We start from the raw sequence: 144,179 nt of genomic DNA on the forward strand, positions 1-144,179 counted from the left end.
CCTGAAACACACTGCTTTTTGGGAAAGTCTCAAGAAATCAGCCGAAACATCAGGAAGAGAATTGTGGACTTGCACAAGTCTGGCTCATCCTTGGGTACAATTTCAAGATACCTGAAGGTGAATCGTTCATCTGTACAAACAATTATACTCAAGTACAAACAAGATGGGAATGTCTAGCTATCATACCGCTTTGGAAGGAGACAGGCTATGTGTCCTAGAGATGAACATGCTTTGGTCCGACATGTGCATATCAACCCAAGGACAAAAGCAAAAGATCTTGTGAAGATGATGGCAAATACTGGTAAGATTGTGTCAATATCCACAGTGAAACTGTCATGATCTGAAGTGATCTGACAGTTTTAAAAGCACAGTGTGAACTTTTTTTCCTTTTGGCAAGTTGCCAAGGTGACTTGACTGTCCCCGGTGGTGGTTAGTGGTATCGCACCTTAGGTTTTCAGTTTAAAGTTCTCTGTAATTATGATTCAGGTGTGGGGCTCTATAATGAGTCACAGGGTGTGCAATCACTGCAATCGTGGCAGAAGCTGAACTCCTCTTTGGGACTCTGTTACTAAGCAGCAACTGGTGGTGGACCCTGCTCCAAGGCTGCACTATGGTGAAGGATCCTGTTATGGTGATGGATCCGGGTAGAGGAGAAGACGCACGCAGGTGGAGGGCTCTGTTGCAGGAGCATAAGCACAGAGCATAAAGCTAAGTGGTGTCCCCCTGTATTGTCTCTTTCCCTCATGTGTGTTATTAGTGCAGTGGTGGGATTAGTTTCCGCACCGGCCTACTCCCTAGTGAGGGTTTAGGGTCAGGGCGAGCAAGGGCGTTGAGGTACGCGTGCGGCGCCCGGTGCGGAACCGGCATAGGGAACGTTAGGAGTGCAGGGACACTGGCTCAGTGGAGCTCAGGAGGTCTCCAATTCCCTTTTCCCTATCGCAGGGCCCACCATTGTTAATGTTTCCCAGGTCCCCCTTATTATTTAAATTCGCCGTACTGGAGGCGGGGTTTCCAGAATTTATATTAACATGTAATACCTAAATTCGCCAGGTGGAGGCGGTGTATCCATCTGCACGTTTTATTATTTAAATTCGCCCCACTGGAGGCGCTGTATCCAGGGTCACGTGTGTTATGGGTTCGCCTTGCGGTAACATCTGCGTCCAGACACACGCGTGACCGTGACATCACCAGCCAATGCAGTTTTTTTTTTTTTTGGTTCTCTGAGCAGCTTTTGGCCATGTGGAGTCCTGTGAGCAATTGTCAGGGTCTAGGGCCTTTGGCCATGTGGTGACCTGTGAGCAGTTGCGGCTGGGCTTCACTGGGGTGACTGGGAGCGGCATGGAGTGTTTAAGCCGCTGCAGCAGCAGTTATCTGGGTCTGGGGCCTCTGCAGAGAAAAAAGAAAGAAGAAAAAAAAAAAAAAATGGCGGCTGTGATCTGGCTAAAAGCCCCTAGAGTCGCTGCTGGGAGTGGGACTTGCTCATGCACGAGGGCGTACCCAGGCAGGTGGGAGGAATGGTGCCCCACGGAGCTGCTTGGTATTCCCCGAGGTGAAGGGGTACGTTCCAGTGATGAGCAGACTGGTGTAGAGTCCGCGGGGCTCACGCCAAATCTTTAATGCCGCCCCCTCCTGGTCGTGTGGAGGTGACCAGCGAGTGTATGTTCCTCCATATCCGGTCCCTTCTCCTCCTGGTGTGAGCAGCAGGTGTGCTGGGGGGGAGTAGGGACAAATCTCAACACTCACCATTAACCAACCCTGGGAGGTGCAGACCGCATGGTGAAGAGGGTTGGAGGGTGGTGGTCCGTGGTGAATAGCGGGGGTGTGAGTGTGGTGACACAGGGGGACGCCTCTGCTGTCTAGTTCAGAATGAGTTCACCAATTATGACAAACAAATGTGTGCAATAAACGTTCAGGTCCGGACCTGTGTGTGAACGACATGTATGGTGGCCACCAAAAAACATCTTGTGGAAGTGTGTTGTGGAGTCTGATCAGCTCATAGCAAACATATACATACATAACCTCGTTCCCCAGGTCGGCACTGTGGAGATGAGTGGTGCCTCCAGAACGAACATCATTGCCAATTCCAGCGGTGCGTTTGTCATTAACCTGAAGTGTCAGGTAGTGGTGGGGTGAACTCAGGATCTGGGCGTCCCCGCTGTAGGTGTTTCCCTAATGAGGAGTGGTCTTGAGGGTCCAGAGGCCCCTCATTAAGGAGGGGGTACTGTCATGATCTGAAGTGATCTGACAGTTTTAAAAGCACAGAGTGAACTTTTTCCTTTTGGCAAGTTGCCAAGGTAACTTGACTGTCCCCGGTGGTGGTTAGTGGTATCGCACCTTAGGTTTTCAGTTTAAAGTTCTCTGTAATTATGATTCAGGTGTGGGGCTCTATAAATGAGTCTCAGGGTGTGCAATCACTGCTGGTGATATTCATTCATTGATTCTGAGTTGGTGAGAGCCTGGTGGAAGGATGGAGCTGAGCAGGAGTCCTGTGCAGCTTAGCCAGGGGGGAAGTGTGTCAGCTATGGTGTCTGGACGAAGGGGTGGCATGGCGTGGTGGGGTCGCAGTGATGGTGTCTGCATGGACTGGTGGAGTGGCGACTATGGAGAGTGGCACTCACCATGTGGGACTTGGCTGCTGAGCTGGACTCAAGCATGCTTGACTTCGTGGCAGAAGCTGAACTCCTCTTTGGGACTCTGTTACTAAGCAGCAGCAACTGGTGGTGGACCCTGCTCCAAGGCTGCACTATGGTGAAGGATCCTGTTATGGTGATGGATCTGGGTGGAAGAGAAGACGCACGCAGGTGGAGGGCTCTGTTGCAGGAGCATAAGCACAGAGCATAAAGCTAAGTGGTGTCCCCCTGTATTGTCTCTTTCCCTCATGTGTGTTATTAGTGCAGTGGTGGGATTAGTTTCCGCACCGGCCTACTCCCTAGTGAGGGTTTAGGGTCAGGGCGAGCAAGGGCGTTGAGGTACGCGTGCGGCGCCCGGTGCGGAACCGGCATAGGGAACGTTAGGAGTGCAGGGACACTGGCTCAGTGGAGCTCAGGAGGTCTCCAATTCCCTTTTCCCTATCGCAGGGCCCACCATTGTTAATGTTTCCCAGGTCCCCCTTATTATTTAAATTCGCCGTACTGGAGGCGGGGTTTCCAGAATTTATATTAACGTGTAATACCTAAATTCGCCAGGTGGAGGCGGTGTATCCATCCGCACGTTTTATTATTTAAATTCGCCCCACTGGAGGCGCTGTATCCAGGGTCACGTGTGTTATGGGTTCGCCTTGCGGTAACATCTGCGTCCAGACACACAGTGACCGTGACAGAAACGAGTACAGTATCAACATGGCTCCAGCAAAGTGTTAATCCGCACAGCCGGGAAGCCCATTCATTGCACAAGTAATTGTGTGAGCTGGTACTGCAAACATGCATACCACGGGAAGTGCTCCATAAACCGAGGTGCCACTCCAAAGGAATTAGCCACAATGGATACAAAAAGAAAAAAACGGATGGCACTCACCAGTTAAAAACTTCTTTAATCCAATACTTTAAAACTTCGGCATAGGGAGTATGGGAGCAGGAGTGGAAAGGACGACAGCCATTTCGCCCTGCAGTAGCGCTTCTACTGGTCTCACATGTGAGTGGGACTGACCTCACCTCTTAACAGAGTGAGGTAGCCAAACCCCACCCCCCGGTGTTTAAACACATGTGCAGCAGCTATCCATGACAATTAAAATGCATTTGAAAAACAAAAGAAAACAATACACAAATACAATAAAACCGGCTTATTACAAAAAAATAGACATGTCCAATCTTTCATTCAAACCAGCGGATTCCTGCGCTTGAGTGCGCATAATCCATATGGCCTCTCTTTTTAATAGAAGCTTATGCAGATCTCCTCCTTGTGCAGGAAGAGTCACCCTTTCTAGGCCAGCAAAAGAAAGCACCTCTTGGTTTCCTCCATGGAATTCCCTAACATGTTTAATCAAACGTGGAACACCCTTACCTGAACCAATCGAGTTGTAATGCTCTCTAAACCTCACATACAGGGGGCGAATGGTCTTGCTGATATAAAAAGACTTACAATGACATATAACCACATAAACCACATGGGTCGTTTTACACGTGATGAAATCTTTGACAACATGGGACACTCCTCCAATACAAAGTGTTTGACTTACATCATGTTAATTACAGAAAGGACAATGTCCACACTTGAAATTACCATGTGGAACACCTTTACTTAATCAATTGCTTTGTTGCTTCACCATCCGTTTTTTCACTATTATGTCACCCAGAGTAGTGCTGCGTCTATTAAAAATAATGGGACCCCTTGCTGTCACCTCCACAATATCTTTGTCGCGCTCTGGAATGTGCCAATTCCTGCGAATAGCGGATCATATGATACCATCCATAAGGCCAAATTTAAAACAAAAAGCAAATCTCTTGTCACGTTTGTGGACAGAACCATGATTATGGTCTCCTACCTGATTAACCCTATTATTAGCCTCATTCAAAAGTTCATTAGGATAACCCCTGCAGCGGAACCTGTCACACAACTCTTCCGCCTGCTGAGTGTAGCTCTCCTGAGTATTATTAATCCTCTTAAATCTTAATAATTGGCTATAGGGGAGAGAGCGTTTTACGTGATCCGGATGAAAACTGTCAAAATGTAGGACAGAATTCGTGGCGGATGGTTTTCGAAACACTTTGGTACAAATCGCACCATCTACAACATTAATTTGTACGTCTAAGAAATCCTGATCAAGACCTCCATATCTCGATGTGAACGACATATTCATTCGGTTAGACTCATTGAGATACTGAACAAAATCATCCAATGATTCACGGGGTCCATACCATATCATGAAAATGTCGTCCACATAGCGTACATAAAGTCTGATGTGTCTCAAAAAATTATTTCTAACATTGTACACATAATCCTCCTCCAACAAAGCCAAAAAAAGGTTTGCAAAAGTACAAGCTACCGGAGTTCCCATCATGGTCCCAGTACATTGTAAAAACCAGGAATCCACAAATTTGAACGCATTGTGTTTTAATATGAAATCCTTGCCCTCACATACAAAATTGACAAAGCTATCACTTCTCTTTAGTGACCCCAAAATTTTCCTCAAACCACAGGATCCTGGGGGATCCTTGTGTACAGACTTTCTACGTCGATGGAAACCAAGGAAAAGCCTACTTGCCAAGTAATACCTCTGAGGATCCCTAAAAACTCATCAATATCCTTAATATAGGAGGGAATGTTATGCAACAAAGGGCGCAACAACCAATCCATATACTGTGACAATGGCTCTGTAAGGGGTTCCAATCCCTGACACAATGGGGCGTCCTGGCGGGGTAGTGAAGGACTTATGGACTTTTGTAATATAGTACCAATGAGGGAGGCGTGGGAACTGTAAGAAAGAGAAAAGCTACTGACCAACAAAACTGGGATCACCACATGAATCATACAAATTTTATTATCTTAAATATCAAACAGACCAAAAAACCATTTAAAAACATTAAAAGTCACTCTATGACAAATAGACACATGGGGTTAATAATATAACCCACTAAGACTCCCCTATCACATTGGTTGAATACAGATATATACAGCCAGATGATTATAGGAACATTGTGAAGCAAAGTAATTTGGTGTCAAGGAATACGCTACAAATATATTGCAAGAAAACCCAAATGGGTAAGGAAATCAAGACACAAGTATAAGATGCCATATACTGGCTAGAAGCACATATTAACCACTTCCCATAATTATCAGAAAAGTAACGTAATCAAGAAGCAGTAAAAACCAGTAAAGAAGGGGGTCCCATAGAAGGTATCTCTGGACCCTATATAGACTGGTTTTAACCCAATACCATCATCCAAAGTAGCGCATGACATAAGCGCTACGTGCACCACTCTGATACAATACCAAGGAATAGGGGGAGCCTGTGGAGATGCCCAAGAAGCGTGGGAACTCCGGCAGCAATTTCTCAGCCTTTTTCCTGGACAAAACACCCAATTCCACATTTTTACGTAAAAAGGTCCGTAATTCATTCTTGAACCTGGTTGTAGGATCTTGTGTCAATCTTAAAAAAGTAGACGTATCTGATAGCTGTCTCATGGCCTCCGCCAAATACTGCTCTTTTGGTAATAAGACTACATTACCGCCCTTATCTGCATTCCTCACAACCACATCAGACCATTCTCTGATTTCAAAAAGAGCACGTTTCTCTAAAGTTGTGAGGTTAGGTGGAGCCGGTCGGAGGTAAGTATCACATGTAGCGATATCGCTAGCAATATCGCTGCTACGTCACAAAATCGGTGACGTTACAGCGATATTGCTAGCGATATCGCTATGTGTAATGGGCCCCTAACAGAAAAAGAGGTTAAATTGTTTTGGACTAACAACTCTCTTAAATCATATCTGGAAGCTGGTAGAATTCCACGGGGTTTAAGAATTTTCAAAGAGGCATCACATTTTAGAGGCGATCCCCAATTTTTGGCTGAGTGGCAAAAAATATTTTTGGAGTGTTCGGAAAAATGGTTGAAATTGGTCTATGAGTTTAATATGAAAAGTTACACTCAATTGGAGTTGGATATCAAAAAAACCAAGCACGAGGTTAAGTCCAGATTATCAGATCCATAATGGTTATCCCTGATTAAAAAAATGGACACTAAATTAACTACCATTCAAGTGAATGTGAAACAAGTTAAAAGGGACAAATTCATTCGAGATAAAGGTGATTATGACTCTGACCGGGTTTTCACATGGAATAAAAACAGGAATGAATATGAGAGTGGGAAACCACAACTTTTTTCTCATCAATGAACCCTTGCAATAATATGGTGTTGAATTTAACCGACTACATTTTGAATAGTTCACATTTATCTGTTCTTTCAAAAGGACTGGGCTTTTGTGTTCCGGAGGCTTTTAACTTTGTGGACTTTAAAATAGATCTTTTTAGGGCATTTCGCAAAATCCATTCATACAAGTCGCTTGCATCAAGTGTCACTTAGGCGACAGCATTAGAAGGGGAGAGTCCGTGCCAGGTAGGCCCTTTGGGGTTCCTCGCTGGCACTGACTCACTGGCTGATATAAGGGCAGATGCCCAGATTTTGTGTGATTTAACTGCCCTGGAGTTTGCCCACTCTATAGATGAGGAGTCTCTCAAACCTTTTTTAGGGGGTGTGCCATCCACGTTTATGCCCAAAGTGGCCCCTAGGAATGTAATTGATTTATTTGAGACACAGGTATTGAAGGATGTGGAATCTATTATATATCCGATTGCTCCGCCTAACCTCACAACTTTAGAGAAATGTGCTCTTTTTGAAATCAGAGAATGGTCTGATGTGGTTGTGAGGAATGAAGATAAGGGCGTAACGTAGTCTTATTACCAAAAGAGCAGTATTTGGCGGAGGCCATGAGACAGCTATCTGATACATCTACTTATTTAAGATTGACACAAGATCCTACAACCAGTTTCAAGAATGAATTACGGACCTTTTTACGTAAAAATGTGGAATTGGGTGTTTTGTCCAGGAAAAAGGCTGAGAAATCGCTGCCGGAGTTCCCACGCCACCCTCATTGGTACTATATTCTAAAGATCCTTAAGTCCCTCACTACCCCGCCAGGATGCCCCATTGTGTCAAGGATTGGATCCCTTACAGAGCCATTGTCACACTATATGGATTGGTTGTTGCGCCCTTTGTTGCATGACATTACCTCCTATATTAAGGATACTGCTGAGTTTTTAGGGGTCCTCAGAGGTATTACTTGGCATTTAGGCTTTTCCTTGGTTTCCATTAACGTAGAAAGTCTGTACACAAGGATCCCCCAGGATTTGGGTGTAGCAGTTTTGAGGAAGATTTTGGGGTCACTAAAGAGAAGTGATAGCTTTGTCAATTTTGTATGTGAGGGCAAGGATTTCATATTAAAACACAATGCGTTCAAATTTGTGGATTCCTGGTTTTTACAATGTACTGGGACCATGATGGGAACTCCGGTAGCTTGCACTTTTGCAAACCTTTTTTTGGCTTTGTTGGAGGAGGATTATGTGTACAATGTAAGGCTAGTTTCACACTAGCGTTTATGAGCGCAGCGACGGCCTGCGCACGGCCGCCGCTAAGCCCCGCCCCTGCCGTGCCTCCGCCGGTAGCTCCGCCCACCTGCGCATGACGCTGCATGCGCCCTGCGTCCCCTATTTTTATCACTCGGGGCGCAGGCCATGCGCAGTATGCGTTTGGCGGCGCATGCGCCTTTTTTACGGTGCGCCGACACAACCAAACGGCAGCAGGTTGCGTTTGGCGCAGGTCGGTGCACCGTCAAAAGGACGCATGCGCCGCCAAATGCATACTGCGCACGGCCTGCTCCCCAGTGATAAAGATAGGGGATGCAGGGCGCATGCAGCTTCATGCGCCGGTGGGCGGAGCTACCGGCGGAGGCGCGGCAGGGGGCGGGGCTTAGCGGCGGCCGTGCGCAGGCCGTCGCTGTGCTCATAAACGCTAGTGTGAAACTAGCCTTAGAAATAATTTTTTGAGACACATCAGACTTTATGTACGCTGTGTGGACGACATTTTCATGATATGGGATGGACCCCGTGAATCATTTGATGATTTTGTTCAGTATCTCAATGAGTCTAACCGAATGAATATGTCGTTCACATCGAGATATGGAGGTCTTGATCTGGATTTCTTAGACGTACAAATTAATGTTGTAGATGGTGCGATTTGTACCAAAGTGTTTCGAAAACCATCCGCCACGAATTCTGTCCTACATTTTGATAGTTTTCATCCGGATCACGCAAAATGCTCTCTCCCCTATAGCAAATTATTAAGATTTAAGAGGATTAATAATACTAAGGAGAGCTACACTCAGCAGGCGGAAGAGATGTGTGACAGGTTCCGCTGCAGGGGTTATCCTAATGAACTTTTGAATGAGGCTAATAATAGGGTTAATCAGGTAGGAGACTATAATCGTGGTTCTGTCCACAAACGTGACAAGAGATTTGATTTTTGTTTTAAATTTGGCCCTATGAATGGTATCATACGATCTGCTATTCGCAGGAATCGGCACATTCTAGAGCGCGACAAAGATATTGTGGAGGTGGCAGCAAGGGGTCCCATTATTTCTAATAGACGCAGCACTACTCTGGGTGACATAATAGTGAAAAAACGGCTGGCGAAGCAACAAAGCAATTGCTTAAGTAAAGGTGTTCCGCATGGTAATTTCAAGTGTGGACATTGTCCTTTCTGTAATTACCATGATGTAAGTCAAACACTTTGTATTGGAGGAGTGTCCCATGTTGTCAAAGATTTCATCACTTGTAAAACGACCCATGTGGTTTATGTGGTTATATGTCATTGTAAGTCTTTTTATATCGGCAAGACCATTCGCCCCCTGTATGTGAGGTTTAGAGAGCATTACAACTCGATCGGTTCAGGTAAGGGTGTTCCACGTTTGATTAAACATGTTGGGGAATTCCATGGAGGAAACCCAGAGGTGCTTTCTTTTGCTGGCCTAGAAAGGGTGACTCTACCAGCACAAGGAGGAGATCTGCATAAGCTTCAATTAAAAAGAGAGGCCATATGGATTATGCGCACTCGAGCGCAGGAATCCGCTGGTTTGAATGAAAGATTGGACATGTCTATTTTTTGTAATAAGCCGGTTTTATTGTATTTGTGTATTGTTTTCTTTTGTTTTTAAAATGCATTTTAATTGTCATGGATAGCTGCTGCACATGTGTTTAAGCACCGGGGGTGGGGTTTGGCTACCTCCCTCTGTTTAGAGGTGAGGTCAGTCCCACTCACCTGTGTGACCAGTAGAAGCGCTGCTGCAGCGCGAAACGGCTGTCATCCTTTCCACTCCTGCTTCCATCTTCCCTATGCCGATGTTTTAAGGTATTAGAATAAAGAAAATAGGGGGGGAAGCCAGCACTGCTTAAGGTTAGGACGCATGAATTAGAGTGCATATGCACATAATGTCTAGCTGTATTCAAAAATGAGATATTTAGCAAAAAAATTGATCAATTCAATTGAGCCACCCTGCCGCGCCAAGGCAATCTCATATGGGGGGTCCTACTCTATATATTTTTAATAAATGCTGTGCCATTACGGCCTCCTAAATACACTTAGAGCATGACCACATCAAGTGCAATCTGTACCTGAACATTTACTGGATCGCTCCCATGAAGCCAGATGAAGCAAGTGCAGATGAAGGCCAACCAGGTCTGAACACAGACATATCAGGAATGGCCTCCACACATTGCCTGACCAGCAAACATAGATGAAGGGCGATGTTGGTCCAGACACAGGTGCACAATTAAATAAAGCTTGGGGTAGGGTGGGGCTGCCGTGTGTGTGCACAGCAGCCTAATCCATCACAATGAACACAGAAAATTATGGTAGACATAACCAAGCGTGCACGGCAACAGTGGTGGTCAGCCACAAACCAACAACAAGAAAATAGGGGGGGAAGCCAGCACTGCTTAAGGTTAGGACCCATGAATTAGAGTGCATATGCACATAATGTCTAGCTGTATTCAAAAATGAGATATTTAGCAAAAAAATTGATCAATTCAATTGAGCCACCCCGCCGCGCCAAGGCAATCTCATATGGGGGGTCCTACTCTATATATTTTTAATAAATGCTGTGCCATTACGGCCTCCTAAATACACTTAGAGCATGACCACATCAAGTGCAATCTGTACCTGAACATTTACTGGATCGCTCCCATGAAGCCAGATGAAGCAAGTGCAGATGAAGGCCAACCAGGTCTGAACACAGACATATCAGGAATGGCCTCCACACATTGCCTGACCAGCAAACATAGATGAAGGGCGATGTTGGTCCAGACACAGGTGCACAATTAAATAAAGCTTGGGGCAGGGTGGGGCTGCCGTGTGTGTGCACAGCAGCCTAATCCATCACAATGAACACAGAAAATTATGGTAGACATAACCAAGCGTGCACGGCAACAGTGGTGGTCAGCCACAAACCAACAACAAGAAAATAGGGGGGGAAGCCAGCACTGCTTAAGGTTAGGACGCATGAATTAGAGTGCATATGCACATAATGTCTAGCTGTATTCAAAAATGAGATATTTAGCAAAAAAATTGATCAATTCAATTGAGCCACCCCGCCGCGCCAAGGCAATCTCATATGGGGGGTCCTACTCTATATATTTTTAATAAATGCTGTGCCATTACGGCCTCCTAAATACACTTAGAGCATGACCACATCAAGTGCAATCTGTACCTGAACATTTACTGGATCGCTCCCATGAAGCCAGATGAAGCAAGTGCAGATGAAGGCCAACCAGGTCTGAACACAGACATATCAGGAATGGCCTCCACACATTGCCTGACCAGCAAACATAGATGAAGGGCGATGTTGGTCCAGACACAGGTGCACAATTAAATAAAGCTTGGGGCAGGGTGGGGCTGCCGTGTGTGTGCACAGCAGCCTAATCCATCACAATGAACACAGAAAATTATGGTAGACATAACCAAGCGTGCACGGCAACAGTGGTGGTCAGCCACAAACCAACAACAAGAAAATAGGGGGGGAAGCCAGCACTGCTTAAGGTTAGGACGCATGAATTAGAGTGCATATGCACATAATGTCTAGCTGTATTCAAAAATGAGATATTTAGCAAAAAAATTGATCAATTCAATTGAGCCACCCCGCCGCGCCAAGGCAATCTCATATGGGGGGTCCTACTCTATATATTTTTAATAAATGCTGTGCCATTACGGCCTCCTAAATACACTTAGAGCATGACCACATCAAGTGCAATCTGTACCTGAACATTTACTGGATCGCTCCCATGAAGCCAGATGAAGCAAGTGCAGATGAAGGCCAACCAGGTCTGAACACAGACATATCAGGAATGGCGTCCACACATTGCCTGACCAGCAAACATAGATGAAGGGCGATGTTGGTCCAGACACAGGTGCACAATTAAATAAAGCTTGGGGCAGGGTGGGGCTGCCGTGTGTGTGCACAGCAGCCTAATCCATCACAATGAACACAGAAAATTATGGTAGACATAACCAAGCGTGCACGGCAACAGTGGTGGTCAGCCACAAACCAACAACAAGAAAATAGGGGGGGAAGCCAGCACTGCTTAAGGTTAGGACGCATGAATTAGAGTGCATATGCACATAATGTCTAGCTTAGAATAAAGAAGTTTTTAACCAGTGAGTGCCATCCGTTTTTTTCTTTTTGTATCCACAGTATCAACATGGGCTGAAAGGCCACTCTGCCAGGAAGAAGCCATAACTTCAAAAGAAACATCAAAAAGCCAGGTTAATGTTTGCAAATCCACACAGGAACAAAGACTTTAATTTTTGGAGACATGTCTTGTTGTCTGATGGAACTAAAATTGAACTTTTTGGGGTTCAGTGTTAAGCGCAAATTTTAACTATTTATTTATATTTTACTGATCACATTGGTGGTGTGTGTTCTTAATTTGCAGCAAGAGTTCCTTTTTTTTCTTTCCTTTTCTATAGTTACTAGCGCCACCTACAGTTTTTAATAGTTTTTAAAGATTAAGAATTACGGTAAATCTAATTGACCTGAAATGTTTATTCTGATTTCATGTCAGATATTGTGAAAAACATGCATATGTGTCTTTTTATATAGCATATATAAACTTCTAGTTTAAACTATATATATTTTTTTAATCTGAATGAAAGCTTTTAATTAAATAATGATATATGTATATTAAGTTTAGCTAGGGAAAGTGAGAGGATGTGGATGAATGAAGGGATGAATGAAGGGTATATGTGTATATTTAAAAATTATTTTACCTATTGATTCAGCAAAAAGAAAAAAAGCTATAAGTTTTTCAAATTTGCTGTATGAATCCCTTAAAGTGAATATGTAATTAGAAAATGATCTATTGTTTAAATCAGATCAATGCATTACATTTTTTAATTTTTGGCATTTTTTAATTTTTCAATATATATATATATACAGCTCTGGCAAAAATTAAGAGACCACCACATCAAAATCCTGTCATGGGCAGCCCATTCTGCAGACCTGAACCCCACTGAAAACCTCTGGAATGTAATCAAGAGGATGATGGATAGTCACAAGCCATGATTCACAGTTCGCAAAAAGGTTATTTCGGCACGAGATCAAAATCCAAAGGCTCACAGTTATCTCATATACCCGTTTAAAAAGTTGTAACTTTATTACAAAAAATACAAAATTAATACCACTAAAAAATTAATGCATCATACCCAAAAGTGATGAACACCCTGGACAGGTGTTTTTCCCTACGATGACCTGTGTGTCCCTTCCTATCAGCGGAGGTTGGAGCCCTAGGACCTGCGCAATTGGCCCCCCCCACTCCACGGCACCTCTCCCTGCTAACCCTATAGGGCCCTATAGTGGCAGGGACGTGATAAAGAGTTGAAACACTAGGTGAGAAAGAGTAAGATGGTTCAAATAAAGTCTTCTTGGCTTATCTACCGAAATATTGCTCTACTAGGTTGACCCGGATTCTTCTTTCTTTGTCCCTATTCTGGATGTCTTATTCTTCTTAGTACCTGTATTGGGAAAGATCAAGTACATCTGGCATCCTATTCAGTGACTAAGATATTATTCAATAAAGGTCCTCCTAGAGATAACTAGCAGTATGAATTTTATGGGGACATATATAACCTCTATTAAGAGACCAGATATAAATTAGCCAATCCAAATCTCTCACCAAGCATGTGACACACAGGTCACTGATAAATATGTTGATACACAGAAAACCACAAAACCTGTGAAAGATTCACCTGGACTGCATTGTGTATAACAGTCCAAAAAAAGAAGACAAATGTCCACAGCAATCTATAGCATATAGATATACATATAAAATTTGTATGGAATCACACAATTCACTGAACACAAGGGTTAGGTAGCCCAATCATAAAAAATGAAAATAAAAGGGGATATTCATGACCCCAGATTGATAGAGTTTGCCTGTGTTCATACAGTTCACACCACAAAAGAAAAATTAGATTTAAAACAAAGCAACAGTAATTATGCAGGTGGACGCTAGATATAAAAGACCAATTTGCATGTAATCATGCGGTTCATGACACAAAACACTAATTAGCCCACCCTTGTCTCCAAAGATTTATCTGTAATCATATAATTCATTGTATAAACAAGTCAGTACTATGATGAGCAAGAAACCAAACATGATTAAAAAAAAAACAAACTCAACGCGTTTCCCCTCTTCCGAGGTTCATCAGGAGTAATAAGATGAAATGGAGTACTTAGCTTTTGTGTGTAATGATAGCAGATGAAGTTTGATAGCCTGGGACAGTCCCCGCTAGTGGTATGATGCATGTCACAAGTCACAAGCCATCAAACAAAGAAGAACTGCTTACATTTTTGCGCTAGAAGCAGTGTGAAAGGCTGGTGGCAAGCATGCCAAGATGCATGAAAGCTGTTTTTAAAAATCATGGTTATTCCATGAAATATTGATTTCTGAACTCTTCCTGAGTTAAAACATTAGTATTGTTGTTTCTAAATTATTATAAACTTGTTTTCTTTGTATTATTTGAGGTTTGAAAGCACTGTGTTTTTTTTTTTTAAATTTTGACCATTTCTCTTTTTCAGAAAAAAAATACAAAATTTATTGCTTGGAAATTTGGAGACATTTTGTCAGAAGTTTGTAGACTAAAAGAACAATTTATATTTTACTCAAAATATACCTATAAAGGGAAAAATCAGACAAACTGAACATTTGAAAGTGGTCTCAATTTTTGACAGAACTGTATATATACTAGCTGAAGAGCTTGGCATTGCCCAAGCACAGTAGCAAACTATGGTTTGTTATAACAAATTATAATGATTATCCTCCATCCCATAGTCCAGTGCCCATGGAGCGCCCCGCAGGGCCTTAGGTTACTTGGTACCGGGCCCGCTAGCTTCAGTGGGGGATGTCACGGTGGCGGTGACCCGGTCCGTGGCCCTGGGTGTCCGGTAATAAAATTGAGGAAAGTTGTGTGATGTTTAAGTGTGACGCCACCCGTGGTGTGGGGCAATGAGTGGCTGACACTGCGGTTTTCAACCTCTGGAGCTGATGGTGACGCAGCAAGGAATGGTTCAGCTCCCCACAGGTAGAGCGGGGGCCCCAGGGCAAAGATATATTTGATTAATGGTTCAGATGGCGGTGAATGTTGGGGTGCAAAGAAATAAGAGAAGGACATAGAAAGGAGCAGGTTTCTTTACCTTTTACTTGCAAGTCGTTGCAATCCAGGGTATCACATACAGGTGATGGATTGAGTCCGGCTCACCTGGAGGCATTCAGGGGATCCACCATGCCAGGTGGGGTTTGAGACCTTCTTTCTGTGCTTTATTTTCGGGTCCCTGCTGTTTTTAACTAAGATGCGACCCTCTCATGTGTGATGGTTTCTAATCTATATGGCTGACAGCATGAGCCTATATCACGGGTACTGTCCTTTTCACTGTCAGCCCCGGGCTCTTGACCTGCTGCTGTGCCTTCAGGTGTTCAATGTCCCCAAGGAACTTGCAGTCCCCGGTACTTCCAGATTCGGCGGTCAGGGCATACAGCTCCTGTTCAGCCTAGGACTCTGGCATCCTCTTTTTATATCAGCGCTTCGCTCTGGGGTCAGCTATGCACAATTTCAGCTTCCCTGGAGCCTCTTGTCTCTGCTCCTGTCCTTTCCCTCTTCACAGATCAACTCCCTGTCACCAACTGACTAACTGTCTTGTCATGAACTCAGGCTGCTCTCGTTTCCATGACAACTCCCCTGTTTGCTCCCTCTCAGCTGACTCCTTGCTAACTCACTAACCCCATCTGCTGGCCAGAATTTATAAGGCAGCTCCCCTTTCTGACCTGCAGCAGGAATTGTCATGTAATCTATGTTACCTGGCATGGGGGCCCCCCTCCTGCCTCCAGGCATAACTTTACCCCTTAGAGGGAGGCAATGTCACTGTGACAACTGGACTCTGGGGTGTCACGCCCATATACCCATCATAGATATCCTCCATCCCATAGTCCCATGCCCATATACCCATCATAGATATCCACCATCCCATAGTCCCGTGCCCATATACCCATCATACATATCCTCCATCCCATAGTTCCGTGCCCATATACCCATTATGACATCATCTTCGCCAAGGCAACCATTCTGACATCATCATCACCATGGTAACCTATTATGACATCATCATCACCATGGCAACCATTATGACATAACCGTCACCATTGCAACCTATTGTGACATCGTCACCATGGCAACCATTTTGACATCATCGTCACCATGGCAACCATTATGACATCAGCATTGTCATGGCAACTATTATGACATCGTCGTCGATACACACATATACACACACATACACTAAGCTTTATATATAAACTAGCTGAAGTGCCCGGCGCTGCCCGGGCATAGTAACTAACTGTGGTTAGTTATAGCAAATTATAATTATCCTCTATCCCATAGTCCCGTGCCCATATACCCATCATACATATCCACGATCCCATAGGCCCGTGCCCATATACCCATCATATATATCCTCCATCCCATAGTCGAGTGCCCATATACCCATCACACATCCACCATCCCATAGTCCCATGCCCATATACCATCACACATCCTCCATCCCATAGTCCCATGCCCATATACCCATCATACATATTCGCCATCCCATAGTCGAGTGCCCATATACCCATCACACATCCTTCATCTCATAGTGTCATGCCCATATACCCATCATACATATCCTCCATCCCATAGTCCCGTGCCCATATACCCATCATACATATCCACCATCCCATAGTCCCGAGCCCATATACCCATCATACATATCCTCCATCCCATAGTCCAGTGCCCATATACCCATCACACATCCTCCATCCCATAGTTAACCATTATGACACCATAATGAGCGGTGGGGCTTGCAACCTATGATGACATCGGTGTTGCCATGGCAACCATTATGACATCATAATGAGAGGCGGGGCTTGATACACACACACTTTTTCCCTATTATGTAGATAGGGGCAAAATTGTTTGGTGAATTGGAACGCGCGGGGTTAAAATTTCGCCTCACAACATAACCTAGGATGCTCTCGGGGTCCAGACATGTGACTGTGCCGAATTTTGTGGCTGTAGCTGCGACGTGCGGATGCCAATCCCGGACATACATATATACATACACACACTTGAGCTTTATATAATAGATATATATATCTGTATTATATCTGCATATTTGGGGCTAATAAAAGCTCATTCTTCCTGTTCATTTCAGAAGACTTTTCACACGTCCTATTATGTTCACTGGCAGGATTATAATTTCAATACAGCTGATTACACAGGATCATCAATTTACAATAGGAGATGTCACCGCTCTCCCTGCTCTTTCGTATTCCTGTGCTGAGATAATCTAATAAATGGGCCCCTGCTGTGTACTGTGTAATGGCTGTGTCTGACTGAGCAGGAACATGGTCTGATCATTACACAGCACCTGGGCAGGGGAAGGCGCAAAAGAGTATAGTGACATTACAGCATGGGATCACAGATGATTCTTTTTGTGATAAAACATTTCCTTGCCTGTTTTTACTTCAAAGAAAGAATCATTTGTAATCCCATGCTGTAATGTCTGTATACTCTCTTTTGCGTCTTCCCCGAGCCAGGAACTGTGGTATGTTGAGACCATGTTCCTTTCACGGTCAGACACAGCTATCACACACTACATAGCAGGAGCACATTTATAAGATTATCTCAGCACCGGAACATTTTATTTAAACACATCCAATTGTGGAAGTTATTCTTATTCCAAGATCTATTGATTAAAATGATCTTTTGTTCATGGGAAAATCCCTTTAAGCTGATTTGATTACTTTTGTACAGATTATTATAATTTTGATATACTTGAGTTGACCCATGAATTACGAGTACGCATGAGAGAACATATTAGAGACATCAACATCAGGGCAGAGTCAAGTGTTGACGACATAACATCACTTAAAACTGTCCCTCTGCACTGCTACCATGATTGGCCAGATGTGACGGAGCAGAAGCAGGGCACCGCCCACATGCGCCCACTGGAAGTAGAGTTCATGCATTACAGCTCGGATGTGTGTCATTCCGGCACACACACACATATATATCTATATATATATTTATACTGTATATACCACCCACAGTACACTTAGACCATATAGGCCCCCTGAAGAAGCCAACGTGACATGCGCGTTGGGGCTCATCAGTGCACACAGGCGCTCTTCACACTCCATGCGTTACTAACTATGCATTCCTTCTATTGCCTGAGTTAAAACATTAGTATTGTTGTTTCTAAATGATTATGAACTTGTTTTCTTTGCATTATTTGAAGTTTGAAAGCCCTGGGTTTTTTTTATTTTGACCATTTCTCCTTTTCAGAACAAAATATAAAATTTATTGCTTGGAAATTTGGAGACATGTTGTCAGAAGTGTGTAGCCTAAAATAACTATTTACATTTTACTCAAAAATATACCTATAAAGAGAAAAATCAGACAATCTGAACATTGGAAAGTGGCCTCTTAATTTTTGCCAGAGCTGTATATTACCCTGTCAGGGCTCTCCCATATAAATTTGCATTTTGTTACTCAATTGTGATCTCTCTATATATGTATATATACCATTGTGGCTATACATTTATATACACCTCTATTTTACCATGGAGTGTTGATAGCCTGTGTGCACTGTCACATATTTTGTCTTCACCGTTCTCCTGATACTTGTACTATGTTGTATTTACATTAATCTTGTGATTTTTTTTTTTGTCTGTCAACTTATTAAATATGTCTAATAAAATTTATACTTTTTATAAGAAATAAGTCTTAAACCTTTTCAGGGATTACAGACTCTATTTTTGTTCTCTGACATTGTCCCTATATGAAGAATACAGTAGATTGTGCTTAAATGTAGTACACAACCAGTAATTGCCAAATATTCCTGCAGCTCCTTTAATGTTGCTGTAGGCCTCTTTGAAGACTCCTGGACCAATTTTCTTTTTATCAATTGATGAGGGATGACCTGTTCTAAGTAATGTCACTGTTGTGCCAAATTTAAACCACTTCTGGATGACTGTTTTCACATTGTTCCAAGCTATATCTAACGCTTTTGAAATATGTTTGCACAATTTTCCTGACTGATAACTTTCAACAATGAGATCCCTTTATTGGGTTGTGTTTCAAAATTTTTTATTTAAAATGGTATGGGAAGAGAGAAAAGGAAAGGCATGGGGGAGAAAAAAGGTGTGGGGGGGTAATAGGGGTAGGAATATGGGATGGGGAAGGGAAAGTCAGGAAGGGGGAAAAAAGGACAAAAGGGGGGTGGAGAGATTAAAATAATAATCCCTAAAAAAGGACAAGTAAACATACAAATTGAAAGTTAAAAGTACTAGTCAATTACAGATGTTGCTTATAGTAACAATCCCTTTTAAAAAATAAGGATAATGAAATTAAGCATACAAGGTGAGTATGAAATTAGTGTGTGTGTATATACAGTGGGGCAAAAAAGTATTTAGTCAGTCAGCAATAGTGCAAGTTCCACCACTTAAAAAGATGAGAGGCGTCTGTAATTTACATCATAGGTAAACCTCAACTATGGGAGACAAACTGAGAAAAAAAAATCCAGAAAATCACATTGTCTGTTTTTTTTTCATTTTATTTGCATATTATGGTGGAAAATAATTATTTGGTCAGAAACAAGCAATCAAGATTTCTGGCTCTCACAGACCTGTAACTTCTTCTTTAAGAGTCTCCTCTTTCCTCCACTCATTACCTGTAGTAATGGCACCTGTGTAAACTTGTTATCAGTATAAAAAGACACCTGTGCACACACTCAAACAGTCTGACTCCAAACTCCACTATGGTGAAGACCAAAGAGCTGTCAAAGGACACCAGAAACAAAATTGTAGCCCTGCACCAGGCTGGGAAGACTGAATCTGCAATAGCCAACCAGCTTGGAGTAAAGAAATCAACTGTGGGAGCAATAATTAGAAAATGGAAGACATACAAGACCACTGATAATCTCCCTCGATCTGGTGCTCCACGCAAAATCCCACCCCGTGGGGTCAGAATGATCACAAGAACGGTGAGCAAAAATCCCAGAACCACGCGGGGGGACCTAGTGAATGAACTGCAGAGAGCTGGGACCAATGTAACAAGGCCTACCATAAGTAACACACTACGCCACCATGGACTCAGATCCTGCAGTGCCAGACGTGTCCCACTGCTTAAGCCTGTACATGTCCGGGCCCGTCTGAAGTTTGCTAGAGAGCATTTGGATGATCCAGAGGAGTTTTGGGAGAATGTCCTATGGTCTGATGAAACCAAACTGGAACTGTTTGGTAGAAACACAACTTGTCGTGTTTGGAGGAAAAAGAATACTGAGTTGCATCCATCAAACACCATACCTACTGTAAAGCATGGTGGTGGAAACATCATGCTTTGGGGCTGTTTCTCTGCAAAGGGGCCAGGACGACTGATCCGGGTACATGAAAGAATGAATGGGGCCATGTATCGTGAGATTTTGAGTGCAAACCTCCTTCCATCAGCAAGGGCATTGATGATGAAACGTGGCTGGGTCTTTCAACATGACAATGATCCAAAGCACACCGCCAGGGCAACGAAGGAGTGGCTTCGTAAGAAGCATTTCAAGGTCCTGGAGTGGCCTAGCCAGTCTCCAGATCTCAACCCTATAGAAAACCTTTGGAGGGAGTTGAAAGTCCATGTTGCCAAGCGAAAAGCCAAAAACATCACTGCTCTAGAGGAGCTCTGCATGGAGGAATGGGCCAACATACCAACAACAGTGTGTGGCAACCTTTTGAAGACTTACAGAAAACGTTTGACCTCTGTCATTGCCAACAAAGGATATATCACAAAGTATTGAGATGAAATTTTGTTTCTGACCAAATACTTATTTTCCACCATAATATGCAAATAAAATGAAAAAAAAACAGACAATGTGATTTTCTGGATTTTTTTTTCTCAGTTTGTCTCCCATAGTTGAGGTCTACCTATGATGTAAATTACAGACGCCTCTCATCTTTTTAAGTGGTGGAACTTGCACTATTGCTGACTGACTAAATACTTTTTTGCCCCACTGTATATATATATATATATGTATATTCAGTATATATATATATATATATATATATATATATATATATACAGAAATATTCTAGAAATACAAAAAAATAATACTAAGAAAGCATGAATACTTGTCAAGGTCTGTGCGTACATCAAAGTATCCCTAAAACTTTTTGGAGGGAAAGTTCGGTTTAAAATGTAGAATATACAAAGTGGAGTATTGATTATTATAGCATTAATATATTGAAGGTTTTAATAAGAAAATTATTATTATTTATTGTTATAGCGCCATTTATTCCATGGCGCTTTACATGTAAGGAGGGGTATACATAAAAACAAGTACAATAATGTTAAACAATACAAGTCATAACTGGTACAGGAGGAGAGAGGACCCTGCCCGCGAAGGCTCACAATCTACAAGGGATGGGTGAAAATACAGTAGGCGAGGGTAGAGCTGGTCATGCAGCGGTTTGGTCGATCGGTGGTTACTGCAAGGCTTGTCGGAAGAAGTGGGTCTTCAGGCTCTTTTTGAGGGTTTCGATGGTAGGTGAGAGTCTGATATGTTGTGGTAGAGAGTTCCAGAGCAGGGGTGATGCGCGAGAGAAATCTTGTATGCGATTGTGGGAAGAGGAGATAAGAGGGGCGTAGAGAAGGAGATCGTGTGAGGATCGGAGGTTGCGTGCAGGAAAGTACCGGGAGGCGAGGTTACAGATGTATGGAGGACACAGGTTGTGGATGGCTTTGTATGTCATGGTTAGGGTTTTGTACTGGAGTCTCTGGGCAATGGGGAGCCAGTGAAGGGATTGACAGAGGGGAGAAGCTGGGGAATAGCGGGGGGACAGGTGGATTAGTCCGGCAGCAGAGTTTAGAATAGATTGGAGGGGTGCGAGAGTGTTCAAAGGGAGGCCACAGAGCAGGAGGTTGCAGTAGTCAAGGCGAGAGATTATGAGGGCATGGACTAGGGTTTTTGCAGATTTTTGGTTGAGGAATGAACGGATTCGTGAAATATTTTTGAGTTGAATTCGGCAGGAAGAGGAAAGGGCTTGGATATGTGGTTTGAAGGAGAGATCAGCGTCAAGGATTACCCAGAGGCAGCGAGCTTGTGGGACTGGGGAGAGTGGGCAGCCATTTACTGTAATGGATAGGTTTGTTGGGGGGGTCACGTGAGATGGGGGAAAGATGATGAATTCTGTTTTGTCCATGTTAAGTTTCAAAAATCTAGCAGAGAAGAAGGATGAAATAGTGGACAGACATTGAGGGATTCTGGTTAGTAGGGAGGTGATATCTGGTCCAGAGATGTAGATCTGTGTGTCATCAGCATAGAGATGATACTGAAATATGTTTATATGTCAATTTCTTCTTGACCATGTAAACAATGTTCGTAGATTCAGTACTATGAATATGACAATGATATGTAATGATATGTAATCCAAGAAAAGAAAATTCACTTGAGAAATGAAGAAAACATTTTGTAATCCAAATTATGTATCTTAACGAAATGAAAAAAGAGCGAAGAGCGAAAACCATCATGTGGAAAAGAGCCATGTAGAGTTGTGTGGAAGTAGTGATTTCCAGTTGGCTTAGAAAATCCAGACCTTCCTCCGGAGATGAGATGATGAATGATTTTGAAACATATTTCAGCTACAAGATACTTGGGTCCAGCGGTAAAGAATTCCAGTACGTAGGAGTTCACGCTTAATATGTCAATATGATTTCCTTGTTTGCATCGTGATCTTAGACAAATCTTTAAACAAAGTTATGTTGTTGGGGAAGGTCATTTCTTTGAGTCTCTAGTCAAAGCCAAAAGATAATTTCTTATCCACTCAGAATAGAAGGACACAATGACGTCTCTCGCTATGCCTGTTGGAAGAGAACTTGGTTTAGGAATTCTGAAGATGTTAGCAACCAAATTGTCTTCCTTTATTTTTTTTTTAATAATTGAGAAACCATTTTGGAAATATATTTTTTTTAGTTGAAAAGGTTGTACTGATTCTGGGATTCCTCTGATTTTTAAATTGTTTTTTTCTCTTGATATCTTAACTTTTTCTCCAATTCTATCTGTAGGTGGTTATCTGTAAACTCATTATCTATTGCTGCAAAGGGTACTTAAAGCATAATTATGAATTTTAGTCAAACAAAAGATGCACTTTTGTAGACTGCCATTAGAAACATCATGTAATTCCTACCAGTGTGAGCAACTCCTGATAAGTGAAGACCTATATGACTAAATTTTCTGCAAAAAATTACTGCTAGAGCTTATTACAAAAACGTAAGAATATACTGTATGTAAGTAAAAGAAACATATCTACAAAGTTGCATAAGTACCAGAAATGAGTGAATCTTTAAATTCAAATTTGGTAGGTGTGATACATTTTTAAAAAAATTAGATTTACAGTGTATCGATTTACAGCAAATCATAATTTTTCAAAAAATTTTTATTTGCGGCAAATCAATCTACTACAAATCAATAATACTGCAAATCTTCAATTGCTTTGGAAAATACATAAATACCAAAGGTAAAGGTAGGTATCCTAGGATTATATCCAACTGCTTTCAAGTTCTTTAGTAAAAACAAAGTAATGGTAATCCGGTAGTAACCAACAGCTATTTTAATAACAAAGTACACTGACTGACTTTTCATGCTTGTAAATTAAAAATGGTCCAGAAATTATCTCTTATTCATTTGTGATCAGGCAGACTGTTCTATGCAGAACACTGACTCAAACTTTCTGTCACACATCTGGGCTTAAACCCATGAGTTTGTGTTTTGTGGTCAGCTTCTCTATCCACTGAGCTACAGCATTTACACTTTATCTTTGGGTGTTTATTGTCTGTTGTGTTAGTATTTTTAGGTTAACACTAGAGATGAGCGACTTTGCTTCTTTTAGGGTCGAGTCGGGTTTCATGAAACCCGACTTTCGCAAAAGTCGGGTCGAACGAAATCGGCCGACTATAGGGAAAAGTCGGAGACTGACTGAAACACGAAACCCAATGCAAGTCAATGGAGAAGCAGAGTCGGCAGGGAGTGGAGGACAGTAAACACACCTACAGTGCCCATTTCAATGCCAAAAACATCAATTCTTATTACTGAAGCTTGTCAACCTTAATTTACTTCATAATAATAGTTACGCATTGAAAACTGGGGGTTATTTGGCTAAAGTTGTGGGGGGTAGGGCTGGCTCCAGGTTGTTGTGTGCCCTGGGTAAAAGAGTGTCAGTGCGCCCCTTTAACACATACCACAACTCATGATGCTCCGATACGGCACAGAAATATAGGTATAGTACAATGACAAATACTTCACTGCTTACATGACATGACTGATCTATTTTAAATTGTACAATAGCTCAAAAGAAGGACAGTATATTACTCCATACAGTATTATGGCCACCACATTGTGCGCCATACAGAATAATGAGTCCCATATATTTCTCCATACAGAATAATTGGTCACTCACATATAATGTTCCATACAGTATATGATGAGCTCCACATAATGCTAAAGTATATGATGGGCCTCATGGATGATGCTCCAGTGTATGATGGGCCCTAATAATGCTCCATATATAATGGGCTCCATTTCTAATGCTCCAGTGTATAATGGGCCCCGTAAATGCTGCTCCAGTGTCTGATGTCCCCAATCTGGAATGCTCCAGTATATGATGGGCCTCATGGATGATGCTCCAGTGTATGATGGGCCCTAATAATGCTTCATATATAATGGGCCCCATTTCTAATGCTCCAGTGTATCATGTGCCTCATAGATGCTGCTCCACTGTCTGATCTGCCCCATTTATAATGCTCCAGTATATGATGGGCCTCATGGATGATGCTCCAGTGTCTTATGGGCCCTAATAATGCTCCATATATAATGGGCCCCTTTTCCAATGCTCCAGTGTTTAATGGGCCCCATAAATGCTGCTCCAGTGTCTGATGTCCAGCATCTGGAATGCTCCAGTATATGATGGGCCTCATGGATGATGCTCCATATATAATGGGCCCCATTTCTCATGCTCCAGTGTATAATAGGCCCCGTAAATGCTGCTCCAGTGTCTGATGTCCCCAATCTGGAATGCTCCAGTATATGATGGGCCTCATGGATGATGCTCCAGTGTAATATGGGCCCTAATAATGCTCCATATATAATGGGCCCCATTTATAATGCTCCAGTGTTTAATGGACGCCGCAAATGCTGCTCCAGTGTCTGATGTCCCCAATCGGGAATGCTCCAGTATATGATGGGCATCATGGATGATGCTCCAGTGTATAATGGGCCCTAATAATGCTCCATATATAATGAGCCCCATTTTTAATGCTCCAGTGTATAATGGGCCCCATAAATTCTGCTCCAGTGACTGATGTCCCCCATTTGGAATGCTCCAGTATATGATGGGCCCCATTTTTAATTAACCCAGGCATGGTATGTGAAAAGAGCTCCATGGAGTAATCTGAAGTGTGTGCTACCGCATCCTTCACTTTTGGGGTGGGTGAAGGACACAAGGAAAGAGGTTCCTCCTGACCAGAAGTCTGCACTTACGACTCAGTGCTTGCAATTTTTTAAACTTCAGAAGAGGAGGCGATAGAGCTGGAGGCTGTTTCAGCAAGGTAAGGCAAAAACAGTTCCTGATGCTCCGGCTTTAAAAGCAGTCTACCTACTCCCAGAAAACGGAGCCTTACAGGCCTTCCAGAGCTACACCATGACGCAGGCTCAACACCTCCTGTGTTGTGAGTTCATTTTCCCCTTCGTCACTGAGGTCTGGTGAACTCCCTATTCTGGTAAAGGAAGGTAATGAGCCTGATTATCAGGCACCTGAGCCTAATGATGATGACTGGCTGAGTGGAGTCACGGACTGGATATAAGGCTGCCGACGCCCTTCTGCCCTGCGGGTGATTTCTCTGTGGACTTCTAGGAGACCAGTCTGATTCCTGCTCCTCTAAAGCTAAGTTTTCTGCTTTGCCTTTTAGCATTTGTGTTTTGTTTTTGTTTGCCTTGCTTTTCTGGATTCTGCCATTCCCTGCTGGGGTGAGCTGAATCTCCTTTTGCCAGTTGCTCTGTCTTCAGAATACTCCTGAGTACTGACATAGTCTTTTTGAAGCCTAGCGTCTTCAGGGCCTTTTTCACTGTCAGTCTGTTGGCTCTTATTTTCATAGGGTTTTTCACGGATTGCAGACAGCAGCCTTCCTGTCCTTTCCTATCTAGTTAGCTTGGGCCCCGTCTTTGCTCAGTCTATCTTTCTGTCTGTGCTGTGTTCTTTCTTCTTGCTTCACCGTCATTATATGTGGGGGGCTGCCGTTTGCTTTGGGGTCTGCTCTGGGGCAGTTTAGACTTCCCTTTCTGTCTTTAGGCTGTTTAGTTCTCCGGCTGTGATCGAGGGGTCTAGGGCATCGTAGGAACCCCCCACGGCTACTGCTAGTTGTGTTGATAGGTTCAGGGGTCTGCAATCCGATAGCTGCCAACCTCTCTGGTTTTCTGGACTTAGCTAGCATTTCTGTTTTTGCCTCCTACGGTGACTCAATCATAACACTCCTGCCTTAGCTGCTATTGTGTTTTTGGCACTACCAGCAGATGCACCACCACCACCATCAGTACCAGGTGGCCCCCCACGCCCACGTCCATGTCCTCTTCTACCATACTTCCTCATGTTTTGGAAAATGGACCGAAAATACCAGCAGATATATGGTACTGTATCAGAAGCGTACAGCTCTATACAGTCTAGGGATAACAGTAAATCTCCGTATATATTTCATGAGTCATACACAGACGCTCACAGGCTCAGTATGGATTACCCAATAAAATAAAAAGTTGAAAAAGGGTACAGTATCACCAGATACAAGGTATATATAGTATAGTGAAAACATTCTGAATCTCCATATACATTTCAGGAGGCAGACACAAACGCTCTCAGGCCCAGTATGGATTACACAAGAATATGAAAAGCTGTAAATGGGTAATGTAACACAAGCGTACAGCTGTATACAGTGTTGGGGTAATCTTAAAGCTCCTAATATATTGCCGGAGTAACAGACGTTCACAGGCTCATTATGGATTACACCAGAATCTAAATAGCTTAAAAGATTACTGTATCAGAAGCGTACAGCTGTATACAGTGTTGGCCAAATTTGAAATCTCGGTATATATTTCCGGAGTCACCCTCAGACGCTCACTCAGTCTGGATTTGACCATAATAAAAAATGTTGTAAAAAAGGTACTGGATAACAAGATAGCAAGTTTATATATTATAGGGTACAATTGAAATCTCCGTATACATAGTCCCATAGTCACTCTCAGATGCTTACTCAGTATGGATTTGACCGTAATACTAAATGTCGAACAAAGGTACTGTATAACAAGATACAAGCTGTATCGAGTATAGGATAAAAATTGGTATCTCCGATTCACCGTATATATAGAAGGCGTAAACCACACATGCTAACTCACTAAGGATTATACCGTAACACAAAATTTTAAACAAAGGTACTGTATCAGCACATACCAGGTGTATCCAGTCTAGGGGTAATTGTAAATTTCCATCTATACTTCCGGAGTCAGACACAGACACTCACATGCTCACTGTGTATTACAACAGGAATTTAAAAAGTAGAAAAAGGGAAAGGTAGTCGAAGCGTACAACTGTATACTGTGTTGTGGTACTTTTAAATCTTCCTATATATTTCAATCTCAGTAAGCCAGTCCAGACTCTCCGCTACTGGAAACTACATGGATGCCAGTACAGACGGAAAGTCGAGTGTTAGCAGAAATTTGGGAATTACTCATCGCAGGAAAACCTCCCAGTAGAAGTTGCAGAGGCGATGCAGACCCTCAATTACTGTGTCTGTGGATACAGCGAAAACGGTTCTTTGTGAAGAAAGGATTGCTTTATCGCAGTAGCATGGATCACATCACCGTTACTCGTCTCCATCAAATTGTGATCACAGGGAGAGATGTAGACATGGTCCTCACTGCCTATCATGATGTGTCTGGTCATTTTGGAGTGCAAAAGACAGAAGCCACAGGCCGTAGGCGATTCTATTGGATTGGAATGAGAGGAGACATTGAAAAATGGTGGCAGGAATGTCACACGTCTGTGACTATCACAACTGTGAAAGGTCATCATAAAGCACCACTGCATCTGCTTGTAAGTTGACGTCAATTACAAATGGTAGCCATTGATCATCTGAAGGTAGAGGCCAACAGGACAGGCCATAGCTACATCTTAACCATCATCGACCAATACACCAAATTTCTAGCGGCCGTCCCTGTGAATGATTAAACTGCCCAGACTACACAGCGGTGGAGCAGGGAGAGGTAAGTATTGCAACTTGCAAGTGCTGTGGCCATGACCAAGCAGGGGGGGCACAATCGTGGTCGACGGTACTGGCACAGGGCCCCACATAGTACGCTGGTGTGCCTGACGGCAAGTGGGCCCCCCCACCATCAGAGACACTGTATTGTACTATGAGGGCCCCTGTGCCAGTGCCGTCGGCCATCAGTGGGCCCATCCACCTGTTCAGAGCAACGGAACTTGCCCGGGTGTGCCAAGTGTTGACCCCAGCCATTGGGGGGTGGGTGGGCAGCCCACTTAGGGAGGTTTAAAAAATGGTATATGTTGATATGTTGGCTGGACATTCAGCTGCCGCAAAGGGCGGAATTGGGCAAGTCCGAGGAAGAAGAGGACAAAAGCAAGGCAGTTTTCTGGCCACCTACGTGTCAGCAGGGGAGGGTGGGACAAAATCCTTTGAAACCCATGCATGGTTCATTTTAATGAAGGTTAGATCATCAACATTTTGGGTCGACAGACGGGTCCTTTTTTCTGTTAGGATTGATCAAGCAGCACTGAAGACTCTTTCAGATAACACACTAGCAGCAAGGCAAGCAAGCTCCTGTAAGGCATATTGTGCCAATTCAGGCCAGGTGTCCAGTTTAGAGGCCCACTAGTCAAAGGGGAATGACCTGTGAGGGAGAACATCGATATGGGAGGAGAAGTAGTTTGGAACCATAGTTGACAACTGCTGTCTCCTGTCACTTTTAATCGATGCAGTATTAGCAGTCGTGTGAGCAGTACTTGAGAAATCATTCCACAACATGGTCATTAAACCCCTGTCTCCAACGCCACTTCAGCTGTGTGCACCACGAACACCTCTTCCATTGTGCCCACTACGGCTCGTGGGAGAACCAGTACCGCTGGGAAAGCCTCACACAAACGGTTTACCAGACTTGCTTGTTTGTTTAGCCAATATTATCTCTAGGTTCTCCTGTGGCAAGATGTTGTGTAATTTGCCTTTGCAGCGTGGATCGAGGATGCTGGCCAGCCAGTAGTCGTCATCCCTCATCATTTTGGCAATGCAGGGTTCCCTTTTTAGGATCTGCAAGGCATAATCGCACATGTGGGCCAATGTTCCAGGTGTCAATGCTGCCCTGCCACTGCTGGGTGGAGGAGCACTTTCTGGCATATCCACATCCCTACAGTCACGCACAAACACTGTACCTGACCTTGGAACGCTAACATTTTCTCTTGCCCCCTGAGAAGCATCCTCCTGCCCAAAATAATCATCCCCCTTGTCATGGTCCAGTCCAGAGTTTATCTTCTGCTGTCTTCACTCCGGACTGGTCATGCGGGGGTTAATCTCCTCAGCCTCGTTCTGGAGCTAGCTGGGCTATTTCAGTCTCTCACAGCCTGCTGACCAGTGTTAGTGATAGCTCAAGCTTCCAGTTTAGAGCCTCTGACCCTTGTACCTTGGTGATCCTCCTACCTTTGACTGATATTCACGTGTATGACCCGGACTGATCACTGACCCAGTCTCTTGGTATTCGCCTCTGCTGTTACGTTCCCTCTCTGGCATCTGTCCCCCCGGCTTGTACCCCGACCATGTATTTCATCTCACATTTTGGACCCCGTGCTCATGTTCTGGCTTTCTGACTCTCGGCTTGGTATTTTGACTACGTGTATTGCTGCTCCTTCTGGTACGTCTGCTCCTGCTAGTTTCTGACTCAGTTCATCTGACTATTCTCTCTCATTACCTGTGGCACCTGTGCTGTTTATCAGGGTTGCTGCTCTTAGTGTGTAACCTCTCTTCCCTCACCAGCTCCCCCTGACGGAGGTTTTACTGCACCCCTCATCATCATCCTCCTCCTCTTCCTCTTCTTCCTCCACCTCGTCCAGGACAGTTCCCTGACCAGACAATGGCTGACTGTCATCAAGGCTTCCCTCTTCCTCCTCCTCCGCTGCAGACGCCTGATCCTTAATGTGCGTCGAACTTTGCATGAGCAGACGCATAAGTGGGATGCTCATGCTTATTATGGCGTTGTCTGCGCTTACCAGCTGTGTGCATTCCTCAAAACACTGAAGGACTTTACAGCTTTGACCACTGCACACCCGACAATTCCATGTCTTCCCTCAAACTGCCTGCCCGTGTATCCTCCCACAAATGCATTACAGCCTGCATCTGTTCGCACAGCCTCTCAACCATGTGCAGGGTGGAGTTCCACCTTGTTGCAACGTCTATGATTAGGCGGTGCTTGGGGAGGTGGAGCAATCACTGCAGCTTCAGCATACGAGTGGAGTGGGTGTTTGAGTGATGGATGTGAGAGCACAGTCTTTCTCACCTTATGGAGCAGGGATGTTAACTCCGGATAATTATTAAGGAAGCACTGCACCACCAGGTTCAAACTGTGAGCCAGGCAAGGTATGTGTGTGAGTTTTGCACAGGCTATGGCTGCCACAAAATTACGGCCATTATCACTGACTACCTTGCCTGCCTCAAGATGTAGACTGCCCAGCCATGACTCAGTTTGTCGCTGCAAGTAGTCGGCCAGTACCTCCACGGTGTGTCTGTTGTCGCCCAAAGACATCATCTTTAACACAGCCTGCTGACGCTTACCACTAGCTGTTCGATAGTGGGATACCTCTGTGCAACACTGCCAGCTGCAGACGGAGTGCTCGTGTGACTGCGCTCTGTGGACGAGCTTTTGCTGATGGAGGAAGAGGAGGGTCAAAAGCCTACAGCCAACTGTTTCCTATACCGTGGGCTAGGCAGCACTGTTCCACCGCCGCTGTCCCCTGTGCGACGACACCTCTACATTTAGTGCTGGTGGTGTGCTTAACGGTGGTGGTGGTCTTACAGTGGGGGAAGCGATGGAGCATTGCTGGCTACCTTCAGTCGGAGCAGGTGCACATGTGCTACCTGAGGTTTTGTAGTACGTCCACGCTTGCAAGTGCATGTTGATTAAATGTCTAAGCATGCAACTGGTATTCAAATTTCTGAGTTGTTTACCTCGGCTAAAGGTCCTTCCGCACTTCTTACAGGTAACCTTTGCCTCTTCAGTAGGATTTTGGACAAAGAAGTGCCACACTGCACTCTTCCTACTATGATATACATTTTCTGGCCTTGCACGCTGTGCTAAGTTGACTGCCTGGCCAAGCTGTCCTGCAACTCTTTTAGTTTTGGTCCACGTTTTTGGACAGCTACGGGCCTGCCAGATAACCGCTGTTGCGATGTCAATGCCTGCTGCGGATCCTTCTCCTTATCTGAACTATTGCCAGCACCACCCTCCTCCCCAAAGGATGCCAATCCAGGTCAAGAACTGGGTCATCCATCACCTCCTCTTCAAAGTCATCTGCACCTTCCTCTTTACCTTCCTCTGTGTCACAGTGTAAGGTGGTATAGTATGCGGGAAGGGGCACCTGAGTTTTATCAGGGTCAGATTCTGGCTCAGTAGACTGCGAGGGCAATGCAGTGCTCTGGGTCAATGTACCAGCAGAATCATCTAGCAGTGGCTGTGCATCAGTGCACTCCATGTCAGATTCATCCTGGACTGACCGGATTTGACCGGATAACCCAGGCATGGTATGTGAAAAGAGCTCCATAGAGTAATCTGAAGTGTGGGCTGCCGCATCCTTAACTTTTGGTGGGGGTGAAGGACACAAGGAAAGGTGTTTTTACTGACCAGAACCCTGCACTGACGACTAAATGCTTGCAGATTTCGAACGTTCAGAAGAGGAGGCAATAGAGCTTGTGGCTGTTTCGGCAATGTATGCCAAAACCTGTTCCTGATGCTCTGGCTTTAAAAGCGGTTTTCCTACTCCAAGAAAAGGGAACCATACAGGCATTCTTGGGCCAGACAATGATGCAGGCTCAACACTTCCTGCCTTAGCTGCTATTGTGCTTTTGCCAGAACCAGCCGATGTACCACCACCATCAGTACCAGCTGCACCCCCTGGCCTCTTCCACCATACTTCCTCATGTTTGGGAAAATGTGCCAAAAATACCAGCAGAGAGATGGTACTGTATGAGGAGCGTTCACCTGTGTAAGGTGTATTTAAAAAAAAATAAATCTACGTATATATTTTGTTAGTCACAGACGCTCTCACAGTATGTATTTGACCATAATCCAACAAGCAGATATACGGAACTGTATCAGAAGTGTACAGCTGTATACGTTTTTTGTGTAACTAACAATATCCGTATATGTATTTACGGATTGTCACACAAACACACGCTGACTCTGTATAGATGTGACTGTAATGCGAACGGCAGATATACAATACTGTTTGAGAATCGGACAGTTCTATATGGTGTGTGTATGGAAAATTGTCAATCTCCATCTATTTTTATACGGACTGACACACGCTATCTCTGTCTAGTTTTGACCGTTATCAAACAGCAGATATACAAAACTGTTTGAAAAGCAGACAGCTCTCCAAGGTGTAGGTCTGGAGAAATGGAAAATCTCCTCGGCTTGTTTTTCCAGAGTCACACCCAGATAGATTCTATTTGTCCGTGATACCAGCCGGTACACGGTAGTGTGTGAGGAGCGTACACTGCTATACGGTGTTTGTATGGAAAATTGTCAATCTCCGTCTATTTGTATATGGACTGACACACGCTGTCTCTGTCTAGTTTTGACCGCTATCAAACAGCAGATATACAAAACTGTTTGAAAAGTGGACAGCTCTCTAAGGTGTAGGTCTGGAAAAATGGAAAATCTCCTCCGCTTATTTTTCCTGAGTCACGCCCAGAGAGCTTCTATTTGTCCGTGATACAAGGCGGTACACGGTAGTGGGTGAGGAGCGTACACTGCCTTACGGTGTGTGTATGGAAAATTGTCAATCTCCGTCTATTTGTATACGGACTGACACACGCTGTCTCTGTCTAGTTTTGACCGCTATCAAACAGCAGATATACAAAACTGTTTGAAAAGTGGACAGCTCTCTAAGGTGTAGGTCTGGAAAAATGGAAAATCTCCTTGGCTTGTTTTTCCAGAGTCACACCCAGATAGCTTCTATTTGTCCATAATACAAGGCGGTACACGGTAGTCTGTGAGGAGCGTACACTGCTATACGGTGTCTGTATGGAAAATTGTCAATCTCCGTCTATTTGTATATGGACTGACACATGCTGTCTCTGTCTAGTTTTGACCGTTATCAAACAGCAGATATACAAAACTGTTTGAAAAGTGGACAGCTCTCTAAGGTGTAGGTCTGGAAAAATGAAAAATCTCCTCGGCTTGTTTTTCCAGAGTCACACACAGATAGCTTCTATTTGTCCGTGATACCAGCCGGTACACGGTAGTGTGTGAGGAGCATACACTGCTATACGGTGTGTATGGAAAATTGTCAATCTCCGTCTATTTTTATACGGACTGACACACGCTATCTCTGTCTAGTTTTGACCGTTATCAAACAGCAGATATACAAAACTGTTTGAAAAGCAGACAGCTCTCCAAGGTGTAGGTCTGGAGAAATGGAAAATCTCCTCGGCTTGTTTTTCCAGAGTCACACCCAGATAGATTCTATTTGTCCGTGATACCAGCCGGTACACGGTAGTGTGTGAGGAGCGTACACTGCTATACGGTGTTTGTATGGAAAATTGTCAATCTCCGTCTATTTGTATATGGACTGACACACGCTGTCTCTGTCTAGTTTTGACCGCTATCAAACAGCAGATATACAAAACTGTTTGAAAAGTGGACAGCTCTCTAAGGTGTAGGTCTGGAAAAATGGAAAATCTCCTCCGCTTATTTTTCCTGAGTCACGCCCAGAGAGCTTCTATTTCTCCGTGATACAAGGCGGTACACGGTAGTGGGTGAGGAGCGTACACTGCCTTACGGTGTGTGTATGGAAAATTGTCAATCTCCGTCTATTTGTATACGGACTGACACACGCTGTCTCTGTCTAGTTTTGACCGCTATCAAACAGCAGATATACAAAACTGTTTGAAAAGTGGACAGCTCTCTAAGGTGTAGGTCTGGAAAAATGGAAAATCTCCTTGGCTTGTTTTTCCAGAGTCACACCCAGATAGCTTCTATTTGTCCATAATACAAGGCGGTACACGGTAGTGTGTGAGGAGCGTACACTGCTATACGGTGTCTGTATGGAAAATTGTCAATCTCCGTCTATTTGTATACGGACTGACACATGCTGTCTCTGTCTAGTTTTGACCGTTATCAAACAGCAGATATACAAAACTGTTTGAAAAGTGGACAGCTCTCTAAGGTGTAGGTCTGGAAAAATGAAAAATCTCCTTGGCTTGTTTTTCCAGAGTCACACACAGATAGCTTCTATTTGTCCGTGATACCAGCCGGTACACGGTAGTGTGTGAGGAGCATACACTGCTATACGGTGTGTATGGAAAATTGTCAATCTCTGTCTATTTGTATACGGACTGACACACGCTATCTCTGTCTAGTTTTGACCGTTATCAAACAGCAAATATACGAAAATGTTTGAAAAGCGGACAGCTCTCTAAGGTGTAGGTCTGGAAAAATGAAAAATCTCCTCGGCTTGTTTTTCCAGAGTCACACACAGATAGCTTCTATTTGTCCGTGATACAAGGCGGTACACAGTAGTGTGTGAGGAGCGTACACCGCTATACGGTGTCTGTATGGAAAATTGTCAATCTCCATCTATTTGTATATGGACTGACACACGCTGTCTCTGTCTAATCAAACAGCAGATATACGAAACTGTTTGAAAAGCACGCTGACTCTGTATAGATGTGACTGTAATGCGAACGGCAGATATACAATACTGTTTGAAAATCGGACAGCTCTATACGGTGTGTGTATGGTAAATTGTCAATCTCCATCTATTTTTATACGGACTGACACACGCTGTCTCTGTCTAGTTTTGACCGTTATCAAACAGCAGATATACAAAACTGTTTGAAAAGCAGACAGCTCTATAAGGTGTAGGTCTGGAAAAATGGAAAATCTCCTTGGCTTGTTTTTCCAGAGTCACACACAGATATCTTCTATTTGTCAGTGATACCAGCCGGTACACGATAGTGTGTGAGGAGCATACACTGCTATACGGTGTGTATGGAAAATTGTCAATCTCTGTCTATTTGTATACGGACTGACACACGCTATCTCTGTCTAGTTTTGACCGTTATCAAACAGCAGATATACGAAAATGTTTGAAAAGCGGACAGCTCTCTAAGGTGTAGGTCTGGAAAAATGAAAAATCTCCTTGGCTTGTTTTTCCAGAGTCACACACAGATAGCTTCTATTTGTCCGTGATACCAGCCGGTACACGGTAGTGTGTGAGGAGCATACACTGCTATACGGTGTGTATGGAAAATTGTCAATCTCTGTCTATTTGTATACGGACTGACACACGCTATCTCTGTCTAGTTTTGACCGTTATTAAACAGCAGATATACGAAAATGTTTGAAAAGCGGACAGCTCTCTAAGGTGTAGGTCTGGAAAAATGAAAAATCTCCTCGGCTTGTTTTTCCAGAGTCACACCCAGATAGCTTCTATTTGTCTGTGATACCAGCCGGTACACGGTAGTGTGTGAGGAGCATACACTGCTATACGGTGTGTATGGAAAATTGTCAATCTCTGTCTATTTGTATACGGACTGACACACGCTATCTCTGTCTAGTTTTGACCGTTATCAAACAGCAGATATACGAAAATGTTTGAAAAGCGGACAGCTCTCTAAGGTGTAGGTCTGGAAAAATGAAAAATCTCCTCGGCTTGTTTTTCCAGAGTCACACACAGATAGCTTCTATTTGTCCGTGATACAAGGCGGTACACGGTAGTGTGTGAGGAGTGTACACCGCTATACGGTGTCTGTATGGAAAATTGTCAATCTCCATCTATTTGTATATGGACTGACACACGCTGTCTCTGTCTAATCAAACAGCAGATATACGAAACTCTTTGAAAATCACGCTGACTCTATATAGATGTGACTGTAATGTGAACGGCAGATATACAATACTGTTTGAAAATCGGACAGCTCTATACGGTGTGTGTATGGAAAATTGTCAATCTCCGTCTATTTTTATACGTACTGACACACACTGTCTCTGTCTAAGCTTTGACCATTATCAAACAGCAGATATACAAAACTGTTTGAAAAGCGGACAGCTCTATAAGGTGTAGGTCTGGAAAAATGAAAAATCTCCTTGGCTTGTTTTTCCAGAGTCACACACAGATAGCTTCTATTTGTCCGTGATACCAGCCGGTACACGGTAGTGTGTGAGGAGCATACACTGCTATACGGTGTGTATGGAAAATTGTCAATCTCTGTCTATTTGTATACGGACTGATACACGCTATCTCTGTCTAGTTTTGACCGTTATTAAACAGCAGATATACGAAAATGTTTGAAAAGCGGACAGCTCTCTAAGGTGTAGGTCTGGAAAAATGAAAAATCTCCTCGGCTTGTTTTTCCAGAGTCACACCCAGATAGCTTCTATTTGTCTGTGATACCAGCCGGTACATGGTAGTGTGTGAGGAGCATACACTGCTATATGGTGTGTATGGAAAATTGTCAATCTCTGTCTATTTGTATACGGACTGACACACGCTATCTCTGTCTAGTTTTGACCGTTATCAAACAGCAGATATACGAAAATGTTTGAAAAGCGGACAGCTCTCTAAGGTGTAGGTCTGGAAAAATGAAAAATCTCCTCGGCTTGTTTTTCCAGAGTCACACACAGATAGCTTCTATTTGTCCGTGATACAAGGCGGTACACGGTAGTGTGTGAGGAGCGTACACCGCTATACGGTGTCTGTATGGAAAATTGTCAATCTCCATCTATTTGTATATGGACTGACACACGCTGTCTCTGTCTAATCAAACAGCAGATATACGAAACTCTTTGAAAATCACGCTGACTCTATATAGATGTGACTGTAATGTGAACGGCAGATATACAATACTGTTTGAAAATCGGACAGCTCTATACGGTGTGTGTATGGAAAATTGTCAATCTCCGTCTATTTTTATACGTACTGACACACACTGTCTCTGTCTAGCTTTGACCATTATCAAACAGCAGATATACAAAACTGTTTGAAAAGCGGACAGCTCTATAAGGTGTAGGTCTGGAAAAATGGAAAATCTCCTCGGCTTGTTTTTGCAGAGTCACACAAAGATAGCTTCTATTTGTCTGTGATACCAGCCGGTACACGGTAGTGTGTGAGGAATGTACACCGCTATATGATGTGTGAAAAAATGAACGCTCAGTAACTCACCAGAACAAAATAAGAAAAGTTGGAGTGCTTTGAAAAAAGCAGTTTGAACAGCAGTGTGCACACAGCAATGCAGCTAGCAAGTAGCCTTAAAAGGCAGCATAATCACCACCAGCGCTGCTGCACACAACAAAAATCCTCCCCTTTCACTGCACACTAACTGTACAGTGAAAAGCGCTATTAGCAGAAGCAATTTTGATTTCCTTCGTCCCTGTCTAACGCTCTCCCTATTCAGAATCAGCAGCAGCAGCACCTCTCCCTATTCTAAGATCGTCAGAAGTAAGATGGCGGTCAGCGGTCACGGCCTTTTATACCCACTGTGACGCCACACAAAGCCGGCCAATCACTTCAATGCCCTTCTCTAAGATGGTGGTGGCCGCTGCCCATGTCATCGCGTTGCCCACAGTGTGCGTCCTCCATCATTGGCTGAGAAAAGGCGCTGGATGCATTATTTGAAATGCGACTTTGGCGCTCTGATCGGCGACCTCATGGCCGACCTCACGCTATGGTCGGGTTTCAATCGGCGAAACCCGACTTTAGCTAAAGTTGGCTATTTTTGAATTTGACCAACCCGTTTCGCTCAACTCTAGTTAACACAGGTGTTTTCGTATTATTCATTTGTCTGCCTAATTACCTTTCAGGTGTGGCCATATATACTTTCCCCATTCTGGTATTTTCTACTGGTGATATTCTCATTTGGATGTACAGCAATACTGCCATTGTTTATGCCAGTCAGTGAAAGACCAGCTAGGGTCTATCTCTCTGCTGATTAAGCTATTCACCCTGCACCTATCTTCTGTTTCTTGTTTGAAAGTAGGCGGCAGTACTTACCTTATCTTTTCGCTTTGTATATCCTGGTTTGCTTTATCTCCCTCTGGGATCTCTTTCTATCTCAGCCCTCCTTCCCTTCTATAGGTAAATTGCACTCTGCTGCTGGAGGAATGTTATTTGTTCGAGTGCCTGTTAAGGTTCCGTTACATTTAGCGATGCACCAGCGATCCCAACAACGATACAACTGGTCAGGATCGCTGGTGCATCACTAAATGGTCAGTAGTGAGCTGCCAAACAGGCAGATCTCACCAGCGACGTAGCAGCGGTCGGCGGTCATTACTTACCTGTCAGACGGCAGCTCTGGTGACGACTTCCTCCCGCATCTATGGAGTCGCCCGTCGGCACCAGCAGGAAGCCGACGACGAGAAATGTACCAGGACGATCTCACGCGATCAGCGATATTCAGCGGGGAGCCGGGTCAGAGGTAAGTGTCACATGTAGCGAGATCACTAGCGATATCACTGTTGCGTCACAAAATCGGTGACGCTTTAGCGATATCGCTAGCAATCTCGCTATGTGTGAAGGGGGCTTCATAGGTCTGAGCTGCCATAGTTTATGCTGTTGCTAGGGCTATTACAGGCCATGTAGGAACCATTAGGGACTGTGTCATCAGAATCTCTAGTCTATACAGGAACACTGTCAGTATTATAATTGTGTAACAACTCAAACGATAAAATAGGTAAAACACTAAAATAAATTGCATCTGGGTAAGATGCAATTTATTTTAGTGTTTTACCTATTTTATCGTTTGAGTTGTTACACAATTATAATACTGACAGTGTTGCTGTCAGGCTATCAGAGGTTACATACTTCTGCTGACTGCTGCTGTTCCATTATCAAATTTCTACTGTGGGTTAATTGATGCCACTTTCTTTTGTGTGGCCCTAATTTTTTAATATGTTTGGACTCCAAGTTGTATCTCCTTCATGTGTGTTGCCTGAATTTGGCAGGCCTCTCAGAGCACAATTCCTACACCTGTCACTGATCCACCTGTTACTGATGAATGTTTCAGCTACAAATCCTAATCCAAGCCCTTTCCCAGGCCCTGTCCCATGCATCCATGCTGCACAATTATACTATTTGTACTCTGGGTCAATTGATGCCACTTTTTCTGGTGTCTGCCACTTATTTGAACTGTTTGGGAAGTTTTTTGGCCCCCATAAAGGTTTTGTCTATGAGATTGGTTTTACCTCCCATATAATTCAATCGGGTTTGGGTATGTTCGTCGAACATGTTTGTGAACATTCACTGAACCAAACCGAACCTTGAAAGATTAAAATTTGTTTTTACGCACAGTACTATCAAAGACATGTTTACATAACAGTAGAAAAATTTGTCTGTATGCAGAGTGCTATCAGACATACAGTAGGTACATAAATGTAGGAAAAATTTAGTTTTACGCAGAGTACTATCACAGACATGGGTGCATAAGAATAGAGAATTTTTTTATACACACAGTACCATCAGACAAAGGTTCATAAAAGTAGAAAAATTTGTTTTTACTCACAGTTAGAAATGGACAAACCCGAAGAGTACAGTCGGTACCTCCAGTTCGGGTACGGACTCTGAACACGGACTTCACCAGAAAATCCGTGTTACTGTTTGGGTTCGGCCCCCCGAACTCCAGGTGTTTCTCGCGCTGTCATGTGCATGACACTACCTCTGATCAGCAGTAAAATCATTACCACGGTCAGACAGCCATGGTTCCCATGCTGTCAAATGAAAGCGTGAGCCCGCAGCTCTGGTCACTGGTGTCAGCTGATGTAACTAGTACTCCCATCATATCTACCTTGCTGCTACATCCCATGGAAAGCTGAACACTTCCATGGTACGATGTGGAGATGCTCAGTGACACTGGTGGTGATGGTGCTGTCACATCCTCTCCTTGTAAGGAGGCAGGTGGCCCTGTTGATTGTGAGCAGGAGAAAGAGACTGAGGCCACAGCCGAAGAGGGAGTAGGAGGAGCCTCAGATCTGTCATATTTTTTAAAGTGTGTACTCCACTGCACCTTGTGCTTGGAATTCAGATGCACAGGTGGTGCTCAGGTTCAGAAGATTTATGCCTCGCTTCAGGCTCTAATGGCACAGCGAGCAAATCACCCAACACTTTTCAGCACATTGCCTGAAGAGCCAGAGACTGGTATCTCTTTTGCGCTGGCTTTGATCTGGTCATTTCAGGAGCACGGTGGGCAGTAGCAGCCAACTTACTAGCTAGGGGTCACCCACTGTGCCTTTGCACCCTGCTCCCTCTTTTGCTTTGCTGCTGGGGCAGTGTGATCACCACCTCTTCCTCTGAACTGTGCACTTAAACTAGACATCCAGTAAAAGGTCTATTTTCACTTTGAGTTTGCTCATCCCTATTCATAATCGATGCCCTCTATATATCGCCGAGCTAATTTACCCATATCATCCCACATATTATCTATGGTTCAACCAAGAACTTCTCATCTCCACATTCATATATTCCTTACCTAATAGCCTCCAAGACTTCTCCTAAGTATCCCCCATCCAATCAACACATTTGAAATATAAAAATAATAAAAATATAAATCTGAAAATTGTGGTCTGATACAGCTCAATTGTCTCCAGAAGTTAGATAAATAATTAGGAAATTGAGTCTACTCATGTGTAATTTTTATTTTCTGTATAACTACAGCTGTTCTGTAAAGGCCCCATAGGCTTGTTTGAGAACATTAGGGCTCAAACTGCATCATCAAAACTAAGGAACACACTAGACAGATCAGAGATAAAGTTGCGAAGAAGAGTAAAAGAGGATTAGGTTAGAAAAAAATAGTTCAAACTCATCTCATCCCAACAACGCCCGCCGGCTCAGCCAATGAGCGGTGCGGGATTCAAATCCCCCACCAAGGCTCGCGGCACCGCTCATTGGATGAGTCACCCCTGGCTGCGTGGCTTTGGCGGGGGATTCAAATCCCGCACGGCACCGCTCATTGGCTCAGTCGGTGGGGCGGGGGATTTGAATCCCGGGCCGCTCATTGGCTGAGCCGCCAAGGCTGGCGACCAATCAGCTGCTAGCGGTATTGGCGCCAAATTTGAATACCGCTAGCAGCTAATGTGATTGGTCGCCCACCACCGGGTTGCCGATTTATCAACTTTTAGCGGTATTGCCGATCTCCCGGCAGTGTCGGCACTGGAGATTTAAACACGTCTGTGTTTACATCCCCTGCGGCCACACTGTCGGGAGATCAGCTGCACCCGCCGGACACGGCTGCCATGGTAACAGCAATAGCGGCGATGTTACAGCAATAAACACTTTCACATTACCTCACGGTGACGCAGTTTGAGGCAGCTGTATACCTGTATACTCTCTGAGGCACACAGTACTTTCTGGAGAGAGGACTGTAGTATTCAGTGGCTATTTCTACGGCACCTCTGTACTCTCTGAGGTACACAGTACTTTCTGAAGAGAGGCCTCTACTATTCAGCGGCTATTTCTACGGCACCTGTATACCTGTAAACACACACACAGCACACAGGAGAGACACCACATAGTGAACATCGCTCAAGAAATACAACACCAGATTCCAAAATACAGCACACAACAAGGAAGAGACAGTGCACAGGTGTGAAAGAAGTCAAATGATGCAACAAATACAATACACAAATGGGGAAGGATGACAAAGAACAGGTATGTTGGAAAGCGCAAATGGTGTGACACATGTCCACTGCTCATGTTAGCACCACTAAGGATACACAGATGTTCATTTCACCACACTCCCGATGCAATAGTATTAGGCCTATTTCTAGTATCACATAAAATACAAATTAAAAACATTAAAGTTTGTGGGTGTAATTTGAAAAAGATTGGAAAACTTCACAGGGTATGAATATGTTTCAATGATTCTCTAAAAATAATAATAAAAATAATCGTGACTGAGCATTCTTAGGAGTACATGTTTTACAGAAATCGTTCAGTCTGAACAGGCTGTCGATCAGCCTACAAAGGAGCAAAATATTGCTAGGGACAGTCATTTAATGCTGCATATTGCACAGTGTGAACAGATGTTTACAAGCAACATTGCTGTTAATTAAGCCCATGTTAAAAAATGTTAAAAAAAAATCTGGCATCTAAAATTTGGCATTTGATGTTTTAACCAATTTTGTTGTGGAGCTCAAGCAATATTTGTAGAGTATTAGAAAAAACTGTAATATCATGTTCCAAAGCAGTTGCAATGAAATATGCTTTGTGTTAATGTTGAGCAATAACAAACTTTCACAATCCTAAATCAAAAAGCCCTGAATACAAAATTCAAACTTTAATTTCAGTAATTGTGCCAAAGTTATTGCAGACAGTGGGAGGGAATTAAAGTGTAATTAAATAATACTGCCATATAATAAATAGCTTATTGAAGTAAGTTTTAGATTTTTGGAGGCTCAAGTTATTTTTTTATTAACATACTTTTCATTATGAGTGCTAACAGATGCATAATTCAAACACTTCTGTTATTTTCACTGAATTAAGATTATCTGTTCATATTGAGGAGACACAAGGTTCAGTCTATAAGGACAATGCACACTGGTACTCTTCAACATTTAAATTACTACACCAAGAATGAAAGTAATGAAGTTCTGAAAATTTACAAAGGTTTTCAATATGGTGCCACGTTAAGGTTTGGTACATAAAATGACAACAATGGGGATAATATGTCTAATTGGATTAACAACTGACTCAGTGATAGGAAACAATGGGTGGTTATTAATGGAACACACTCTGACTGGGGCATAGTTAATAGTGATATACCACAGGGCTCAGTGTTGGGCCCTTTTCTTTTTAATATAATTAGTATTGACCTTGTTGAGTGCTTTGTAGGGTAATCAATATAGATCAGGAAAATGTAATATTACATTATCATATACAGTAGTGGCCATATGTATATGTCTGTCTTAAGGCCATAAATCTGAGTCTACCTGCAGTTCTATTGACTAACAGCATTGAGAGACACTATTGCAGAGATAGAAGTATGGACAAAAACATATGGATGTTATATGGTTGTGGGAGTTTGCGGTAATAACGATAGGGTCTTTCACTTTGATGGATACAAATCTTTGTGCATATACAGTGGCACAAACATATTTTGCTCTTTCCTTGTAGCAGAACTATAGATGTGGCTAGGGTCCAGCTGAGGGGGGGTAGTGAAACATCTGAATGGACCTCTAACCAGGTAACTATGTTTACAACTAAGGTATTGGGGGTAACTTTAGCAGCTGACCAGGCTGTTACTGAAAAATTATATGCAAAGACCAACACTGATAATAATGTACTATGGTGACCATATAGTGGTAAATATCACGGTCCCTGCTAAGCCCTGCCCCCTGCCGCGCCTCCGCCGGTAGCTCCGCTTACGGGCGCATGACACTGCATGCATCCTGCGTCCCCTATCTTTAGCACTGGGGACGCAGGCCATGCGCAGGTATGCATTTGGCAGCGCATGTGTCCTTTTGACGGGTGCGCCTACCAGCGCCAAACACAACCTGTTGCAATTTGGTGCGCTCGGCGCACCATCAAAAGGACGCATGCGCCGCCAAACGCATACCTGCGCATGGCCTGCGCCCCAGTGCTAAAGATAGGGGACGCAGGATGCATGCAGCGTCATGCGCCCGTAGGCGGAGCTACCTGCAGAGGCGCGGCATGGGGCGGGGCTTAGCGGCGGCCTTGCGCAGGCCAACACTGCGGCCTTAAGCGCTATTGTGAAGCCATCCTAAGAGATTGCAGTGCAAATATTGATGGTACTTACAGCTGATGTTCTTTCCGATGGAGTCCTTCACTTTTTCCGTCTTTTCCATCTGGTCCAGACAGATATTTCGACTTCTCCAACCGTGAGTCATCTCCAGAGATTACAAAGACACATCTGACTTCTCACATTTCCAGCACTGTCCCCATCTATTCCCAACCTACTCAAACTCTTCATTCTGCTGTCACCTCAATTTTGAGCTTCTGCTGCCAACATGTATCCCTATTACTGATCCTCTTAGTACCCCATATAATAATGCCCACCACTGTACCCCTTACAAATTAAAATGCCTCCTTTGTACCCTCTAGATGTAAAATTGCCATAGAAAATATTAATGTCCTGTGAAAATGGCCTAGGAAACAGTACCCACATTTTGCCCCTATAAAGTAATAATGCCTCCAGTGTGCCCATTTGACAGACATAATACAGAGTTACAATATTACAATTATGCTCCATAAGTGCACACTTAATAATGTCCCCTGAGACCCCATGTAATTTTTTCCTCTACATAGCTTGATGTCACCCATGGTAGCCCCCCAATCACTGTATGATGGCCCTCAGTGGCCCTACTGACACTGTATGATGGCCCACAGTAGCCTCCTACACTGTATGATGGCCCTCAGTATTCCCTCACATACTGTATGATGACCCCCAGTAGCCTGTCCCACACTGTATGATGGCTCCCAAAATTTCACCCCACACTGTATGGTGACCACCAGTATTCTCCCCAACACACTGAATGGTGGCCCCCCAGTGTCTCCCCCACACTGATTGTGAGCCCTCAGTGTCCCCCCACACTGAATGGTGGCCCCAAGTAATCCCCATGCACTAAATGGTGGCCTCCAGTATCTCCTCCAAACTGAATGGTGGCTACTCAATAGTCCAGTAGCCCCCAACACTGTATGGATGGCCCCAATAGTCCCCCACAATTTATGCATGGCCCTCAGTAGTCTCATCACACTCTAAGGATGGATCTCAGTAGTCCTCCCACACCGTCCAGATGGCCTCCAGTAGTCCCCCCACAAACACTAATAAAGAAAAAATCTTATACTCACCTAACCATGGACCCTGAGAAAGCCACTGCGATACAGGACCAAGGCATGGACGGACCATCGCAGTGATGTCACGGTAAGCAGAGTGGGTTTCACTGCGGCCTACAGAACTGAGAGTGGTAGTGCAGGTCTCCCTGCTCCACCACAGAGTTTAACTGTATTGGTGGACTGCACATGCTAATATGGCTACGCTATGGACTGCAGAGCCAGTAAGTGCTATAAAACAAGATGAAAGAAGATGACAGTTATGAGAACATTAAAATAATTAGAAGTAATCAGCTGTAGGCTAAGTAACAACCATATGACAAACATGTCCAAAAAAACCCTTACAATCCAAATTGGTCAAAAGCCTGTTATGTTAGTATTGCTGACAAATTGCATGTATCTCGCTCCCTTATCATAACCTCCCATTCCTGTACAGAGGACTTCTCTTGTGCTGCACCTGTACATGAATAACGAACAGGGTCAATGAACAATAAGTATAGGAGGTCTTACTTTAGCAAAATAACGTATTGAAATTTGCTCTTCAAATCCAAGCTGAGGTTTTAATACCAGTACGAACAGGTTTTTATTTGCCTTTGAGCTTGGAAGAATGAAGTATATTTGAGAGCAGGGCGCTGACGTCAGCTTCCTGTGGGAGCTATATGTGGCTAGGACTTGCTGAGTAACTGCAGGAGTCAGAGCTGGGATTATTACTGCTGACCAGAGTTTGTCTGGCTCAGGATCAATCTGTGAAGTTGGACAGGATCATGCCTGACACAGTGAACAGGACGGAATAAGGGAAAGAGTCAGGCTTCTGGCTCCAGTCTGTCGGCCCACTGAGCAGGTTGATGAATGGTCTGAGCTTTAAGAGCATGCCACCCAGGCCAGTTCACTGCAGCCACAATAAGTTACAGTTACCCAGGATCTCTCCTTCACCTTCCTCCCTCCTAATTTCTCCTTACAGCATAAACACTGGGTCTCTGACTGTCTTCAAAGTACAATCTTGTCGCTGTGGGAGTTTGGGGCAGACAAGGATCGCCCTGCTTCTGGCATGGTCATTGAGCCTGGCAAATAAACACTGCTGTACTTTTGGTTTTTCAAGGCAAAACAGGTCTTCTAATCTGTCAAGACTTTGTTCCCAAAGACGGTATTAAATCCCCCACATAGTTACTATGCAACCTGTCTTGTGTGTGCAACCCGTGAATAACATAGGAGGAATTTAAACATCATTTTTTTATTATACCGTTAACATTTTTCTTAAGAGTCTTTCCAAACAGAAACGTTAATGTTGTCATCCCAAAGGAGAATTGTGCTGGAGACATAAAATCTTCCCACCAGCCTCCATTCTCCTGGCATATGCTTTCATTTTTACAGATGATTTCATTTGTAAAGTGATTTTTTGTATAAACTTGCACAAGAACAAATCCACTCTTTTCTTAACTATTCTTTATGGCCTCTTTATATTTGCATTCTGATTTTTGTCTACTTTAATATTCAGTCATGCATTATTTTAGGGTGATCTCGCAGAAGTGTGATTAGTTTATTAGTTAAGTGCTCCTTTTAAGTGTTAATAATTTCAGCTGAAAAATATAAAATATGTTACGACAACCAACTGCAACAAGCAGCAACGGAAACAGCTCAGAGAAAAGTGCGGTGTTGTGTTCAGAGTCTAGCGTTTATACCACAGAGAGGCTGAGGCTAACATTTGCAAAAGTGATAGTAAAATTTGTGGGATTACCCAACCTCAGTGTTTACACCATTGTGCCCAGCTAGAAATCATTGGTGAAATAGTATACTACTGTTGGGTGCTATTTCACATCATGAGTTCTTTCAGGAACTGTTTTTATTCCAATGCGATTAGTGGCAAGAGGTCATTTTGTTGCCACAACTTTCTAGATTAGAGATGCCTATGATCTCAGCTGTTTAACTGGTAGGCTCACCAGGTACAGTGGATCCTTTTAGTCCCAGGTCCTGGTGGGCACACAGACCCTGGATATTGATGCAGTGATTTGGAAGGCATGAGGGCAATGAGAACTTGGCACACTCAGGAATCTCAGGAGCAGAAGGACAAATGAATTGGAACCCAGCAAGGATGGAAGCAGGTTAAGCACAATATACATAGAAGGTGGAGGACGCCAAACATATTGGTCTAGGGGCTCAATACCAAGACACAGTTGTGTGTCAATGGGCCTTAAATAGGTTTATGGGAATGATGCAATCGATCCACATTAGGCAACCTGCAAAACCAGAGCATAACAGAAGGTAGTGGACTCAGTAGATGGGAACGAAGCCCGGGATAGCAGAAACAAGTGTGGAACATTAACTTCACTGGATGTGGACACTGCTCTCAATAGTGACCTCAGCATCCAAGGTGGTAGACAAAGGGCTACCTTCATCATCCCATAGGTGCCTTGCAATCTACCTTGCAAAGTATCTAGGAGTTACAATGGCCTAATAAAGGTCCCCATGCCTGCCATTGGTATCTGCTTATAAGGCAATTAAACAGAGCATGTGAGTGTCATCCACCAAAAAAATACAAATAAATCACTTTATTCATAAAATATTTTTGTAATATTTCAAAAAACAGATTTTGTAGTCCCACATGAAGGTAACATCATTAAGTGCATAACTCAAAATAAAAAGGCAGATATGCAGTTTTTTTTAATCTTCACTGTATTTTAAAAACCAGGATCACTCATACTGATGTGCATCTAGCATGGCCTCCCTATTTTTTAATAACCAGCTAAGCAAACCAGACAGCTCTGAGCTGTGATCTTCCCAAATTATTAATATCAGCCCCCAGCTGTCTTCTTTGCCTTTACTGTTTATTAAAAGGGGGAACCTTAAAAAATGTATAATTATATACCTTACCGCGCTATACTGAGCAGATGTATAAAACAGAAAAAAGGTCTGTAGTGGACAAAAAAAGGGGGGGATTATAAACCAATACTTACTTTTAAATGAAGGGATTGTGGAATATTCTTTATAATATAAGGCGTTTATCTGGCGGATACCTCGCCCGTGGTGTTGTATTCGTGATTTCTTATAGTGGTCAGTGATGCTGATAAAAGAATATATTAATAGAATTAGAATATCAGTAATGTTAATATCCTATACTAAAACTTAATATGTTAACTGTACTCACTATAGTTTTCTGAATATTGCTATTTCCTTACAGGTTGGTACCGTGGTGCTTACCGTGGTGCTTACTGATAGCCCACTTTCACAGTGCTGAACAAATAAAATTAAATATAATTAATGCTAGTAACTGTGATAATGTGTCACAGCTGTAAAGTTGCCTCTGCACTTACTTATATTTGTATGAAAGAAGTAAGCAGGAACAATATCCTCTCATATAAGCGTTGTAATGGAGCTTTTGGCTGTAAAAACTCTTTCACTGATAGAGTGCTTGTGATAATTCCTGCTAGCTGAATAAAGCAGGAGCAAGGTTTGCTGGTTATGTCAGGCACTAGACAGAAAAAAAACACTTAATATAGTGATGTTGGAGTGATCAGTCAGTCCAAATAGGACTTTTTTATCTGGACTTACTTGTACCGCTTGCTGAGTGCCGCAATCAGCCCAGGTGGTGGCTGTTGGTGAAATGATTGCTCTACGCCGAGAGGATAAGGCTGCACCGCACGTAGCGGGGGAGCGGGTGAACGCCAGCACCTCGTGTGCTCCGGCCGGAAGCAGCAGCGAGGACGCGGCACGATAGGGGGCGGAGCTCTGTGACATCACAAGCTAGGTAAACAAGGACGGGTGCGCAGAGGGTTGGTTTGCAGTGGCAATTGAGGTAATGGGATTGTACGGTTGATGTCACCTGTGTAATGTCCGCTGACATCAAGCCTATGGGTTATTAATGGAGAGGCTTCTATCAGATACCCCCTTTACTAAATCAGTAAGTAGTAACAGAAGAAAATCTTTATTTGAAAAAATTTCCCTCTTTCCCCCACTTACTAAAATAATGAAAAAAATAATTATAATCCACAGGGTCCGCAGTAATCCATAACATGGAGGTCCCATAACGATTCCAGTATTCTTGATACAGTGTATGGAGCCCCATTCAGAGAACGCAGCTCTATAGATTGGAGCAGCAACTACTGCCAGGACTCATGCTGAGTTCTGTGAGACATGTCTGCTTTGAATTGAGGTGACATCAGTAAGGTCACTTTAGTTCATAGTATGAAAATGAGGATGAGTAACCTCATGGAGATCAACATCTAACACTGCGGAGACACCATCACATGTTTCTCAACGCAGTGATTGTAGAGCAATGCCCCCATCCCTTATGGGAAATATGCCAAAACATGTAAATCAATCAGCCGTGGAGACACCATCACATGTTTCTCAATGCAAGCAATGACTAGCCAGGTCTTTCACCGGGAAGGAACAACCACGGGAAGGGCAGTCTCCAATGAAGGAAACCACCTATGCCAAAACATGGTATCCATCCACAGACAGCTGTTTCGGGGTATTGCCCCTCATCAGTGTGGAGTAGGAAACTGGCTAGTAGGAGCAATGCCTAGTAAAAGACTATGAAAATGAGGATGAGTGACCTGATGGAGATCAACATCCAACACTGCGGAGACACCATCACATGTTTCTCAACGCAGTGATTCTAGAGCAATGCCCCCATCCCTTATGGGAAATATGCAAAAACATGTAAATCAATCAGCAATGAAGGAAACCACCTATGCCAAAACATGGTATCCATCCACAGACAGCTGTTTCGGGGTATTGCCCCTCATCAGTGTGGAGTAGGAAACTGGCTAGTTGGAGCAATGCCTAGTAAAATGTTATGAAAATGAGGATGAGTGACCTCATGGAGATCAAAAGTCATGTAAAGTCACCTCAGTTCATAGTGGTCGGTTCTCACGATACGCAGCTCCAATACGGGACTGATGAGTAGTGATGGGCGAACTCAAATAGTAACGTTTGGGGTCCTTACCAAACACCTAGTGTCCATGCATGGACCCTGAACACAAACTTCTCCAGGAAGTCTGTGTTACTGTTAAGGTTCGGCAGCACGAACAATAGATATTTAAATGCTGTCATCTATGTGACAGCGAGTGAGACACCGGTGGCTCTGATCGGCAGTAAGTTTGTTACCGCCAGTCAAAGCTCTGCGGTTCTCATACAGTTGACAGCTTGTAAAATGGTTACCGCCGGTCACAGGCGTCAGTTGATGAGAATATTACTCTCATCAACCTACACATGCTTTCACTGATAGCAAAGATAGCAAGCGAGGCTGATGAGAGAATTCATCAGCCAGCGCCTGTGCAAAATATAAATAAATAATAAAATGGCATGGGTTTCCCTCTATTTTTGATAACCAGCGCAGGTAAAGCTGACAGCTGCATGCTGCAACACCCAGCTATCAGCTTTATTTTGGCTGATTATCAAAGATAGAGTTGCCCTTATGCCATATTTTTAATTATTTAACTAAATCATTTTAAAAAATGACGTGGCACCAATTCCATTTTTGACAATCAGCCAAGATAAAGCAGACAACTGGGGGCTGGTATTCTAAGGCTGGTTTCACATCTTATGCGGTGATGCTGTCTGGTGTTCACTGCATTCTCAGGCCCCCTCCTGTCCTCTGTCCATGCTGAGTTTAGTTCCTCAGGCTCTCTCTTGTCCTCTGCCTGCTTCATCTCCGTCCAGCCTCTCCTGTACTCTGCCCTCCCAGACTTCCTAGTGCTTTCCCTCCTCTGTCCTGCCTCCTGGTCACCCGCTATCCGTCTCTGTTATCAGTCTTCCTACGCCTTGTACATCATTGTGCCTCTTTGCCTTCACAGCCTCCAGTTCTGTACACCCCCGGCTCTCCGGGCCAGTATCCCGCTTGGACTCTGCGTTGCTGCTCCTCAGTTCATTGTTCTCTTCTGTGCCTTCTTACCCGCTATTGCCTCAATCGTCCCTTTGGTTCCGGCTGTTGTGGCTCTATCCCCTGGAGGCCTGTCCCTAACACTCCCTGTATAGGGGGTGGTCCTCACCTGGGCACTCGCCCCCGAGGGCTCTGGAGCAGTGACCCAGAGGGTCCACTTTCAGGTACATCTCTATTTCTCCTCAACACCGTAACAGCATAACCAGGCCATAGACCCCGCTGGAGCCACGTATGCTCAGAAAGAGTTAGTTTTCCTTCGGGAGAATCAGACGCGCATGATGTCCTTCATGAAAACTATGGACTCGCGTCTTTCTGCCCTCCAGTCCTCTGACCCTGGAAATGCCGCCCAGTTGGTCGGCTTGCAACAGGAATTGGCGCAGCAGCGAGACACCCAGTCTCATATTCTCAGCTATATGGCTTCGGTGGATGGTCGGTTGCTCGCTTTGCACTCGGCCACGTCTGCTCCTCCAGCCGCGGGTTCCCATCCTCCTCCGCGGTTGGCCAAGCCACCCCGATATAGCGGAGACGCCAAATTATGCCGGAGTTTTTTAAATCAGTGCCGTCTCCATTTTGAATTGCTGCCCCAGCAGTACCCCACAGACCGAGCCAAAGTGGCCTTCATCATTTCTCATCTAGAGGGGGACGCTTTGGCTTGGGTCAATCCGCTCTGGGAACGGGATGACCCAGTAGTGACTCAGCTTTCTGTTTTTCTGGATACGTTTTGTTGAGTTTTTGAAGAACCGGGTCGTTTAGCTTCCACAACCGAGGCTTTGTTTAACTTATGTCAGGGTTCTTTAACAGTGGGCCAGTATGCTATCCAGTTTAGGACTCTCTCCTCAGACTTGGGTTGGAATAATGAGGCCTTGGTGGGCGCTTTCTGGTGAGGTCTCTCAGGTTGTATAAAGGATGAGCTCACTGGCCGTGACACCCTAGCAGCTCTCGAGGATTTGATCTCTTTAGTTACTCAAATTGACCTCCGTTTTCAAGAGCGTGCCAGAGAGAGAAGGGTCTCTCGCCCATTTTCTTCTGTCTGCAGGCCACCCAGTCCTCGACCTAGGAGTCTCCCTTCACCACCGACACCCGAACCTATGCAGGTGGATCGCCTGAAGCTCTCTGACCAGCGTCGTAGGGAGAGGAGCCTTCACGGTCAGTGCTTCCACTGCGGTAGCGGTTCCTATCTCATCCAAACTTGTCCGGAACGTCTGGAAAACTTCTCCGCCTAGGCCAGGTAAGAGAGGCCTCCCTAGGTGTACATGATACCTCTCTCCCTCTCACTTTGTCTGTCCTCTTGCATGTTGGTGGGAAGCGGGCTTCTCTGGAAGCCTATGTGGACTCAGGTGCCGCCGGGAATTTTATTAGGCTAGAGGAGGTTAATAAGCTTTCTGTTCCCGTGAGGGCCTTGCAAAAACTGCAAGTTCTCGCCTCCGTAGACGGTCGACCCCTGCTAGAGACTTTTACTTTGGTTACTCATGAAGTGGAGTTACAGGTAGGGGCGCTGCACAAGGAGAGGATTACGTTTTACGCTTTAGCAGGTATTTCTCACCCTATCCTGCTTAGCCTTCCTTGGCTGTGGCTCCACGAGCCCACCTTTGATTGGCATAGTGGCAACGTCTTGCACTGGGGGGGAGTCTTGTCAGGCTCGGTGTCTGCTGTCAGTGCATCCCATAGGTGTCCCTCGACCTTCCCTTGTTCCCCTTGGATTGCCGCCGGTCTACCATGTTTTTTTGGGTGTTTTTGACAAAAAAGAGGCTGAGACTCTTCCTCCGCCCCGTCCCTACGACTGCCCCATCGAGCTCGTTCCTGGTACCATTCCGCCTCGTGGTAGGATTTATCCTCTCTCTCCGGCAGAGACCCAAGCCATGTCAGAATACATCCAGGACAACTTGGCCAAAGGCTTCATTCGGAAATCTTCGTCCCCTGCAGGAGCAGGCTTCTTTTTCGTAAAAAAGAAAGATGGGTCCATGCGCCCGTGCATCGACTATCGTGGCTTGAATCGTATCACAGTGAAGAATAAATATCCACTACCACTCATCTCTGAACTTTTTGACCGTTTGAAGAGGGCGCGTGTGTTCACCAAGCTTGAACTATGAGGGGCCTATAATCTGGTTCGCATACGCTCCGGGGACGAGTGGAAGACGGCGTTTAACACGCGAGATGGACACTACAAGTATTTGGTTATGCCCCTTGGGCTATGCAACGCACCTGCAGTATTCCAAGAACTCGTTAATGACGTCTTTCGAGATCTCCTCTACTCTTGTGTCGTGGTCTACCTAGACGACATCTTGGTCTTCTCTCCTGATTTGGCCACACATCGCCGAGATGTCCGCCAAGTCCTTCTACGTCTCAGAGAAAACCACCTTTCTGCCAAGCTGGAGGAATGCCTCTTTGAGCAAACTTCATTGCCTTTTCTTGGTTTCATCGTTTCTAACTCAGGATTAGAGATGGATCCTGAGAAAGTCTCGGCAGTTCTCAATTGGCCACGTCCCCTCGGAGTCAAGGCAATTCAGCGGTTTTTGGGTTTTGCCAATTATTATAGACAATTTATCCCTCATTTCTCTTCTTTGTCTAAACCCATCTCGGCTCTTGTCTGTAAAGGGGCTGATCCCAATCATTGGCCCTCTGAAGCAGAGGCTGCCTTCAACACCCTGAAGCAAGAATTCGCTAAGTCTCCTGTACTTCATCGCCCAGATGCCAGCAGGCCATACATCCTCGAGGTTGAAGCATCCTCGGTGGGAGCTGGAGCAGTTCTCCTGCAAAAATCCTCCTCGGGCCGCACACTTACCTGCGGATTATTTTCTAAGGCTTTCTCCGCTCCCGAACGTAATTATGCCGTGGGAGATAGAGAACTTTTGGCCATAAAGATGGCTCTTGAGGAATGGCGCCATCTTCTCGAGGGTGCTCTCCATCCATTCATCATTTTCACGGATCACAAGAATTTGGCCTATCTTCAGTCTGCCCAGAGGCTCAACCCTCGACAGGCCAGATGGTCACTGTTTTTCGAAAGATTTGACTTCGAACTCCATTTCCGACCCGGGGAAAAGAACATCAAGGCGGATGCTCTTTCACGGTCCTTCCTGTCTGTTGACAAGGAGGAGGGTCCTATCCATCTCATTGACCCTACCAAGATCCTTACCGTGGCTCCAGTAAGCCTGGTCTCCCCACCATCTGGTAAAACCTTTTTTCGGAGTGGAGATAGATTAAAAGTTCTACGCTGGAGTCACTCTTCACGATTCTCTGGACATGCCGGAGTTAACAAGACTCTCTCGCTGGTCTCCCGCCATTACTGGTGGCCTTCGCTTCGCAAGGATGTCCAAGACTTCATCGTCTCCTGCCCTTCTTGCGCCCGGAACAAGGCTCCCCGGCATGCTCCTGCGGGACTCCTGCACCCGTTACCTGTACCTGCAAAACCATGGACTCATATTGCCATGGATTTTGTCACTGACTTGCCTCCTTCGTCCAGATGTACTGTGATTTTGGTGGTCGTGTATCGATTTTCCAAAATGGCCCACTTCATCGCTCTGCCTGGTCTACCTACCGCTCCTGAGTTGGCAAAGATCTTTTTGCTTCACATTTTTCGCCTCCATGGTTTCCCTCAACATATTGTCTCGGATCGAGGAGTCCAGTTTACCTCCCGTTTTTGGTGAGCTCTCTGCAGATTACTGAAGATAACGTTGGATTTCTCCTCAGCCTATCACCCTCAGTCGAACGGTCAAGTCGAGCGAGTCAACCAAGCGTTAACATCTTACCTTCGGCATTTTTCTAATGCTCAACAAGACGACTGGGTCTCTCTCCTTCCTTGGGTGGAATTCGCCTACAACAATCATCCAAGTGAAGCCTCCTCCAAATCTCCCTTTTTTGTGGTTTTTGGTCAACACCCCGGCATTCCTCTTCCCGTGTCCCCCACCTCGGGTGTGCCGGCAGCAGATTCCTTGTCTGTGGACTTCTCTCAGATTTGGAGAGAGACCAAAATGGCTCTTGAGAATGCCAGCCTCAGAATGAAGTGCTATGCCGACAAGAGACGGCTAGACGTTCCCCCGTATCGCCCTGGGGATAAGGCTTGGTTAGCTTCCCGACATATCAAGTTGAAAATCCACTCTTACAAGTTAGGGCCATGTTACATTGGTCCCTTTGAGATCTTAAGCCGGATCAACAACGTGGCCTACAAGTTGAGATTACCCGCCTCACTAAAGATTCCCAACACTTTCCATGTATCTCTCCTTAAACCAGCCATGTTTAACCACTTTCATTCGGCACCTTCTCAAACCTCCCAACCATATAGCTCGGGTAACACCTTTGAGGTACGGGATATTTTGGCTATGAAGACTGTTAAAGGAAAGACTCTGTTTTTGATTGATTGGAAGGGCTTTAGTCCCGAGGAGAGATCATGGGAACCCCAAGAGAATATTGATGCTCCCCGCATCATGAGACGGTTTCTCTCCAACGTTAGGAGGAGGGAGCGTAAAGAGGGGGGTACTGTCACGGCTCCTGCTCTTGCTCACTTCTCTGCGTGCTCTGCCTGGCGTGCTCTTGCTTCTCGGCGCGTCCCCGCGCCCGGCCTCCGGCTCCCTCGGCGTCGGGTACGAGCACACAGCGCGCGGCCTCCTGGGTAATGTGACGCGATAAGCCCCGCTCCCAACATGGCGGCACCCACCACTACATATGCTCGGCGCCTGCTCAGGTAAGACGCCTGGTTATCTTATGCGGTGACGCTGTCTGGTGTTCACTGCATTCTCAGGCTCCCTCCTGTCCTCTGTCCGTGCTGAGTTTAGTTCCTCAGGCTCTCTCTTGTCCTCTGCCTGCTTCATCTCTGTCCAGCCTCTCCTGTACTCTGCCCTCCCAGCCTTCCTAGTGCTTTCCCTCCTCTGTCCTGCCTCCTGCTCACCCCCTATCCGTCTCTGTTATCAGCCTTCCTACGCCTTGTACATCATTGTGCCTCTTTGCCTTCACAGCCTCCAGTTCTGTACACCCCCGGCTCTCCGGGCCAGTATCAGTGCCTTCTTACCCGCTATTGCCTCAGTCGTCCCTTTGGTTCCGGCTGTTGCGGCTCTATCCCCTGGAGGCCTGTCCCTAACACTCCCTGTAGAGGGGGTGGTCCTCACCTGGGCACACGCCCCGGGGGGCTCTGGAGCCGTGTCCCAGAGGGTCCACTTTCAGGTACATCTCTATTTCTCCTCAACACCGTAACAGTAGGGTTGTAGTTGTAAGGTTGATATCAGCTTTGTAATGTCAGCTGACATCAAGTCCACAGGTTAGTAATGGAAAGGTGTCTATAAGACGCCCCCATTACTAACCCCATAATCATATTTTAATAAAAACACAGCAAGATTAAAGTCCTTTATTTGAAATAAAAGCTCCACTCCTTTTTTAGCCATTTATTACTGTAAAGTAAAAAATAATAACCCACCATATTCCTCACCTGTCCAAAGAGAAGATAATCCATACCTGCCCACGAATATGTCCATCTCTGCTACATCTGGGTGGTTTGTTGAGCTGTGTCATGATGTGACCGCTCAACAAGCCAGCCAGAGCACACTGAGAAAGGAGCATGAGAATGCTCCTGCAGTGTGTAGTGGTGATGTCAGAAAAGTTACCGGAGTTCATCACTTTACTGATGTCATCGCTCGCTGAGCGAGAATTTTTCCGCAATGATAGCGTTGCCGTAAGTGAGGTGACCGGGGTTCATCAGTGACATCAGTGATACACACTGCAGGAGCATAATCACGCTCCTGTCTCAGTGTGTTCTGGCTGGCATGAAGAGCAGTCGCATCACTGATGTTACTGCTCTCCCAATAATCTGGATCATTGTGGGACATTACCATTAATGGATTATTGTCAGACAAATGAGCAATATGGTATCTTATTTTTTGTCTTTTACCGTGAGACATGGGCATTGATGGATTATCAGCAGAAAGGTGAGTATAACTTTGCTTTTTAAATTTTTGTAAATAAATAAGTAAAATAGTTGGGGAGTTTTTTTTTCAAATAAAGGACTTTATTATGGCTTTGTCTTTATAACAATATGACTATGGGGATAGTAATGGGGGCATCTTATAGATGCCTCTCTATTTCAAAACTATAGGCTGGCTGTCAGCTACCATTACAAAGCTAACATCAACCCCACAAACATTACCCCACTTGCCACTGCACAAAGGCAAATGGAAAAAGCCAGGCAAAGTGCCAGAATTGGTGCATCTAATAGATGTGCCTTTTCTAGGCTATTCTTAGGACGGGGAGGGCCAGTATCAATGGCCCATTCTCAGTCTGAGAATACCAATCCCCAGCTATGTGCTTCAGCTTGGCTGGATGTCAAAAATGGGGGTCCCTATGCTGATTTTTAAAATTATTTATTTAAATAATTTAAAAACACAATTTGGAGACCTCTCTATTTTTGATAACCAGCCAATATAAAGCTGACATCTGGGGGCTGCAGCTCACAGCTGTCAGCTTTAACTGCACTGGATATCAAATACAGAGGGAAATCCATGCCATTTTTTACATTTATTTATTGCACATGCACCAGCTGATGAATACTTTCATCTGCCTTGCCTGCTCTCACTGCTGTCAGCGAGAGCAGGTTTAAGATGATGAGAGTAGTACTCTCATCAGCTGACAAATGTGACTGGTGGTAACCTTTATACCCAGCAGTGGCAGCTGCTCCTGTTTTTGGAGCTGTGTTCTCTGAACGGAGCTCCATAGACTGGATGAAGAAGACTGGGATCGATGTGGGACCTCCATATTAAGGATTGCGGCAGACCCTGTGGATTAATATTTTTTATTATTATTTTTATAATAAATGGGATAAATGAGGGAGTGTAGTGGAGTCTTTATTCAAATGAAGTATTTTTTTCTTGTGTGTCTGTGTTGTTTGAACTATTCACTTAGTGATGGGGATGTGAACAATATATTTTTTATAATAATAATATTTATATTATAATAATATTTGACATAGGATTATAAAAATACTCACCTTTTGTGCAGCAGGGAAAGTAAACCTGGCTCAGCAGGTCATCCAGCATTCCTAATGCCTAAAGGTGAAATCTAGCACCTAGCTCAGTAGGTGGTCAAAAGTTTGTAAGTGACAAATCTCACACCTTGAGCCAGCTAAGCTCAGGACCAAGGCTTGCTTGCAATATTGAGTCAAGCTGCCAAAGAAACCTTCCTGAATATTCTAGAAACATAATTCCATAAAAAGTTATGGAGATACTATATGTCCAAGCTGTACATTGTGTATATTTCCGAGATCCCCAGAACGTGGTGAATGCCTTCCAGGGTCTCAGTCTGTTCTAGCACCCCAGGGTGGGGATATACATCAAATGGCTAGTAGGAGCCGGGGCCCCGATGGATCTGAAGGCATCAAAACCACCTCCCTAGGACTTTCCATTAAGGAATTAGGACCCATCATAGGTTTTGGTGTTTTAAGCTGCTAGATGGAAGGGGAGAGGATTTAGGTTCAGCCCAGGTGACAGGAGAGGAGTGACCAAAAGGGGTTAAATGGTTGTGTAAAGCATGGACTATGGCTTTTTTCTGAGGAGGTCAGGTGGACATATCGTGTGGGGAGAAGTCAAGGAGCAGAGGGGACCATAAAGCCTCCCATGTGGCATCCCCTCCCCCACAAGTCAGGCCTTTTATCTGACTGGTAACTGACTCTTATATTCTGTATAATTTGTACGACCATTATTTGTATTTGAATATCTTAATATTGCATATATATAACCATTGTGCATATAGTGTTTTGTCTAGTGTGCCCTTAAGGCAATGAAATTTATAATTTAATCTTGGGCTGCTCATTTGTCTCGATCCATGAATCCAGGTGTTTGTGTTCTCGGCTTAACTTTCCATGCTGCCGCGACTGGATTCTGACCTGATATATCCCGTTAACAGACTGAACTTATTTCTAGTGAGGAACTGGTGGCAGTCATACTGGGCTGACCAGGTGCTGTTTCACTGTGGCTAGCAAAAGGGGCCTCTCAGCCTGTGAGGGTTGTGAGCGAGTGTGGCACCATGTCAGCCACTGCATGGATCACATGCTCTCACTTCCAGTGCCTTCCTGGGTCCATGTGGACAGGGGGTGTCTGTGTTAAAACTGTTCCAAGCTTACCGTACATGTTCCCAAGGCATGCGGAATGTCAGGTTGGTGCAAGTGAGGAGAGAGTACCATGTGATCCCTTGAATGTAACAGTGATGTCAGGTAGGGTGGCAAGGTGTGGTTCTTCACATGTGCTGTGATCCCACAGCTGCCATCCTGTGTGAGTGTGGGAACCATACTCCCAGACACTATCAACAGTAGCTTTTTCCCGCTGAGGTCTTAAGATCAGCTCAGCACTAGACAGTCTGATTGCAAACACTGTATGGTGTGTGGGTGCATCAGGTTGCAGCTCTGTGCCAAGGTGATCTTACCTGGTCCCAGGGGGTGTAGATCGTCATGTTGGTTAAAGGGATTAAAGTGTACCATGTGATCCCTCGGAGGTCATAGCAACATCAGGTGGGGTGGCAAGGTGTGGCTTCTTCACAGAGGGTGTCTGAGAGACACTGTCCCATTACTAACCTCTGGGATTGATGTCAGTGGAAATCACACAGCTGACATCAACCCCAAATACTACCAGGCAAAGTGCCAGAATTGGTGCATCGAATTGATGCTCCTTTTTTGGAGCGGCTACGGGCTGCTATTTAAAGACTGTGCAGGGCAAAATATCCATGGACCTTCCCAGTCTGTTAATATCAGCTCTCAGCTGTCTGCTTTACCTTGGCTGGCTATAAAAAATGGGGGGACCACATGTCTTTTTTTTTACTATTTGTTTTTTCTGCCATGGTGCGCCGGCCAATCACAGCAATGCCAAGTGTTTATGCCAAGTATTGATGGTGCTAGAAGTGCCCACTCCGAAAAAGTTTGTTGATTGGCTGCACTACAGCCTTTTAAAATGCTTTGTAAGTCTGCTGAACCCAACAGTAAACAGGATGAACAATAAGACGTCCATGCTCGGGTTCACTAATCCTTAATGTTGAACATTGTGAGAATTTCATATACAAAGTATGTTAGAAAATGTTATAACTTATAAAATAACTTACTACTCACACCATACGTCAGTGGAGGTATAGAAGGTCACTTTTGCTTGCCCAGACGGATATCCAACATTATTATCCTTCTATGGTGTTGAGCTTCATACTGATTTCTTACAAAAGATTGAACTGCTTTTTTGCATTATTATAATGTGACTGTGTCCTGATTTGATTGCTCCTCACTGTCTCTTTTCCTCTTTTTGGAGGTCCATATTCATGTTTTTTTTCCCTTCATTGTTGTTTCTATTTATGGTTTTACTGTTTATGAATAAAAAACTATTATTTTTTTATATTAAGCTAGAATCTCTTATTCCACCAGCAGTTATTACTAATTGTGGGGATTTTTGTTATGATATCTGCCATTAAGTGACTAGCACTTGTATATTGTGTTTTGGGTTTTTTATGAATTAGGCTTTCCACCTGCTAATTACTCTGTGTACAACCTACATGTCTGCATGCCCCCAGCCTTTGATCTGTATAATACATAGCTCCACATACGACACGATTTGTCATTGGCACAACACTATTTGAATAATTATAGCTCATACTCCAATAAATTGAAAGAGTTCCTACTAATGTCAACTAATTATCTTTTACATCATAATTTTTAATGTTCAATACTTAATTCTTTTAACAGATGGAGGGAGCCCCAATGGGTTCACACGTCTCACCATAATTAGCAATTCTTTTTGTTGGATGGTGGGAGGAACATTATATTTTTTCTGTCAGCAATAATTTCTGTAACCATTTGATCTGGTATGGCTGATATGTAGATGACATACTCATTTTGTGGATTCGTCTCATATCGGCCAGCTCAGACTTTATTTGCTGCCTGAACAATAAAGAAATTAATCTTTTTCACCAACAGTTGCACTTCTTCAAAGATTGAATATCTTGACTTTTATTTACAAGGAGATCATATTCAAAACAAAGTTAGACAGAGTCTTCTTTTATGTAGTGTACATGCATGTTGGTGACAGGTTAAAAAGCAAACATCTACATGTTTCTGGTGATCATGATCATTATTAAAGGTGCTTACAGCACCAGAAATACATAGATGTTCTTATTTTAACCTGTTACCAGTTTGTATGAGCACTGAATAAAAGACTCACTGTGCTGGACAACCTCCTCTTTTCTTCTGATTTGTGGTGGATACACTGTCCGTGCTCTGGATCATAGCACACATATGCAACAGTGAGCTGGATTGCTTCTCTCATTATGGTAACGAAGTTCACACTTTTCTTTTCAGAAATAAAATTTCAGGGAACACACACTAAACTGCATGTCAACAGTTTCCACCTGACACTCACAATAAAATCTATCCCTTATGGGTAAATAGAGCCTAACATGTATGATCCAACTCATATGACTATATGAAAGAAGCGCACACAATTAAACAGGAACTAACAGCTAGAGGATATGATAAAATATTAATTTATGTTGCACAATAAATGCAGTAATGGAAATCTCCTATTACACATATGTCGACAATTTATACTACCAAACCATGAATGCTTACGATTGTTCGGATTCTGTGTTTTTAAATAACTTGTTCATGTCAGAATTGAGCACACTATTACTAAGGGCCTGTACAGACACAGACGAAGGTGAGAAATCATCCAAGTTTCATCCAGGAAACTGGTACAATATTTCTCTATTTCTCAAACAATACGACAGCACACGTCCAGTTTATAAGCTCGGTTCATGTCCGATAAATACGCTCATATGCATGAGCCCTTAGGGCGCTTTGCTCTCAGAAATATGACAGTAAACACACTGTGAAAAAATTACATATTATTATGTAATTTTTAACATGATTTTCTAATAAAGAAGCATTTTAAAGGACTATGGAAGTGCTGTTTTTCCTTCAATCTTTTCTATACACACACACGGTCTCATTCACACATACACAGAGGTGGACATACAGCCGATGTAGCTGCACCATGGCCAGGAGGTGGAAGGAGGCCCTTGCAGGTCGGTAATAACGAGGTCAATCTGGCCTGTTGCTCAGTGCCTGAGGCTTGGGGGGGGCCAATGGCCAGATTACCGTCATCATGTGCGGCGGGCAGGGAGTGATCCTGAAGCTCAGCTGCCTACAAGAGAAAATGGCAGCGTAGCTGCAAGAATTCATCCCAGCTTCCCGCCTGGTGCTTTCTCTCTGACACAGGCATGTGGCTTAATGACATCAGCATGCCACATGTGCCTGTGTCATTTAGAAGGTTGTCGTCAAGGAAGAAAAAAGTGATGCAGCAGGGAAAAGACGAAAAGGTGAGTGTGTTTTTTTCCCAGTACACAGGGCAGAGGAAAATATGAGAGAAGTGGGGGGAGAGGACAATATGAGGTATATGGGGGGAAAGGACAATATGAGAAATGCGTGGCTGTGGACAATATGAGAGATGTGGGGGATGTAAGAGAATGGTCACTATTAATGTATTGAACAGCCATGTTGGCTCTAGCAGCCATCTTGTGCAAAGTTATAAACTAACTGACTTTGCTTCTAAAAAGCAAATAAGATGTACTTCTGAAAGTATTAGACAGATTGGAGACTCAAGATGAGATCATGGCCTTTCGCACGTATAGCTGGCATACAAACAGGTTGATTGGATCAGCTGCAGGGCAATAAGAATAGAAAAAGGGTAAACATATGGTAATAAATAAGTGTATTCAGTCATCAATGACAGTAACTAAGAGGAACATGGAGATTTACAAGTTCTAATGGAGATTGGAGAAAAGAGGCTCAAAGTCATTACACTTAATTATTATATGCCTTGTCCTTTGAATATATGTATTTTTCTGCAGCCTGATGTTATCATGTATACGCCTTTTTGCCACAATGTGCTTTCTTTGTCTAAATCATGTATAAAAAGCCCCTGTTACTGTTGTTTGGGTCCACAACATCGCCAATCTGCTGCCAAGCCATAACCTCTCCATTCTTCTGCTATCCTGCAAGATGTCCCAGCGTCACATTGTTTGTCTAGGACTTCTGTTCATGCCTGCATGCTTTTTCTCACTGGCTTTTGATGAACTGTTCTGTTGCAGTTCGAATAAACTTCAGTCTCAGCTTGATAAGAGGATTGTCTACATATTTTCCCGGCTCTTCCAGCTCTCAGAAAGGACTTTTCTTACAGGGGAGAGGACAATATGAGGGATGTGGGGGAACAGACAATATGAGGGATGAGGGGAAAAGGACAATATGAGGGATGTGGGGCAGAGGACAATATGAGGGATATGAGAAGAGGACAATATGAGGGATGTGCGGCAGAGGACAATATCATTGATGTGTGTGAGAGGGTAATATGAGGGATGTGTGACAGGGAGGACAATATGAGCGATGTCGGAGAGAGGACAATATGAGGGATGTGAGGGATGTGGGGGAGATGACAATATTAGGGATGTGGAGGAGAGGACAATATAAGAGATGTGGGGGAGAAGACAATATGAGGGATATAAGGGAGAGGACAGTATGAGGAATGTGGGAGAGAGGACAATATATATGAGGGATGTGGGGGAGAGTACAATATGATGAATGTGAGGGAGAGGACAATGTGAGGGATGTGGCAGGGAGAGGACAATATGAGGAATGCGGGACAGAGGACAATAAGAGAGATATGGGGGAGAGGGTAATTTGAGAGATGTGTGGCAGAGGACAATATGAGAGATTTGGGGAGAGGACAATATGAGGGATGTAGGGCAGATGACAATATCATCAATGTGTGGGCGAAGGTAATATGAGGGATGTGTGCTGAGGAGGACAATATGAGGAATGTTGGGGAGAGGACAATATGAAGGATGTGAGGGATGTGGGTGAGAGGACAATATGAGAGGTGTGGGGAGAAGACAATATGAGGAATGTGGGGGAGAGGACTGTATGAGGAATATGTCTGTGTGCTGCCAGATTTTTTTTTATCGGATGGAACACGGACTCGTAGGAGGTTTATAGGTCCATTGACACATCTATGAAAATCATGGATCTGAGAATGAGATACATGAGGGTCAGAGAATGTGCTCTTCTGATCCGATTTTAAGGAATGGTCTGTAAAAGCAGGTAGCACATGACACTGTAGAGGAATACAGGAATGTAGCCTTATTTTGCATATCACAGTCACTTAGTATATAATGTACTTGCTTGCTTATTATATATAGCGCCATCCATAGTTACATTATTTCCACTTTTAGTATGCATAACACCATCCCTTATTACGCACCATCCTCTCTAGTTATGTATGGTGCTGTCCCGTATTATATAGCTTCCCCTGCTGTTATGTACAGTACCATCCCTTACATAGCGTATTCTCTTTATTGATAATCACATTGCCCTCCCTTTATTACATAGTACTCTCTTGTTAGATATAAAATGACTGCTGATGGAGCAGCCAATGACCAAAGGACCAGTCCATAGCCACCTCTTTCCGAAAAGAAGCTTTCCCATGCTCCATCAGCTGTCATTTTAGTTTATATTTAATAAGAGAGGACGGTATATAGTAAAGACAGATCGCTATAAATAATCCGATATGTAAGAGACAAAGCTGTACATAGCAACAGAGGGCACTGTGTAATAAGGGACGGCATTATACATAATAAAGGAGACTCTGTAAGATATATGTATATACTGTGTATATATATAGCCACTAGTGTTAGCATTCCGATACCGCAAGTATCGGGTATCGGCCGATACTTGCTGTATCGGAATTCCGATACCGACTTCCGATATTTTTTCAATATCGGAATTCGGCATCGGAATCGGAAGTTCAAAGTTGATTGACAGACTGACGTCATCATGATGCGCGGTGTGTGCGCATCATGATGCGCCGTCATTTCGGGCCTTCCGGGGGTCTCTGCCGGCCTGCCGGGGGGCTGTGCCGGCCTGCCGGGGGGCTGTGTGGACTGCCCGGGGTCTGTACCGGCCTGCCGGGGGGCTGTGCCGGCCTGCCGGTGGTCTGTGCACCCTGTGGGGGTCTGTACCGGCCTGCCGGGGGGCTGTGCCGGCCTGCCGGTGGTCTGTGCACCCTGTGGGGGTCTGTACCGGCCTGCCGGGGGGCTGTGCCGGCCTGCCGGTGGTCTGTGCACCCTGTGGGGGTCTGTACCGGCCTGCCGGGGGGCTGTGCCGGCCTGCCGGGGGGCTGTGCTGATGTCCGGGGGTCTGTGCAAGCATCGTCCGATGGGACTACAAGTCCCATCGGGCGATGCCTGCTACCATGACAGTGATTGACACATTAGCCAATGATGGGACAGTAGTAGTCCCATCATCCGGCTAATGTGTTAAATGTTAAAAAAAAAAAAAAAAAAAAAATACTACATACATACTACATGCATGCTACATACATACTACATGCTACATACATACTACATATATACTACATACATACTACATACATGCTACATACATACTACATGCATGCTACATACATACTACATGCTACATACATACTACATGCATGCTACATACATACTACATGCTACATACATACTACATATATACTACATACATACTACATACATGCTACATACATACTGCATGCTACATACATACTACATACATACTACATGCATGCTACATACATACTACATATATACTACATGCATGCTACATACATACTACATGCTACATACATACTACATATATACTACATACATACTACATACATGCTACATACATACTGCATGCTACATACATACTACATACATACTACATACATACTACATACATACTACATGCATGCTACATACATACTACATGCATGCTACATGCATGCTACATACATACTACATGCTACATACATACCACATACATACTACATACATACTACATACTACATATATACTACATGCATGCTACATACATACTACATGTTACATACATACCACATACATACTACATACATACTACATGCTACATACATACTACATATATACTACATGCATGCTACATACATACTATATGCTACATACATACCACATACATACTACATACATGCTACATATATACTACATGCATGCTACATACATACTACATATATACTACATGCATGCTACATACATACTACATGCTACATGCATGCTACATACATACTACATACATACTACATACATACCACATATATACTACATACATACAATACATTCATACAATACATACATAGACATACAGTACATATAACATAGAGTAACATACTTACCAATACTTGTCACATTGTTCCCCGAAGCCATTGTCTTTTCCGGAATAAATATTAACATAACAAACCACAAAAATACTCACCCACGATCCGAAGCAGTCCACGAGTGTGTCCCACGACGATCTTGGGTAGAGAACTGCAGCATCAGATGATGCTGCCGTTCTCTACGGGCTGTAGGAATCCAATGACGGAAGGTAGGTATCCTTCCGCACTGTATTCCTCCGCCACTTAAAAAAAAAAAAAGTCCCTAGTCTCACTTTATGCCATTGCTGCGTGGGAATTTCCCACACAGCAATGGCATAAAGTGAGACTAGGGACTTTTTTTTTTTTAAGTGGCGGAGGAATACAGTGCGGAAGGATACCTACTTTCCGTCATTGGATTCCTGCAGCCCGTAGAGAACGGCAGCAACAGCTGATGCTGCAGTTCTCTACCCAAGATCGTCGTGGGACACACTCGTGGACTGCTTCGGATCGTGGGTGAGTATTTTTGTGGTTTGTTATGTTAATATTTATTCCGGAAAAGACAATGGCTTCGGGGAACAATGTGACAAGTATTGGTAAGTATGTTACTCTATGTTATATGTACTGTATGTCTATGTATGTATTGTATGAATGTATTGTATGTATGTAGTATATATGTGGTATGTATGTAGCATGTAGTATGTATGTAGTATGTATGTAGCATGCATGTAGCATGCAGTATGTATGTAGCATGCATGTAGTATATATGTAGTATGTATGTGGTATGTATGTAGCATGTAGTATGTATGTAGCATGCATGTAGTATATATGTGTTATGTATGTAGCATGTAGCATGCATGTAGCATGCATGTAGTATGTATGTAGTATATATGTGGTATGTATGTAGCATGCAGTATGTATGTAGCATGCATGTAGTATATATGTAGTATGTATGTTGCATGTAGTATTTATGTAGTATGAATGTAGCATGTATGTAGTATGTAGTATGAATGTAGCATGTATGTAGTATGCATGTTGTATGTATGTAGCATGTAATTTTTTTTTTTTTTTTTTTACATTTAACACATTAGCCGGATGATGGGACTACTACTGTCCCATCATTGGCTAATGTGTCAATCACTGTCATGGTAGCAGGCATCGCCCGATGGGACTTGTAGTCCCATCGGACGATGCCTGCACAGACCCCCGGAGCCTGCACAGACCACCGGCAGGCCGGCACAGACCACCGGCAGGCCGGCACAGCCCCCCGGCAGGCCGGCACAGCCCCCCGGAGCCTGCACAGCCCCCCGGCAGGCCGGCACAGCCCCCCGGCAGGCCGGCACAGCCCCCCGGAGCCTGCACAGACCACCGGCAGGCCGGCACAGACCACCGGAGCCTGCACAGACCCCCTGGCAGGCCGGCACAGCCCCCCGAAAGGCCCGTACAGACCCCAGAGAGGCTGTACAAGGGCAGGAAAGGGTTTTTCTTATTCCGATACCGGAAGTCCCATAGACTTGAATGGGACTTCCGGTATCGGAATCGGCGATACCGATACTTTTTTTAAAGATCGGCCGATACCATCCGATACGATACTTTGAAGTATCGGACGGTATCGCTCAACTCTAATAGCCACACATATACTGTATATATTCTGTAGCTTTATCGCCTTAAAAGGAGGTGGGTCCAGACCCATTTCTGACAGGTGTTCCAAGCTGTCAACTGTCAGTGTCTGCCCCTGGCACAGGGACTTATGAGGTAAGGGGGCCCATTTCCACCTTCAAAGCATGTGAAACTGCATTATGATTAGCTATTGGACTCCAAAGGGCCATATATTGTTCTTGCACAGAGGCAGGGGTCCTTTTCTTTCTTTGTCTGCCAGTGTGCATACACATATATAAATATCAAGTGAAGGGGAACTTTTGAAAGCATATATGCCATTTTTAAGTGGGTGGAAAGTTGGTGGAAATTGCTTTGGGGTACGCTTGTTTAGCTGGGTGTTCCTGTCTTCATATCGTTTTTTGTTTTATTCCATTTTTGGTCATAATATGTACAGTTGTGCTCAAAAGTTTATATACCCCAGCAGAATTTTTGCTTTCTTTATCTTTTTTCAATGCCATTTATTGTCAAACTACTGTGCCTTCTCTTTTTAAATCATGATTGTCACGAAAAGGGGGTATGACCTTTGGCTAGCACATGGCTATCACATGTGCAGGGGGGCTTATCTTAGTTATCCCACCACTCTCACAATGTGATGAAAAACAGCAAGATAGTCTTGACCTATCAATTTACAGCAGGGGGGGCTTATTTTAGTTATCCAACCGCTGCCAACAATGTGTTACAAACTGCCGGGATTTATGTATATACCACTTTTCAGTTCCACTTTGGAACTTGCAGCTCTCCGGCGCCCCCCCTTACCCTCAGGTCAGTCAGGGTACTGCACATAGGATAATTAGTCGCCGGACGGGCCACTTGTTGTGCACTGGCTATTAGGCATGCTGCAGCGAGAGAATTATAAAGGCTTTGGCCGCAGCCAGACAATCAGCTTATAAAATCCCTTCTGTCACTGCCAGCTTGCCCACCTAGCCCAGAAAACACTTTGCTGCCACCAGCTTCCGATTTCTTAATGAATAAGAATTAATTAAAGAGGTACGAAGCCAACCCAAATTAGTAGCATAATTAACTTTAGGTACGTGAAGATTCAGTATAGAACATGGAAATGAACTAGTAATTTTACATTTTACTCCCAAGAAGGTAGGCAGTGTTTACAGAAGGTATAAAAAGATTTTACAAGATGAGACAATTAAAAGTATGTACAAAGGGATTACAAACAAAACAGGGTTTAAGAAGGAAAACACTCACATGATACTTAGATCAATCCAGGCTAACCAGGCTGGGGGGAGGGGTCAACATCAAAGTGCATTAAAGGGTCTTGATGCAACAGCGTCCAGGCAGCAACAGGCTGGGTTGGGCTGGGGGAAAGTAGCTTAGACGTCTGGGTCATGACATCACTAAAGTGGGTTGAGTCACCACCGCCCTCCCCTTTTGCCAGGGTACATATTTTGGTCAGAAAACTCGTAATAATCATTACTTGGCTTGAGAACCTAGCAGAATAACGGCTGACCCATCATTCATCTTATATTGAAATTAGCTTTCTAATGATTCCAAACTCGGACTAGCATTTCCACTCTGTTCACGAGAAATCCATTTCTCGGGTTCTGTCGGTGCCAGAATTTAGCACAAGGTGCTGTAGTGAAGCTCTATCGATGCACGTCCCAAATATGTATCTGTCATATTTCTATCATAAACTCACATCGCATTATGTCGAATAGTTAGATCCTAAACCCAGTCCATTTTAGTCTCCGAGCACATGTTGGACAGACAAAGAAAATTCTCTCTGCTAAATAACATTCCTTAGGGGGGAGGAGGGAGTCAGGAATGAGTGAGTGAGCTGTAGTTTCATGTTACAGACTGTGAGTGAATGAAATTTGCAGGCTTGGAAGGGGGGGTCTTAGCTGCAGCGTGTGTGCAGGGCTGAGCAGGAAGGAGGGGGGGTCGCTTGCCTCTGTGTAGCTATGACTGTAGCAGAAAGTTCTAGAAAAAGTGTAGAGAATGGAAGACTCAGGAAGGGGTGCTAATAAGGGAAATCATAGCTCATTTTCCACATTATCGTGACAATGATAACAACCCAAAACATCCAAATGACCCTGATCAAAAGTTAACATACCCTGGTGATTTTGGCCTTATAACATGCACAGAAGTTGACACAAATGGGTTTGAATGGCTACTAAAGGTAACATCTTTACCTGTGACCTGTTTTCTTGTAATCAGTGTGTGTGAACAAAAGCTGAATGAGTTTCTGGGATCCAGACAGACTCTTGTATCTTTCATCCAGTCACTGACATTTCTGGATTGTGAGTCATGGGGAAGGCAAAAGAATTATCAACGAATCTAAGGGAAAAGTTAGTTGAACTGTATAAAACAGGAAAGGGATACAAAAAGTTTTCCAAGGAATTGATAATGCCAGTTAGCAGCGTTCATAGTGTGATTAACAAATGGAAAATCAGGGGCTCTGTAAAAACAAAACCATGGTCAGGTAGAACAACAAAAATTTTGTGCACAACTGCCAGGAAAATTGTTCAGGATGCAAAGAAAAACCCACAAATAACATCACTTGAAATACTGGACTCTCTGAAAACTAATGGTGTAGATTTTTCAAGATGCACAGTAAGGAGGCACTTGAAGAAAAATGGGCTGCATGGTCGAGTCGCCAGAAGAAAGCTATTACTGCACAAATGCCACAAAGTAGCTCCCCTACAATATGCAAAACAGCACAGAGACAAGCCTCAAAACTTCTGGAGCAAACTAATTTGGAGTGATGAGACCAAAATTTAACTTTTTGGCCACAACCATAAACGTTACATAGGGAGAGAGGTCAACAAGGCCTATGATGAAAGGAACACCATTCCTACTGTAAAGTATTGAGGATGTGTGAGCTTCAAAGGCACAGGAAACTTGGTCAAAGTTGAAGGAAAGATGAATGCCTCCAAATACTGGAAACAAATTTGTAATCATCAGCCCAGAAGCTACGCATGGAATGTGCTTGGATGTTCCGACATGACAACAATCCAAAACACAAGGCCAAGTTGACCTGTCATTGGCTACAGTAGAACAAAGTGAAGGTTCGGGGAGCGGCCATCTCAGTCTCCTGACCTCAATATCATTGAGCCACTCTGGGGAGATTTCAAGTGCACAGTTGATGCTAGACAGCCCAGGAATTACCAGAAACTGGAGGCTTTTTGCCAAGAAGAGTGGGCAGCTTTACCATCTGAGAAAATAAAGAACCTCACCCACAACTACCACAAAAGAGTTCAAGCTGTCATTGATGTTAGAGGGGGCAATACAAGGTATTAAGATATGGGGTATGTGAGCTTTTGATCAGGGTCATTTAGATGTTTTGGATTGTGATTATGATTTAAAAATAGAAAACACAGTAGTTTGACAATAAATGGCTTCACCCAATCACTAACTATGAGTGGAGAAAAAGTTTTGGTGTTATCATTCATATTCTCTGAAAAAAGGCCAAGACAGCAAAAATTCTGCCGGGGTATGTAAACTTTTGAGCACAACTGTATTGAGCATAAGATCATAATATTTAACTTTACTTGTGAAGTGTTATTTTTCACTTTATTATGAGGACAACCACTACCCGAAGAAAATGTTTCCAAAATCAGCAGAATCAAAATAATGATACTGATAAACATTTTAAATGTAGAAGATCATATATTTAACAAGTATTACTTTATATAGGATATGAATTCCCAATTATGTATTATTACCTCATTTTTTGCATAGAAAATAGTTATATTAAATTCAAAGAAGACACAGATGAATGGCACCAAGGCACTGATTTGCCAGCAACTAGTCCAGGATCAATCACAGGCACACAGTATGCAACACACTGCTAGGGATAACGGTGCTCTGCATCAGAAAAAACATGTTGAATTATTCAAAGGAGAAAAAGAGATGTGGCACTCACCCAGTTTGCAATGCAGTGTTTCTTTATTCGACCATTAAAGGTCACACAATAAAGGACGGGCAGGTAACATGAGTCATGCGGGGAAAAGACGGACAACAGCCGTTTCGCGTACACAGACGCTTCAACAGGTCCAGGTGTCAAACTGGGTGAGTGCCGCATCTCTTTTTCTCCTTTGAATAGTTATATTAAAGCTGAATGACAAAATAAAAATTGGCTGCTTTCTAAGTGATGTTTCTTTAATGTAATGCAGGTATTGCTCTCAAGCACCTGCTTGCACATATAATGCATGCGCGCACAAGTGAATATCTTAACTAGAACAGGTTCATTTCTCAACAACAGGCAGTTGCTGGCAATATTCCATGGTGTTTTATCTCCCCTCTGGCTAATTCCTTTCATAAATTATTATGAAGGAAGCACACTCTATGTCAAAACTTGCAAAATGAAGCAAAGCTACAGGAAAAATAGTTACACAATACCAAGGCATAATCTACAATAAATCATTTTCAAGTTTCTCTTTGAAAATGTAAACCTGTTTATTTTAGTGGATTCGCGGTACCCAATTCATTAGTTCTACCCTGTCAGGTTCAGTATTGACTAAAGGTCCCTTTCTGGGCCTTTATGAAGGAGAGACCTGCTATTCTCAATTACAATTTGGAAGAAAGCTACAAGAGGCAAAAAACATTTTTATTTTAAGTTAAAAACTGTTGAGATGATGTTCAGATAATTAAAGGGTTCTTCCTAAAACCACAAGTTATCCCTTCTCCTTTCAATAGGTGACAACGTTGTTGATCACTTGGAGTCAGATCAGTGGGAAACTCAGCAATCCCAAAAGCATGACTTTTGAACACCAAAAATAAGGCCCTGCAGTCCTGTCTAGAAAGGAGTGTAGGTGTGCATGCTTGACATCTGCTACACTCATGGTCTATGGGACTTATTTTAAATGAAAGGGGTCATAACCAGTTTGAGACATGTAATTACTGACACTTTTCTCTCAAAATCACATACAGTTCTGCAGTGATATCAGAGCTAACACAGTACAGCAGAGGTGAAAATTGACTCATTACAAACATTTGCAGCCGTACTTATCCTCGCATATTGGTGTCAGTTCTGCTGCAGAGCTGTGCCTGATTATAACCAACATAGTACAGCAGAGTTGAAACTTGTCCCATTAAAAATATTTGCAGCAGCAGCACTTGTCCTCTCACAGTTCGTGCAGCTTCCCTGCAGAGCTGTCCATGATTATAACCAACACAGTACAGTAGTGTTGAACTTTGTTTGTTTGCAAACACAGCAAGCACATTCGCAGTTGTCTTCTCTTAGTGCTGTTAGCTCTGCTGTACTGCCCTTCTCTCACACTAGCAGTCTGTGAGATGGAAGTTAAAGCACTGTGAGAGGACTGCAGCTGCAAAATTTTTTTGTAATGAGACAAATTTCACTTCTGCTGTACTATGTTAGTTCTGATATCATTGCACAGCTGTGTGTGATTATGAGAACAGAGAGTAGACATTATAAATCACACTGGTAATGCCATCTTTCATTTATAGTAAGTTTTGGAGGCAGATTCTCATGCTGTTTAGTGTCTCGACCATGGTCTTGAAGAGCTCATTTACATATAAGAAAAACATTTATCAGATGGCAGATATCAAGGTACCATTTTATTCGGCTTCCTATGACTTACATGCTTATGTAGATGGCTTAGGAGGGTTGATCCCACAGACAAATGGCCTTTAAAACCTCAGTCTTGGTACACAATTATAGATTTCTGCATTTTTAATTCTATTAATTTCATGTAATTAACATGCTATAATTTCAGCAGCTTCTCATTCTTTGCATGAGTATTGTAGACCTTGTAACCCTTGTTTATAATTCTATTGTCTATGTAAAATCTGGTTACATGTGGACATTACTTAGGTACAGGCTACATGGGAAGGGAAGATATTGATGATGCTCTTTAATTGACCAAATAATTATAATAACGTGCATCATTATATTTGTTATTCAGAACCATGGACAGGGAAGCGCTATGATTGGAATTTCATGTCCATACAAAACAGTTGTGTAAATAGTCATGTACCCACATGCTCTAACTCTACAAAAAATGGTTTCAATAACGTAACAGATTGTACATTTGCTAGGTCCAGAGTTTGAGCTTACCTAGTGAGCAATGTAGAGCAAGAGCTGAAAAGGTTCCTTAAGAAACCCTTAAGGAACAAATATGGCCAGCCTATGTGGCAGATTCCATAAAAATTTCTAAATACTAATATCGACTGATTTTTGTGGTTTGAGGTGCTGAGCAGTAGGTCCACAGCCTGTTAGCGAGGGACATGATATACAGTGGGTTTGGAAAGTATTCAGACCCCTTTAAATGTTTCACTCTTTGTTTCATTGCATCCATTTGGTAAATTCAAAAAAGTTCACTTTTTTTCTCATTAATGTACACTCTGCACCCCTTCTTGACTGAAAAAAAACAGAAATGTAGAATTTTTTGCAAATTTATTAAAAAAGAAAAACTGAAATATCACATGGTCATAAGTATTCAGACCCTTTGCTCAGACACTCATATTTCAGTCACATGCTGTCCATTTCCTTGTGATCCTCCTTGAGATGGTTCTACAACTTCATTGGAGTCCAGCTGTGTTTAATTAAACTGATAGGACTTGATTTGTAAAGGCATACACCTGTTTATATAAGACCTCACAGCTCACAGTGCATGTCAGACCAAGTGAGAATCATGAGGTCAAAGGAACTGGCCAAGGAGCTCAGAGACAAAATTGTGGCAAGGCACACATCTGGCCAATGTTACAAAAGAATTTCTGCAGTACTCAGGGTTCCTAAAAGCACAGTGGTCTCCATAATCCCTAATTGGAAGAAGTTTCGGACCACCAGAAGTCTTCCTAGACCTGGTCGTCCAGCGAAACTGAGCAATCGTGGGAGAAGAGCCTTGGTGAGAGAGGTAAAGAAGAACACCAAGATCACTGTGGTTGAACTCCACAAATGCAGTAGGGAGACGGGAGAAAGTTCCACAAAGTCAACTATCACTGCAGAATGACCCGACGGAAGCCTCTCCACAGTGAAAGACATATGAAAGCCCTCATAGAGTTTGCTAAAAAAAACACATGAAAGACTCCCATACTATGAGAAATAAGATTATCTTGTCTGATGAGACAAAGATAGGACTTTTGGTGGTAATTCTAAGCGGTATGTGTGAAGAAAACCAGGCACTGCTCATCACCTGCCCAATACAATCCCAACAGTGAAACATGGTGGTGAAAGCATCATGCTATGGTGGTGTTTTTCAGCTGCATGGACAGGATGACTGATTGCAATTGAAGAACACATGAATGTGGCCAAGTACAGAGATATTCTGGATGAAAACCTCTTCCAGAGTGCTCTGGACCTCAGACTTGGCCAAAGGTTCACCTTCCAACAAGACAATGACCTTAAGCACACAGCTAAAATAACAAAGGAGTGGCTTCAGAACAACTCTGTGACCGTTCTTGACTGGCCCAGCCAGAGCCCTTACCTAAACCCAATTGAGCATCTCTGGAAAGACCTGAAAATGTCTGTCCACCAACATTCACCATCCATCCTAACGGAACTGGACAGGATCTGCAAGGAAGAGTGGCAGAGGATCACCAAATCCAGATGTGAAAAACTTGTTGCATTATTCTGAAGAAGACTCATGGCTGTACTAGCTCAAAAGGGTGCATCTGCTCAATACTGAGCAAAGGGTCTGAATACTTATGATGACCATGTGATATTTCAGTTTTTCTATTTCAATAAATTTACAAAAATTTCTACAATTCTGTTTTATTCAGTAAAGATGGGGTGCAGTGTGCACAATAATGAGAAAAAAATGAACTTTTTTGAATTTACCAATTTACCAAATCGCGGCAATGAAACAAAAAGTGAAAAATTTACAGGGGTCTGAATACTTTCCGAACCCACTGTATGTTTATTTAGTAGTCAGACAGACTTGGATTTATTTTGTCTTTCACACTAGACCTCAAGCAGCTTTGATGGTGTGCCTGTCCACTCTTCCTCCAGACTCTGAGACCTCAATTTCCAAATGAAATGGAAAATGATTGCATTTACTGAACATACGTTTCAGTAGGCCAACATTTCTGGTTTTAAAATCATTTTTTCAAGCAGGTGTTATAAAGTATTCTAATCTACTAAGATAATGACTTTTGGGTTTTCATTGGCTGTAAACCATAATTATAATAAACACTTGAAATAGATCACTCTGTTTGTAATGACTCTATGTAATATATGAGTTTCACTTTTTGTATTGAAGAACTGAAATAAATTAACTTTTTGGTGATATTCTAATTTTATGATAAGCACCTTTATGTATCACTGAGGTTAGTAGCTTCAGTGATATGAACCCATAAAATGATCCAGCACACTAAGAGCTGAGAGGGGTTAATTGGTCATGTTAAGGACTAGGGTTAGCGAACAGCTGAAAACGAGTCTGAGATGCTGTTCACCATATTTTCTCCTCAAGGTGTGGTCTAGGAGGTAGTCAGCCTTCTGAGTCACTTAGGCTAGATTCACACTAGCGTTTTTCCCCGCAGCGCACACCGCTGCTAAGCCCCGCCCCTGCCACGCCCCCTCCGGTCATCTCCGCCTAGTATCGCACATCGCTGCATGCGATCTGCACACCATCTCTTTAGCATAGGGTGCACAGACCGTGCGCTGGCCGTGCGCTAGTAGGATTTTGTGTGTGCTGCGCCCTTTTGACGGTGCACCAACGTGCGCCGAACGCACATGTTGCATTTTGGTGCGATCAGAGCACCGTCAAAAGGGCGCAGCGCACGCAAAATCCTACTAGCGCATGACCAGCGCACGGTCTGCGCACCCTATGCTAAAGATAGGGTGTGCAGATCGCATTCAGCGATGTGCGATACTAGGCGGAGATGACCGGAGGGGGCGCGGCAGGGGACGGGGCATAGCAGGGGGCGGGGCTTAGCGGTGGCGTGCACTGCAGGCAAAAACGCTAGTGTGAAACTAGCCTTAGTGTTGGGTGTGCCTGGAGATATGAACTCTGTGAGTTAAGATAAAGGAAAGTTGGACCTTATTTTCCCTATGTTTGTTACCTGAACAAGTGGATCCCCGCAGCAGCACAGTCTGTGCCATTTGTTTTGCTTTGTTTCTCCGTTAGTACAAAAAGGCCGTTTCTATGTCGCTAACCCTGTCCTGGTTTATGCTGTACCTAAATAAAACAGTATAAAATTTAAAGATACAGCGTTCCTGCGTCTTCCTCTAAGAACAGCTGAGTAAACTGTTATTCCACAGTTGGTGGAGAATGTGGGCATATCTGGTTGGCCTAGTGGAAAGGTACCAGGTGGTTTAGAGGCCCTTCAGGAAACTGGGTGGTATTGCATCCCCATACTCCGGTACCCAGAAGGAGCTTGACTATCAAAAGAAAGGTAATATATTCACAACTGGGGGAGTCCAATGTCCAAAGGTACAGGGTAAAAAATGCCCTATTTTATGAACTGCCTTAGAATTGCTGGGTGGTTGGCAACCCTGCATGGATTTCTTCTTGAAGTCTAAAAAAGCTTAATGTAAGGTATCTTTAGGTTCCTGAAAGAGCCTCTGATCGTGATGAGATCATATCCCTAACTGCAAGTGTAAGTCAGGTGTGTTCAGTGGTGTTAATAACTTTTATACCATACAATTGTCTGTTTTCTGTTACTTAGAACTTCTGGTAACTCCAGTATGCAGTATCCTGCATGCTCAGCTAAGAGTTCTTTTGCTATTCTGTTCACATTTGATCTGGTTTCGTCTATTTCAGTTTTGTGTGGGTCAGCCAGCTCCGACTGGGGCTGTGCTGAATCGCCATCCATATGTTACTACTTGTGCCACTTTGTGTTTGTCCCTTATTAGATTGGCCTCTTTTTGCTCTGCTTTCAGAATATACCAGAGTGCTGATATAGTGGGCAAAGTCGTGTGACTTCAGTATTTTTGCATCAGACGTGTTGGACCTTTTTACATGGTTTTTTGCGTGATTGCAGACAGTGCCTTTCTTTTCCTGTCCTGTCTAGTGAGTGTGGGCCCCATCGTTTGCTCAGTCTATTCTCCTACCTGCGTTTGTGTTTTCATCTTGTCTCACCGACAGTATATGTTTGGGGGGGGGTATCTTTTCCTTTGGGGTCTGCTCTGGGGCAGTTTAGATTTCCCCTTTCTTGCTTTAGGCTTAGTTAGCTCTCCGGATGTGCCGAGGCATCTAGGATCATCGTATGCAAGCTCCACAGCTACTGCTAGTTGTGTGGATAGGATCAGGGGTCTGCAATCCGCTTAGTTACCAACCTCTCTGGTTTTCTGTGGCTTAGCTTGGGCTTGCTCTCCTCCTCAGTGACCAAATCATAACACTCTGCCCTGTTGGGGGCACAGCAGAGTACTGCAGTGCGCAGGCATCGGGAAAGGTCAGTGAGGTCTGGCGCCTGTGCACTGCAGTACTCTGCTCTGCCCTCAACTGGGCAGAGCAGTACGCCTGCACAGGAGCCACAGCAGAAGTAAGGAGAAGGATGTCATCGTTAGAGGATGGGAGGGGCCGGACCGGATCGCAACACCCATCGGACCGGACCAGACCCCGGGGTGAGTATAATCTAACTCGTTTTTCTTAACTTTCAGGTTACATCGGGGGGTGTGACGACCGCCTGCGAATTTGGGCTGCAGTAGGAACAGCGCCCCGAGTAACCCCGAGACCCTTAACCCCTATACAGGGATCAGGAATTGTAGCAAGGCGAAGGGAGTAGCTGTCTAGGGAGCAGTGGACCAAAGCGGAACGGTCATCAAGGGGTTAAAACTAAAACCCATAATCGTGGTCCGGAGGCTGGAGTCAGAGGCCGGCGGGCAGCAGAGGTACAAAATCAGCAGGCAGAAGAAGGGTCTAAAGTCCAGGCCAAGGTCAGTAAAAAACCAGGAGGGCAGCAAAGGTACAAAATCAGCAGGCAGAAGAAGGGTCAGGAATCCTAAGGTCAGCATCAAAAATCGGGAGAGAGGCAGAGGAACAAAAATGTCAGGCAATAGAATGGTCAGAAATCCAGGCTGAGGTCAGAGTTAACTATAGCAAATCACACAGTAGCACGCAGGGGAGCCAAGAATATATCCGGCAGCTTGCAAGACCAGTCCCAAGGTATTTGAGGGATCAGGTCATCCCTCACAGGTTCCCGGACTGATGATGTCATTAGGACCGCCCCCAGGACTAGGCCAGATGGTGATGCAGTAACCCCTGATGACTGACAGAGGGGCGGAGCCTGCGCCCACGAGATGCCTGCGCAGGAGCCCCTTCTCTGTCACCACCATCACCCACGGGTGAACCACGGTGCCTCCCAGTGGCCGAGGCAGGAACAGCCATCCCCGAGTCTGACGGCGAAGTGACGGTCCGGCGTCTCCTAGTGGCCGAGACCGGAACAGCAAGCTCCGAATCTGGCGGCGACGTGCCAGTCCGGCACCTCCTAGTGGCTGAAGCCGGAACAGCAGGCCCTGAGTCTGACCGTGAAGTGACAGTACCCCCCCTCCAAGAGGGGCCTCCGGATTCTCAAAACCTGGTTTGTCAGGGTGAGGGAGGTGAAACCTTCTAATTAACCCCTTGGCATGGATGTCAATAGCGGGGACCCAGAACCTCTCCTCTGGACCGTAGCCCTTCCAATGCACCAAATATTGCATGGACCCTCTCACCAAATGGGAATCAAGGATACTCTGGACTTCGTACTCCAAGGCACCCTTGACCAAAACTGGAGGATGAGGGGACTGGATGGGATGAATTGGGGAGCGGATTTGTGGAAAACATTAAGTATTTTAAAGGACTGAGGGAGTTTTAAACGAAAGGCTACCGGGTTAATTACCTCTAATATCTCATAGGGACCAATAAACCTGGGAACCAGTTTGGCAGATGGCACCTTAAGCTTAATGTTCTTGGTAGACAGCCAAACTTTGTCCCCAACTCCTAGGTGCGGCCCCGTGGACCGCCGCCTATTTGCGGCCGAAGCCTGCCTGACCTGGGACCCTTTCAAGTTTGTGTTCACCTCCGACCAGATTGTCCTTAAGTGACGTATGGATTTCTCTACCCCCAGGAGCTCCGACATCTTGGCCGAAAATGAACCAAAACATGGGTGCAAACCATGATTGCAGAAGAACGGGGTGGTTTTGATGGATTCCTGGTATTGGTTATTTAGGGCGAATTCGGCTAACGGGAGATGTTCCACCCAATCGGACTGATGTTCCAAGACATTGCAGCGGAGATACTGCTCTAGAGCCTGGTTGGTGCGCTCAGTTTGACCATTGCTCTCAGGGTGGTAAGCGGAGGAGGATTATTCAACGCCAATGCATTTGCAGAATGCCCTCCAGAATTTAGAAACTAACTGGGTACCTCGGTCGGACACGATATTCACCGGAGCGCCATGCAGTTGTTTTACATGAATAATGAACAACTTACTCAAAGTTTCTGAATTAGGTAGCCCAGACGGGAACAAAATGGCATTGCTTACTGAACCTGTCCACCACCACCCAGATACATGTCTTCCCTTCTGAGGGCGGCAGGTCAGTAATGAAGTCCATGGAGATGTGGGTCCATGGACTCTCTGGGGTGGGCAGGGACTGGAGCCAGCCGGCAGGCTCATTATGGGGGGACTTGGCGCGAGCACAGATTTTGCAAGCTAGTACGTAATCTTTACAGTCCTTAACTACCGTCGGCAACCAAAAATTCCTAGTCACTAGTCTGGTGGTATTATTGACACCAGGATGGCCTGCCAGGACAGAGTCATGCGACTCCTTCAGAACTTGTAGATGAAACGGGGCTGGAGCGAACAATTTCTGGGGGGGTGTCGTGTCAGGGGCTGGTTCTGAGGACCTACGGATCTCCTCCAGAAGGTCCAGAGACACTGCCGACACAACGATCCCATTGGCCAGTATTGGAACTGGTTCCGAGTCCTCGGCCTGTGAGGGGCAGAAACTTCGAGAGAGGGCATCAGCCCTTACATTTTTAGTCCCTGGACGAAACGTGATCACGAAGTTAAACCTTGAGAAGAATAACGCCCACCTAGCCTGCCCAGGATTCAGTCGTTTAGCTGACTCCAAGTAGATCAGGTTCTTGTGATCACTGTAATCTTGTGTTTAGCACCTTCGAGGAAGTGGCGCCATTCCTCGAAGGCCCATTTTATGGCCAACAATTCCCGATTCCCTATATCATAATTTTTCTCAGTAGAAGAGAATTTTCGGGAAAAGAAGGCGCATGGATGAAATTGAGTGAGGGAGGCAGTGTCTTGGGAAAGCACTGCCCCTACTCCAACCTCAGAGGCATCAACCTCTACCACAAAGGGGCAGTCTAGATCAGGCTGGATTAATATCGGGTTGGCAGAAAAACAATCTTTTAAAACAGAAAATGCCTGAAGTGCCTCAGGCTTCCAACTGACCATGTCTGCCCCCTTCCGGGTCAAATCCGTGAGCGGTTTGGCGATCTCCGAGAAGTCTTTGATAAATTTACGGTAGTAATTTGCAAACCCCAAGAATGGCTGCAGCGCTTTTAGAGTTTTGGGTTGCACCCATTCTCTAATGGGTCGGATCTTGGCAGGATCCATGCGGATCCCCTTAGCAGAAATCATGTACCCCAAAAATTGTACCTCCTCAGCCATAAAAACACACTTTTCCTGCTTCGCAAATAGAGAATGCTCTCGAAGTCGCTGGAGCACAGAACTGACATGCTGCGCGTGTGTAAGAACATTAGCGGAGTAGATCATGATGTCATCTAAATAAACCACTACATATACCCCACAGATATCCCTGAAGATATCATTCACAAAGTTTTGGAACACGGCGGGTGCGTTACTTAACCCGAGCGGCATAACAAGATACTCAAAATGACCAAGGGGTGTGTTAAACGTGGTTTTCCACTTATCTCCCTCTCTTATGCGGACAAGATTGTAAGCTCCCCGGAGATAAAGCTTAGTAAACCAATGGGCTCCCAGTAGCTAATTAAAAAGATCAGGGATGAGTGGAAGTGGATACTGATTCTTTACAGTAACAGCATTCAGCTCACGATAATCAATGCAAGGTCTGAGTCCACCATCTTTTTTTCTACAAAGAAAAACCCAGTCCCTACAGGTGAGGTGGATGGTCTAATTAAGCCTTTTCGTAGGCTGTCTGCTATATAGTCATTCATGGCTACACGCTCTGGACCAAAGAGATTAAATATTCTCCCCTTAGGGAGACGGGAACCTGGGACCAAGTCTATAGGACAGTCATACTCTCTATGAGGAGGTAATTTCTCAGACTCCACTATGGAAAAGACATCCTCATAGTCCCTGAATGCATATGGTATAAAGGGTGTTTTAATTTTAATTTGGTTCACTGACAGCGACATACAGTTATTCTGACATTGTGGTCTCCAGCGCACGATATCACCTAGGTGCCAGTCAATAACAGGATTATGCTGGCGCAACCATGGCATACCTAAAACAACTGCATGTGATAAATTGTGAATAACAAAAAACGACATCTGTTCGGTGTGTAATGTCCCCACTGACATAGCAATTTCTGTTGTAACAAATTCCACTCCACCCTGGATAATAGATGTAACATTAATCGCAGTGGTTTGAACAGGGGCATTAAGCCTTAGCAGAGGTACACCAAGATTCCTTGCAAGCAAAAAATCCATAAAGTTGCCTGCAGAACCACAATCCACATAAGCCTTTACACACAGAGATTTCTTAGAAAATGAGAGAGATACGGGTAACAAAACTTTAGCCGCATTTGCGGGCAATACCTGAGCCCCTGGGCAGGTTTGACCAGAGCTGCCCAGGGGCCGATGTCCCAGGAATGTGGATTTCTGACGCCCAGCAACAGTCCACGGCGCCTCCCAGTGGCCGAGGCAGGAACAGCTGTCCCCGAGTCTGACGGCAATGTGACGGTCCGGCGCCTCCTAGTGGCCGAGACCGGAATAACAGGCCCAGAGTCTGACGGCAACGTGACAGACCGGCGCCTCCTAGTGGCCGAGGCCGGAACAGCAGGCCCCGAGTCTGGTGGCGACATGCCAGTCCGGCGCCTCCTAGTGGCTGAAGCCGGAACAGCAGGCCCTGAGTCTGACAGCGACGTGACAGGGGGCTTATCTACAGCATTACAGAATGCTGTAGATAAGCCCATGATGGCAGTGGCTGCATCTTATAGGGCAAAATGAGGTGACAGATTCCCTTTAAGCTACACCCCCTTGTTGAATAGGGTGCAGAAATTGCATAATAAACATGATGCAAATTGTAATAGACAGTTTTCAGTGCATTTCGCTTGATAAATCTCACCAATTTTTTTTCAAATTCTTTATTGTGAATACATTGCAAGATTTATGATTAATTATTTTCAGTCATAACAAGAGAAAAAAAACCTTAGTTGAAAGCTACAAAGAAGACTAGTCCTCTGCTTTTCTAGGGACAGCAACAAGGACTTAGTAGGGATATGTTTTTCATCTCTAACTGTGCTGTGCATCCAGAGAGAGTTGACCTTATGCAAACTCTATGCATCCATATTTTTGGCATTTAGAGAACAGCGTCTTGTTAAATTCGTTAATGTAGCATACCACATACTATGATAATAAACAGGCCGGCATACAATTGATGTCTATCCCCCTCATCTAGGAACTTAGATTATGAGGTGGTTTTATAGTTCACAAAAATTCCAGGTCCACTGCTTGTTCTGATTACTCATTCTAGGATTGTAATTTTCGACATTACAACATTCTGGCTTGTTATGTGTTTATGTATGTTTATGTAGTCTACATACAGATCTGTGGGATATGTATAGCAAAAGGATCATGTGTTAGTATAATGAAGTCAAAAGCGTCCCTTAATGTTCTGAAAACAAAGATATCACTGCAAAGTTTACAAGGAATTGACAAGTGATATATTTCCCATGATGTTTCGGGACACAAGGATGTGCATAGAGTAACATGTTAGGCTGATGTTCTTGGATTCGCTTAGAAAATGTCTAGCTGCATCTGGAAATTATTCAGAAAGGAAGTTCTTCCAGCTCTATGTCCAATTCAAGAGCTTGTTTCCCACGTAATATCTGGAATATCATCAGGAAACAACATTCCTGACTTTTGTCCAGATCTGGCAATATTACATCCACTAGACATACGAGACCACCTCATCTGTACAGTAGAAGGACTGTAAGGAGATGGACATGTTGCTCATGTTCCCCCTTAATGAAACAAGTGTAATGTTGTTTGATGTAATGTGAACTGTGTTGTATAATGTGACTTGTGATATGCGTTAAACATGTTAGTTATATTGATAATGTGTTTAGTTATACAGTAGGGATAGTGAAAGTTAATGTTTGGGGCTAGCACAGAGTGGGAGGGGCTAAGTTGAAGGGAAAGTGACAAACTCCTGGTATTGAGTTAGATAGGGCCTGGAGTGCATAGAAAGAGGACCTAAGGTCCCATGTGAGCAGTGCCGTATTTTGCACTGTCCCTGATGTGACAGGAGGCCAAAAGCAAGAGATAACGAGACAGAGGAAACTAAAGGAGACTGGTCCTGGGAGAGGATGCTAGCAGCAAGGCCCAGAGTTTATAACTTTTGAAGGTAAAGGGCCTAGTCAGGAATGAGTATGTCAGACGAATAAAGTGCCCTGGGTGAGATTTCTAGAGCGTCAGCATAAGAAATTATTGTTAGAGTGTTAGCGACTCCTGGAGTGGACCCTCTGGGTCGCGGCACCAACCCTCCCAGGGCGAGCTAGCCTAGTGAGGACCACCCCCTATACAGGGAGTGTCAGGAGCAAGCCCCAGGGGATACGATACCACGACTGCTGGCACCAGGCGGCCGGCTCACAGGAGATACGAGACTGTGTGACTGGAGGGTGCAGGATACTAGGGAACACGGGAGAGTACACGGGAGTGCGCTGAGTACAGGGTAGTGCTAGACGGGTACACGTGGGCACATAAGGCGTGTAGCAAGTAACAGAACACAGGAATAGAGTGAATGCCAGGAGGCACGGCGGAGCATGAAGAAACAAGGGTTCAGAGCAAGTGCTAGGAGCACCACAGAATAGCAGACAGAGCAGAGGACCTGAGAACAGCGCACAGCCAGGCTGGGACACAGCTGACCCAGCCAGGAAGCACAACAATAATCAGGCACCTCCCCTAGGGGGAGGTCGTCTGATATAGCACATGACTACTACTGGTTCCGGGTCAGGACCTAGCCAGAAAGCACATGACCACTAGTGGTTCCGGGTCAGGTCCTCCAATACCATAGAGAGGACCGAGCCCTATACAGCACTGACAGGAGCGCGCAAGCGCAAACGTGGCATGGAGGAGGAGACCCGGGGACGAGAGTTGCGCGTGCGCACCCGACGGGGACCCCTGAGGGACCGCCGTACCGGAGGGAGTGACGTCGGGGCCGAAGCCCCGCCTCCTTGTGAGCGCGGCATAACAATTATAACTATCGGCCATACTGGCACCGTAAGGGAAAGAAAACATGGAACAGATATGAGTAAACTAGAACATTAATCTTCCGACGCAGGAATGTAGTATCAAGCTGGTTAGAGGTGAAGTAGTGAGAAACAGTGGACACTGAGGAGAAGTAGACAGGAAAGGTGAAGATAAAGTAAAGAACGATGGAAACTGTGTGAAAATTGCTTTGAGTTGTAACAGAAACGTATATAAGACTGTGTACCCGCTATCTCTTGACTTGTATCTCGCCGCCTATATTCCCTACCAAGTCCCCTTTCAGTAAAAAGTTTATTTGTATCCAATATTTACCGATTATATCTCTATTTTACAGCTGTATTGCCAATTACTAGTTATTAGTTATTTATATCTATGACTTATTGGTCGTTGGCTTCACCACCCTATTCATTTTTTTTTTATTCTATTATACTGTGATGTCTAGGAAGAAGAATTGGATCTCTGCATATATTACTATAAGGAGACCTGGGGGTGATTCTGCAATTATCCAATTTGTGAATCAAAATTGCCCAGTCAATGGGACCATTAAAAAAAAATGATTAGCACTCGGTTACCATCTCTGTGTCATCCAATGGATGTTAGCTTTTTAATGTCGAGTGGGATAAATTTAAAATTATTTTTTACATATGAGGATAATGGATGCCACACCGATGGTAAAAACAGGCCACTTGCACCAAAAATTGATGAGAATTTTATCCAGCACACTTAAGAAAAATGGTCTGATTTCTCTTGTATGCAAAAAAATGTATGTCTGAATGAGGACTAAAAATGTACAGTAGAATAGAGTCAGCTGTGGTTATGGATGCTGCATAGGTTTTTACATGGGTGTAACTTTCTACATGTTGGTGGTTATTCCCGTATTAGATATTATAGGATCTGTATTTGTCTTTTGTGCTAGTTTTCTGGCTTGACACTTTTGGTGGTAAATACAAGTCGGTTGGTAGGTGGATTGTTCTATGTGTTTCTTTGAATGTACTTTTCCTGTAAAACATATTGTTCTGATTAAGCTGAAGACTCATTGTTAGAAAGTCACTGTCTAAACTTGTGGAAAAGGCTAATATCCAATTGGGAAAAGCAGTAGTAGAACGTTTGTGGGTTTCCAAGTATTACAGAACAATGTTTCCCATTGATCTTCTGTTTATTCCTACAGACTTCATATGAAAAAAGTAAAGTGACCGCAGTGTGAAGTTGGTCTCCTAAAATGATGTCATCCAGCATTTCCAGCATCTTTAAAATGCATCGCTGAAAAGCAATAAATCAAACCTGTATCTATAAAACCCTAAATAAAGTGGCCCGTTATGGGATTATTATTGCATATTAAAAGTCTTGTTTTTACTTCTATTCCATAGCCAAGCATATTAACAATAACATAACTGTTAGAAGACTTAGGTGGTCACTACAAAGCTTATCTGTAGATGAAGGCAATGCTTATGTGTAGCGCTTCACCTTTCATTGTAATAGTAATCAAACTGATAAATATATGGAGCTAGTTCATTAATATAAATGTTACATTATAAAATGTTCTGCATGAAGACAATGCCATCAATTTACCTGCTGGTGCCAAATGAAGAATGTGATTATCTAAATACTGCGTTGAAAGGCATTTTCTAATTAATTGGATCTGTTTTTTGAGTTTTAATGGATATTTCAGTACTATTTTTGAAATGTTATTTTTATGTAAATGCGTATTTTTGGCTAAGATTTGCAAATAATAAGATCCCCGATGGCTTAGATTAAAAGATTTCTATATACCTTATATATTGTATAGGGTACAGTATATTGTTTATTTCAAAAGCGAATGAAACAAGTATTTGATCCCTTGCTGATTTTGTAAGTTTGCCCACTGACAAAGACATGAACAGTCTATCATTTTAAGGGTAAGTTAATTTTAACATTGAGATAGAATATGAAAAATAAAATCCAGAAAATCACATTGTATAAAGTACCGTATATACTCCTGTATAAGCCGACCCGCGTATAAGCTGACCCCCCTAATTTGGCCACAAAAAACGGGGAAAACTTATTGACTCATGTATAAGCCGAGGGTGGTGCTGCACAAGGGTTAATGGTGGTCCAGAAAGATGCTCCATAGATAAATACCCCCATAAAATGCTGCACAAGGGTTAATGGTGGCCCAACAAGATGCTCCAAGGATAAATACCCCCCATATATTGCTGCACAAGGGTTAATGGTGTTCCAAATAGATGCTCCATACATAAATACCCCCATATATTGCTGCACAAGGGTTAATAGTGTTCCAAGTAGATGCTCCATACAGAAATACCCCCCATATATTGCTGCACCAGGGTTAATGGTGGCCCAAGTAGATGCTCCATACATAAATACCCCCCATATATTGCTGCACAAGGGTTAATGGTGGCCCAAGTAGAAGCTCCATACATAAATACCCCCCATGTGCTGCACAAGGGTTAATGGTGGCCCAAGTAGAAGCTCCATACATAAATACCCCCATGTGCTGCACAAGGGTTAATGGTGGCCCAAGTAGAAGATCCATACACAAATACCCCCCATGTGCTGCACAAGGGTTAATGGTGGCCCAAGTAGAAGCTCCATACATAAATACTCCCCATGTGCTGCACAAGGGTTAATGGTGGCCCAAGTAGAAGCTCCATACATAAATAGCCCCCTTGTGCTGCTGCCGCTGCTGCTATATAGAAAAAAAATAAATACTCACCTCTCCGTCGCTGGGGGCCAGGTGTCGGTGTCGCCGCTGGCTCAGGCCCCCGCACTGGCTATATTTACCGTTCCCGGTTCCATCGGTGTCTCCCGGGTCCTGTGCAGTGACGTTAGCAGAGGGTGCGCACTGACTACGTCACCGTGCCCTCTGCTAAATGTCACAGCCAGAGGACCGGGAAGACAGCGATGGAACGGGGAATGGTAAATATTGCTCTGCTCCCCGTCCTCCCCGTCATACTCACCCCCTCCTGGAGCACGGTCTCTTCAGCCCCTGCTTCCAGCATGATGTCGGCGTCCCAGCTGTTCCTGCATTCAGTGGCCACATGGTACTGGGTCGCCCTCCCAGGGCTGCGGGGTTACTCGGTACCGGGCCGGTCTCAGCAGGTGGTGTGTCACAGCATGCTTATGTTGGAATGTAGTTAATAGAATAGTTCGTGATGCCACCTGTGGTGTTCGGCAAGTGGGATGTTAGGCCGACACTGCAGACAGATCCTCTGGGACAGATGGTGTAGTGCAGCAGTGATGTTATAGCCCTCCACAGGTAGGGCTGTCGTCCCAGGGCAGAATAGGTGAAGTGACACTTAGATGGTGTAGTGTCAGGCGCAGGGGATGCAGCAGTGCCAAGCAGGCGGACGCAGGAAGGAATGGAGGACACCAGGGCATGTAGTTCCAAAGCTTTACTCACAGTCTGTAGTGCCCACTTCCATGCCGTGTCCTCTGGGTCAAGGACTCAGTCAACCTCCAGGCAAGATGGAATGCTCCCTTCCAACACTCCGCCAACTTATGTACCTTTTCTGAATGTCTCCTCTATAGCGCCTTTAAGTGTGAAGATCTACTAGTACTGAGTTACACTGGAGTTCCTCCTATCAGATGTTCCCAAGAACTCTACTTGTACAGCAGACAGTTGTAGCCTGCTTCGGGGACTCCTTACTCCTGAGTCCCGACTCTCTATCCGTGCTGCTGTTGTGCCCCCAAGTCTTAGATGGGAGTAGTGCATTTACAGCCCACTACTCCACCGGTGTCTGATGCAGAACCATTAGTGTCCATACAACCTCGGGGACCGAGCCCCGGCCTTGCGCTTAGAACTTCTAGGCAGGGTTCCGTACTTGTCTTTCTTTCCTATGGAAGCTCAGGCTTCAGTTCAATGTCTTTCTCTTTCTTTCCTTTCTCATGCCAGCAGACCTGGGTCACTCAGGCCTGCTGCAGCACTCCTTCCTCCATCCCTTTTCCAGGGATCCCCACTCCTCTCCGAGTGGCTTCCTCTCTCAGACTCCCCGTCTGACTGACCTGTAATCCTAAACCTTCCCACTCTTTTATGTATTCTCAACTCCACCCACCTCCCAGCACGTTTAGTGTTCCGAGCAGGGAACCACCAAAGGTGCTCTGCTTCTCTCTAAGCAAGGAGCAGCAATGTGGTTTTGCTGAACTACTCTATTGTGTGGGGTGCGAGTGTTGGAGTGTGGTTAGGAGTTCCCACCTTACGTGGATGTTGGAGCACCACACCTTAGGAGAAGGTGCAGTACCTCTGTGGCGACTGAGCCTCAGGGGTGCCACATCCCCCTCGTTAAACACAACACGTCTGCGGGCTGCAAGGCAAACAAAGTTGACAATACAGGAACATACAAAATTTTTGTAATGCGGAATAAACATTTCTTATACTAAACTTCCCAATGTGAGAGGTACTCATTCTTGAACGTTACAAACAATTCTTAATTAACTATCTAAAATTCTAAGTCAAAAGTGCAATTTTCCATACAATACTCAATTCAAAGTGCTATTGTCTGTTACTCACTATCACTTCAGTATTCATCATCAACACACTTCTTTTCATCTTTATTGCACATTTTCTACTCTCTCTTAACTCTGAGTGACAACCGTAGTGCCATTTTCAATTCTTTATTAGTCTCTATCCAAATCTCTCATCTCTTTATTAAAACATTCTATATAAAAGCCAATTACTCTCATAAGACACATCATTATCAAATACTTCACATTAAAACGTTCAATTATTCTTGTAAGTGCTGAGCACTGCTCCCAGCCGGGATCTCTTGCAGTGTCCTTTGATGAGGTAGATCTTATCTTCGCAAAGTGTCCTATGTAAAACCAAGAGAGGGCACCTAAAGAGGTGCAACTATTTACGCGTATAATTACAGTTCTGGACCATTCAGCGTTCATGATCTCTGCAGTACAATGGAAAGGCTGCCAACAAAAAAGGGCAACAATGGAAAAACATGATGCATAAACAAAAATAACTTTAAAGCACAATGGTGCAAATACTCTCCTGGGTAACGAGATTAATGGTTGTTGTTCCCTCCTGGGGTTCTGGAAGCTGCTGATTGTGAACTGCTACCAGATGAAATACTTTGGGTATCTTCATCCTGTTGTTGGTTGCTTGACAGTTCTGGTGCTCTGGTGCGTGGCCTAGCACCGAGGGATGCCTCAGCCTGTCGGCGCTGATAGGCGACTACATGGGGACTCGGCAGCCAAGGGATCCCGAGGTCACTATCCCACAGTGACCTAGACTCCTCCAATCCTCGAAGATGCCGAATCATGCGCGCCTGTTCCAGCCGTACCCTCCTCAGCAGGGACCTCCTCCACCTCCCCATCTCCGACAGCCTAGTGTCCCCAGCTGACTCTTCCAACTGCCCCATTTCGAGTTCCCGCAAGACAGCCTCTGACAACGTGAAGTCGGGGGCAACCCATTAGGAGGGCCGGGGTATATACCTGGTGCCTCCTGGTGGTGCGTTCTCTGCTCCAGTGCAGATCTAGTGGCAGTGGATGCTAGTTGGTGCGATACTGGGGATGGCGGTGGAGCTAATGGCGGCTCCGGATCCGCGGGGGTCTCTGTAGGGACCTGCGTGGCCGCGTCAGGTCCGGACGGGGGTTTCTCCTCCTCCGCTTCAGCTCCCAGGGCCCCATATAATTCCTCCCGTGGCGGCAGCAAAGGGGCTTCGGATGCTGCCAGCGGTGCGATGGTGGCGGTAGGCTCCACGGCATCTGCCTGGGGAAGCTCCGGCACAGCAGCAGCGGTCACCGCAGGTGTAGGCCCCTCCTGGGCGTGCTGCCAGTTCAGCCTCCACAAAGCCTCCTGCCTCTGTTGCAAACATTGGGCCAACCGGGCAATTTCATCCTCCAGCTGCCGGCGGTCCATCTCCGATACTGGGTTGGAGCCTTCAGCCATGGCGCCAAGGAGATTCGCTTCCCCGCGCTCCACAGGCCTCCTCCCATCTCTCTCCAAAATGGCGTTCTGGCATTCTTCCTGCCTCAGCCCCTTTCTCGCCACTGGCTTCTGCCCCTCCTTCTTCGGGCGGCGTCTTCTTCCAGCGCCTCCATACCAAGCCAGTATACGAAGCCCTCGGGGGGTGGGCCATGTCCCTGTCACATAGTAATTCAGGCAGGGGAGGCCCAAGACTTTTTGCGGTCTTTTCCTAGGAACTCCCATCTCGTCATGTCCTTCTTCTCCATGCCAACAGCCATTTTTAATGTTCATTTTACAGTCTATTAAATTGGATCTTCTGCACATTCTTAAAAGTTTTAAGTCCAAGGCACACAGAACCCGATGGCATCGGGTCTCGTCATCCTGTTCGTGATGCCAAGTTTGGGTCGCCCTCCCAGGGCTGCGGGGTTACTCGGTACCGGGCCGGTCTCAGCAGGTGGTGTGTCACAGCAGCGGTGACCTGGTCCATGGCCCTGGGCGCCCAAGTAATGGGGGGATAATGCTTATGTTGGTATGTAGTTAATGGAATAGTTTGTGACGCCACCTGTGGTGTTCAGCAAGTGGGATGTTAGGCCGACGCTGCAGACAGATCCTCTGGGACAGATGGTGTGGTGCAGCAGTGATGTTATAGCCCTCCACAGGCAGGGCTGTCATGCCAGGGCAGAATAGGTGAAGAGACACTTAGATGGTGTAGTGTCTGGCGCAGGGGATGCAGCAGTGCCAAGCAGGCGGACGCAGGAAGGAATGGAGGACACCAGGGCATGTAGTTCCAAAGCTTTATTCACAGTCTGTAGTGTCCGCTTCCGTGCCGTGTCCTCCGGGTCAGGGACTCAGTCAACCTTCAGGCAAGATGGAATGCTCCCTTCCAATACTCCGCCAACTTATGTACCTTTTCTGAATGTCTCCTCTATAGCGACTTTAAGTGTGAACATCTCCTAGTACTGAGTTACACTGGAGTTCCTCCTATCAGATGTTCCCAAGAACTCTACTTGTACAGCAGACAGCAGTAGCCTGCTTCAGGGACTCCTTACTCCTGAGTCCCGACTCTCTATCCGTGTTGCTGTTGTGCCCCCAAGTCTTAGATGGGAGTAGTACATTTACAGCCCACTACTCCACTGGTGTCTGATGAAGAACCATTAGTGTCCATACAACCTCGGGGACCGGGCCCCGGCCTTGCGCTTAGAACTTCTAGGCAGGGTTCTTTCCTAACCCACGTCCTCTGTGTTCCCTTTTCTCCTACGTTCCGTACTTGTCTTTCTTTCCTATGGAAGCTCAGGCTTCAGTTCAATGTCTTTCTCTTTCTTTCCTTTCCCGTGCCAGCAGACCCGGGTCACTCAGGCCTGCTGCAGCACTCCTTCCTCCATCCCTCTTCCAGGAATCCCCACTCCTCTCCGAGTGGCTTCCTCTCTCAGACTCCCCATCTGACTGACCTGTAATCCTAAACCTTCCCACTCTTTTATGTATTCTCAACTTCACCCACCTCCCAGCACGTTTAGTGTTCCGAGCAGGGAACCACCAAAGGTGCTCTTCTTCTCTCTAAGCAAGGTGCCGCAATGTGGTTTTGCTGAACTACTCTATTGTGTGGGGTGCGAGTGTTGGAGTGTGGTCAGGAGTTCCCACCTTACCTAGATGGTGGGGCACCACACCTTAGGAGAAGGTGCAGTACCTCTGTGGCGACTGAGCCTCAGGGGTGCCACAGTACCGCTCATTAAATATGCGCATATTCATGAGTTTAATGAGCGGTACCACGTGACCGCTGAATGCAGGAACAGCTGGTATGCTGAGATCATGGGGGAAGCAGGGGGGCTGCAGAGACGGTGCCAGGAGGGGGTAGTATGGTCTCTGACACCCCCCACTCCCCCACCCCGCCAACCCACGTATATGACTCATGTATAAGCCGAGAGGGGGACTTTCAGCCCCAAAAAATGGGCTGAAAATCTCAGCTTATATACGAGTATATACGGTATATAAATTTATTTACATTTTGCAGTGAGAAATAAGTATTTGATCCCCTACCAACCATTAAGGCTACTGTTACACCCGGTCCCTGTCCTGGTGCGGCGCCCAGGTCTGCCTTCATCAGGTAGTCATATACACCGATCACAAAAACCTTGCTTACCTCCAAACTGCGCAAAGGCTGAATCCTCGTCAAGCCTGCTGGGCTTTGTTTTTGCGCGATTTAATTTTGTTCTTCATTTTCGCCCAGCTGACAAAAATGTCAAAGCAGACGCACTTTCCAGAGCCTTTCTACCTCCAGATCAAGAAGAAGAACCGCAGCACATCATTGAGCCCTCAAGGTTAGTCACTGTCGCTTCTGCTGATCTTGCCCCACTTCCCCCTGGGAAAACTTTCGTGTCTGCTTCTGAACGTACTCGTGTCCTTTGGTGGGGTCACTCCTCCCAGTTGGCTGGTCTCGCCGGTCAGAGAAAGACTCTGCAACTCATCACCCGGTACTACTGGTGGCCTGCTATGGCTAAGGACATCCAGGAGTACGTCACAGCCTGTCCTTCCTGTGCCTGTAACAAAACGGCCAAAAACCTACCTGCAGGTAGGCTTCAGCCTCTTCCAATTCCGTTCGCTCCCTGGCAACACATCGCGATGGACTTCATCACAGAACTTCCGATCTCATCTGGCTGTCCTGTGGTGTGGGTAGTGGTGGACCACATCTCTAAAATGGCTCACTTCATTCTGCTACCCGGTCTTCCAACTGCTCCTGAATTGGCGGATCTGTTCATCCGGCACATCTTCCGTCTCCATGGTTTCCCTCTCCACATCGTGTCCGACAGAGGAGTCCAGTTCAACTCAAGATTCTGGAGAGCAGTTTGTAAACTGGTAAGAATTGAACTGGATTTTTCCTCAGCATACCATCCCCAGTCCAATGGACAAGTGGAGAGGACAAATCAAATCCTGGCTGGATTCCTGCGTCACTTTGTCAACGCGCATCTTTGAACAAAGAGGGAAGATTGGAGGGCACCGCTGAATGAAATCAAATATGGGGGGTTCACCAAAAGCATGTCAAAAATTGAAACATGAAACTGGAAGGAAAGCGGCTTGCTTATACAATGGGAACACCACAGATATAAATGATATGCACACAATTTTATTGAAAAAATCAACACAGACAAGGAAAAGCACAAATTCCATAAAAACATTTAAAAACATGTGCAAACAGAATCATAAACCATGTCATGTAGTACTGACATGATAACCCACCCACATCAAAAAATCCCACAGAAATAGACAAACAACCGCATGAAATGTCTAGTATAGCATAATTTGAATGAAGTAGATCCAAAAAAGATCTAAAATGCACAATCAAAAATGTATGCAGTTGAAAACTATTCACAGCACCATGAAAAATGTGTATGCAAAAACCTTATGGGAAGATGAGGCTGAAATGTGTGCACATTGTCAACGCGCATCATGACGACTGGGTAGACTTACTGCCCTGGGCCGTATTTTCCTACAACAACCAAGTAAGTGAATCTTCTGGAAAGTCTCCCTTTCAGATTGTATTTGGACTGAAACCCAGAATACCTCTTCCCATTTCCGGATCATCTGGCGTTCCGGCTGCCGATACTTTCTACGAAGATTTTTCTAAGGTTTAGAGGGACACCAAAACTGCTCTGGAGAAAGCCTCCCAGCGTATGAAAAGGCATGCGGACAAGAGACGTTTGGATGCATCTATCTTTCGCCCCGAAGAGAAGGTATGGCTTCCCTCAAAGTATATCTGTTTAAAGATGCCATCCTACAAATTGGGCACCCGGTTCATCGGACCATTTGAGATCTTGAGGCAAATCAATCCAGTCTCTTATAAGCTGAAGTTGCCTACTTCCAGGGCTGTATTTCCCAGTAGGCACTCGTGGGCCTCTGCCTGGGGCGGGACTCTGTGGAGGGGTGGCACCTGAGCAATGTTTTTTTTTTTTTGATCTGGGTTTCCATCCCTACTCCCCCCTCCTCCCCCCTCCCTCGATGACATCATACTCACCTCCCAGCGGTGCCTGCAGGCAGCTCCGATGATCTCCGGCACCTCTATGCTTCCTGACTGTGTGCGGTCATGTGGTACCGCTCATTAAGCTCATGAATATGGATGCCACACCACTCTCATAGGTGTGGCGTCCATATTCATGAGCTTAATGAGCGGTACCACATGACCACACACAGTCAGGAAGCATAGCTGCGCTGCTGGAGTCCTGTGAGGTCAGCCGGTGCTAGGTGAGAGGTGTCGGGGCACCGGAGCTCCTCACCTCTGCACATGCGCCTCCTCGGGTCTTCCCAGTGTGCAGGGCCGGTTTTAGGCAAAGTGGGGCCCTAGGCAAAGTTTAAAATGGGGCCCCAAATGCTAACATACTGCACATCACACAGAAGCATTTCGATTGTATTTACATGCACTGAGTTCGGGCCGCTAAATGATCGTCAAAATTGAAGTTGTTCAATGCTTGTTTCCCGGCCTCTTTCCACCATCTGAGAAAGAATGATGGGAACAGAACGATCACTAAGGGTGTGTGCACACGTTGCGGTTTTTGCTGCGGTTACGTCGCAGTTTCCATGCAGTTTACAGTACAATGTAAACCTATGGAAAACCAAATCCGCCATGCACATGCTGCGGAAAATTCCGCGCCGATTTGCTGCGTTTTATTTTCCGCAGCATGTTACGTCTTTTTTGCGGGACCGCAGCTGCAGTGTATGTTCCGGGACATACAAATCAATCTCTCTCTCATTCACACTGCCAAACCGCACTAGAACCTGCATCAAATCCACTGTACACATGCTAGGAATCCGCAGAAAAAATGCATGTGTTTTACCCTGCAGTTTCTGCCAAGAGATATGGATTCTCTGCAGAAAAAGCCGCAGACTAATCCGCAACGTGTGCACACACCCTAAGGGTGGTTTCACATTAGCGTTTCAGGCCGCAGCATCGGCCTGCACACGGCCGCCGCTAAGCCCCGCCACCTGCCGCGCCTCCTCCGGTAGCTCCGCCTACGGGCGCATGACGCTGCATGCGTCCTGTGTCCCCTATCTTTAGCACTGGGGACGCAGGCCGTGCGCAGATATGCGTTTGGCGGCGCATGCGTCCTTTTGACGGTGCGCCGACCAGCGCCAAACGCAACCTGTTGCAATTTGGTGCGCTCGGCGCACCGTCAAAAGGACGCATGCACCGCCAAACACATACTTATACACAGCCTGCATCGCCAGTGCTAAAGATAGGGGATGCAGGACGCATGCAGCGTCATGCGCACATAGGCGGAGCTACCAGAGGAGGCGCGGCAGGTGGCGGGGCTTAGCGGCGGCCGTGTGCGTCCCCAGTGCTAAAGGGTCATGCGCCCGTAGGCGGAGCTACCGAAGGAGGTGCGGCAGAGAGCGGGGGGCTTAGCAGCCTGCAACGTTAATGTGAAACCACCCTAACAGATCACCATACAGTATCATGTTATCAGCAGGACATCTACAGTTTACACCCCATAGTCCTCCATATAATATAATCTGCCCCAAAGTCCTCCATATAGTATAATACACTCCTTATAGCTCTCCATATATTAAAATACACTGCTCAGTCCTCCATATAGTATACTACACTCCTCATAGCCCTCCATATATTAAAATACACTGCTCAGTCCTCCGTATTATACACTCCATATAGTATAATGCACCGCCATAGTCACCCATGTAGTAGAAATCACTTCCCATAGCATAATGCACCCCATAGTTCTTCATATAATGTATTCCCCATAGTCCTCGATACAGCATAATGCAGCCCACATATAGTATAATGCAGCCACCCCACAGAGTATAATGCAGCCCCGCCATACAATATAATGTAACCCCCATAGAATATAATGCAGCCACTCCACAGAATATAATGTAACTCCCCATAGTATATAATGCAGTCCCACCCCCCATATAGTATAATGCAGCCCCTCCATAGAAAATATGGCAACCCCCTCATGGGATATAATGAAGCCCCTTATATAGTATAATGTAGCCCCTCCATAGAATACAATGTAGCCCTCCTCATATAATAACTATAATACAGCGTCCCCCATAGAATATAATACAGCCCACCTCCCCATAGAATATAATGTAGCCCTTCATATTATTTAACACAGCCTCCCCCTATAGAATATAGTGTAAAATGTACCCTACATGGTATATAACACACCGCATAGTATACAGCCCAGCCCACCATGGTATACAGCCCACCATGGTATACAGACTGTATACCATGCTGGGCTGTATAATACAGCCCAGCATTGTATAATATAGCCCGCCCAGCATGGTATAATACAGCCCAGCATGGTATAATACAGCCCAGCATGGTATATAGCACCCCAGAATGGAATAATACAGCCAGCATGGTATAATATAGCCCAGCATTGTATATAGCCCCCCCAGCCTGGTATAATACAGCCCATTATGGCATATAGCCCCCCCAGCATGGTATAATACAGCCGAGCATGGTATGATACAGCCGAGCATGGTATATAGTCCCCCCAGAATGGTGTAATACAGCCCAGCATGGTATATAGCCCACCCCCCAGCATGGTATGATACAGCCGAGCATGGTATATAGTCCCCCCATAATGGTGTAATACAGCCCAGCATGGTATATAGCCCCCCCAAAATGGTATAATACAGCCCAGCATGGTATATAGCCCCCCAGAATGGTATAATACAGCCCAGCATGGTATAATACAGCCCAGCATGGTATATAGCCCCCCCCAGAATGGTATAATACAGCCCAGCATGGTATATAGCCCCCAGCACGGTATAATACAGCCCAGCATTGTATATAGCCCCCCCAGCCTGGTATAATACAGCCCAGCATGGTATATAGCCCCCCCAGCATGGTATATAGCCCCCCAGCATGGTATAATACAGCCCAGCATTGTATATAGCCCCCCCAGCCTGGTATAATACAGCCCAGCATGGTATATAGCCCCCCCCAAAATGGTATAATACAGCCCAGCATGGTATATAGCCCCCCAAAATGGTATAATACAGCCCAGCATGGTATATAGCCCCCCAGAATGGTATAATACAGCCCAGCACGGTATAATACAGCCCAGCATGGTATATAGCCCCCCCCCAGAATGGTATAATACAGCCCAGCATGGTATATAGCCCCCAGCACGGTATAATACAGCCCAGCATTGTATATAGCCCCCCCAGCCTGGTATAATACAGCCCAGCATGGTATATAGCCCCCCAGCATGGTATAATACAGCCCAGCATGGTATATAGCCCCCCAGCATGGTATGATACAGCCGAGCATGGTATACATATAGTCCCCCCAGCATGGTATAATACAGCCCAGCATGGTATATGGCCCTCCCAGCATGGTATATAGCCCCCCAGCATGGTATATAGCACCCCCCCAGCATGGTATATAGTCCCCCCAAAGTGGCCCCACAGTCTAGTACTCGCACTGATTTAAAAAAAACAAAAAAAAAAAACAAACACTCCTCACCTTCTCCTCATGCCCGCGCTGCTGGCTGCTCCTGTCTCCTCCTGCACACAGTGAGAGCGCGATGACGTCATTGCACCCCCGCTGTGTCAGAGGCAGAGCGGGTAATGATGGGAGAGGGAGCGTCAGCTGATGCTCTCTCCCCCATCACTGCCTCCTTCAGTGCGGCGGCGGGAGTCGGCGCTGGGGGCAGGGGCCCCATAGTGGCTGTGTGATGTGCCGCTGGCTGGGGGCCCCTGGAGGAGCGGGGGCCCTAGGTAGCTGCCTGGTCTGCCTGCCCATAACGCCGGCCCTGCCAGTGTGTGGGAGGGGGGAGCTCCTGCAGTCCGCGGTCTCTGATGCTGCTGTCACTGCTGCACTATCTGCTCCGCCGCCGCTGCCGTTCTTTGTCACAGCCTGCACCTGCCAGAGGAAAGTGCTGACCAAGGTAATAAGCGCCGTCCTGTGCACCCGCCTGCGGCCAGACGTGTGTGTGTGGCTCCCCGAGGGTGAGGGAAGTTACTGAGTGATGTGTGTGTGTTGTCTGGCGCCGACTCCCAGGACCGGGCTCTAGTAGGAGACGTGTGGCGGGAATAGCCGGGGCAAGGCTGCTGTCACTGTCACCCACGTGAGTGCGGAGCACAGAGCAACTTTATGTGGCAGCCATCTGTCATGTGCGGCTGTGTCCCTCCTGGGAACTAGCGCTGTGGCTTCTAGAGAAGAGTGTGCGGTGTTAGTGCGGTATTAGCAAACTCTGCAAATACTAGGACATGATTCATGGTGGGACCCCACCACATCAGAGCAGTCACTCTATCCATCATCCATCCATGTGCAAAAAGATACAGGCATCGCTCCAAGGTCCAAAAAGATTTCCTTGTCTACTGACACACAGTCATAGTGGTGATGTCTCCAAGTGCGGAACTTTCTGAAGTTACACGTGGAACGAGACATTGTCACCATGACTTTGCAATATACAACAAAATCTTGTTGGACCTTGGAGCGCTGCCTGTATCGTTTTGGACAGACATTGAGGTCTGGTTTTCCTTGCCAGGCTCTGCACCTGCTGTCTCCTGTAGCTTACTTGTGCTGCACCTATGTTTGTCATTGTTTTTTGGAATTTATCTCCCTCTGTCGATCCATCCATCCATCCTTCCATCCATCCATCCTTCTATCCATCCATCCTTCCTTCCATCCATCCATCCTTCCTTCCATCCATCCATCCATCCTTCTATCCATCCATCCTTCCTTCTATCCATCCATCCTTCCATCTATCCATCCATCTTTCTATCCATTTATCCTTCCTTCTATCCATCCTTTCATCACACCTCCATCTATCCTTCTATCCATCCATCCATCCATCCATCCTTCTATCCATCCATCCAAACTTCTATCCATCAATCCTTCTATCCATCCATCCATCCTTCTATCCACCCTTCCATCCATTCTTCTATCCATCCATCCATCCTTCCTTCTATCCATCCTTCCATCCACACCTCCATCTATCCTTCTATCCATTCATCCTTCTATCCATCCATTCATCCTTCTATCCATCCATCCATCCATCCTTCCATCCATCCTTCTATCCACCCTTCCATCCATCCTTCTATCCACCTTTCCATCCACCCTTCCATCCACCCTTCCATTCACCCTTCCATCCACCCTTCCATCCATCCTTCCATCCATCCATCCATTCTATCCATCCTTCCTTCTATCTATCCATCCATCCTTCCATCTATCCATTCATCCTTCCTTCTATTCATCCTTCCATCCAACCTTCCATCTATCCATCCATCCTTCCATCCATTCTTCTATCCACCCTTCCATCCATCCTTCCATCCATCCATCCTTCCATCCATCTTCTCTCCATCCATCCATCCATCTTCTCTCTATCCATCCATCTTCTATCGATCCCATCTTTCTATCCATCCATCCTTCTATCCATCCATGCATCCATCCTTCTATCCATCCATCCTTCCATCCTTCCTTCTATCCATCCATCATCTATCCATCTATCCATCCTTCCATCCATCCATCCATCCATCCTTCTATCCATCCTTCCATCTGCCTCTTTCTCTATCTATCTATCTATCTATCTATCTATCTATCTATCCATCCCCACAGTGTATCACTCCTCATATAAGGCTGGAGCGGTGGCTTCTGCTATGTACATAGTGCCCCATGTGCCTGCCTCCACCTGCCGGTGGCCATGTTGCCAGGATGGGCACGTCAGCACTGGCCCAACCGCCCTCAATGATCTTCAGTTTCCGATCCATTAATTGCATTAGTTGTAGGGATTATACAACAGGTCATCCTGTTCCCTCCGCAGTCGCCCAGCTGAGCACTGATATTTAACCTCCTTGCTCCATAAACATTACAGCAGTAAAGTAGCAGCGATCCCGGCAGCAGGCCCTGCCTGTGATACCACCGTGCCCCCCACCTGTGCCCCTGGTGCTCAGAGACCTGCTTCCTCTGTGCATAGTGTTTCTGCATTTTGATAGTAAACCGCTCTGACAGGGGAAGTGCACGATCCAGAGAAGTGGATGACAGGGGCAAGTTTCTGAAGTATGTGAGCGCTGCAGGGTGCACTGATGAGATGGCTGCACTGGGGAGACGGCTGCACTGGGGAGATGGCTGCACTGGGGAGACGGCGACGGCTGCACTGGGGAGATGGCTGCACTGGGGAGAATGGCAAAAATCGCTGATGTGAAAGTAGCCTAAATGTCTGTATTAGTCGTTCTCACCAATGGGGGAGGCAGCACTAAAAGTTCCTAGGGCAGCATAAACTCTAAATACGGCCCTGCCTACTTCCCTACGTGTGCCTAACTCCTTTCATGTTTCACTCCTCAAACCAATAGTTTTGAGCCCCTTCTTTAAGGATCCGGGTACCACTCATGACCCTGTCTCGGAGGATGATGTTTTTGAGGTAAAACATATTCTGGCCGTGAAGAAAGTAAGGGGTAAGACCTACTACCTGGTGGACTGGAAGAGTTTTGGTCCTGAGGAGAGATCTTGGGAGCCTAGAGAGAACATCCAGGCTCCTCTTCTCCTTAAAAGATTCTACGCAGGCTTGAAGAAGAGGGGGTGTAAAGAGGGGGATAATGTTACACCTGGTCCCCGTCCTGGCGCTGCGCCCAGGTCTGCCGCTGCCTCCCATTCTGGGCACTCACCTCGTGCCTTGCACGCTGTCCTGTTATGATTGGGTCACCGAGGAGGAAAACAAAACCAAGCTAAGTCACAGAAAACCAGAGAGGTTGGTAACTACGTGGATTGCAGACCCCGATCCTAATCACACAACTAGCAGCAGCCGTGGAGCGTACCTACGATGATTCTAGATGCCTAGTCACAGCTGGAGGACTAAATAAGCCTAAAGCAAGAAAAGGGGAAATCTAAACTGCCCCAGAGCAGACCCCAAAGGAATAGACAGCCCCCACACATGTATTGATGGTGAAACAAGATGAAAGCACAAACACAGGTAGGAAAATAGGCTGTGCAAACGATGGGTCCCACACTAACTAGAAAGGACAGGAAAGGAAAGATACTGTCTTCAATCATGCCAAAAAACCCTGCAAAAAATGTCCCAACACTTCTGATAGCAAAATAAACCCTGAAGTCACTAGACTTCGCCTACTATATCAGCACTCTGGCATATTCTGAGAACAGAGCAAAAAGAGGCCAATCTAATAAGGGACAAAAAGCAAACTGGCACATACAGTAACATAAGAGTGGAAATTCAGCACAGCCCCAGCCGGGGCTGGCTGACCACACAAAAACTGAATAGAAAAAAACAAATCAAATGTGAACATTAGCAGAGAAAACTTAGCTTGAGAAGACAGGAACTGAGCTGGAAACCAAGACCTCAGGAGGCAGGAAAAAATCACCAGCATGGGAATAGGCAGTCGGCTGTCTTAAATCCAGTCTGAGACTCCAGATGTCCAATCATCGTCCTCATTATCAGGTGGCAGATCTCTGTTAATTAGATCAGCTTCATTACCTCCTGCAACCACCAGAGGGAGCCCAGAAAGAGAACTCACAACTCCTCTGTCAGCACAAACAGTTCCCTCACCAGAATCCAGAGGCAGACCAGAAAATGAGTTCACAACAGTACCCCCCTTGAGGAGGGGTCACCGGACCCTCATCCATGCCACCAGGCCGATCAGGATGGGCCCGGTGAAAAGCACAAACCAATCTATTGGCAAGAATGTCAGAGGCAGAGACCCAAGAATTATCCTCCTGGCCATAACCCTTCCATTTGACCAAATACTGGAGTCTCCGTCTAACCAAACGAGAATCCAATATTTTCTCTGCCTACCCACATTGCCTTTAACCAATACAGGGTAAGGAGGTGCCGCCATAGGAACTACTGGCTCAACAAACCTCTTCAACAGCGATTTGTGAAATACATTATGGATCTTAAAAGTAACTGGAAGAGCTAATCAAAAAGAAACAGGATTAAGAATCTCCAAAATCTTATAAGGTCCAATAAATCTTGGCTTGAACTTTGGAGACGCTACCTTCATAGAAATATTCTTGGACGACAACCAAACCATATCACCCACTTTAAACCAGGGACCAATGGTCCTATGCCGGTTGGAAAACTGCTGGGCCTTTTCCTGAGACAGTGACAACTTATCCACCACTTGGTCCCAAATCTGCTGCATTCTCTCTACCACAGTGTCCACACCTGGGCAGGCTGAAGATTCCACTTGCCCTGAAGAAAATCGAGGATGAAACCCAAAGTTACAGAAAAAGGGCGACATCAAAGTGGCAGAACTAGCTCTATTGTTTAGCGTGAATTCGGCCAACGGCAAAAATGAGACCCAGTCATCCTGATCAGCAGATATAAAACATTTCAAATAAGACTCCAAAGTCTGGTTTGTTCTCTCAGTCTGCCCATTGGTCTGAGGATGAAACGCAGAGGAGAAAGATAACTGAATTCCCAGATTGGAACAAAAGACTTTCCAGAATCTGGAAACAAACTGGACTCCTCTGTCCAACACAATGTTCTCAGGAATCCCATGCAACCGAACCACCTGTTCTAAAAACAAGGGCACCAACTCTGAGGAAGATGGCAACTTTGGGATTGGTACAAGATGGACCATCTTAGAAAATCTATCACAAATCACCCAGATAACAGTCATTCTCTGAGAGACAGGAAGATCAGAAATAAAATCCATTGAGATATGGGTCCATGGCCTCTTGGGCAGCGGCAGGGGCATCAACAACCCACTAGAACGAGAACAGGGTTTAGACCGAGAACAAGTCCCACAGGACTGCACATAATTCCTGACATCACAAGATAAGGCAGGCCACCAAAAAGACCGACTCACCAAATCTCTGGTACCAAAAATACCTGGATGACCAGCCGCATTGGAGCAATGAACTTCAGACATCACTCTCTCCCTCCACTGGTCAGGAACATACAATTTTCCCATAGGACAACGCTCAAGTTTATCCTCCTGAAATTCCTCCAGGGCACGTTTCGAATCGGGCGAAATGGCAGAAAGAACTACCCCCTCAACTTGGATTGTAGTAGGCTCAGTCACAATAAGAGAATCAGCAAATAAACTCCTAGATAGGGCATCTGCCTTAACATTCTTAGTGCCCGGAAGAAAAGAGACTACAAAATTAAAACGTGTGAAAAACAAGGCCCACCTAGCCTGTCTAGGATTCAAGCGTTTGGCCGACTCCAGATAAATTAAATTCTTGTAGTCAGTGAGGACCACAACTTGATGTCTAGTTCCCTCCAACCATGTCTCCACTCTTCAAATGCCCATTTCATGGCCAACAATTCCCGATTCCCTACGTCATAGTTGCGTTCAGATGGGGAGAACTTTCGAGAAAAGAAGGCACAGGGATTAATCTTAGAAGTCACAGGATCTTTTTGGGACAAAACATCTCCTGCACCAATCTCAGAAGCATCTACCTCCACCTGAAATGGAAGTAAGACACCAGGTTGCCGTAAAACCGGAGCAGAAGTGAATCCCGCTTAAGCTCCTGAAATGCTGAGACAGCTTCTGGAGACCAATTCAGCACATCAGTGCCCTTCTTGGTCAGATCAGTCAGTGGTTTGACAATACCAGAAAAATTACCTATAAATTTACGATAGAAATTAGCAAAACCCAAAAACTTCTGGAGAGCCTTCAAAGAAGTGGGCTGAACCCAATCATAAATGGCCTGTACCTTGGCCGGGTCCATTTCAATTCGCAACGGAGACAAAATAAATCCCAAAAATGAAATCCTTTGTACACCAAAGAGGCATTTCGATCCCTTAACAAACAGGGAATTCTCCCTCAAAATCTGTAACACAGTCCGGACATGTTCCACATGAGAATCCCAATCACTGGAAAAGATCAAAATATCATCTAGATAGATGATCAAAAACTTATCCACAAAGTCCGGAAAATATCATTCATAAAAAACTGGAAGACAGAAGGGGCATTAGTGAGCCCAAAAGGCATCACCAGGTACTCAAAATGTCCCTCCGGAGTATTAAACGCCATCTTCCATTCATCCCCGTGCTTGATGCGAATAAGATTATACGCCCCCCTGAGGTCAAGCTTAGTAAACCAGCAGGCACTTTTAACTCTAGAGAATAAATCAGACATCAGGGGTAACGGGTACTGATATTTAATCGTCATCTTGTTAAGGGAACGATAATCAATACAAGGTCTTAATGAACCAACTTTCTTGGCCACAAAAAAAACCCCAGCACCTAAGGGTGAAGAGGATGGTCTAATATGACCCTTCTCCAACGACTCCTTAATATAGGATCGCATAGCATCATGTTCGGCTACTGATAAGTTGAAAAGCCGACCCTTGGGAAATTTACACCCAGGCATCAACTCAATTGCACAGTCATAACTCCTATGAGGAGACAAAGACGCAGACTTACTCTCACTAAATACATCAGAAAAATCGGCCAAATAATCAGTAATTTCATGAGACTGAGGAGAGGTGGAGAAAACAGGAGTGTCCCTAAGAACACACTGACAACCCCAACTCACCACAGACACAGATTTCCAATCCAAAACTGGATTATGAGTTTGCAACCAGGGAAAACCAAGAACAATAATATCATGCAAATTGTGCAGCACCAAAAATTTACAATTTTCATGGTCGTCTGGGGCAACTCGCATTATAACCTGGGTCGAAAACTGAGGTTTATTCTCCGCCAAAGGAGTAGCATCAATACCCCTCAAAGGAATAGGCGTCCGCAGAGGTATCATGGGTAGTGTTGAGCACTCCGATACCGCAAATATCGGGTATCGGCCGATATTCACGGTATCGGAATTCCGATACAGAGTTCCGATATTTTTACAATATCGAATACCGGAATCGGAAGTTCCCATAATGCAATGAGCCAGTAGAGGATCTATGATGTCATCATGATGCATTATAATGGAGTGTGGGCAGTGCGTGGGCGGAGACTGCGTGTCTGTGCGGGCCTGCCGGGAGTCTGTGCGTGACCGTGGGGGGTCTGTGCGGGCCTGCCGGGGGTCTGTACGGGCCTGATGGGGGTCTGTATGGGCTGCTGGGGGTCTATGCGGGCTGCCGGGGGTCTGTGCGGGCCTGCCGGGGGTCTTTGTGTCTGTGTGCAGGCATCTTCCGATGGGACTGCAAGTCCCATTGGGCTATGCCTGCTACAATGACTGCGATTGACACATTAGCCAATGATGGGACAGTAGTAGTCCCATCATCCAGCTAATGTGTTTAATGTAAAAAAAAAAAACCCACAAACATACATACTACATACATACATAAATTCTACATACAACATACTACATGCATACTACATACATACATACTACATACATACATACTACATACATACTATATACATACTACATGCCATACATTCATACAATACATACATATAGACATACAGTACATATAACATAGAGTACATACTCAACATAACTTGTCACTTTGATCCCCGAAGCCAGTGTCATCTGTAAAAAATATTAAAATAACAAACAACCAATATACTCACTGATCCACAGAAATCCACGAGTGTCCCACGATGATCTCCCCTATAGAACAGTGACATCTATAGGACCTTCAGTGACACACTGACAGTAGACAATGGCTCCTGCAGTGCATCACTGAGAGGTTACTATAGTTCACTGGTCTCACTTTATGGCAAAAGCTGCGTGGGAACTTTCTCACACAGCAATGCCAAAAGTGAGACTAGGGACTAAAAGGTGGCAACTCCTCTCGTGTAGTTTTACATTCACGTAAACGCCAATAAACTTGAATGGCTAATGACATAGAATCATCAAGACCAGAGGGAACAGGAAATCCCACCATAACATCTTTTACGGTCTCTGATAAACCCTTCCGAAAGAGAGCTGCCAATGCACCATCATTCCTTTTAGTAAGGACCGCCCACTTTCAGAATTTTTGACAGTATAACTCTGCAGAATCCTGTCCCTGGCTCAATGCCAACAGGGCTTTCTCAGCTTGATCAACAGCATTAGGTTCATCATACAACAACCCCAAAGCTCGAAAAAATGCTTCCACATTAGTCAGAATAGGATTTTCAGGTGTCAGAGAAAAAGCCCAATCCTGGGGATCGCCGCGCAGTAAGGAGATGACAATATTAACCTGCTGCACAGAGCTCCCCGATGAGTTAGGCTTCAAGGCAAGAAATAATTTACAATTATTGTTAAAATTCAAAAATTTAGCCCGATCCCCAGAAAACACATCAGGAGTAGGGATCTTTGGTTCAACAGCATGTGACTGAGTGAGATAGGTGGAAATTCCCCACACTTCAGCAGCGAGCTGCTCCACATGATCAGATAATTGTTTAATGTCCATTAGAGAAAAGTCCTCCTATGGCCCTAGGGAAAAAGAGGAAAAAATACATATAAAAAAAAAATTCTGACACTTTTTTTTTCAAGAATTCTTTCTTGCTTTCGAGTACCCTAGAATCTGCGGTATGACTGGTGATTCTGTTATGATTGGGTCACTGAGGAGGAAAACAAAACCAAGCTAAGTCACAGAAAACCAGAGAGGTTGGTAACTATGCAGATTGCAGACCCCTGATCCTAATCACACAAGTAACAGCAGCCGTGGAGCGTACCTACAATGATTCTAGACGCCTAGTCGCAGCCGGAAGACTAAATAAGCCTAAAGCAAGAAAAGGGGAAATCTAAACTGCCCCAGACCACACAAAAACTGAATAGAAAAAAACAAATCAAATGTGAACATTAGCAGAGAAAACTTAGCTTGAGAAGACAGGAACTGAGCTGGAAACCAAAGACCTCAGGAGGCAGGAAAAAATCACCAGCATGGGAATAGGGAGTCGGCTGTCTTAAATCCAGTCTGAGACTCCAAAGAACAATTATCCAATGGCAGAGCACTGGCTGCTATTTCTGGCCTCTCCTCCATAGGGAGAGCGCCGGAGCAATGAGTATCAATCATTGCTACATCCGGTTCTCTTGCTAACCTGTCTGTGCTGCATCTGCAGTCTCTGTGCATTCTCTAATGCTATCTGTCTCCACAGAGTATCAGTATCCTGATCTTCTTGGTTATATGTACAACCATCTGGGCGAAAGCCATCCCGCTCCGCCAACAGCCATCCGAGCCTGAGGACTGTGTCAAGGTCACTGGAGCCAGCTACTTACTAACTACCAGGATCCAGGACCCGACTCATTACGGGCTCTGCTGTTACTTCTGTTATCCCTTTTGGTCCCGCTGGGACAGCTGCCACGTGTCCGGGGTCTAACTGGGGGTACTATCTGTGTCCTCCGGGTATTCCATTCTGGTCCTGTCTGAGGGGCTTTACTACGGGTACCCGGGGCTCACTAGTCACGCCCCCTTCGGAGCCCCCCGGACTGTGGTCTCCCGAGGTTCCACTTTAAGAATAAAAAATGAATGTCTGCCTCTGCTTCAATTTGTTACAGCTACTTTCACACATCAGGTTTTTTCCAACAGGCAGGATCCGGCTATTTGTTAATTTGCTTCTCTCATTGAATTGTATTAGCACCGGATCGTACCGCATGGCCTTATGTTTCTTCCGGTTTTCGCCGGATCCGGCTAAATGTTTCATTCTGGCATCTGGAAAAAACACCTCTAGTAACGTTTTTTGTCTGCGGCGAAAAACCGGTCAGCGCCGGATTCGGCGCTTCCAGCTTTTTGCTACAATGCAAGTCTATGGGCGCCGGAATGTACCGGATCCAGAAAAAGACAGATCCTGCCATCGGATAAAGTTTTTTAAAGTCTGAGCATGCTCAGATCCAATTGGCCAGTCCCCCAGGAAACAGATATAAACAATGCCAGTGAGGCTAGATGGATCCAGCATAAAAATGGTTCCGTTTCATCTGTTTTCCACAATTTACGCCCGATCCGGTTTTTCTAAAAATAGCCGGATCCTGCCTGTAGGAAAAAACCTGTTGTGTGAAAGTAGCCTAAGAGTTCTGGCTCCTACAGACCAGTTAGATGCTCCTAATCAACTCATTGCCTGCATTAAAGCACATGTAAAGGGTCATGGAAGAAATGGCACTATAAAAATGAATAATAATAATAATAACAATAATAATTCAAGACAGCTGTCTTACATAGTCACCGTTATAAAAGACTCCTGTCCACAGACGCAGTTAATCAGTCAGACTCTAGCATCTCCAACATTGGCAAGACCAAAGAGCTTTATAAGGATGTCAGGTACAAGGTCATTGACGTGGACAAAGCACAACATTTTATTAACTGTCTAAGTTCTATTTTTACCAAGCTTCACAAGGCCAACAACTTGTCTCCTGGTATCATACATAGTATCTAATATTTTTGATGATTGAACAGATAATAATTAGTGTATATAAACAGTGATTCTTCAGATGTTGTATTAGTCAAGCTTGATGAAGACCCCGGAGTAGTCTCGAAAGCTTGCAATGTGTTACCATCTTTTCAGGTAGCCATTAAAAGGTATCAACCACTGAGGACTCAATTCCAAATATCCTCAAGGTCCTGTACATTCGACCTGAAGAAGAGGTCACTGAATGGACCTCGAGACGCATTGTCTCTGTATGTACCATAAATAAAGCACTGATATTGGAACCTATTTCTACAATCCACTGGATTTCCTCTATTTGATGGTTGAAATATAGCAGCACGGGAATCTGGTGTTTTTTTCCCTTTTGGGATCTCCTCCTTGAGTATTGGAAGCAGACACTGTCTGTCTACACCATCCTGCTGCAGCTTCATTGCATGTGACTTAGCGCATACATTAGTTGTGGCTTTACACAACTATTGAGGGTGAGTACCCTACACTATTTAATTTATATTCATTATATCTGCACTGGTAAGGCCCTATGGGTGCGCTGTTGTGGTTTCTTTTATCTTTAATTCCAAATATCCTTGAACAGGTACTACACACTAGTGCTAATTGGGTGTATAAATAAGCATGATATATTATGCTGCTTTCATTGTGGCTTTACACAACTATTGAGGGTGAGTACCCTACACTATTTAATTTATATTCATTATATCTGCACTGGTAAGGCCCTATGGGTGCGCTGTTGTGGTTTCTTTTATCTTTAATTCCAAATATCCTTGAACAGGTACTACACACTAGTGCTAATTGGGTGTATAAATAAGCATGATATATTATGCTGCTTTCATTTTGTGATTCCTCGATGACATATTACTGGAATTGCGTTTGTGTCATTGATCCTGTGACCCGCTGAAGAAAAGGCAGTTTTGTACTCTTTGGTCCTTTTTAGAAGCAGGTCACATTGCTGGTCATCCCCCTTCAGAGCTGGAGACATTCCTCAGGAGATCAGTTCTATCACTCTTCTGTTGTGTCAGTCCAAATGGCAACACTGTAGTATTTACAAGATACCCTGTGGCTTCCAAGATGTGACCTGGCCACAATGTATTGGTCCCAGCTGAAAAATAAAGCCTTGTTTAGACTTTTAAGAAAGCGGAATGTTTCACAAGATGCGTCTACTCATTTTCTACATTACTGAAGGCCTTTTTCAGTAAGGAAATACCTATCTATTTTAGGTGGAATCATCTGTTTCATCACCATGAAAGACATATTAAGATTTCTGTAAACTTTGCTTGAGAAAATAGCAATAAAAACATTAAAATATCTGAAGGTCGGAACATTGGAGATGTGAGTCTGACTGTGATAATGAATAGTATAGTAAGACACATGGTAAATAGAAAAACACAGATTATGCATTAAAAAAGTTTGAATGTTAAGATTAAATTTAAAGCAATGTTCAGATTACAATAATGATTGCTTGAAATACTTGTCTTGCCTGGAGCTCCCACCCCCCATAGTTTAAATCCTATATAACAAAGACTATTAAATTATTAAATGGCATTACAGAAAATGGATTGGACACGCGCTTGCTGTGTGATGGTATCAAGCATAGATAGATGCTCTGTAATTGTAAACTAGGTGAGATTAAATAGAAGATTGCATGATTATTGGTGATTGTCGCATCCAAGTTTTGAAACTTGTTTTGAAGTATCTTGATGCGAAAGATGCGTATTCTGGTTCAGCATAGGTGAATTTACTGCAATAGATGATTTTTCTTTTGCAACCTTGTCGGGTTTGATTTCTTCTGAGATTTAAGTATGTGCACATCAATTGCAAATGTGTTTGCCAATGGTGTAACGAATGGAAGCGAAGGCACAGGTTGTGAAGTTCACATTTGTTTTTTATTGATATTTTTGTGGAACCTCGAGACCACGGTCCGGGGGGCTCTGAAGAGGGCATAACTAAATGAGCCCCAGACACCCATAATAATAATAATAATAATAATAAATTTTATTTTTATAGCGCCGACATATTCCGCAGCACTTTACATTTCAGAGGGGATTTGTACAGACAATAGACATTACAGCATAACAATAATCACATACAGTAGATTATAACAAATAACAAGAGGAGTGAGGGCCCTGCTCGCAAGCTTACAGTCTATGAGGAAAGAGGAAGACACGAAAGGTGGGTGGTAACAGTTGCCCTGATTGTATGGACCAGCCATAATGTTAGGTGTGTGACAGTACGGGACAGTGCGTCCCCTCGAACAGGGACAAAATGGAATGCCTGGGGAACACAGGTGCTACCCCCAGTTAGACCTCGGACACGTGGCAGCTGTCCCAGCGGGCCAGACGGATAAACAGGATTAGCAGATATTGTTGAGCTGACTGGCGGATTCCGGGTACACGGGTAAAAGCTGGCACAGAAGGAGCTGGCGTTGTCCGAAGGTTTGGATGGCTGAATGGCGGGACGTGACGGCACTAGCATAGACAGAATGGACGTCATCCTGGACAGCCAAGCAACAGGTAACTGACAGCCTGTGGAGACAAACAGTGTAAGCTGAGAACTTGGCAGAATACTGCAGAGGCACAGACACAACAACAGTGAAAGCTGGCAACAGTAGATACTTGTTGCTCCGGCGCCCTCCCTATGGCGGAGGGGCCAGAAGTAGTAATCACTACCTTGCCATTGGTAAGAAGCAACTTTGAAAAATGTGCGCTGTCTCTGTGTTAGGCGTTGGGTTCCTGTTGCTGCACAGCGGGAATCCCGAGCCTTGCTTCCAGTGCTCTCCCATTCCTCTCCAGCCGCAGAGGAGGTTGCTCAGCAGACTCGTCGGTCCCAGCGCTCTGCCCACACTAGCTCCATGGGTTTGGTTGCTGCTGCCACCTCTGGTCCAGCTATAGCAACGCATGCTAGTCAGCAGCGAGCTACTCCAGGGACTAAGTCCTCCTTTCGGTCCACTAAGCATGTCCGTAGGGCGATCTCCCATTGGAGATCGGAAGTCACATGCTCAGGTCCTTCTCCAGCTCTAATTGGACCATCAGAAAGGTCAGGAAGGTCCCGGAAGGACGCGGCTATAAAAGGTTTGCATGGCTGCTCGGCCATGCACTAGTATAGACTGCATTACCAGACTATGAGGAGTGAGTGTTGCATGCAAGTATGAATATTTCTGGTGAATAACTCATTAAGAAACCCCTACCCTTGGTACGCATGTGTTCTGCAGCCTATCTTGTTAAGCGCCCAGGCTTAGGTGTATGTAGGAGCAGAGTCTGTGACTAACATCAGTGTCCACAGGTGGCTCTGCACACCACGGTGCACGTGCTCGACACTCAACCTTAGTCAGCAGCTATAGTGGCATCTGCAGGTGCGACACCGCACGCTCAGTAGGTCTAGAGGGACTCAGACCTTGTGTCCTTGGGGCTGAGTTCTGTGACCGCATACTGAGCGCTCTCTTACCGAGTGCTGTGATTTTTAACAGGCTCCGACATTTATGTTCAGGGGTGGCGCAGCTCTGTGTCGTAACAGAGTTCAATTCTGTTCACACTGGGTGACGTTAACCCATGTATGACCTCTTGTATATCACTTTATACTTCCGCCATAACTAAGCAATAGTTTACCACCCCTGCACGGTGAACCCCGGGCTGCGAACGCACCTTACTATTATTTTATTATTTGGTGCGTTCCGCCAGCCCTAACACTCTGTAAGAGACCAGGAGCACCCTCGTGACCTAGGCACTCTCCCCTGGGACCTGCTGGCAGCGCGCCAGGAAGCAGAGGGGAGGGAAGGAGCAGAAGCACACATACCACTTAGAATTATCACCAAAAAGTTCTATGTTCATCTTATCAGACCAGAAAATTTTATTTCTCATAGTCTGTGAGTTCTTCATGTGTTTTTTTTTAGCAAACTCTATGAGGGCTTTCATATGTCTGGCACTGAGGAGAAGCTTCTGTTGGGCCACTCTGCCATAAAGGCCCGACTAGGTGGAGGGCTGAAATTATAGTTGATTTTGTGGAACTTTCTCCCATTTCCCTGCTTCATCTCTGGGGCTCAACCACAATGATCTTGGGGTTCTTTTTTACCTCTCTCACCAAGGCTCTTCTCCCACAATTGCTCAGTTTGGCTGGAAGGCCAAGGTCTAGGAAGACTTCTGGTGGTCCCAAACTTCTTCCATTTAAGGATTATGGAGGCCACTTTGCTCTTAGGAACCTTGAGTACTGCAGAAATTCTTTTGTAACTTTGGCCAGATGTGTGCCTTGCCACAGTTCTGTCTCTGAGCTCCTTGGCCAGTTCCTTTGACCTCATGATTCTCATTTGGTCTGACATGCACTGTGAGCTGTGAGGTCTTATATAGACAGGTGTGTGCTTTTACAAATCAAGTCCTATCAGTTTAATTAAACACAGATGGACTCCAATAAAGGAGTAGAACCATATCAAGGAGGATCACAAGGAAATGGACAGCATGTGACTTAAATATGAGTGTCTGAGCAAAGGGTCTGAATACTTATGATCATGTGATAGTTCAGTTTTTCTTTTTTAATAAATTTGCAAAAATTTCTACATTTCTGTTTTTTTTCAGTCAAGATGGGGTGCAGAGTGTACATTAATGAGAAAAAAATAACTTTTTTGAATTTACCAAATGGATGCAATGAAACAAAGAGTGAAAAATGTAAAGGGGTCTGAATACTTTCCGCACCCATTGTACAATAGTGATGGATGACAAAAAAAAGTTATATTTAGATATGATGATCATCCCTTTTTTGTTGTTTTCATTAGAGATGAATGGATCAATTTGTGGATGATCATATTTTTGCGATTTCATGGAAATGCAAACATTTTGAGATTGCAAGGGGTTTGTATGTTCTCCCTGTGTTTGCCTGGGTTTCCTCCGGGTTCTCTGGTTTTCTCCCACACTCCAAATAAATACTGATGGGGAATATATATTGTGAGCCTCAATGGGGACAGTGATGATAATGTCTGTAAAGCGCTGTGGAATTAATATATAAGTGAGTAAAATAAATAAATACATTTGATACACGGTTCACAAAAAGAAAGAAAAACTTTCTGGCACCACTTCTCACTCTGCTCATGTGTCAGAGCAGGCAAATGTAATTTGCACTGCCACATGGGTTTCCTCACAACACCCTGAAGCTATGAAATCTTACAGATTATCATACCTTGTGCAGTGGTGGCCAGTATCTGGGCTAGCAGAGATCAGCAGTTCCCAGTGGAGCATGGTATGTACAGCAGAGTAGTTTTCCATTTCCAGTCACTGGGTATGTCTCTCTCTTCTGTAGAATGTAATTTCTTATGGTTAGCGGGGTCCTCCCTCTCCTGTAGAGTGTAAGCACATATGGCCATCAGGGTCCTGTCTCACTCTCTCGACAGTAAAGTGTAAGTTTCTATGGTGAGCAGGGTCCTGTCTCTCTCTCTCCTGTAAATTGTAAGCTCTTTTAGTCATCAGAGTCCTCTCTCTACTGTAGGTTAGTTTTACATGACCGTTTTCTGTCTATCACAGTTTGATAAGAGTTTGATCAGAGTGGGATACAATTTTCTTGGAAGTGTAGGGAAAAAAAGTTTGACCATTTGCTCCATTATGCAAGTCTGTGAAAATCAGATGCTTAGACTTGAATCGCCATGTGACATCTGATTCTCTGAGGCAAATTGTGCATACTGTGATTTTTTCTTAGGACCATTCCATCCGAAGAAAAAACAGATATGAACACATCCCCATACAATAACATGGGTAAGAGTGCTATCTGTTCAGACCATGGATAGCACTCGTCCGATTTAAATGGTCGTGTGCATGAGAGTATAGAGTGTAAGCTCTTATGATCTGCAGTGTCCAGTCTCTTTTTCTATCCTGTAGAGTGTAAGCTCTTATAGTCATCGGGGTCCTCTCTCTTCTGTTGTGTGTAAGCTCTTATGTTTAGCATGGTACACTCTCTTTCTTTCTCTTTTCTATTGTGCGTAAGTGTAAAGGGATATATTATGTCCTTGCTTTCTTACTCATCCCGGTACCGTATGCTCTGTTTGATGTAATATTTTATTGCGATTTGCGCTACTGTAAAATGTTCCATGTTGTATATATTTACTGTTGCTGCTATGTACATATTTACTATTGTAGGTGTTTAGTAAGTAGGGACAGTGTAGTACCCGTTTATAGTCACAAGATGGGGTACATTATAATTCCAGGTATAGCAGTGTACATAGTATGGTAGGAAATTAGCATAGGTCTTTCACAGAGTAAATAGTTAATGTAGGAAGGGTCAGCTGCAGCTAAGAGAGGGAGAACTCCCTCATAGGACACAGACGGGCCACGGTGCCCAAACCGCATGCACGGGCATAAGTGCCCAGGACTATAGCACAGACTTAAGTGTCTAGAATCATAGCAGTGACCACGCAACATTATGAAAAGTGAGGAACCCAGCCATCTGCAGTAAAATGCCAGGAAAGCAGCAAGACAGAACTACAGTGGGCTACAGCAGTGTGGTGCAGAAGCAGAAGGAAAGGCCAGGAGAGTATAGGGACGCAGGAGACTCCATGAAGTGGCAGGTTATCAATAAGAAAAATAAAGTCCAGCTCACCTGTTAAGACATCACGAGAATCGGAGCACGGAACCACCGTGTCAAGCCATGGAACATTGCACAATAGAAGAGAATCCGTCTCAACGATGAAGTGAAAAAAATCCAATTCTTTATTCACTTGAGAGTTTCAAGAATACAGGATAAAAGTATCAGCATAGATAGCAGCAAACAATGCGTTATCAACGCGTTTCAGGTGTCGCAGCACCCTTAGTTATGACACTTAGTCATGACTAAGGGTGCTGCGACACTTGAAACGCGTTGATAATGCATTGTTTGCTGCTATCTATGCTGATACTTTTATCCTCTATTCATGAAACTCTCAAGTGAATAAAGAATTGGATTTTTTTCACTTCATCGCTGAGCTGGATTCTCTTCTATTGCTCAGTGGCAGGTTATCGCAAGGGCTGATGCCCTTAGATCTGGGGTGAAACAGCTGAGGGAATACCCAAACCGCAGTGAGTGAAAGCAGAGAGGACGTTGCGTTACTGTTATAGGCGGTAGGTCTCCGTAATGTACTGAAGGCCATAGGAAGTACCACAGGAGAAGCTATGACAGTGCTGAAGGGCAGGTCACTTGCAAAGTGGCAAGTGACTTTGGGAACAGATGATCTGATGTCTGGGGTGAAACAGACAGAGGAGTGTCTAACCGTGACAGAGCTAAACAGGGAGGACACTGAGGAACCATATGAGATGGTCCAACCTGGGTACGTGCTGAGTGACAGTGAGAGAAGTACAGTGAAAGAGGAAGAGATGTGTAATATTGATCATGTGATTAATTCTGTGAAATACTTGGATGTTGCGAGAAATGAAAACTGTAAAGTTGTTCAGTTTCAAGTTGAAATGGACTGTGTCTCAATTCATGTGAAACCGTTTGCAACCAGCCTTCAGTGGCGCAGAAGAGATCCTGATGATGCTGGATCTGAAGTTACAGGCATGCTAACTAATGGACACTATGTTATGTGAGGAGAGGCCAGGGTGTGATGGAGCAGAAGTCCTCAGCCACGACTACCACCCTGGCCAAATCTTACATAAGCTCTTATGGTTAGCAAGGTTCTCTCTCCTTTCTTTATGTGTATTTTATAAACAATTACAAAGTTTCCAGTATTGAAATCTGCACAAATTTATTCTCTGCAAATTTGGGTAAACTTCGGCAAAGCCACCGAATTCAAATTTCAAAAGTTCTGCTCATCTGTAGTTTTCATCTGTAATATGTGTATTCAAGTGTTTTTGTTGTTTTTATTGGTTATTTTTTATGATGTCTGTGAGTTACATGTATTGTACAATATATTCCTGTACAGACTGTGTTATGTTGATAAATTCCACACCTTGGAGCTGGGGCATTGGGCTTCTTCATTAATGTGGTTCCCTCACTAGCAAAGCTGTGCTCATTTTTTAAAAAAATGGCTAAGCTGGAATAAAAGGGTATATTGCGAGTTGTGACATTCCAAACAGTTGAATGCCGAAAGACATTTTTTCTTTAATCACATGCTGTTCAATGAGATAGGTTTAGTTTTGAACACCAAGTAACAAAATGGAAGTATGGTAAAGGAGTTAAACTATTAATACCATTTATCATTGGGGCTCTTACCACTTGGCCAACCATTGATCACAAGAACAAGGGTCCTCTGAGTGCAGTGTAGTCACATATGAGCATTAGCACCACATTCAAGGAGTTCATAGTATCCCAAGATCTAGCCCACATCAAGGTTTCCATGTTGAGATATGTAGGTGAAAGTATACTTAAGAGAAATATTTTTACAAAAACAGGAAAACACATGTATCAAATTATGGGAGGAATAAGACAACACATCTTATCAGGCTGAACTATCTGAGCAAATTATTGCTGTCAGAGAGATAAACTCCAGGTCTAATTCAGTAATGATCACAGATAATTTTGGTTTGCTTTAGTTATAAATGACTCATGATAATTAGATGTCAAGATATGGTATTATTACTGACGGTTGGAAAAAAGCAGTAAATGTACATTTCTACACAAAATGTTTGAAAAAAATCCAAATTTTCTTGGCTATGGAAAAAGAAATAACAGTAAACTTGACAGAGAAGGAAATATATCAGCAATGGTATTACGTGCTTTAGTAAAGTATTTATAGCAGATTGGATGAATAATTCTGGTAATATACCTTTCATGAACATGCACAAAATATTGTTATTTGTATATTTTATTTCTCAGTGAGTATTGTATGGCCTACAAGTCTTTCTAAGTTTCCTAAAGAAGAAACTTTACCCCTAGATCCCCCATCATAGACCTTAAACCCTTGCAACCGGTCTCCTACTTTGCAGTGCAGAAACAAGAATTCTGAAACAGATGTAGGCTAATAGAGGTCCTGGTCTAGCCTTATATCCTAAGCCATGTGGCAAGGCTATTTAAGTGGACCTTTCAGCAAATATTTTATTATAAACAAAGTACCTCCTCCAATTGTCTCTGTTCTGTTGATTTTGGAATAGGTTTGCTTTTTCTTCTGTGCCCTTCCATTCCATAGTTATGACCCCCAAGGCTAATGTAGAAACTTTTCCCTTCAATCGATTGGTCGCTTACCAGAGAACTTATTTGTGGGTGTTTGCTTTTTCTGCTCAAATGCTGGCCAATCAAAACACGGCTGCACACACACAAGTTCTTTGCTACTCACCCAGTTGGTTGGCACTTGAGGCCCTGATCTCATCCTCTGTGAAGAGGCTTTTTGCATGTGAAATACGGCAGGTTTAATATAATACATGATAAAAAAACTGCTGTCATACCTTCGGCATATTTTGGGCACCAATATAAGAACTTGGTAAGTGTGCTAATGTTATAGCAGGCAGTTAGATAGTTGATATGTTTCTCAAGCAGTGTCAGTCAGAAATCAGGAACAAGTACACTGACAAGCAAAAGGGTAACAATGTTTTGAACTTTTGATTTTCATGATTCATATCTCACAATACACTACAACTTTGAACATGAGACTACCATCATTTTATAGACAATCATCTTGGATGTCTTATACATAAATTTGACTTGCAATTATTTAGTATATGTGACAACACAGCATTTATTCTTATTTATGTCAGAGGTATATTCCAGTAAATCAGGAGACATGGGCCACTGTTCATATGAACCTGAAAGTTGACTCTTGAATTGGTATTTGTTGTAACTTTATTGTGCTGCTATCCATGGAAGACAGGAGCACAGGGTAATTGAACAAAGAATGTTTGCTAAAATGTTGATTAGCCATTGTATTAGTCCATTCAGCTTATTGACCTGCAAACATTGAAGGATAAATTATGCAAATTGATAGCATACTCGAACAATGAGAGCTGACCTCATCCACCTTTCTCCATGCCCTGTGTATGATGGCCTGAAGGACAGTTATGAACTGTAAAAGGGGTATCTGCCTCTGTTCCCAGTGAGATTCTACAATATGGCAGCTTAAGGGATCTAGCTGGAGGAGTACATATCTGCTCCAAGCGCCAATGACCATCAATGAACCCTCAAAGATGTTTGGAGAATCCAGGGTGAGACAATCAGATCGCCTGGCCCCATAGAGATGTTCAGAGGAGCCAGGTTGGGGTAATCAGGTCACCTGGCCATGTACCTCAATGGACTGTCAACTTCTTAAACTTTCGTCCGCGCTGTCCAATTGATGAAATTCCAGAAGGTTAATAAAGTTTGACAGTGGTTTATTCTATGTGTTTCAAGGTTTTTTACAACCTCTTCTTCAGGAAATACCACATGAAGCATACATAGGTGCTGCATTAAGTACACACAGATTAAAAAAAAAAAAAAAATGAGCTCCAAACAGTCAGATGACAGTCAGATGACACATGTCAAAGTTCATAGTTAGCAGACAGTATAAAAATTCATAGTAATAGTTAGGAGCTGTTCTTATATTGACATGTCTATTTTTATTTCACAGGTTGTTGAACAAAAGGAAAAAAAAATATATGGAAAATTAAAAAAACACATATATACTGAGCAAGAAAAGCAAATCTCGGACACGAACTCTTAAAGATATGCCTCAGCTTCCTCCAGATCTGCTGCCTGACAATTAGACCACTCAGCTATACTAACAAGTTCCTGCAAGCGTATTCAATGTGGAAGAGACATATGTTGAAATAAACCAATTGTTAAAAATTAAATTGTAAGGCCGGGATCACACACAGCGAGATACGGCCGAGTCTTGCAGGATAAAACCAAGCTCTGGCACTGGCACTCCGGAGCGCAGCGTGCAGCTCCATGTATTGCTGTGTGGCTGCACGCTCCGCTCCAGAGTGCCGGCGCCAGAGCTTGGTTTTAACCTGCGAGACTCGGCCGTATCTCGCTGTGTGTGATCCCGGCCTAAGGATCTAAATTTTAATCAATTAAAAATAAATGTTTTATTAATAAAAAATATAGAATATATATATTTTTTAAAAACCTAGGTTTGGCTTATTATTCCTATTTAATGATGAATTAGAATAAAGGGGAAAAAAAAGGGAATCACTCATCTGCCAAAGCTCAGTGGCAGAGTGGGAAGGACAATGTGCTTCACACCTGCAATATTGCAAACACCTTCAGGATTGTACCACAGGAGGAGCACACAGCACTTCTCCAAACACCACATGGCTGTTCAATACTCCTGCACAGAGTCAGATTATACAGTGACCAGTGCTGCAGTGCTTCCTAAACTTGTCATTACCTCCTCTCTGTGGGAGCCCACCAAAAGCAGGGTGCCACTGTTGGGGGTAGTTGGCCCTGGAAGTCCCGAAGTTGCAGATGCCAGAGGAAGGGTGGGCCTTTGTAATTTGAACCATCATGTGTATTTGCAAGGACTGTTTTATATGTTATTGTCTGTTGGTGGTTCAATAACGTAATGCACCACTGTTGAGCCTTCACCCGGTGTTGTCTGAGTAGTCTTTTGCCTGTTTGGAAGGAGAGCGGGTGTTCAGTGGGATGAGCCCTGGTCCATGTGGTCTTTCTAAAGACAGCCGGGCTAACGAATGAGAACATCCTTGTGTCTACAAAGCATATTCTTATGCAGATTCTTGTCATGTCACTGCATTGTTACTGTTTTGCTCCTTAAAAATATGAATTTATTTATTTTTTTGGTATTTTATAAAATCCGCATTGACTTTCAACACTGCCTGAATCCTTCTGCGCATGTTCTTGATCATATTAAAGTATGTCTTGACTGAAATCTAATCTCAGATCTCTTCTACACATTCCCAAAGTTGGAGCATAGTGGTCGCATCACATGTGTATGTATACAGCTTTTTCTTAAATCCTTTCCACAAGTGTTCGATTGAGTTGAGGTTTGAGGACTGTGGGGACCCATCCAGCACCTGCACTTCATTGCCATTGAACCATTTCTTTTTCCAATCTCGACATATGTTCCTGGCCATTGTCCTGCTTGAACACTATGTCATCCTTTTCATACCTGTAGTATTTGAGTGAACGAAATAACTCATCTTGTAGTATACTCACATATAGCTCAGCATGGAGACCACCATCAATCATGGTCAAGTATCCAATGCCTTAGGCTGTGAAACAACCCCATATCATCAGGCTTCCTACACCTTCAATTTCTTGATCGATTAGCCTCTTTTCCCCTTCTGACTCATTTGCACCAATCAGAGCCTAGTCTATTGACTTTTGGCTCATCCATTTCCAATCTTCTACTGTCCACTTTTCGTATATTGTAAACTTAAACTGACGCTTCTTATGACAATATTGAAATCGAGGCTTCTTCACCTTTTTTTGGGCCACCATTCCAGACTTATGTACTGTGCAGTGCATGGTGCTTGTACGGATGTCTGTGATCTCACTATTACGAAGCATACAAGTCACCTCCATTGCCATGTTTATGACGCCAGAACTGATAGACCCTGGAATGAGCCAACTTGTTGACTTCAGTATTTTACCAGTATGTCCACCTCTTAGCTTTTGAATGGATGGATGAACTTCATTTTGTATTCTTCCAACTGTCATGACACTCACATGATGCAGTTTAGCAATTTTCTTGGCCAAGAGAAAGTCATCGATGAGCTGGATTATGCTGCTTCTTTTATCTTGGGAAATCTTCATGACTGCTTCTCAATTCGACCCAGTGGCCTTTTGCTTGGGAATCAATGCAATAACACACTGAACTATTAGGCAATGTGAGCACAGGTTGTAATTTGTAGTTTAGGGGAAGAAAAAGATTTTTCCACCACCAGAAGCAAAATGGTAACAATGCGGTGACATGACAAAAATCTGAATAATCATATGCTAAATAGTTGCAAGTCAAATGTATGTATGAGATAGCCAAGATGATTGTCTATAAAATGATGGTAGTCTCAAGTTCAACGCAGTAGTGGATGGTGAGACATGGAACCTGAAAGTCAAAAGTTCCAAACATTGTTACCCTTTTGTTTGTCAGTGTAATTGTAAGGGTATATGCACACGAAGTATTTGCTGCAGACATTTTTGCATCAAAAAAGCGTTTCTTGGCAGAAAAAACGCTGCATAAAAAACATTATTTGTAAGTTTTTGATGCATTTTTTAATGTATTTTTTTGCCTATTCATGAGGCAACATTCACACGTTCAGTATTTGGGGAGTCTTTGCTTCAGTATCTGTAAGCCAAAACCAGAGGTGGGTGATAAATACAGAAGTGGAGATGTGTTTCTATTAGACTTTTCCTCTGATTGTTCCACTCCTGGTTTTGACTTACAAATACTGATGTAAAATAAGGCCAAATGCTGTGAACATGGCCAAAGAATGGTCATGTTACAGATTGAAACTGCTTCAAATCTGGAAACACAAAAAACAGCTTCATGTGCTTAAGATCTCAGAAAATATCTTTGTTAGGACAGTAGAATGCTGCATTTTTTCACAGCAAAAACGAGTGAGAAAAAAGTGGGTAAAAGCTTGACGTTTGAACATCCCATTAGGTTACATTCACATGTTGTGTTTTGCAGTGGTTTTTTTCAGCAGCCAAAATCTGCTGGCTTGGCAGTAAAAATGATGTGTTAAAAAAGCTTGGTGATCAGTTTTTTTGCAGCGTTTTTTGTAGCGTTTGTTGACACTTTTTTGGTGCAAATTACCTGTATGATTCGTATACAGTACATGCCTAATAAACTTAGTTTTATTCACCAAAAACGCTGCAAAAAAGCAATTAAATGCTGAAAGCATAAACAGACTGCAGGTTTCAAAAACACAATATGTAGGAAAAAAAACAAACTCGTGCAATCTTAATAAACACCCTGGAGAATACTCACCTTTTTAGACCTCTGTAAAAGAATTACTTGGCTTAACATATGATAAAGACATAAGCTGCATAATTTGTATCTTATTCCACTACTGATAGCAAAAATACATTGCAAAAATGTTCATAACAGACGCATGCAAAATTTAATGAAATCATTATGACTACATATATCAAATTATTAGCAATATACAAACGTGAACATTGGTATCTAGTGTTTTCTCTTTCTTTATCTATCCATGTTTTTTCCTACGTTACATTTATATTATGCACGTGAGGCTCTGTGTCCACCATCCACCTCAGCACACACCTAGGTAGAGCAGCCACAATAACAGCTTTTTCCTAATGGCGGCCTGGCGACACCAGAGTGTTCTGTCTTACAGATTGACGAGCCCTCTGCTGCCGATTTACAGTTACATGGCAGCCACTCTGGAGCCGAAACACATCTGGAGCAGAGTAAACTCAGGGATGCCGGGGCCAGTCTTGGCTGTAGTCTTAAATGAGAGCAGCTGATGAAAGCCAACACTACCTCCCAGAGCCCTTTCCAATCCCTTGGCCCATTTACTAATGTAAACAAAGATGGTAGAAACACACAATGACCTTATGCTGCAATGTTGACACGACTCCTATCACTCCAGGACCAGAGCAAAAAGAACATTAGTAATTAATTTTATCTGATCACATCTCATGTTTCAGGTTGTCTGTCATTGCAGTGTATTCACAGCATTACATTATTTCTGAAATCTACATTACTGACCAGGGGCTTTCAGCGAAGTTTAGAAAGTATTAGTAAAATGCTTCTGCAATAAAATGCAGTATTTAGCTTTACAATCTTCATAAAAAAACATTTTTTATCAGTTTCCTATATATAGGCAAAAAAATATATAAAGTGCTCTCAGTGAGAGAAACAAAATAGGAATCTTGTGGGTATGTCATATCAGCCTGATGAAGGGACATAAGCAGTCCCGAAAGCTTGCTTTGTAACAACATTCACTATTATTTGTTAGCCATTAAAAGGTATCATACCCACAAGATTCCTATTTTGTTTCTCTCACTGAGAGCACTTTATATATTTTTTTCTACTGGCTAACACGGTACCAAACCACTTTTTTCGTTTTACTATATATAGGCAGTAATAAAAAATGTTTCACACCAAATTTTTCATCTAACATAATCGCATCATCTTTTTTTTTTATCATATAATATCAACTTTTTTTCATTTATATGGCATTTCCTCTTTTTCTTACCTATACTGTTTAAGGGCTCTTTCACAGGTCAATGCTTCTGGTATGTGTGGTGACAATTTTCACATGTACCTGAGAAACTTGCACACGTAGACGCATTCAAGTGAATGGGTCTGCGCACATGTGTGTTTCCACGGACCATGTATCCATGGGCAAAACACTCTGACATATCCGTTTTTTATCAGCAGCACTGGCTGTTAAATATCGCGTACACGTGCACACTGAGGACACACAGATGAAATCCGAGTGTCATCAGTGTGACAGGTACCAGCCACTGGGAATTAGCGGTACTGTTTGAACGTTTCCCTGGCGCCGGGTGCTGAAGACAGCTCACATCATTGTCCCCTGCTCGGGCAGCGTTCAGCGAGATCAGAGGACAACGCTTAGGCCGGAGTCACACTGGCGAGGAATACGGGAGAGTGAGAGGCGCTAAAAGCACGCATTAGACACGGACAAATGATTCTCTATGGGGTCACTCGCACCAGGCATATATTTCTCCTCCGTATCCTACGCTCCGTGCCACTCGCAGCATGCTGCGATTGTCAGCGTACTACGCCCGTAGTACGCCAATGCAAGTCTATGGGTGCACAAAAAATACGCATTACACACGGAACACACGTGTGACCTGCGAGCAATACGCAGGTCTTTTGGCTGGTGAACAGGAAATGGGCCAATCCATCATCAGGAAGCCTAGACATGCAAATGAGCTCAAAAAGCGCTCCAGACATCCAGGAAGTACGCCTCCACGGAGTACAGCAGCAGCATGGCGTCCACATATATTAATGTAGAGATGCTAATTGTGCTGGTGCAGGAGCGTCCAGAAATATGGGACCCACGCGACGCAAACTATGCGAACCGCTCAAGAAAGGAGGCGTCATGGAGGCGCATCTGTCACTAGATGTACCATGACTTTGGTGACAGACCACGTGATGAGCAGCATAAAATTCGTAAGTGCAACCATAAAAATATAATTAACGTTAGCGCGCGCTATAAAATGAATCTACAATCAGCCCCCCCCTTCCTGTGCATGTACTTTTATTAGCCTCATGAGGCCGTTACATTAGGATGTGACACGTGGCTTCACACAGCCATAATTAGGGGTTAGGCCACAAGCTCTTCATCCTCCTAGCCACTAAAATTAGTTTCAGGGGAGCTAATGAGACCCTGGGTATCAGCCCAATTACATATGCCACCATGGGTAGAACGCACACCCCATAAGGCCCCATGCCTAGACTACTGTTTGAAAATGTGACCTCTCAAATATGTGATTTTGACAATCTTTCCTGTCACATTGCAGTGGAAGATGTGATGAAACGGTGGAGAAGCATCCGGGACCAGTACCGCCGGGAACGCCAGCAGCGGTCCAGGAGTGGGGATGCTGGCCATGTCAAGCGCAAATATATCTATTATGACCGGCTGAACTTCCTCGCCCCAATTCTGGCTCTGAGACCGTAAGTACATACCTCACACCACATGACACAAAAACATTACACAAATACTTTACAGGGACAAAAATATTGATGTATTTTTGCCTCTGTTCTATTTCATAACAGAAATCAATCCAACCTTACGGATCGAGGAACGGCCTCAGAGGCAGAGCCCATTATAGATCCTGTAGGGGATGAGGTGGCTGGCCCATCTTCTCCCCCTACAAGAAGGATGGCTGAAGAGGAGGCATCACCAGAACACACAATGGCTGCCCGACACAACACACCACCAGGACAGTCTGCAGCTGCAACCTCACCCATCCTGGAAGAGATGGGCAACTTGAGCAGCAGCCCAACTGCCCAGATCAGGCCCTCCCCACAGGCTGCTCTTGCATCACGGCGAATAAGAAGAAGGCGCCAGGTCGCCATTCAAGAGAGCCGGACCCATGTGGACACTGGGGTGCTGAATTACTTGTCCAGAGTCACTACAGATGATGGTGAGGAGGCCTATGCACGTAGCCTCACCCTTTATCTCCGTGCCCTTACCCGTGAGGTCAGGCTCCGTATTAGGGGGTGTATTCAGATCCTGCTTGATGCAAGCACCCCCCCAATACCCCATATGAGGTGTTTGAATTTCTGGAGAGGTGGCAGCTCTCACCAAGAAATTTAATGCGCATGAGACCATCCACACAGATGCTTGCTCAAGCAGGGTCTGAACAGCCCCTAATACGTGGGCCAACACCTCAACCCCTTCCTCCCCCTACCCATCCTTCTATTCCGCAGCCCCAAATGTCTTCATCAAGCCAACCCCACCAATATGGCCACTTGTACCCACCCAGTGTTGGAGGCTGGTCCCAACCTGGTTGGGGACGATCTGGCTATCTTGGTGGGTATGAGCCACGGGCCTACCAGAGCCAACAAGAAGCCCCTCACCATCATCATTATTACTCTGGGCAGTATCACCAACAGGCCCAGGAGGCTGGACAACAACAGCATCATGGGCAACAGTATGGCCCCACACAGGGCGATGTTGGCCACAATGTCCAGCAGCACCCACAGGCTGTTCCTCTCCGTTCCCCTTCCCCTACATATGAGGATTTATGACTCAAAAATTTGGAGATGTCCAGTTACATGTAACTGGTGCTTCTAATATAGACAAAAAAACAGGTGTTCTCCTTCACCAACATTTAGAACATAATTTAATACTCACATTTTTAAACAATGTTTTCCAAACATATGAAACAATCCATCATGACAGGCAACGCTACCTCACGCCTTTCACACAGATATTACATGTGTGTATAAAAGAGAATATTTAAATGCGCTATACTGTTACCTGAAAGGATGAAAATACACTAATCACTTGCTAATGCATAGGAAAGGCGTGCTTGCCTTTAGTTAAGTAGTCAACTTTGTTATTAGCATTCTCTAGTAAACCAATTTGAGGCGACCAGCATTCACAATATCACACTCTCTCAATGTCTTAACAAGTGAGTTTTGTATTTTCATCCTTTCCAGTATAGCATGCTTAAATATTGTCTGTTCTACAGACAGGTAATATCTGTGTGAAAGCTGTGAGGTAGCCTTGCCTGTCATGGTGAAATCTTTCTATGATTGGATAACATTATGAGGAAATGTGAGTGTTATCTTATTGACTTTATTTAGGTGATGGAGCTCACCCTTTGTTGCCTAATCAAGGTTAATGTAGGCATGCAGCAATGTTGTAATTGCATAATGTTTGTTGCAGCTTTTTTCTGTAATGTTAATGTTACACCAAGTTAAAGAAGGCCCAAAGGGTCATTTTGGCCATTGCCAAATTTGTGTTATGGCAAAATTATGTTTGCCTTTAAGCAAAACCAAAAAAAAAAGGCAAAACTAAAAATTTGTCTACTCTAGTTAACGTCTCTGTGTGATTTCTCACTATCCCTCACAACATACTAACAGACACCAACCAATGCAAAGAAACACTAATAGAATCATAAAAAGGCTTGAGTAATATATATTTAGACACACTTTGAAAAAAAGAAAATTATAACATAGACACAGCATTCTCTTGCCAAGAAGTTGCCCCCTCAGGTGAGATAAAGTAATTCGTGAATATATCACGCACTTTGAGGCCAGAGAGCGGTCTACGTTGAGGGATGATAGGTGGTCTCACCCTGCGCACATTGTCCGGCCTACGCACAACACCATCAGAGGAGGAACAATCATGTATCCTGGTGAAGTTATGCAGAACAACACAGGCTTTGACAACTTCATTCACATTTTGCTCACTTAACTGAATGGCAGACTGGAGTACCCGCTATTTGGCACAAAGAATCCCAAAGGAACACTCCACCAGTCGCCTAGCACGTGATAGGCGCAAGTTAAAAATTCTGCGCCTGTGGTCAAGGTTGCGCCGGGGATATGGCCTCATGACATTACGTGATAACTGAAAGGCCTCATCTGCCACAAGGACATAAGGGACTGATTGTTCGGGGGAGCCTGGTAGCTGGCGTGGTGGTGGTAGATCCAACTGGTTGGTGCGTAGCCGCCGACCCATTATGGAAGTATTGAAGACTCTAGAGTCTCCCGTCCTTCCATAGGCCCCAATGTCAACAATTATAAACTTGTATTGAGGGTCTACCAGAGCCAACAATACAACAGAAAAGTATTGCTTATAATTGAAGAATTGGGAGCCTGAGTTTGGCGGCTTACGCACCCTGATATGTTTGCCATCCAGGGCCCCAATACAATTTGGAAACTGGCAGTCCTCCTCAAAGTCCCTTGAAATCCTTAACCAGTCTTCCATCCTGGGCTCGGGTAGGACCACCTGATGGAGTCTTGTCCAGATTTGTGCACATGTAGACCTCACTATGCCTGAAATGGTTGACTTTCCAATGAGAAACTCATGGTGGAGGGCGGCATAAGACAGGCCAGTGGACAGGAAGCTGTAGAACAACAGAAATAGTACAGGTTAGAATGGCTAAAGTAAAAAAAAATCAGTTACATGCCTACCAAACTTGGTAGGAAATGAGAGAGAACAACACACACATATTTGGTGGCACAATGACTAAGTGATATGCAGTACAAATTAGATGTAACATTCTGCTGTGTCAGGTGAAACATATTTTGAGTAAGATGAGGGTATTAAACTTTGTCCAAGAAGGCCAAAAAACATAAATTAACACACACATTATGAACATAGAGAATGTGGTCGTGGAGTACATACCGTATTGTGAGTAGAAGTCGCTCCTCTGCAGATAAGGCTTTGCGCATCCTAGTGTCCTGAAAGGTGATCCCAGGGCGCACTGTCTCCAAGAGGCGATCAAATGTGGAAATGCTCATTCGACAGTACTGGAAAAATTTGTCCGGATGCTCCCGCAGAGACGAATAGAGGCGGTGAAAATGACCTCTTGTGAGTCGTTGCCTCAAAAGTGGATGTACCCACATGCGTCTCCTCCTCCGCGGATCCACTATCACAGGATATGGTTGCCCAAAGCGCCGTGACAAAAGCCAGGTAAAGAGAACCTGCTCGGTTGTATTGAATGTCAGACCCTCTGCCATGCTGCACAAAGAACACCAACACACCTCGTGAAAGCAAGGTGAGAAATGTACAGAATGTAGGCAGCCACCTGTTTCTGAGTGTCTAAATAGGGTGCAGGCTAATGATTTAAATTGTTTGCAGGCCTCAAAACCGTTAAATGTCCATTTTGCAAGGCTGCGAGAAAATCTCGCCATACGAATTGCATACGGATTACATACGGATACACACATGTGCAAAATATGCGACCTCACCTTGCTTACGGATGACCTACGGACCACTATTTAGTTGTCATTGATCCGTATTACGCATGTAAAATACTGACCGTATTTTGCTCAGGTTAGTGTGACTCCAGCCTTAGAGTTAAAGCCCTTTTACATTTAGCGATGCACCAGCTATCCCGATCACGATACGACCCGGTCAGGATCGCTGGTACATCGCTAAATGATCGCTAGTGAGCTGCCACACAGGCAGATTTCACAGCGATGCAGCAGCGATACAGCGGACGATACTTACCTTTCAGATGCGGCGATGAAGACGTCCTCCCATCCACGTCCACACATCGGCGCCACAGGAAGCCCAGCAGGAAGCGCCCGACGAGAAATGGAGCCAGCCGATCTCGCGCGATCAGCGACAGACAGCGGGGGAGCCGGTCGGAGGTAAGTATCACACATAGCGATATCGCTAGCAATATCGCTATAATGTCACAAAATCGGTGACGTTATAGCGATATTGCTAGCGATATCGCTATGTGTAAAACCCCCTTTAGGGTCTCGTCACACCAAACGATGCACCAACAATCCCTACAACGATACGACCTGGTCAGGATCGCTTGTGCATCGCTACATGATCACTAGTGAGCTGTCAAACAGGCAGATCTCACTAGCGATCAGGACCAGCGAGGACCTTGGTATCCAAAGTAGATATCGGGTAACCAAGCACACGCAGCACTTTTTTACCCGCTGTTTACCTTGGATACCAGCTCCCAGCGTGAACCTACAGCGCTGGGAGCTCGCTGATCATTGGTCTCCTGCTGCCACATGCAGCGATGCGTGCTGGCCAGCGGGAGACCAATGATAAAAAAATGGCCAAGGACATTCCTGCACGATCAGCAATGCCAGGTGGGGGGGCGGTCGCTCATGCGTGCCACACACAGCGAGATCACTAGCGAGATCGCTGATGCGTCACAAAATCAGCGATCTCGCTATGTGTGACGGGCCCCTTATATTCAACTGATAAAAGTGAGAGAGGGCGGTGGCTGATGGGAGTATTCATCAGCCTGTGCCTGCACTATAAATAGATAAATGAAAAAAAACTGACATGGGTTCCCCTACATTTTTGATAAACTCGCCAGATAAAACTCAGCTGTCAGCTTACGCAAGGCTGGTTATCAAGAATAGAGGGGTTCCCAAGCTGTTTTTTAAAATTATTTAAATAAATCTATTCAAGTCAATGCAAGAAAGCGGACGGCACCGCTGTTACCGTGCTAAGGTCCGTGGCTGGCAGCTGGCGGAGAGCTCACGTCCAGGACTCCCGGGTGCTTGACCTCGTAGCAAGACGATTGTAGTTTCCAAGAGAAAAAGGTCGCACTCTGCGGGATAATGATGAATGTTTATTTGCACTGAATTACATGTCACGTCGGAGATGTGAAGGAGAGTGTGTCAAATGGCTGACTACGGCCGTTTCACGCTACTCGAGCGCTTCCACGGGTCCAAATAAATCTATAATAATAAATGCCCTAAGCAGCTTCCGGTTGTAACAACTTCCGTCCAGTTGTAACCGGTGACGTCACCGCACGCCTCTTTCCATGTTAACCCTCAACACACACACTCCTCTCACCTTTCACCATCTCCACTCACGTCCACTCACTCTTTCACTCCACATACGACCCTTTCTCTCACTCCGTCTCTCATACTCACGCCGTCATCACCGCTGATCCACGATCCCCGCCATCCTGGATCCAGACGTCCTCCACGCCGGCGACATGTTCCTGCGGCGACGCCATTTTGGATCGGCGAAATCCCGCGATAGTCAAGATGGCATCACCGCAAGAACATGTCGCCGGCATGGAGGATGTCGGGATCCAAAATGGCGTCGGCGAAATCTCGCGAGATTTCGCCGACGCCATTTTGGATCCCGACCGCATCCACGCCGGCGACATGTTCCTGCGGCGACGCTATTTTGGATCGGCGAAATCCCGCGATAGTCAAGATGGCGTCGCCGCAAGAACATGTCGCCGGCGAGGACGACGTCGGGATCCAAAATGGCGTCGGCGAAAACTCGTGAGATTTCGCTGATGCCATTTTGGATCCCGACGTCGTCCACGACGGCGACATGTTCTTCCGGCGACGCCATCTTGAATATCGCGGGATTTCACGATACTCAAGATGGCGTCGCCGGAAGAACATGTTGCCGGCGTGGACAACGTCTGGATCCAGGATGGCGCCGGCGGAAGAAGATGTCGGGGATCGTGTAGCAGCGGCGATGACGGCGTGAGTATGAGAGACGGAGTGAGAGAAGGGGTCGAATGTGGAGTGAAAGAGTGAGTGGAGATGGTGAAAGGTGAGAGGAGTGTGTGTGTTGAGGGTTAACATGGCAAGAGGTGTGATGCTATGGCATCCTCCCGATGCGATAGCATCGGGCCATAATCTAGTAATTAAATAAACGGCGTGAGGTCCCCATTATTTATGACAACTAGCCTTGTTAAAGCAGACAGCTGGGTGCTGGTATTCTCAGGCTAGTAAGGGGAAAAAGAAAACCAAGGTAGCAACAAGAAAATGACCCCTAAATCTTTACTTTTTATTCAATGATTAAAACCTAGACAATCCCAGTTCATAGGGTACAGGGTGATAATTAGCAAAAACACTAGACAGAGACTAATAAATACTCAGGGCCACTGCACTCGCCCTAATAGGCCCTAACAAGTCCCTTCCTGGCCGCGGAGGTTGGCACCCTAGTTGTTGATGATGTGGCGCCCCCGCTCAACGTCGGTGACCCTAAAACACCCTGAAAAACCCTACTCCACGACGAGGATACACAGAAAAAACACAAACACATAATAAACACCCGAAAATAACCCCTGGTGGAGAGACTATATGTCATCTCTTAAGGTGCAAACTTATCTCGTAATAGGGTCGTGGGCATATAAGCCCACCCTAATTTTATCTCGTAGTAAAAAATGCTTTGTCTTGCAGCTTTCAATGACTTATCTTGTAGTAAAAAAGGCTTATGCTGCATACAATGATAGACCGAATATAGCCCCAAAAGAAAAAATGTTTACACAGAAAAAATGCAAAATGCAACCATAGTAATGCACAATCAATGCACTTCAGGTAAATAACCACAGAAAATCCACCAGATGGAAATTAATGGCATAGTGACATGTAAATGGAGTAAAAACGCTGATTAAGCATAGGTAATGGACATAATAGTCCTAACTGTAAACAGGGACGGCAGTAAAGGCACTCCCTAAATTGCAGGGTGCCCTAATAACCAGAAAACGATTTTGCCATCCATCAGTCTGTCAGCGTTAAAAACATTGATACTTATCAGCCATCAGATGATATGAGGCCCAGATACCTGCATCGGGAACCCAGATGCACAACACATGCATGGAGAACCCAACAAACAGGTTCTCCATGCATGTGGTGTAACTGTCACATAGCCGTGACATATGCAGCTGTGGCAACAAACAGCTGATTATCAGAAGCGCTCCAGGTATCTAGGTTTCCTGATGCAGCTATTTGGTAAGTGCTATAGCTATTCAGATAAGGACTCATCCGAAGCTCTTCGCTAATCCCTAGTCATGATTTATTATCATTTAGCAATTACTGTATTTTACGCATTATAAGACGCACTTTTTTTCCTCCAAATTTGGGGGGGAAATGGAGGTACATCTTATAATGTGCATATATCTTGCCGGTACCGTTACTGCAGGCTGGGATGAGGGGGTGCCCAGCGGTGCTCCAGATGCCCCCGACAGTGCTGCTGGGGTGCCCGGCGGAGGTGGTGGGGTGTCCAGCGCTGCTGGGGTCTCAGCGCTGAAATATCATCGCCCGAGATCTTGATGCCAAGATCTCCATCTACGCATGCGCCACCCCCGATGGCCATGTTCCCAGAGTCCACCGCACAGGAAACGACAGAACTGAGGGGGGCTCTGGCCACAAAATGTCGGCAGAGCCCCCCACAGTACCGGAGACCCCAGCAGCCCTGTTGGAGACCTGAGCAGCAGTGCCGGACACCTCAGCAGCACCGCCGGGGACACTCGCAGCAGCGGACACCCACAGCACCAGACACCTGCAGCGGTGCATTGCACATCGGACACCCCCTAATCCCAGCCGGCAGCCTGCAGCATCACCCCACTCCTGCCTCCTCCAGCAGCAACTCTGAGACCCCGCTTCACCGCAGCCACCACCCCCGATAAGCAATAAGAAATGTGGATTATAAGAAGAACCACCATTTTATTTAAAAAAAAATTCCTATTTTTCTCCTCAAAATTTGGTGTGCGTCTTATAATCCCAAAAATACGGTATTATTGATTGAGTCCAATGTCCCTCCCTTTTTTCCTTGCACCTTTCTTAAATTTTAACGTTATGTTTTACTATGCCATCAATAAAATAAAATTCTTTTAATTTTAGTCATATTCTGTTTGAGTCACTCCCTTCTCCTATAGTTAATATACACCTTGGGACATTGATAATGCTTGCACAAAAAAAGCAAAGTATGCAGCGTATTTTCTTCTTTGCAACTGTCCAGCACCAATGTTGAAATGTTAGTATATTTGATGAAAGCCAATCAGTCTTAAATATGTAGTAGTGTTAAAAATATGTAATAAAAAAAATAATGAATTGGTCCCCATTACAGTCTAGTTGTGTAATGCAAACACACCATCCCTATACAGAGCTGTGGATGCACTTAGTGGAGCTGGTATTGGGTGGCCTCTGAGATCACACAGCGCAGCGCAGACTTGTACATTATTGCTCAGAGTAATGGCTGCAGTTAAATTAACAACATGTTGTTAAAAGAGGACAATTGGGCATTGTACGTAGCATGTTTTATCTGTAATTGATTGCACTTACCTGCAGTTTGCTGCCAGTAAATTTCCTGGCTATATGTATAAACATTGTAAAATTATTGGCAAAAAGTACTAGTATTTTAGCTGTTAGTACAAACTCATGTGCTCTTTGGGACATGTAGTTGTTTAGTTTCAAATCTTACTGAAATGGAGCTTTGTTCTTCCTGTGAGCCGAAATCAACAGCATAACAGCAGAATTTTATGAAAAGTGATATCTGAGTTTTCCAAATAACATTCCAGGATACTACATTCTTCAATGTGTAACTGCTTGTTTGCTGCAGGCATCCACTTTATGGTGTAAGATGTGCATTTGTTATCATGATAAGCTCAGATTTCCTAAAAAGATGCGGCTCTTGAATAATGAATAAACGAGGGATTTGTTTAGTAAAAACAACGATAAAATAATGTTTTGGTATTCACTGCGATATTACTGCCATGAAGCTGGAGATAAGTGATGAGATGACGAGTGATAATGAGGAACATTGCTTTAGGGTCCCGTTACATTTAGCGATGCACCAGCGATCCTGACAACGATATGACCCGGTCAGGATCGCTGGTGCATCGCTAAATGGTCGCTAATGAGCTGCCAAACAGGCAGATCTCACCAGCGATGCAGCGACGCAGCAGCGGTCGTTACTTACCTGTCACACGCAGCGATGATGAAGTCCTCCGCCCGCGTCTACGCGACGCTCGTCGGCGCCAGCAGAAAGCCCAGCAGGAAGCCGCCGCCGAGAAACGGCCCAGGACGTTCTCGCGCGATCAGCGATAGCCAGCGGGGGAGCCGGTCGGAGGTAAGTGTCAAACATAGCGATATCGCTAGCAATATCGCTGCTGCGTCACAAAATCAGTGACGCTTTAGCGATATTGCTAGCGATATCGCTATGTGTGAAGCCCCCTTTAAAGGTATTTTCTAGATTTAGGAAAAACCTCTCTCAGCTGCTCGCAGTACAACTTTAAGAAGCACTTCCACTAAGTTTTTTTTATTCACTAAATGTGTTTATATGCATGTAAATTAAAACACACTGCCTGAGATAATCAGTCTCAGGTCAGGAAGAGACATATGCTTCAAATATTATGAAAATATATAGCTTTTATTGAAAATTCGTACATTAAAAAAAGTCATAAAATAAAAAATAAGCAGGTATTGCCCAATAAGAGCATACAGAGATCATGCAGAGATATGCAAATATAAATAGCTGAAAATTTGCACATACACACGTGGTCAAAATTGTTGGTACCCCTCGTTTAAAGACAGAAAAGCCCACAATGGTGACAGAAATAACTTGAATCTGACAAAAGTAATATTAAATCAAAAATCTATGAAAATGAACAAATGAAAGTCAGACATTGCTTTTCAACCATGCTTCCACAGAATTAAAAAAAAAAATAAAACTCATGAAATAGGCCTGGACAGAATGATGGAACCCCTGAAAATAATGTGACAAAAGGGACATGTTAAAACAAGGTGTGTCCACTAATTAGCATCACAGGTGTCTACAATCTTGGAATCAGTGAGTGGGCCAGTATAGAGGGCTACAGATACTCACTGTGCCGTTTGGTGACGTGATGTGTATCACACTCAACATGGGGCAGAGGGAGTGAAGGAAAGAGTTGTCTCAGGTGATTAGAAAGAAAATTATAGACAAACATGTTAAAGGTAAAAGTTATAAGACCATCTCCAAGCAGCTTGATGTTCCTGTGACTACAGTTGCACATATTATTCAGAAATTTAAGCTCCATGGGACTGTAGCCAACCTCCCTGGACGTGGCCGCAGGAGGAAAATTCATGACAAATTAAAGAGACGGATAATACGAGTGGTAACAAAAGAGCCCAGAAAAACTTCTCAACAGATTAAAGGTGAACTTCAAGCTCAAGGAACATCAGTGTCAGATCGCACCATCTGTCATTGTATGAGCCAAAGTGGACTTCATGGGAGACGACCAAGTAGGACACCATTATTGAGAAAAAAAATCATATAAAAGCCAGACTGGAATTTGCCAAATTACATGTTGACAAGCCACAAAGCATCTGGGAGAATGCTCTATGGACAGATGAGACAAAAATGGAGCTTTTTGGCAAGGCACATCAGCTCTATGTTCATAGACGGAAAAAATAAAGCATATCAAGAAAAGAACACTGTCCGTACTGTGAAACATGGAGGAGGCTCTGTTATGTTCTGGGGCTCCTTTGCTGCATCTGGCACCGGGTGTCTAGAATCTGTGCAGGGTACAATGAAATCTCAAGACTATCAAGGCCTATTTTATGAGTTTTATTTTTTAAATTCTGTGGAAGCATGGTTGAAAAGCAATGTCTGACTTTTGATTGCTCATTTTCATAGATTTTTGATTTATTATTACTTTTGTCAGATTCAAGTTATTTCTGTCACCATTGTGGGTTTTACTGTCATTAAGCGAGGGGTACTAACAATTTTGACCATGTGTGTATATCAATCTAAATACAAAGACATCAATGAAATTTAGTCTAGGCTAACGTGCAATGTAAACTAGGAAAGGTTTTTCAGCCTAAAACTGAGTGTAATCAGAGATCGCAAGAGATGTGATTATTAATGTCCAGTTACTAATGCTTAAAGTTAGATGTGCATTTACTTACAGCCATGAATAGTATAGAAGGAGAGGGTCTGCATGTCCCATAGCTACCTCCATGATGTTACTGTTTCACTATGCTTCTTCTAGGGGTAGCACAGTGTAGTATGGTGTAAATGTTGTAATATATTCACCTACCATTGCTCTCTCCAGGATCCAGCACTTTTTCTCTTCTAATCGACATTACTTGTCTACAGACTCTCCACGTCACACACTGTGCTCTGTAGTAAAATAGATAGGAACATTCCAAGACAATGGTGCGCAAGTAGGGTCCCAAACATTATAGTATTAAAGATGAACTTGGCACTCAAGTAGCTGATGTGCTAAAAGTAGACTTTTAATGTAAGTATTACAGTACAGGTATGACGTTTCGGTCTACATGGACTTTCATCAGAGTACACAATGCTGTAGTTTGTGGATATAATGGATATTGTGTTCATGCCGCTAGCACTGCACAGAGCTCTCCTGGATCACCATTTGACGGACATCGCTTCTCTGGACACTGAGTCCATTATATCCACAAACTAAGAAACATCTTTAACACTGTTTTCTGTGTTACCCAGAAATGGCTTTTACAATGGAAGTCTATGGAGTGTTGAAAGAGGCTACAGTGATATGTAAAAGTTTGGGCACCTCTAATTAAAATTACTGTTATTGTGAACAGTTAAGCAAGTTGAAGAGTAAATGATCTCTAAAAGGCTTAAAGTTAATGATGACACATTTCTTTTGTATTTTAGGCAAAAAAATAATATTGTCTTTTTTTCATTTTAAAAATTGCAAAACGGGAAATAATCCCCCGCCATGCTAAGGCTCACGATAATAGTGATGCTAAATTACTTATGTTTAGGGGTATTGATAGCATCCATATTGGGATCAGAGGTGGTAACAACAAAAAACTTCTAGCCCAGTGTGAAACTAAATGGATTGTGACACTTGACACCATGAGACCTAAGGGTCTGAATGAGACACTCATCTTTGCCCCCTTGTTATAGAGCATTGTTATCTTGTCCATACCTATTTTTTCCAATTTCCCATCTTATCTCCCATCTCGCTCTGGATGTTTTGGTTTTTAAATATTTTTATTTTATTATTTTTTTATATTTTTCTTTTCTTCTTTTTTTATGTCTTTATTACCTAGAGTCATGACGGTCTTGTGGTACCACTATCGACATTCTGAGTCCTTCCATCTACTGAGACTTCCACTGATGTCCACTTCGTATCTCCCAAATAGCAACTGGATTATTTTGGCTATACTCCTCGTTATTTTGCTAATATATTTTGTTCTGTTATGAACTGTTATTCTGCATAATGTTGTATTTGCCAATATGTCATTTATATTGCTCACTATAATGGGGGAATATCCTGATATGTGGACTATTTCTCACTCTAACTTTCATTTGGGGTTGTACCTACACCGGAGGCGGCGGTGTGCGCATGACCGCCTTGTCCCGCACAAGACCTGGCATCTTTATGTCTCCTCCGCATGTCCAATGGTCGTGACTCATTTGTTCCCCTCAAGCATGTGCGGTAACTCTTGATAGTCACGGCAGCGTTTGCTGGACTCGGCAGATGCCGCAAGCACACGCCAATTGGAGCCACCCCATTGGTCCATATGGACCACGTGACTGATCACCTGACCAGTCACCAATCCTTTTCAGTATGACAACTGCATTCCCTTTGAGAAAGCGGTATCAAACACGCAAAATGCGCATTGGGGTCCTGCCATCCTGCTCAGTGCCAGCCTCAGTCTTCTTTAATCCTGGTAAGCCATGCCTGGCTTCATTTTGATTGCATTGCCACTTGGCTATACTCACTATTAGACCTATTGTTGGTGTAAAGAGCATACTTTACCTGAGCACAAATCTTGTATGTATAATGCACATTTATGTGCCTACCTAATATGTGTAAGATGGCATTATTTGTTTGTCTTTGATGCATTTTATTCTCTATTTTTTACTTGTTACCTATATTTATACAATAAAATTATTTTTAACCTATTTGCTCCATATCTTCTTATATTTATGTCTATATTGGAGTTGATTGTTCCCGTCCAGGAACTGTTGCACTCTTCTGTGAAAGTTCTTGACATCTAGAATGCAACTGGGTAATATGTTTCAAAGAGCTTAATGGCGTCAACTGGGACCAATTCATGGTAACTGGGGATACTGAACATAAATGGGGCATGTATAAGGAAATACTACTAGAATTCTGTAGAAAACATATACCCTCTGGTAATAAAATGTCTAGAAATAAAAAGAAACAATTAAGGATAAATAAGACAGTATAAAGGTTAATAAGACAAAAACAAAGGGCATTCAAAATCCTGAAGGCTGAGAATATAGAAATAGCATTTTAGGAGTATAAAGCTCTAAATAAGAAATATAAAAAAGAAATCAAGCTAGCATAGTTATCTACAGGGAAACAAATCGCCAGCAACTTTTAAAAAATGAAAAAATGCTATAAATACATAAATGCCCCTTAAAAGATGATAATAACAAGAAAATTATGGAGGACAAAGAAAAGTCTGAGATATTAAACAGGCGCTTTTCATGTTCACCAATGACCTGTCTGTTCCAGTGATCTTTCAACAAGGCAAAAATCAAAGTTCACCACCTGATAATAACTAGTTTAGCACAGAAAGAAGTACATCCGCATCTGAGCAAATTAAACATTGACAAATCCCCTTGTCCAGATAACATTCATCCACAGATATTGAGGGACTTGAGCTCAGTAATTGACAGACCACTGTATCTCACATTAGACTCTCTTGTAACAGGGGTGATGCCACAGGATTGGAGGATGGTTGATATGGTACCGATATTTAAGAAAGGTAAGAAGGTGGATCCAGGTAATTATCATCCGCTAAGTGTGACATCGGTAACTTTTTGAGGGCATTGTAAAGGTACTGTCACACTTAGCGATGTACCAGCGATCCCGACCAGCGATATGACGCTGTCAGGGTCGCTGGTACATCGCTAAGTAGTCGCTAGTGAGCTGCCACATAGGCAGATCTCACTAGCGACATCGCTGGGGACGGGGATCGCTACTTACCTGTCACACCAGGCGATCCTGCGTCCTCCCGCCCGGCTCCACGCGTCGCTCGTCGTCACAGCAGGAAGCGCCGCAGGAAGCTGACGACGAGAAACAGTCCTGAACGTTCTCGCGCGATCAGCGATAACCAGCGGGGGAGCCGGTCATAGGTAAGTATCAGACACAGCGATATCGCTAGCAATATCGCTATAACGTCACTAGTTATAGCGATATTGCTAGCGATATCTCTTAGTGTGACATGCCCTTAAGAGATGACCTGCAGAGATATATGCAGAGAATAATGTAATAAATCACAACAAGCACAGATTTATGAAAGATAGGTTGTGTCTAACCAACATGTTGGGTTTTTATGAGGAGGTAAGCACAAGCACAAGTCTGGATGTTGGTAATGCAGCTGATGTGATTTATCTGGACTTTGCAAAGGCATTTGATACTGTACCACATAACAGCCTTATGCAGAAGCTACAGAAGCAGGGACTAAGGGAAAATATATGCAATCCTAGTAAGGAATTGGCTAAATAACAGGAAACAAAGAATCATGATAAATGGTACGTTTTGAAAATGGTAAATATGTCAGCAGTGGGGACCACAGGGATCTGTGCTGGGACAGATTCTTCTTAATATCTTTACTCTCAATCTCATCCACTAGGTTATTAATAAAGTGTCAGTCTTTACTGATGACACCAAACTACGTAGGATATTAAAATCTGACCTTCACAATACAATATTGCAAAATGATCTGGATAAGATGACTGAATGGGCAAACACTTGGTAAATGAGGTTTAACCTCTTTCCGACAATGGGCATAAATTTACGCCGATATCAGACTCCCTCCCTTTGACGTGGCACCAGTGGTGAGTCCACATTTTTCACGGCACATGTCAGCTGTTTTGAACAGCTGACATATGCCCGGAACAGCCGCGGGTGGAATTAAATGCCACTGTCAAATGCTGACAGTGGCATTTAACATGTGCTTCTGGCAATCATGCCGGAAATCCGCCCACTGGTGACCCGTCATGTGAACACGAGTCACCGATGGGTTGGCATGACAACCAGAGGTCTCCTAGAGACCTCTATGGTTGTCACTCCCAGCTTGCTTTGAGTGCCACCCAGTGATCGGAGCTTATATAAAGTCATTAATTCTGCTACTTACAGGGGATCTGATCATCACCTGTATGTAGCAGAGCCGATCGAGTTGTGGCAGCTTCTAGTTTCCCATGGAGACTAACCTGATCGTTAAACAGCGTAGTGAGAAAAAAAGTCAAAATTGCAGATTTATGATTTTTTGGTCGCTGCCACAGTGCAGTAAAAAAAAAAAGATTGTGTCTAAACCAAAATGGTATCATTAAAAACATCAGCTAGGTGCACAAAAAATAAGCCCTCACCCAAGCCGAGATCACGAAAAATGAAGATGCTGCAGGTAGCAGAAAATGGCGCAATTTTTTTTTAACAAAGTTTGGAATATTTTTTCATCACTTAGACAAAAAAGAACCTAGACATTTGGTGTCTATAAACTCATAATGACCTGGGGAATCATAATGGCAGGTCAGTTTTAGCATTTAATGAACCTAGTAAAAAAGCAAAACAAAAAACAAGTGTGGGATTGCACTTTTTTGCAATTTCACCTCACATGGAATTTTTTTTCCCGTTTTTGAGTCCATGACATGTTAAAACCAATGGTGTCGTTCAAAAGTACAGCTCGTTCCGCAAAAAACAAGCCTTCACATGGCCATTTTAACCAAAAAAATAAAAAAGTTATGGCTCTGGAAATAAGGGGAGAGAAAAATAAAAATGCAAAACCAAAAATACCTCTGGTCATTAAGGGGTTAATATAGGTAAATGTAGAGTAATGCACTTAGGATGGAGTTATCCTATTGCTGCATATACATTCAATTTATACTCGGGACTACAGAACAGGAGAAGGAGTTGGGTATTCTGATTACAAATAAACTGAATTACAGTACTTAATGTCAAGCAGCAGCTGCAAAAGCAAACAAGATTTTAGGATGTATAAAAGAGATAAAATCCTGCAATTCCAAGTATTGTTATCCTCTTATAAATCACTGGTGAGGCTGCATCTAGAATATGGGATCCAGTTTTGGGCTTCATATTTTAAAAAGGATATTCAGAAGCTAGAGTCAACTCAAAGGTGTGCAACTAGATTATAACAAGGGATGAAAGGCCTCCCTTATGATGAGAGGTTGGAAAAGTTGGGCTTGTTCCTGATGAAATTGCAGCCTGAACAGTCATATCCCAGTATTACCAGAGCCCTCCTATGAGATACTTACTCTTTTGGCATAATTTAAATTTTTTTTTGCTACAAAGAATAGTACATTTGTATAGCTCCTGTCCAAATAATATCAATATTCTCCTAAAATGTAGTACTGCTATTAGAGTGAATACCACCAGGCAGTGTAGTCATTTTTAATTCTGCTTCAAATTATTCATTTCCTTTGAAGCATTAAGGCAATGTGGATTATTCATATGTTCTCTTGCCAATGCTTTGTGTAGTTTTTTACAAATGACTATTCTGAAAAGCATGTTCCCAAGAGAAGAAAGGTGAAGAGAGGCGAAAACAAGTGCATTAAATTATAAACAACAATGTAACATGTTCTGTTGGGATCCAAAGTCATTAGCAAATTAGATACATCATGGTTATTCTATACACATCACAGATGTGAACACTGGGAAGTAATCTTTCAATGCTCATGTTGTATTATAAGGTGATGTCATAATCTTTTTTCTTTGCCACCAAAAGTCCCTAATGTGCTTTCATTAAAAACCATCTGTTTAAATGAATGGTGGAAAGCAATTTAGATGTAATTAGTTCACTGGAAAATGTTGAATATTTGTGCACATATTATTGTCACCAGGATATTAATTCAAACATCTATGTGGCCTTAAAGAGGCTTTATATGTTTCATTAAAATTTTACATAATGCAAAGTATACTGTACACTATATATGCCTCTATGTCTTGATCTTGAGTCATTCTGGATGTGAAATGCAATAATATATAATGTGAAAAGCAAATAATGTGAAAACATAATGCCGTATATGTCTTTGTCATGGAGGAAATTATCGAGCAATGGTCCCCAACCTATCTTACCTCAAGAGCCACATTGAACTCTGAGAGAGGATCGTGAGACGTATCCAGTGTTAGAGCTGGTAAATTGCACTAAATTAAAATAAATTATATCCATAGAGAAGAAAGTGGATAGGCACATACCATCCCGTGCAAAATAATCCTTTATTGTGGCATCAAGTTACCAACAGCAGGCAGATAAAACCATGGAGCAAGTACAGACGACGATCGTTTTGCGCTTACATTACGCTTCAACAGGTCATGGTCATAATATGACCTGTTGAAGCGCAATGTAAGCGCGAAACGATCGTCGTGTGTACTTGCTCCATGGTTTTATCTGCCTGCTGTTGGTAACTTGATGCACAATAAAAGATTATTTTGCATGGGACGGTATGTGCCTATCCACTTTCTTCTCTTTGGATATACAGACTATTTTCCTTGGAAGTGGCAACAGAGTTCTCTGATGTGTGTGCAGCTTCATTAACCCGAGGTCATACAGCTGTACAATACAGCGCATGCATAACGCCTTTTTGTATGACCAAACAACTCAATCTTTGTTTCATCAGTCCACAGGACCTTCTTCCAAAATGTTACTGGCTTGTCCAAATGTGCTTTTGCATACCTCAGGTGACTCTGTTTGTGGCGTGCTTGCAGAAACGGCTTCTTTCGCATCACTCTCCCATACAGCTTCTCCTTGTGTAAAGTGCGCTGTATTGTTGACCGATGCACAGTGACACCATCTGCAGCAAGATGATGCTGCAGGTCTTTGGAGGTGGTCTGTGGATTGTCCTTGACTGTTCTCAGCATTCTTCTTCTCTGCCTTTCTGATATTTTTCTTGGCCTGCCACTTGTGGGCTTAACAAGAACTGTACCTGTGTTCTTCCATTTCCTTACTATGTTCCTCACAGTGGAAACTGACAGGTTAAATCTCTGAGACAACTTTTTGTATCCTTCCCCTG

At 44.2% G+C, this 144,179-nt stretch overlaps 1 long non-coding RNA gene across 1 annotated transcript; it reads right to left on the reverse strand.

Annotated features, from left to right (window-relative positions):
* Positions 1–21,873: 21,873 nt before the first annotated feature.
* On the reverse strand, positions 21,874–72,038 carry LOC141096892 (uncharacterized). The gene is made up of 3 exons (XR_012233806.1): positions 71,826–72,038; positions 48,169–48,275; positions 21,874–22,973 (listed from the first exon to the last, which is right to left on the reverse strand). It is a non-coding gene; the product is annotated as an uncharacterized lncRNA (long non-coding RNA).
* Positions 72,039–144,179: the final 72,141 nt, after the last annotated feature.

The sequence above is a fragment of the Dendrobates tinctorius genome, unplaced genomic scaffold, assembly GCF_039654945.1.
Source record: "Dendrobates tinctorius isolate UK_male_01 unplaced genomic scaffold, ASM3965494v1 ptg000081l, whole genome shotgun sequence".
NCBI lineage: Eukaryota > Metazoa > Chordata > Amphibia > Anura > Dendrobatidae > Dendrobates > Dendrobates tinctorius.